Below are 144179 nucleotides of genomic sequence, written 5' to 3' on the forward strand. Positions count from 1 at the left end.
CCATCAGAGGCCTGAAGGCTGTACTGGGGGGCCTCTAGGGCATCCTAGAGGACACTAGGGGCCACTGCGAGGCTTTCGGGGGAAACTAGAGTGCACTGTGTGCTCCTGCTAGACACACACGGTCTCTAGGGTGGACTGGAGATTGATGGGAGGCATGTAGTGAGCACTGGAAGGCCTTTACGGCACCTTAGAGGACACTGGAGAGAGCCTCGCAAGGCCTCTAGCTGGCGTTAGAGCAACCTGCGGGGCCTTGGGAGGCCTCCAGGGTGCCCTAGAGAGCACTAGAGAGCCCTGCGAGGCCTCCAGAGGCAGTAGACTACAGCAAGGGGCCCTGGGAGGCCCCAGGGTGCAGTAGGAGGCTCCGAGGGCACTCAGGATGCAGTGGAGTGCACTGGCAGGCCTCCAGACCGCACTGGGAAACAGCAGCAGATGCTAGAGTGCACTGGGAGTGTTGGGAGGCCTGTAGGGGGCACTAGGGCACAGCACGGGGCACTGAAGGGGACTGTAGAGAGCACTGGAGAGTCCCCCAAGGCCTTCAGGGGGTGCTAGAGGACACTGCAAAGCCCTGCCAGTCTTCCAGAAGGTCCTAAGAGAGAGCTTGAGGGCACAGGAGCCCTCAAGGCTGCACGAGGTGGCCAAGAAAGCCAACGGCATTCTGGCTTGTATCAGGAATAATGTAACCAGCAGGACCAGAGAGGTGATCAGCCCCCTTTACACTGCTCTGGTGAGGCCGCACCTCGAGTACTGTGTTCAGTTTTGGGCCCCACACTGCAAGAAGGACATCAAGGCCCTGGAACATGTCCAGAGGAGGACTACAAAGCTGGTGAAGGATCTGGAACACAAGTCCTGTGAGGAGCAGCTGAGGGAACTGGGGTTGCTTAGTCTGCAGGAGGCTCAGGAGGGACAGTGTTGCTCTCTACAACCACCTGAAAGGAAGTTGTGGGGAGCTGGGGGTCGTCCTCTTCTCATAGGTAACTCGCGATAGGACTAGAGGGAATGGCCTCAAGTTGCACCAGGGGAGGTTTAGGTTGGAAAACCGAAGACATTTCATCTCGGAAGGAGTAGTTAGGCATTGGAACGGGTCGTCCAGGGAGGTGGTGGCGTCACTGTCCCTGGGGGTGTTTAAAGAAAGGTTGGACGTGGTGCTAAGGGACATGGTTTAGTGGGTGACAGTGGTGGTAGGGAGATGGTTGGACCAGATGATCTTGAAGGTCTTTTCCAACCTTAATGATTCTACGATTTGCTTTCTCTCCTTCCCTTCCCCCTCCCCCCCCCTTTAAATAGTCTTGCCATGCCTTCCCTAGGACACCAGTAACAACTTAATTTTGTACAGTTCCACTTCCTGTTCCTTTGTTTAGGTATTGGCTTCACTTCTTACAGAAAGCAATATTCAAAATATTTCAAAGAATAAAGAAAGGCTTGAGATTTTTGAATTCAAAGTAGAATTACTGTCTCATAACTCCTTTGTAGGACTCGGCAGGTAAAATTCTTCAACATGCCTCAGCTACTTATGGGCCATTCACAGAAGAAATTTAAACCATTTCCATGAACAGGCTTACAGCTTCTAAATAACATATGACATTTTAAATGAAATTTATGATTTTTTTAATGAAATGTTACCTAGTGCTGCATTACCTTAAGAGAAGTGTAACTCCCCCTTCAGTGATTTTGAACTCAATCCCAGTGCACATTAATTCAAAACTACATGGCAAGTCATAATTACATAACAGGATAATAAAAAAGACTAGCTTCACAAAAACAAACAAAAAAGATACTTAGATTTGCCTACATTCATAATTAGTAATTATAACTAATAATTACTATTTTGAAAAATCACAATTGCCAGAGTAGAATTCATTACAATGTAAAAACCTCATCTGGAGAGGTTTATTATCCACACTGTATCTTTGCTTTTAGCTCTCTGGAGAGGTAATTCATCACCACTCCTGCCAACTTCTGCTGGAGACCAGCATTTCCCATTATGAGAGCAGTCAGCTGAACGACATCTGTCCAGTCTAAGCGCTTGAGAATAGCCATTGCTTCATCATAGAGTTTCTGCTGCTCGGCAGGAGGCAATTCCAATAAAATCTGAGGGACTGGTCTAAACTGTCCATAAGACATCCAGGCACCAAACAATCCACCAAGTGCTCCTCCTACGAAAAAGAGAGAGATGTTACTCCCTAGCAAATAATGGTAAAACCTGAACTGCTATCCAGAGGCCTCATCAGGCATTCCCACCTGTATAAGAAATCAGTGCAGAGTTGTGTGGACAAGGCATGTTTACTTTCAACAAGGTTTACACATGATGTTCGCTCAAAGCACCAAGAAGGATTTTTACAGCTTTTTCCATCAACAACAATCACAGAGGAACTCCACACAATCAAAGCTAACAGTTTCAAGCTATAAATCAGAAACAAAACAGCATTCCTTAAGGCGCTGGTCTCCTCAGGATATGCTCTATTATTACCTAAATCCCTCCCCAAGGAAAACACAAGCACTAACAACCGCCTCATCAGTGGCCATTAACATATAATCTCTTACTATAGATTCCCAGAATGATCAAAGCTTTCTGCTTCTGCCAAGGCCCAAATTAACAGCTTCCCACTGCACCCACAAAGTCCACACCTCAGAAGGTAGCTAACAGAGATTAAGACCATCAACTTTGTGGGGTTATTCACACACATTCAACCTTTCACCTACCAAATCAACACCCCACCCCAGCTGACCAAGAAATGCTCTGGTAAGGAGCGTGGTTCCAGGTCATCAAGATGAACGATCCCACATGGCTGATGTGATTATGACCACTAACAACAAAATGTCGGTGTCACGGCCCTACACTGACATTCTGTTTCAAAGGGCTACCAAACTTACGGAACAATGCTTTTCAACAGCAACTCACACAATTTACAATGCTGCCCAGAGATTGCCATTTACTCCAATATCAATAAGCCCTGTGAATTTATGGAAGTGCTCACAAGAGCAAAGACTATTCAAGGGCCGAGGCACATGCGACTTCAGTGCCGAGGCACCTTTCAAACTCCCCAGCGCAGTGTAGTTCAACAGGTACAGAGGAGACAGTCCTTTACTATTACACTCTGGCCTTTCTGTAATTTTTAGAAAGAATCCCAGATGGGGGAAGAAAGTTCACCAAGAAACGGACAGCAGGTAGCTTTAAAATACAGAAATAAAACACTATTTTGCTGCTCTTCTTCACCCGCCATGACTGCTACCACTGTATCTCACGCTCCTGCCACTGCCTCACCCCCCCATTTCCACTCCCTCACTGCAGTGCCGGAGCAGAGCTCACAATAACAAGCTCAGAGCCTGTTAGCTTGCTCTAAGGTTTGTGCTACACTTCTGACACTGGTGCACCTCAGCATATGGGAACCAGCACTACCCATCTAAAGCAAACAACCTTCTAGTAGCTCGTTCAAAGGGCTTCAAAGGAGCCAATACTATCTAAACTTCTAATCTTTTTATGATTTTCTGTTCTCAGCAAATGAGTTTATATCAGCAAATTCTCTGTCACCCCAAAAAGGAAACACCTACACATGCCTTTTGATGCATACCTTCTTAAAAGCACCCTTCTGAACAGCTAAAATACTAAATGCCATCTTGAAACAGCTCGGTTGCATGAAATCCTGCCACTACACACCCCTTTACTTCAACTTGTAGCTGCTACATAAGACTTACTAGTTTCTTCACTCAGGGACTTAACCACACTTCTTACTCCTAAATCAAAACACACTTACCTACAGCGATACCAGGTGGGCCTCCCATCAAGCCCCCAAGAAACGCTGTTGCACCTGCCACCAGTGCTGCTTGAGTAGAGAATTTCACAGCAGCTTTCATTCCCTTCTTCTGAGAAACACGGCACAGCAGCTGCATCACATCATCAACCCTGATGGGCATCTTGGCTGGTTATGATCCTGAAAAAGATATTTAAGTTAAGTTTTGGTTGATGCAACTCTTGCTGCTTTGAATTACAGTTCTAGAGTCTATCAGAGTAATAAAAGAGAGGAACAGTCACTGGGAAAAAGAAGAAAAAAAATGTTTCTCTTTCCTTTCCACAAAAACAGATAGCTTATAGGTAGTGAAAATGCAGCTGAAACCACAGTACAGACCAGAGGATGAATCCAGAAGACTGAACAGGGAGGGGCAAGTAATACCAACGAAAGATTGAAGTTTCTATCTGATTCTACAGCGTATTATCTTAGTCTCAAGCAATTACCTTGTTTATACAGCCTTGCACATGGCTCCAGGAGAACAACCAAGCAGAGCCTCAAATATAACTGGTAGACTGTAATTTACAGATCTGCCAGGTATCTTCTCTTTGTCCTAATTCTTGCCATAAATTATTTGCTTGTTATTACTTCTCTCCATTTTCCTACATGTTGAAACACTTGCACGAAGATTTCAGTTGGCAGAAGATTGGGGTTGTCAAACCAAGGTCTGGCTACAGTGAGCAGGAATTGTAGAATCACTCAGGTTCAAAAAGACCCCTAAGACCATCCAGTCCAGCCTTTAACCTAGTACTGACAAGTCCGCCACTGAACCACGCTCCTAAGTTCCACATCTACATGCTTCTGGGAGACCTCCAGGGATGGTGACTCAACCACTGCCCCGGACAGGAAGAGCCATGGGGACGGAAAGAGGAGGCAGAAGAGAGAACTGGGACTGGGAATAGACGGGACACACCAAAAGCAAGGAATCAGAAATACAGGGATGTCAGTGTACGGGGGGGTGGGACTGCGACCAGACAAGCAAAACAACTCTATTTGTACGAGGAGGCAGAGGCGGGAAAGGAACAAGCATAGGAAAGATCAGAAAGGGCAGGTCAAGAGGAATGCTTCCTCAGAAAATTCCATCAGCAGAGCGTGAGCTGGCAACCCTACCAGGGCATTCTGTCTTCCCAGGTGGAAGTTACGTGGGCCACAGGAAACTCAGCAGGAGCCAGGAGATGCTGCGCAAAGCAGCAAACGCTGCAGGTAGCATGCTCGTGGCTGTTTATGAAGAAGGAGCTCCCAGTTTCAGCTGTGTTATGCTAAAGGAGCCACAAATAGAAACACTGCCTCCACTGGCTCTCTAGGAGTCGTGGAATCACAGCCCCGTTAAATGCAGTTAAAAATCTCCAGCCCAAGGTAGATGCCTGACCCAGAGAATGATCTCTCTGGAATCAGGCCTCTTCCACCTCATTCACTTGCTGGCACTACCCAAACCCTCTCATTGCTGAGACATCCCCCCACGTGTGGCTAACCATTAGTGCCACCAATGTCACCGGTGACAAAAATTCTTTTTGGAATTATCACACATTACATATTAAAGAACATACAGGGCACAGTGTTGCAGGTGTCAGCAAGTACAGTGAGCAAGGCAGGAGACTAGATGAAGAGATACTATAGCTTCTTTCCTTAAAAAAAAAAAAAACACACACCTGAATGCTCCCCTAAAAAAAAAAAAAAAAAAAAATCCTACCCCTTATTTTGCTACTACTGGTTGTGTGCTGTTAAGCCAGCCACTTAAACCACACTTTTTAGAAATAAGTTACTATTCTAACTTTTCCGGACACCCAACCTACAATCTAGAAAAGATTATCTGCAAAAATCCTGATCCCTCACAATAACAACCGAACTCAACCACAGCTCTGTTTACATACAGTGTTTGAGCACAACAAACACTGAAAAATAAATCTTTGGTTTTGAGTTTGATACAGCAAGAAGATACTTTCAACTTTACAAATATTTTAATACTAGGAGGACAGGGATACTAAAAATATCCTCATCTCATATTGCAAAAGTAAGCTCAATACCAGTGAAACACCGTGATTCAGAGCACTGGGATCAGAGAAAAACCCATGAAGTGAAGAAATGAAGAAACTCAAAACAGACAGCGGAGTCCAAGGAGCGTTCAGTAAATAACGCAAAAGGACTCGGCACTGAACAATACGAACAAGCTTGCTCGTTACACAAATACCTTTCCTTCTGCACAACACATCAGGAAAGGTCTTGCAGGAAGAAAGAAAGCACACGACATGATTAAAAATATAATCACATACACACTGAAGGCTCAGAGTTATTGTTGCACATATAACTTTGCCCCTATCTAATAGTCAAGCATTTGATTTTCCAGTCTCTAGAACGGATTTTACCACACACAGCATGTAATAGACTCACAGTTGGCTCAGGCTGAGGAGGTTTCTTGAACAGCTCTCCCCAGCGCAAGGTTTAAGTGAAGCACTATCACAGACAGTTTCGTATTAAAACGTAGCTATTGTGAAAGTGAAAGTTTTCTTTTGCACTAAAATGGCTGGCTCCAAATTATCCGAATAATAGTACCATTACATTTTTTGTAACACACCATTTCCTATTGATAGATTGTAAAGTGTGTAAAGAAAATGCATTCAGGAAAGAGACGGTAAGTTACTCAAGGTCACCCAGCAAACAAGCAGAAGAGCCAACACCTCTCTTCAAAGGCCCTGCAAAATGGGCCTTTCCACCAAGCCACACTACTTTCTCTGCAGACAGATGAAACAGTATCATTCTTGAAAGATCACCAGTGATATTAGATGAAACCACACCATTTTGAGAGGATCACAAAGGTACAGCTGTTGAAACGCAATGTCTTTACCAAATGTCAAAAGCTGCTGCGTAATCATCCAAAGAAACAAATGCCTTCATTTTTGCAGACTTCAGAATAATTTCATATATTTATGTCTTCGGCTCTTTTGGAATTCATAAATCATACTTAATGAGAAGTATTAGCATGGACTTACTGCAATTATGTGATGAATGTTTGATTTCTGGCTTACACCCTGAAAAATACATAGATTTCTGTGATCTCTAGAAAGGTAAAGATGAAACCTCATGTTTTAATTAGGGTCTAATAGCTTTAGTTCACTGCAATACAAAGCTTTTTTATTATTATTATTATTTTTTAAAGCTTTCTAACCCTGCTGAAAGTCTGCTGTTCAATTAGTCTTGAGTTATATATCAGCTGGTCAAGCAACATCAGCCTTTCTAAGAAGCTAGTGCTTTCTCCATAGGAGCATTTACTCCGGGGGAAAAATACGCATTCCTTTTACATTACCAGCAATCGTCGTCTAGTTGCGCTGTTGCTGCTGAACTGCTAGTGTAGACAGAGCTCAATAGGTCATACCAATATACCAATGCATCTGCACAGGATAAACCCTGTGAACCTGGCCATATTTCCCCTGTTATCACTGCTTAAGCTGCTGCAGTAACTGGGAAAAAAAAAAAAAAAGGAAGTGAATTTCCACATGAAATTGCATATTTTTTAACTGAAATTGGTATAAATGGTGTACGACTGGAAATAGGTGTGTGTGAAAACACCAAAACACCGGAACATCAGTTAAAAAAGAAGCCTATATTGATTAGAAGGGGTGCCCTTTCATCAAGTTGAAGGGTGTGCTGTTTCCATTGAGCCCAGAAGACCCCTCTCTGATAAGACCACAGCACAGACTTCTTGCTAACAGAAAACCCTGCACTCTGATATAAAGACGATGTCAAAGGTGGCAGCAAATCACACATGCCATTCCTTCTGTTAACCCAGCGGGCTAACAGGATAACAGAAAGACTAACAGTAAAACAATAGTAAAAGATTATAAAAGATATCTTAAGGGAGATAAAAGATTAGCCCAAAAAGTTAATTCATCATTGGCAATCAAGAAGAAGCTGGGAGATGAAGATTTGACTTGTCCTTCATGTTATACAGAAGCAATCCTGGTCAGACTATTTGAAAAGATACATCATGGGAGTATGACTGTATAAAATCAACTTGCTTAGTGACTTTGAATAATACAATCACCTTTCCCTTCCATGAGATCTATTACTTAGTTTTATAACAATAATTTTCTATAAGACAACCAAAAAGGAAAAAGGCATACTAACCATCATCGTCTAGTCACTGGGTTGCAATCATCAAATAGCTGTCATCTGAAAGAAATACGAACACATTGAGTCTTGGTAGCTTTTTACGCTATGTGTACTGAGCAGAATTTCACTTCCAAAGAAGAGCTATCCTAGCACACCCAAGCTCTCTGGACCATGAGCTTTCCTCTCTAAAAGTGAGATGAATGTTAACAGGAGGAGGTGATAGCACCAATTCCTACTCACCTGTGTTTTGGTGCACTGAAACACATATGACAGGAGCTATGAAGCGTGAGCTGTAAGAGGGGAATGCAGTTCTGCCAGGGTACAGTGGCATATAATCAAGTTATAGTGGACAGTATCACACACCACACAACTGGAAATATCTCAAACAATATTGCACAAAATGATCAAATAATAACAACACAATGCTGACGTAACTGTCACCTTGCACAGCTCTCCACCAGTAACTTGGCACTGTCATTGCCATCCCACCTAAAAGCAGGTCACTGGGGGGAGCTGAGTGACTGCCCAAGTCACCCAGAAAATTCTTGCTGCAGCCGATCAGTCAGCTTCCTTAAACAAACTGCCAGAAGTCGATCAGCAAAACTTGTCTCCAAAACAATCCTTTGTTCAAAGTGAGAAGGCACTTGCAGCACAGGCAGGGAGGGAAGAGAACCAGCCTGCACCTAGAGGAAACCCAGATACTATTTTTGTGCCTGGAAAGAAGGAAACCGTACAAAGACAGCTACACAGCACCCCCTCTTGTCAGCAGCTCATAAGTTGTATTTGAAAGATGAAGACTCAGGTTTGTGACTGCTCTTCACCAGCAAAGCCCTTTACAGCCACTGGTTTGCAGTCCTGGAAGAACAGGGAGATGACCTTCAAAAACTGCCAACATAATGCTGATTTGTGTTACCTTGCATGCTAGGCTAAGAGGTGAGAACTGATGTGACAAAGACAAACTCTCTGAGCCAGCAGACCCTTCTCTGTTGGCAAGGCATACACCCTGCAGAACACTATGGCAGGGGGTTGGAACTAGATGATCTTTAAGGTCCCTTCCAACCTGAGCCATTCTATATATGATATGATATGATGATAATTAGCCAATGCTGCAGCCAGCAGAGCATGCCACCATGGTGCACCACTCTAGCACCCTGTTCCCTGTCCTTAGCTGAAGGTGTGGTTCTAGTTCTCCTCTTGGAGAGGAGAGTCCCAGAGGGCTGAGCTTAGAAGTCTCAGATGCAGTTGGGAACAAGACCCTTCAGAAAGTCTGCACTCTGACAGCGACTAGCAAGGACAGAATTCTCACAGCCAAATGCTCCTTAAGCCTGGCAAGGACAAGGGTGCTCTTGGGCCTCACTTAACCTAACACAATGTTCAGCTTCTCTTCACCATTGGTACATGCAAACCTGGAATTTTGAGAGCATTGCTATGCAACAGCATTGTCCTGCCATCATGAACGGGCTTGGCAGTTGCTAAAGTTACTAACAGAACATTGGCCTGCAAAGCAAAAGCCAACTGAACTAAAATTTCAGCAGTGCATGTAGCATAGACCAATATTTGAATGATTTACCTACCTTTGACATGGAGGATATTTGTTTTTTTGTTAATTAGGTAATAGTAGGGTAATAAACAGGTTGCATTGTATGTACACTATTAACCAAATAATATCCAAATCAGTTCACAGTTAAATCTTTTTTTAACTTCCTTTTTAAGCAGTTCTCTGGTGTGAAAAGTTGATGCCTGTCATTCACCTTGCTCCTGTCATCATTGTTTATTAAACTTGTTGTCTGTTTGAACCAATTTTGATTTTAGCTATAAAAGAAGCATGAGTTTTGCTCTCTTGCTGCATGAACACAAATACTGTCAGTGACTTTTATGTAACTTTCTACAGGAACAAACCGAACAATTTTAACAAAGACACTGGAATCTTCAGTGAGCAATTGTAGAAGGCTCAAAGGGAAAATCACGCGCAAGCCTCTCAAAACAGAGGCATCATAGTGCTGTACCAGAAGCCTCTCCCAAAGCAGCGTTCAGTTGAGGGAGGCTCTTTGTGTCACACAGCTTTCTAATACTGCTGTTCCTGTTGGATGACTGACTTGGCAATGCAGCAGCACAGAAATTTCATAGGATTCTCAGAAACTGCCCAGTCTTTAGTATCTCTAAATTTTTTGTAACTTATTTGGATTTCATAGCAAATACTTGACTTGCAATGGAAATCTATGAAGCACTGACTTAACAAAAACATGAGCTGTGAAAACTAGGCTTACACAAAACAAAAGCTGTCAGGAATAGAGGCTGGTTAACCACAAACAGTATGAGACGTGGCTGGTAAACTTCACCAAGAAATGACTTAATGCTGCTTATAACCTAAGTCTTTCCGACTTGATGATAATAGCAGGTATCAAAATGACAGCTTTGAAGCCCAGAGGGGAGCAGGACCCACATGAACAGCAATTAAGCACGGACCAGCCAGCCATATGTGAGTAGTAAGCGCTGTTCCTAAGGCAGCAGGGCCCAGGCAGAGCCTGTGGCTTCACCTGGCTTGTCAACTCACCAGCGGTCATTCATTCTTTCCAAACTGGCTGGAGCTCAGCTCACAAAATCCACCTGTCCTTCAGTAATCATAAGGGCAGAACTGCCCTCCTCTTTCTGATTGCGCATTTTCTCATTGCAATGAAAAGTGACACACAGCTGCAGTAAATTTCAGGCAGTCATAGCTCACATGAGATAAATACCACTAAAAAAGAAAAAAAACTTAACCAGGGAACGCACTTGAATGCTAGTCATAGCTGGGCTGATATTTGTGATCTAATGCAAATTCATTGAAGCCAAGGATTTAACAGACTAATAGAAAAAATAAAATTATCCCCACTTTTTATAGAAAAAAATAGCTGCGTTATCCATAGAGGCAGCAGAGATAGGCTGAATTTAAGAATTAAGCTAATTGCCACTAGATGGCATATCTCAATGACTAATCTATGTTGGAATTCAGGATTACTTTTAAATAAAGCATATAAATAAAAATTCCCTCTCTTTGCTAACGTAACACTTGATAATTATGCTCGCTTTCCATTTTTAAATCAGATAGCTAAAAAAAGAACAGAGGAGAAAAATTACCTAAAAATACACCATCTGCCAGTGAAAAATCTAGCTTGATTCTGTCACATCTACAACCAACACAGGTTAATAACCAGCATCACAGATGGATTCGTTATATAAATATGTACATCTCCCCATAGTGACTCTCAGCTGCTTCCTGAAACTGCTGGCACTGCTTTACCTTGTTTCCTAGGTGATGTCTCTGTTCTACACTTAGCCTGGACATTATACAGCTGGAATGGATTTCAGAGGATGTCATCCCCTGCTTGTGGCTCTTTCCAATAATGACAAGGGATGCAGTGGTGGACAGCCACGTACGTACGGAAGAACAGTAACAGACTGATATTAACACATTCTCGCACAGGTCTTTTCCTCAGATGATCAAATTTGCTGAACAGTTCTTTTAACTTGCCCAAATACCCCAATAATGCTAAGATGCAAATACTGTGGTGACCTGGACACTATAGCCTGAGTCCGTAGTCAGAAAAATATGGAATAATTTGATCTTTCTGCAGCATTCAACAGCATGAACTGCCATAAATTGTTAAAATAAAAACATTGAATGTTGTGGGTTCCCATGCCCATTCTCCCACAGTAGCTACATATCAAGGTCTCCTTAACTACAGATGGTTATTTACTACTTCTTGTATGTCCAAATTCACTTGAGATGAACAGCTGAGCTGCATTCTTTTCTTCCTCTATTACCAGCAGTGAAAAGTATTTCAGACCAAACTGCAAATCTTGCTGCAAACCTATTCCTACCACTCTGAAAACAGGTAGCTGCCACCTTCCAAGGAGTTCCATGTACATTAAACCTATTAAATAGCGATACAGAGAACAAACAATTCAATCACTTCTTTTTGACTCTACTTCAAGTCACCTGAAAACCTGTGTAAGTTCAATTTATAATGGCTAAGAGCATGTTACTCTGTAGCACAGAGTATGAAGCTCCTCAAGAGCTCAGTGGCAGTAAGGTTTAACATAAGCTAGACTGGCCCCCAGCAAAATTCCGAACAACTTAGACTAGGTTCCTCTTCATATACTTCTAGCTCATAATCCCTATACACTACAGTGAAGGCTGAAAGTTTGTGATTAAAAACAGTTTAACATTTCTAAGTGTCTAATAAAAAGCATTTGAAAGAATACCCTAGGAAACAGAGTAACATTGGACAGGGCAGGACTGGTATTCACATAATGTAAGCTCCATTTCATGGCTATGACACTGGCATGAGCCATACAAATGAATTCTGTACCTGAATTCTGGGCCCCAGTTTATGAATACCTATATAAAATGAAAGTCACTATCCTGATGTCTGAAACCATTGTGAAATCTGCTGGTGATCTGTTTAAATAGTGGCTACTACTATAAATTCATTGAAACCAACGTCTTTTCTACGGTGTACTTCGTAGTTGGATGTCAAATTTTTTCATGTCTGTGTTCAAACTGCCAATTGCAAGAGGGCCAGGCTCTCTCTTTAATGTATCATTCAGTCATCTGCTGCCATTAGCAGGGTGTTATTTTAGAAAGAGTGAACTTAATTTGTGAAATAATCACAAAATTGCAAATAAAAGTATCTGCCTTCATAAAAATAGTATTTTATGGGTATACAGAGCATGTGAAGCCTTAAAAAGCAAACTGCAGTGTGTGTAATCTGTCAATTAAACTGAAAAAAAACCACTGATTTTAGGTTTGTATTATGAAACTACTACAAGGTAGGAAGTTCCCACTTACCATTTGCTTCTGTCTTTCACTTCACTGAAAAAGTGTTTTCAAATGATGAGAAGAAGAATCATTGCCCTGCGCTCCAGGCAGGGAAATAAACAGTATTTACTAATGACAACATATACCTGCAGAAGTAAATTAATCAGATGTATACAACAGCAACTTTTGAGTTAAAAGCTTCCCCACTGAAAATTCAACTTTGATAAACCTCAAAGAAACACACAGAGAAATCTTTGTTTTAGGGGAAAAACAAAACTATCAGAGCAGTTTCACTTGTTCCAATATTAAAAAAAAAAAAAGGTACATCTGCACATTTTTCTACTTACAAACTTGTTTCTCAAGCACCTTTAAACGAATGGTGAACTACTTGCTAAGGTATTAAGTGCCCAGTTCTTAGAGAGTTCATTTACTCTAAAGCAAAACATAGGCCATAATGATGATGCTTAGGAATATTTTAATGAAAACAGAGGACCAGATGTTCAGATTCAGGTGGGAAACCGATGCTAAAATGACAAGCTAATACTAGAGATAGTATAAAAATGGCAGATTTCCCCCCCTCCCCTTTTAATAGTCTTCTTGCCATACCTTCCCATTCTAGGACACCAGGAACAACTAATTATGTACAGTAGTTTCCTGTTGCTTTGTCTCTTTAGGTATTGGCTTCACTTCTTCCAGAAAGGAATACTCAAGAAAAAATATCTCAAAAAATAAAGGCTTGAAATTTTTGAATTCACAGTAGAAGTACTTTCTCATAACTCTCCTTTGTAGGACTCAAAAGATAAAATTATTCAGTGTTCCTTAGCTACTTTGGCACCTATGGGCCATTACAGAAGAAATGTAATCCTGTTTGTGGAAATGCTTTACATCTCCTGAATAAAATACAGTGACTTTTTTTTTTTTTAACCTAGTTTTACCTACATTACCATTTGAGAAGTGTAACTCCCCCTTCAGTGATTTTGAACTCAATTCCGGTGCACATTAATTCAAAATTACATGGCAAGTCATAATTACATAAACAGGATAATAAAAAAGACTAGTTTCACAAACAACAAACAACAAAAAAAAGATACTTAGATCTGCCTAACTTCATAACTAATAATTACTATTTTGAAAAGTCACAATTGCCAGAGTAGAATTCATTACAATGTAAAAACCTCATCTGGAGAGGTTTATTCTCCATACTGTATCTCTGCTCTTAGCTCTCTGGAGAGGTAATTCATCACCACTCCTGCCAACTTCTGCTGGAGACCAGCATTTCCCATTATGAGAGCAGTCAGCTGAACGACATCTGTCCAGTCTAAGCGCTTGAGAATAGCCATTGCTTCATCATAGAGTTTCTGCTGCTCGGCAGGAGGCAATTCCAATAAAATCTGAGGGACTGGCCTGAACTGTCCACTATTCATCCAGGCACCAAGCAATCCACCAAGTGCTCCTCCTAGAAAACAGAGAGAGATGTTACTCCCTAGCAAATAATGGTAAAACCTGAACTGCTATCCAGAGGCCTCATCAGGCATTCCCACCTGTATAAGAAATCAGTGCAGAGTTGTGTGGACAAGGCATGTTTACTTTCAACAAGGTTTACACATGATGTTCGCTCAAAGCACCAAGAAGGATTTTTACAGCTTTTTCCATCAACAACAATCACAGAGGAACTCCACACAATCAAAGCTAACAGTTTCAAGCTATAAATCAGAAACAAAACAGCATTCCTTAAGGCGCTGGTCTCCTCAGGATATGCTCTATTATTACCTAAATCCCTCCCCAAGGAAAACACAAGCACTAACAACCGCCTCATCAGTGGCCATTAACATATAATCTCTTACTATAGATTCCCAGAATGATCAAAGCTTTCTGCTTCTGCCAAGGCCCAAATTAACAGCTTCCCACTGCACCCACAAAGTCCACACCTCAGAAGGTAGCTAACAGAGATTAAGACCATCAACTTTGTGGGGTTATTCACACACATTCAACCTTTCACCTACCAAATCAACACCCCACCCCAGCTGACCAAGAAATGCTCTGGTAAGGAGCGTGGTTCCAGGTCATCAAGATGAACGATCCCACATGGCTGATGTGATTATGACCACTAACAACAAAATGTCGGTGTCACGACCCTACACTGACATTCTGTTTCAAAGGGCTACCAAACTTACGGAACAATGCTTTTCAACAGCAACTCACACAATTTACAATGCTGCCCAGAGATTGCCATTTACTCCAATATCAATAAGCCCTGTAAATTTATGGAAGTGCTCACAAGAGCAAAGACTATTCAAGGGCCGAGGCACATGCGACTTCAGTGCCGAGGCACCTTTCAAACTCCCCAGCGCAGTGTAGTTCAACAGGTACAGAGGAGACAGTCCTTTACTATTACACTCTGGCCTTTCTGTAATTTTTAGAAAGAATCCCAGATGGGGGAAGAAAGTTCACCAAGAAACGGACAGCAGGTAGCTTTAAAATACAGAAATAAAACACTATTTTGCTGCTCTTCTTCACCCACCATGACTGCTACCACTGTATCTCACGCTCCTGCCACTGCCTCACCCCCCCATTTCCACTCCCTCACTGCAGTGCCGGAGCAGAGCTCACAATAACAAGCTCAGAGCCTGTTAGCTTGCTCTAAGGTTTGTGCTACACTTCTGACACTGGTGCACCTCAGCATATGGGAACCAGCACTACCCATCTAAAGCAAACAACCTTCTAGTAGCTCGTTCAAAGGGCTTCAAAGGAGCCAATACTATCTAAACTTCTAATCTTTTTATGATTTTCTGTTCTCAGCAAATGAGTTTATATCAGCAAATTCTCTGTCACCCCAAAAAGGAAACACCTACACATGCCTTTTGATGCATACCTTCTTAAAAGCACCCTTCTGAACAGCTAAAATACTAAATGCCATCTTGAAACAGCTCGGTTGCATGAAATCCTGCCACTACACACCCCTTTACTTCAACTTGTAGCTGCTACATAAGACTTACTAGTTTCTTCACTCAGGGACTTAACCACACTTCTTACTCCTAAATCAAAACACACTTACCTACAGCGATACCAGGTGGGCCTCCCATCAAGCCCCCAAGAAACGCTGTTGCACCTGCCACCAGTGCTCCTCGACCAGAGTGTTTCACAGCAGCTTTCATTCCCTTCTCCTGGGAAACACGGCACAGCAGCTGCATCACATCATCAACCCTGATGGGCATCTTGGCTGGTTATGATCCTGAAAAAGATATTTAAGTTAAGTTTTGGTTGATGCAACTCTTGCTGCTTTGAATTACAGTTCTAGAGTCTATCAGAGTAATAAAAGAGAGGAACAGTCACTGGGAAAAAGAAGAAAAAAAATGTTTCTCTTTCCTTTCCACAAAAACAGATAGCTTATAGGTAGTGAAAATGCAGCTGAAACCACAGTACAGACCAGAGGATGAATCCAGAAGACTGAACAGGGAGGGGCAAGTAATACCAACGAAAGATTGAAGTTTCTATCTGATTCTACAGCGTATTATCTTAGTCTCAAGCAATTACCTTGTTTATACAGCCTTGCACATGGCTCCAGGAGAACAACCAAGCAGAGCCTCAAATATAACTGGTAGACTGTAATTTACAGATCTGCCAGGTATCTTCTCTTTGTCCTAATTCTTGCCATAAATTATTTGCTTGTTATTACTTCTCTCCATTTTCCTACATGTTGAAACACTTGCACGAAGATTTCAGTTGGCAGAAGATTGGGGTTGTCAAACCAAGGTCTGGCTACAGTGAGCAGGAATTGTAGAATCACTCAGGTTCAAAAAGACCCCTAAGACCATCCAGTCCAGCCTTTAACCTAGTACTGACAAGTCCGCCACTGAACCATGCTCCTAAGTTCCACATCTACATGCTTCTGGGAGACCTCCAGGGATGGTGACTCAACCACTGCCCCGGACAGGAAGAGCCATGGGGACGGAAAGAGGAGGCAGAAGAGAGAACTGGGACTGGGAATAAACGGGACACACCAAAAGCAAGGAATCAGAAATACAGGGATGTCAGTGTACGGGGGGGTGGGACTGCGACCAGACAAGCAAAACAACTCTATTTGTACGAGGAGGCAGAGGCGGGAAAGGAACAAGCATAGGAAAGATCAGAAAGGGCAGGTCAAGAGGAATGCTTCCTCAGAAAATTCCATCAGCAGAGCGTGAGCTGGCAACCCTACCAGGGCATTCTGTCTTCCCAGGTGGAAGTTACGTGGGCCACAGGAAACTCAGCAGGAGCCAGGAGATGCTGCGCAAAGCAGCAAACGCTGCAGGTAGCATGCTCGTGGCTGTTTATGAAGAAGGAGCTCCCAGTTTCAGCTGTGTTATGCTAAAGGAGCCACAAATAGAAACACTGCCTCCACTGGCTCTCTAGGAGTCGTGGAATCACAGCCCCGTTAAATGCAGTTAAAAATCTCCAGCCCAAGGTAGATGCCTGACCCAGAGAATGATCTCTCTGGAATCAGGCCTCTTCCACCTCATTCACTTGCTGGCACTACCCAAACCCTCTCATTGCTGAGACATCCCCCCACGTGTGGCTAACCATTAGTGCCACCAATGTCACCGGTGACAAAAATTCTTTTTGGAATTATCACACATTACATATTAAAGAACATACAGGGCACAGTGTTGCAGGTGTCAGCAAGTACAGTGAGCAAGGCAGGAGACTAGATGAAGAGATACTATAGCTTCTTTCCTTAAAAAAAAAAAAACACACACCTGAATGCTCCCCTAAAAAAAAAAAAAAAAAAATCCTACCCCTTATTTTGCTACTACTGGTTGTGTGCTGTTAAGCCAGCCACTTAAACCACACTTTTTAGAAATAAGTTACTATTCTAACTTTTCCGGACACCCAACCTACAATCTAGAAAAGATTATCTGCAAAAATCCTGATCCCTCACAATAACAACCGAACTCAACCACAGCTCTGTTTACATACAGTGTTTGAGCACAACAAACACTGAAAAATAAATCTTTGGTTTTGAGTTTGATACAGCAAGAAGATACTTTCAACTTTACAAATATTTTAATACTAGGAGGACAGGGATACTAAAAATATCCTCATCTCATATTGCAAAAGTAAGCTCAATACCAGTGAAACACCGTGATTCAGAGCACTGGGATCAGAGAAAAACCCATGAAGTGAAGAAATGAAGAAACTCAAAACAGACAGCGGAGTCCAAGGAGCGTTCAGTAAATAACGCAAAAGGACTCGGCACTGAACAATACGAACAAGCTTGCTCGTTACACAAATACCTTTCCTTCTGCACAACACATCAGGAAAGGTCTTGCAGGAAGAAAGAAAGCACACGACATGATTAAAAATATAATCACATACACACTGAAGGCTCAGAGTTATTGTTGCACATATAACTTTGCCCCTATCTAATAGTCAAGCATTTGATTTTCCAGTCTCTAGAACGGATTTTACCACACACAGCATGTAATAGACTCACAGTTGGCTCAGGCTGAGGAGGTTTCTTGAACAGCTCTCCCCAGCGCAAGGTTTAAGTGAAGCACTATCACAGACAGTTTCGTATTAAAACGTAGCTATTGTGAAAGTTTTCTTTTGCACTAAAATGGCTGGCTCCAAATTATCCGAATCTTTCTAGTACCCAAGCACTGCTGACAGTGAACAAAAACGTGCTCTTTGGGACAGGTAGCAAATATGCTCTACAGCTCCATAGACACACAGCAGGAAATTCTTCAAATAGTTGCATTCCTCTCACTACTTCCTTCATCTTCATGCCAGCCCAAATAAAATATCACAGTTCCTAATTTTACCACAGTAGCTTTTTTCTTTTTTTTTGGTCAGGCTTAGGACACAGCAGTGTATAAGAATAACAGTGCATGTTGGTTGGTAACAAAGTGACACACTCTGCTTCCATTGTGTCTCTCAATAAAATCCAAGCTCAAAGTAATAAACAAATGGCTGTTCTGTTCTTCCTGGAGCAGCAAGAAAACAAAAACAAAATATACAACTTGTAGAAAGCACACTAGTCTGGTAATGTTGAAAAACAAGAAGAAAAGTATTTCTTTTTAACACAGCAACAAGTAACCAGGTTTCCAGCCAGAATAACATTTACACCAGCACTCTGAACCTGTAACTGGTACAGAATCCAGTTCTTCCTCCCAACGAGAAGGAAACCGACTTGAGTGTGTCCTGCACCAGCTCAGCACAATCTCAGACTAAACCAATGGCCAGAGTGCTGAATTTGCTGCTTCTCTTTGGGCTAAATCCAGAGAACTTCTCATGCAAAGTTCTTCAGTACGAAGGCTTTGCAGCACTGACAGGACAGCACCACACAGATCTTGCTGAGGATCAAAGCTAACTACATGAGCCTAGTTTTCCTGACACCTAAAGCAAGCCGGGCTCCTGATGAGCTTTCAAAGCCAGGTTCAGCAACTACTTCAGATTTTCCCTCTCCCTTACGTTTTCTCTTACAGAAAGAGAATTTATTCTTCATCTGGAAATCTGCTTTGCAATTGGTTTCCCCTCAACTTTCCTAACACTTACTGCATGCTTTATGGCTAAGCCAGAGGATACACAGGTTGCTGTGAAGGGATAAAGGAAAGTATAACTATTTTGAGGTTTAAAGATTTGGTTGGCAGTCAAACGAAATGCTAGAGAATCTCTAACTACCTGGGTGGATAGACCTGCAACAGTTGTTAGCATCTACCAAAACCCACGGGTTCTCCATCTGAGAGGACTTAATGACACAGAACGCTTCAGGAAACTCAGAAAGTTTACCAGAAGTTGAAAACACTCTGTTCTGCCACAGAGATGTCTCAGCATATTCCTAAAAATGAACAATTCTGCATTTGAAAAATGGGATTGTTACCTCAGATAGTCAACCTCATGGGTATCAATAACCAACAAATAAACACTATCTACCCATCCTTTCTTTCCTGCATCAAGTCTGTTCTTTTTTTTTTTCCAGCCTAATTCAGCCTCTTGCTCACCTGCAAGCACCATAATGTGTCCCCCACACACCCCCACTCAAACTGGCTTCTTTTCCTAAACCAACCTAATTCTAATACACATGAAATAACGTTTTGTGAGCAAAGAAACCCAAAGGTGAAGCATCAGGTTCCTGTAGGATGTAGAAGCTGGCTAAATTATTAAGTATCTGTGAAGGGCTGGCCACAAGTTTCTTATCACTTAAAAAACGGTAGCCCTACCCAATTGTCTTTTTTAATCTATCAATTGAGCACAAACTTATTTCTTTTCCTAGCTAGGTTTTCCATTTCAGAGAACATATTCAGGAGTTACAGGTCACTTGCGTCAGCTAGCTGGCACTGAAGCCAGAAGGACCAGACTTCCAGTTAGGAAAGAAAAAAGGGCTGACGCTCGGAGAACAGCTGAATAGCAGAGCTGGTTCCCTGGTAGAGACACCTGGGGCGGCACGTTACAGCGGTACCTTCTGAATTTGGTCCAGCTTTAAGGATGCTTCCTCCGACTCACTACAAAAGCACAAACAAAATGAAATTAATCGGCACGCCCTTAGCGCATTAAGATTTACTGCAATCTTTCTGACTGCAGCAGGCTGAGCACAAAATACAAGCCGTCTGCAGCAACCACCGCCGCCACGCTTCGCGTTTCTTTTTGTTTCAGTTCTCCTACGACGCCGGTACCAGACGTTACGCCCAAAAGGGCGGTCAGAAGGCCACAGCCCGCGGCCCGGAGGTGACACGGCACCCAGGGGCCCGCCGCCGGCTCGGCCCCGGCCCCGCGCACCCCGGGCCTGCAGCCGCCGCCCGCCGCAGCGCCCATGCCCGCCGCCCCTCCATCTTGTTCCCACCTCCCCCGGCCTCCCCCGCAGGCTCGCTCCGCTGACTGAGGCCGGGAGGCCAACGAGCCCCCCCGTCCCTCCCCGGCCGCGGCTCCTCCCTCGGGCCCGCTCAGGCTCCCGGCCCCGGACCTCCTACCTCGGCCGGCGGCCCCGGGCCCGCAGGAGACGTCGCCGGGGGAGGAGCGCGGCCCCCGGCGGCGACCCCGGCTGAGGGGCGGGGGGCGGAGCGGAGCTGCCCGGGGTCCGGTCCCTCGTTCCCCGCCCTCTCCTCGGCGCCCCGCCGCAGTTCCCCGGAGCTCTGCGCGGCCCTGGCGACGCCCCAGCTTTCTTCAAGGGCGAACCCGGAGCTCCGGGGAGCGCCGAGCACCGGGCGCCGTTCCTCCGCACCCCCGGGGCCAGGCTCCTCTGCGGGCATCCCAGGGGCCGCCGCCGCCGAGCCCCAAGCCGGCCGTGCCGCCGGGTGTGCTGGTCTCCAGGAGCGTCCCCCAGCCCCATCCAAGCTATTTAGGAAAAGAGGAAGGAAGGGCCTGTCTACCACAGCACCATCAGGGCATCCGCGGTCCGAGAGTGTTTTTGTGTCCTGTTCATCTGGGTCAGTCATCAGCTCGGTAATGCGCGGTGTGCGAGGCTGGTGCAGCACCACATGCAATCAACGAGGAGCTGAGGCAGGGTTAAACAGCTGTGTCACATATGGGCTCTGGAAATACCACGCTGCTTCTGAACACCAGCACAATCCTAAAAAAGTTGATGCCTAACGTTAAGAAAGCTGTGGTTTTCCAAGAATGGATTATTGTGAGGCTTTTGTTTCCTTGTCAGCTAAGTCTTTATTATGATTTCATCTCTGATTTAAAGTCAGCCACCTCCCCTCAGTTCCTTGTTGAGAAGATGAAAAAGCAGGATGCGAAGAGGAAAGAACATAACTTGCAATTTTGGTCTCTTTCCTGTGGTTGCACTGGGGACTTTTTAACCTCCCCATGCTTTATATGATCACATAAAATAACTGTCTGTTTAACAACTCAAAATGTTACAGGTCTGCTGGTGCTCTTGATTTTTATGATTTGGATGTAAAAAGCAAATGTAATCCCTATAATGAACAAAGAACCAAAATGCCACGTACGTTTGCAGAAGTTCCCCCCGAATTCCAGCTGGAAGCAGCTTTCCTAGGAGCAAAATTAAGAACAATGAAGCCTGCTGACCACTGAAGGAGGGAATTTTTATCAGTCTATCCTGAACCGAATTATTAACTCAGAACTCAAACTAAGGATAAACACTAATAATTTATTAGGACTACATCAGCAGATATTATGCCATTTTTTTTCTATGCTAGAAGTTACTATAGTGAAAATGTGAGATAATTGTGCAAAATGCATCCTCTAAGTGGTACTGTAAATCACAGTACACTCTCCAATAAATTTTGACTCTGTTAAAATCAATGGGAGTTGGCCACTGTAATCAGTTGGATGCAGATTTCATTCTGCATGTAGTTACCAGCCAGTATCTGATGGTGTGCCTATTTTTTTGGTGAGCATTAACCTACACACATGAATCAGCACACCACACAGTCCACCAAGCGTTCTGTGAGTTTTTGCTAAGTAACCATGCAGAAAACTCCTGTTTTTAGTCTTACTGAAGCAGTAAGACGCGCAAGAGATTTTCTCCTGACCACGTTTACTGTCCAGCTGGCTCCATCTGGTGGCTATCCGACCCCCTAGCCACCTCAGGGGTTCGGGTCCACAGGTGCACTTTGGGAAACAGTGATCTTGAATGAAAAATGAGATAGCTCTGCTGGCTGTATTCTCTCTTACAGGATTGTGAATAACATGTATCTGTCACTGTAATTCCAGCATGTGTTTATGCCCGTTTCAACAGAATAAATAACTAGTACCTGAGATAAACATCCGTATGCTTTTTAAATTCTAGGAGTTGGTGGAGTAAGAGCAGTTCAAGGAGGTCCTGCTGCAGCTTGGATCCTGCCGAGGATCTCACTGTATTCTCCACAGTATGCTAGGCTCTTATAAGTAGTAGATGGCATTTCTATTCCTGTACTGGTTCTCTTTGTCTTTTATCAGCATCCACTCACTAATTACTTTCCTTTAGCAGGATGCTTTGTGCCTTTTTCTTCTTCAGGTTACCAGGAACTCTGTACTCCTAAAAAGAAACAGGAAAAAAAATCCCCTAATTCACAGCTTTTGACATACTCGGAGACAGGCCAAGGAGGGGCCAGGAATGATTTCAGCTGGAGACTGGCCGTTGCTACCAACAGACTGATTCATTCTGGCTTCCTGCCTGCTCTGTACAGGGTCTAGAGAAAATGTCCATCACGAGCAGGCTCAGTGCTGGAGGAATTGTCCTGAAATACCTGATACAATTATCTGAGATATCTATTACCTTCTCAGGAAACCATGGCAGATTTGTAAATTGAGGCACATAATCTTGTTGGGGGAAAAAAAATAGTTGAAGACACTGGTTCTCTAAATTTTCTTCTGTGCCAGAGATTCCCTGAGAAAATACAAGGGTTAGGCAACTGTGCGTGGCAGACTTGTAGTTTCATGTAGTTGCACTTTTTTATCCCATGCAGTCTCTAAATTTCTCACTATTACAGTGTCAGGAAAAAAACCTACAAAACTTGACGCGTGTGCAAGTAATATAGATCGACGTGCCTAAGTTTCTAAAGCACTTAAAAACATGCAGTGAGATTCCCCTTCTGTGCCAACACATTAACTTGTATACTGGTGAGGATGGCTTAATTCACAATGTTATTTCATCAAAGCATGTAAGAAAGAAGAAAAAGGAAGAAATGCTGTGCATTCCTTAGAATGTGCAATGGGAGGGGTCACAGAGAAGAAAGGGGACAGAAGACGTAACAAAGCAGGTTTCTGACCATATCCAAGCTTGGAAGGATAAGAGGTTTGTATCAGTTCCTCCCAGCTCAGCTCTGTCTAATGTCTGGGGTTCCACACAACCTGTATCTCTCCCTAGATAAATACAGAACCACCATATGCATGCTCTGAAGGGTCACAGGAACAAGAATCTGTTCTAAAGGAGTCTGCTACTTCTCTTCATATTATAATTTGAATCTTCCCTTCTTGAAAACAACACACTTAGAATTTTAACTTCTTCATATTACATTCTGGATTAGCGAGAAATTGTGAACTTCACAAAACGAGGCATAACCTATGCTGAAAGAGAAAATAAATAAATAAAAGCAATGCTACAGCACTTGAACAGAGCCAGGCTTTTCCTATAAGGGGAATTCTGCAGCTACAGAATGGCTGTTTAAAAGGAATCGTGCTTTCTCCAGAGCTCTGTGTAATGACAAAAGGAAAAAGAAATTCTAAAAGCAGTAACCTAACTCCAATTTTCACCTATTAGCACTCTTCATCTCAGTGCATGCAGGTGTAAATAATATAGTAAAAATGACAATTTCACCCAATTCACTACAAGAAGACACAATAGGAGGCTACAGAGATCCACTACAATCAAAGCATATGCTTGATGGCAAATCTTTTCCCCATTTCCTACGTTAGATATTCATCAGGGTCTGACTTCTAATTGAATGCAAATAAACGATATAACAGGTTTTTGCATATGAAGTGAAGTTATAGAACATCTGTCTCTTCACAGCCTTTCAATGTACCTTATGTGACATTAAGCAAAAAGGAGGTTTGCCTCATCAGCTTGTAGGAAACAGGGTGAATGTGAAGAACAGTGTGTCTGAACTAAATCATTCCGCTGCTGCTCTAAGAGGTGCTTCTTTGGTCTCTCTGCACACACTTGCAAGTGATGAAGTGACAAGTTGGGCATAATCAGTTTCAATGCCAAAACGATGGACTACCGGTGCAGAAGGTCACAAAACACAATTAATTACCTCCTATCATCTCATTCTTGAAGGATGATCCAAAAATATAGTCTAGTGGTTTGGAATAAAGCATACATCGCTAGCTAGTGCTATCCAAGCAAGCTGTTACAGATAATTAAAGTATGTTTCCTTAACTGCAAACAGTATACCTATCTTCTGCTCTTCTAGACTCACTATAATAATCATTTATGCTGTGGTTGTGTTTTTTTGTTTGTTTTTTCCTCCTCAGCAACCTAATTCAATAACTGCATTTACTGGCACAGAGTAGCCATTTTGTAATGTTTTCAGAAAAAGCTACAGTGAATCTGAATGTAAAAGTCAGTGTCCTGAAATAAGTTTCTATGTTCATATGTTATAGCATGTCTGAACACTGAAGTGCAAGAAAAATCCTGGTAAAAATGAGCTACACAAAATATCTGTGAGGCTTCCGGGGAGGAACTAAAGAAGAGAATCTCCTACCACCACTTCTCTCCACTTTTTTTTTTTTTTTAACAGAATGTACATATCTAAGGTTTCTCCAAACCTCTAACTAAAGGGCAAAAAAGGCAGACAAAGTTCAAAATCAGATCTAAAATGTGTACAGTAAATGCAGGTAAGAATAAAGCATTCTAGTACCAAGGATGGAAGGATGATATTTGAAGGAGTCTGGAATGACATCAGTGAGATTTCCATGCTTGATACTATTCAGTAGTTAAGAAATCCATGTTGTAACTCAGTGCTTGTAGAGCCTGAGAATAGTAAATGTTTGGCTACATAAAATTCTGGCCATAAATATACAGTACTTCGGGGACACAGAGAGTAAAATTTTAACTGATTATAAGTCCCATCAGAGTGAAGGGTCCATAGCTGACTTCACTTCCAAATTTATACCAACGTCGTGGGTGCTGAAAGAGAGCCTTTCATCTACATAGCCGTTCGACAAAGCTTCCTGTTCTTCTGGGAACACACAACAATTCTCTCAAGCCTTCCTGGGTATGAATTCTGACTATGTGACAGGCAAGAGGAGAGGGGCTCAAATTCACTGAGGGGGAAGAGAAGAGGCCAGCTGACACCAATTGCACTGCCTGATTTTGTTTTCTCACGTGACTTTTTGGAGGCAACATGATGGAAAGGTGAATTTGAATCCCTCTGTACGATGATGGACCAGACTCAAAGCTTCCAGAAGCCTTTTGAAATACTCAAACGTCTTAAAATGGAATTTTCTGACTTGGCACAGTTGAGCATGTTATGTTTTAATACTGTCTCTTCAGCTACCTCTCCTTTACTTGAAGTCACAAGGGTGTCACCATTTGGGATCACATAATGCCTCTGTGGCTACAAGATTGTCTAAAGAGCTATAGCTAAGCTAATTGAAAAGCAGAGCAGCGTTTATACTGTATTTATAGTTGTTCTAGGATGTGATCTAGACTTTGAAAACAAAAAGAACTGGAGTACACCCATTCTTTACAAACTATGAAGAAGCCCTTTGCTGGCTTTCGGCAGACCTCATTTTGGGAACCAGTCTTCAAAATCCCATAAATAGATGTCTCAGGAGTAAAATGATGTGCATTCAAGACCTTTAATGGACAAAAATTTATAAAGGGCTTGTGCCAAATTCCTTTACCTACAGCAGTGTGCATACGCACAACCCTGAGATGCAAGTGCCACTGGTGCAGAGGGCACTGACCATGCAGATGACTGAATGGTAGGAAGGGAAAGAACTGAGCAGCCCCTTCCTTTTCTGTGATAAGTTCCAGGGGATCTTTTATTCGGCCCTAAGCAGACAAGCATTAAGTTCTCAAGTCTATTGAAAAGACTCACAGCAGGATATGCCAGTCTCTATACCATGGAAGAATAAACGGCTAAGATTTTGCCACAATTAGAATAAACAACTATCCTTAATTTCTGTCAAACGGTAGATGTCTCCCTTTGCCAGTATTTGAAATGTGTGTAAAATGTTGTTAGGGTACACATCCACAGCTAGCATTACTCCTCTTTTTTTTTTTTTCAGCTTACGTTCCCATAATGCCTTGTAGAAAAAAAATCCATGGGGGACGAAAAGATAATGCTGAGTCCAAACCCTGAGAACAGAGCCCCATGAAAGCAACAAATTATAAACTCGACTGAAGAGATTTTCTTCAGAAAGATCACAGGTCTCATGCTTTAGTCATGGCCTGTTCCTTTGCCAGCAGGTTCAGAGAGTGATCTGTGAGAGCTAAGTGATTTCTTTCAAGTAAGCTGCTCACGATGACTACAGAAACCTCAAGGATTACAGTACACAAACAATGGGAGAAAAGCTGCTTCAAATAATACACCCAGACAATGGAGTTGCTGTTCTGGTAGCAATGCAAAATATGGACAGGGATTTAAATGAAACGGGTGATATCTGTATACTTTGGACGGCTCACGTGTGCCAAATTTGGCAGCATGAGTGTTCATATTGCTTGTTGCTCCACCCCTCAAACAATGAGGCTAAACCCCATATGTGCAGAAGTTGGTAGAGCACAAGCAGTTTTGCTAATCACACTGCATGCAAAAGCAAAAAGACAAAGGGAACTAGTAATGCTTAGACTAGCATGGGGGAAATAATTAAGCATGAATGAAATATTGTATGTGGATTTGAAATGAATGCAAGGCATTCTTGGAAACAATTGTGCTGTTTCAGTTGTGCTGCTTTCCCCCCTAAGTTTCACAAAGTAATTTGCATGTCATTTAAATAAATACCATAAATTATTGCAAACTTTTTGTTTTTATTTACATAAAACAAAACACTCATTTCCCTTATTGTTTGGATTACCTGACAAGAGTGAAATGCAGAGGTCTTTCAGAATAAACTTTCCCCCAAATACTACAGATTTTTCGTGCATGCCTTCCACAGGCAATCGGTGCTCTGTGCATCTAACAGCGGTACAGGAACAGATATTTCAGTTGAGCCAAGCTGCAGCTGCAAGCTGGTCAAGGCTACCGGGATGTGGTACGTTGCATTTGTCAGGGTTTCATGACCCCTTGTGAAAATCAGAACAGCCTCAGGGCTGCTCATTTGCTGGCATGCAATGCTCCCTGGCCAAACCTGCTGCTTTTCCTGAGACAGCTTAGCTGTTTGGAGCTTAGGCACACAGAGGTAACAATTCTACAGGTGTAGTGGACTGGGCACGAGCCTCCTAGAGTGCTTGGCAGCATCTGCAATGGATGCTCTCTAGCTTTCACACGTTGGGAGGTTACAGTACTGTTAACTCTTGTCTGATGAATTCTGCTTCCCTTTGAGAATTCATGAGGTTTAACTTCAACAACCATTAACTTAAAAACCTATACTCTTTTCTCTGATACTCTTACTGTTTTCACTGACATTCAGTGTTATCCATACATTATCAATTTGATTTCACCTCCGATAAATATTTGCTTTCCTTCTTGGCTATTTAAATAAACATCTTAGAGTCATTCTCAACCCTGCTTTCTCTTCTCATGCTATCAGAGGGTCAACAAGCTGCCAATTCAGAACCCTTAGCATTCTGTGCATTCAGTTAAGAAGAAATCAAATTAGTGAAATACAGATCCTAATCCAGGAGAAGCTGAGTGCAAGATCACCTTAAAAGTTGAGCAGGTGCACATTCCTCTGCAGGATTACATGGGGCCTGTTAGCCACTGAAAACTAAATAGAGGTACCATCATCTGAAAAAAACAAGTGACCTAACCTTCTGCAAAAGGAGCAACTGAATATCTAGCATAATTTGTAAAGTTCTGGTTATAAGATCCTAAAAGATCATTCAGACTTCTGACCTACAAAGACTGCCTGCAGGTTTCCTCCATGCTGTCTGTATTCACATCCCATTGCTCCTTCCATGCTCTCTCCAGTCTCAGAGAAACCCCCCAACAAGTGTTCTGTCTTCTCAGACAACTATCTGCTTTTCCCCGTGGTCTGCTGTAAAAATGCGTCCAACACTCCAGATTGAAATCCAGAGGAACTCATTATATAGATGTTTTTTCCACAGAAGAATATACCATAGTCTCAATTTCTCAGGCTACTTTTTGTTGATAAGCCAAGGAATTAAACCTCTTCTCATTTTGGATATGGAGGCATTTACTTCTGTGGACTTGGCTTAGTGGACTCCTAAGTGTTGTATCACCACAGAGCAAGTAAAATTGACTGGATCTAACTTCGTGATTTCCAGATATCACTAGGGTGTGCTGTAGATCATGAAATTTCAGTAAAGCACAGTTGTTTACAGGGAAAAATCTAGCTACTATACTAAATATTTTAAGTTAATTACAAACACAGAAACAACTCAACACTGACTCAAATTCCTTTTAAAAACAACATAGACACTCAAGAGAGGTAACAGACATTAACAATTTAAAACATTTTTGTTACACAAGCTTGGTAAGCACACTGCTGTACACAACAGACAACTAATGAGAGTTAGACAGATAATTAAAACACCTAAACCACACACAGGTAACTATGAACCAGGCATGCCATCCAGCGGGAAGTGAAAAAAAATGGGACTAGAACCAGTATACTTTTTTTTTTTTTTAAAGTAACAAGCAATAATGGTCTCTTTGAGGAAAACTTTATTTGATAAAGATTTATGAGTCTGTTTCAGTCACTGGAATTCAAGAGGGTAAAACCTGGGGCTGCAGACTCAAGGGCTGAATAGTAATTATTTAAACCAATTAATGCATATAAACAATAGCTCTGAAATTCCCAGCGAGGCCAACAGCCCAACTGAACCAAATCCATCACAGGGTCTGTGCCTGTCAGAGAGCAGCTCGGTACTGGGGTGCCCAGCACGGAGCAACAGCGACCGGGAAGGCAACCGCAAGTCCTTGAGAAAGGGAAGTACCAGCTCCCGGGTCCTGGCTTCCACCTGCCCTGGGCCCAGCAGGAGGTGGGCACCCATGCTACAACCTGCATGCAACTAGCTCAGCTCTCGGCAGGAGGCATCTCCCAGCTCTTGTACCTAACCTCCAACTTGGGAAAGAAGCAAATGTCCTGGCACGCCACCCCGCAGTGGCCGTCAACTTTCGGCACCGTCAACAGAGCGGTAGCGCAATGGGAACCCAGTGGAATAAGGATCCTGAGTCAGACAAGTTTTAAAGCACAGGCTTAACTTCAAGTATATTTACACCAACAACCACAAATACAAGTGCAAGCTTAAAAACACGCATCTACTTAAACACACACAAAAGCTCAAATAGCTTACTGTGCTGATGTCCCAACTATCAAGACACACCACTCGCTATGGCATACCGGGTAACGTGGACAGAAACACCAAGCGATGCTTCAGTAGGCTGCAGGAACTGGGTTTGGTAGTCTTGCACCATGAACCACGTATTCACAACAGCTATTTGTATTACTATTTGTAGCATCTAGGGAACCCCAATCAGGGCTCTATTGTGTTACAGACTATACAAGCACAGAAAAATAGGATGGCTCTTATAATGAGTACATCACAAGCCCCACTACCATAATTAACATTGATTAGCATCGATGCAAACAGCATGGGAAGACAAAGATTGAGCCAATCTGGGAGCTGAGGTACTCTCTCACCCTTTAAGGTGGCTCCTGTGGTTCCCAACCCCGTAACAGAGGGGCGGCTGTTTCCATCAGGGGAGGCTGCAGCCCCCAGTGCTCCCAGCTAGCAGCTCCCCTGACCGCATCCTTGGACACAGGATTCAAAGAGGCATCTTTGTCACTTACTAAGACAGTCTCTCCTATCACAAGCAAACAGATCACACAATCCTGTTGTTAAAATTATCAGGAACAACTATAAACTAGCTAAAAGTGTTTTTTCTTCCTACTCGGGGTATGCATCTTTCTGGAAATATGTTGCTCAGGTTAGCTGAAACAGCTGGGCTAGGCTGCATGCGTATTTATGCATACACCTAAACACTAAAGAGAACCTGTGATTTACCGTAACACATCAGTATTAGGCATGAAATGCAATGGCTAGAATTGGTCTAAAACAAGAATCAGGCAGACATTCAGAATATGTAAAACAGCCAAAGTCAACACACCACTACCGAATCTGCTCCTTAATGTTCGCATGGGGTATTTCCCCTGCTTCCCCACGCCACCACCTTCCTTCCCAGCATTTGTTACTCTTTCCAATACTGTTGTGAATCGATAAGATTTTGAAATGAATAGTGGAAAATCATAGGGTTGAATATTTTGATTATATTCATAAAATTACCCTCATTAACTAATTGATATTCAAGACTTGAAACTTTACTGTGAACCATCCTCTCCCCAGAATGTTTTGCATGTTTTTAATGCATAACCTAAAGAAATGCAGCCAACTTAAGTTTCGCTTTCACATCCAGTGCCACGGAAAATACATCCACAGAAGAATAGTTACACTAGAAGTTTTGTTCGGTTCTCTATGACTTAACTCATGTCACAACCTAACCTACAATCTTGTATATTCTTAGACTCAGTGCATGTCTCAAGACTTCTGTGTGCATTAAATTGAACGTCTATGTAAATATTTGCAGGAGTGCACTGTAACCACAATTTCAAATGCACTCAGGATATGTTTTATGTGCTCAGCTACAATTAGGTTCTGGTGTTTTGCTACCTTTGTTGTTCTGGTAAAGTGCCCTATTTTATTTATTTATTTAAATATACTTCCTACAATTTCACCCACAGGGAAATCAAAGATAATTCTAGTAAGCCTAAAATCAACTTGGATCTGCTAAAAAAAATCATCATTTCACTCTCAGGCTCCCACCAGCTGGGCTTGTCTGCTTTAGGTTTTACACCCCTGAGAGCTACAAGCATGACTGATAAAAATGAACAAGTTTACATGAGAATGATGAAAAGATCCATTTTTTAAATTTTTACTTTGCCAAAATACTGTCTGGGGTGCTTGTTACCAGAATACATTTGTTTGTGGCACTTTCTCACTTTTAATACCAAACTTATGTTATTTGCACATTTGGTGAGGTAATGTCCAAATACATACAATTCCCTATTTGTACTTCTTTCGGGTTTGCTCATTACATTCGTTAAACTATTTAATTCTCAAGGATTTACTGGAGACACAGTGAAGACCCCCTGAACACCAGTTAAGAACAAACTTGTAATGAGAATAAATTACACATACAGATCAATTACTACAAGTCCTGTAAAGAGTAAGACCTTATTACATAAACATCTGCTGCAGAATTAAATCTGATACGTTAATAAAAGCCCTCCCCACCCAAATCAAACAATGGAAGTATAACAGTTACCAGATCAGTTAAAAGAATAAACCTATTAAATAAATAAATTTGCTCTACACCAATTTATGTCACTGTGGTACTTAAGGCGAAACCTTTTAAAGGAATAGATTTACTGTGCATACAGATCTCCACTGGGTATGTGTAATTATGCAAAGGAAAGGCATTACTTTTAAAGTGGATGAATGGGTGATACTTTTTGATTTACTACTAGAAACAGAAAAATGGTAATGGCATGAAATAAGCATTTGCAAAACCATTTTGGCAGACAGAAAATGTTTGATTTACCTAGGGCATCCATCAGGTTCTATATTTTAGATCAAAGCAGATAAATGGGAAGGCAAATGGATATTTGAAAAAAAAAAAAAAAAAACTACTGCTTTTCTGTCAGCCCTGCAAGTAAGTTAAATGTTTGGAGGGGAGAAAAAGCCCAAGGCTCTTTGGAGGGAATTCATCACTGATCTAGCAAGTACAGCTTTCCGTACTCAGCTGGAAAGGTGAGAATTTCATGGGACCAGCTGTAACTTTCTCAGTTTTGGACCTGATTCTGCAAGATGATTTGAAGAAGGCTGGCAAAGGTCTACATTTCCACCTGACCCTGGAAATGGATAACAGGCACCCTGGGTCATATTTCCCTGTCTCTTTACTACCAGCTTGCTCACTCTCCCCCCCCTCTTCTGGCTTAAATTCACAAAAGTGAACAGAATACGTTCCAGCCTAGACAATCCCTTCCCCCCAAATCAAAAACCACCGCCTTCCGAGATCCTTTCAAAACTGTGCAGTAGCAAAGCACGTGGAAAACAGGATAAGACTTACTATACAGTTACCTCTCAAGTCAAGAGATGGAAGAACCAAAAATCAGCTTCTTCTAATGGCAGCATTCTTCCTAGAGGGTCCCAGTGAAAGGCATTATTTCCGTGTGCTCCATTATCCTGTTCTAAATTTCCTATCCTGAAATGTACCACCAGGAGCTGCGTAGTGTAGGCATGGTGTCCAACCCTTAAAGCATCGTCAGACCTGTGGTACATGTGTTGCACAGATGGTTTGAACATGCACAGTAAATCCAAAATATCCGGGACACATCCAATTTGTTGTGCTTGTGAAACTAAACAGTAGAGCACATGCACAGAAACCCTGACCACATCCCATTTACTGTGAGTGTGCACACCATGTGCAGTGCAGTGGGCATTTCCAATGTCAGATTTGTGATACATGTAGTGTAGAAGGAATCTGCTCCCATGACGAGGAAAATCTGGGATTACTAAACACCTGGAAATCTTGACTAACATACACAATCCTTGAATATAACCTCTTGACAAAATTTCTGGTGGGGGAAGGACACGTCTGGGGAAACTCAGCACAAGTTCCTCTACTTGCTCCATTGAGAAATAAAGTGGGGTATCACCTTTCTAGCTCTCTACACATTATTGTGAGCATGAGTGAGAAATCCATCAGCTACTTCTGCACCCATTTATTCCACAGAGGGGTTGCCTTCTTAAGAAGCCAAAGAGCAACCAAAACTCATGCCTTTCGCCCAGATATTAAAAAAAAGAAAAAAGCAGCAGAACTGCATAGCCATATAACAACAGAGGAGAGCTGGCTGCTCTTGAGGATACTGACTTCATATATTTATCATAACAAAATGAGCAGATAACTGCTTCTGCTGACTTACATAGCCTGTTTCTAACTCAGAAGCTTATCCTCGAAGACTGAAGCACTGCAACAGGTTGTCCAGAGAGGTGGTGGAGACTCCTTCCTTGCAGATATTCAAAACCTGTTGCGAGAAGATCCTGAGTACTCTGTTCAAGTTGACTCTGCTTTGAGCCAGGTTGGACTAAATGATGCTCCTTCCAACCTCAACTGTTCCATAATTCTGTGGTGAAGATCTTTCCCTTCAGTTGTGTGTTTTATTTTTTGTGTGTTTTTCTCTTTCACTTTTCAGAGGGTTCAAAGATGCTTTGTGGGTGGAATAGGCCAAATCCTCTGCAGTTACCAATAAAAAGTGACAAAAAAAAATGAAGCTTCACTAACAGAAGAACCAAGAAGGACAATGCTAGCATGCTGCTACATTCCAGTACCTGTGGCTGGTAAACAGCCCCTTTATATAAGGCTTTACATACACAGTCCCACATAACGAAATGAGAGCCAGCACACCTCGAGACCTGGCTCAGGCCTTTATGTCTGTGTGCTCTCTGATCTCATCTCTCCTCTCCCCAGAAAAATTCTGATTTATGCCTCTACAAACCAAACAACAACCCCGCTATAGACTTCCACATATACAAACTCTTAAAATCAAGACTCAAGACTAAGACCACCACATGCAGAATGCACGTGCACATGTAACACTTGACATACCTATGGAAGCTGAAGATTTGTGCACATCCAGGGATCTCTGAAAGTTATGCACCTTATCTGTAGGAAAAGTCATAGCAAGCTTCCGTGCAAGGGACAAAATAACTTAAAATATTGAGCAAGGAGTAAGGCCAGACTGTATTTCTCCTCCTGTAATAAATCAGCACTATATGTATAGATTAAATCCGGTCCCTTGATATGTCCAGTTACAGTGATAAAAACTTAGCGAGCAGGGCAAAAGTTATTGGGTAGAGATCGATATGCTTGCTTGTTGTCCTTGATTGGCAATAATGTGACATTTTCTCCTTGACTGTAAGAGGCGCTTTTGTGATTTGGGAGCATAAAGAAATTCTGTACTTGACAGATTTATATAGGAGGAATACGCTAATGTCCTTTGACCCACTTAAGAATAAATACGACCTACCAAATTGTCATTTTTATGGGTATTTACAACTGAGGCACTTTGTAAACCTAAGAACTAATATTTCCCAAAGGAAATCTGTGCTCTCGAATCTTGATAAATTATTGAAAAATACAAGCCACTACCAGCCCTACAAATTTTCTCTTCTATTTTTCCTATTTTTAGTTACATAGGAGTTGTCACGGCAGATTGGACCACTGATCTATTTCACCATGTATGTCGCTGCAGCCATGGCTAGTGCTTCAGAGGAATCCTCTGACCAAGACTGTATTAAAAAGAAAACAAAACAACCCTTATTTCCAGAAACTTGAAGGTTTTCAGCACTCAAGTGAAATATTAGTCAAGATTATTTAAGATCCCAAATTACTATTAGTAAAGTATTACAAACCAATTTTCACAGCCCAAATGCCACCAGCTGCACTTGCTCTCATTAATGTTTCAGTTGACAATTTTCACAGAAGAGCAAGATTGCATGGGGGCCTATTGCAGAGTAAAATAAGCCATCTCAATTCATCAAAACTCCAGTACTCACCACCTCACGGCTGTGGTGCGGGTGCTAACTCATTACTGACCAACTACAGACCTGTTCTTTTGTTTGGTTGGTTATTTTTTGTTTTACTTTTTAATTCTGCAGGCCAGGAGACCCAGAAAACCTCCCCTTGATTGCTGTATCTCACCTCCACTTCATCTCACCTGTCAAACAATAGCCACATAAGCTTCTTTCATCACCTTTCTGCTGACTGCCCAAAGGCTTTGAGAAAACATAAACTACCTACAGAGGAGAGAAGGAAACTAGTGAGATAGGGCCTTTGTGCCCTTTGGAATTTTTCTCTGGAAGATGCCAGAGCATTATTATACCTCTAAAGCTTGGTCTTGAGGAAACCGATGCTTTTGACAAGAAATTGATTATTAATATTGTCATTCATAACAGAACAGTTGAAAGCTATTCCCTTTTATCCTTATTCTCCAGCTGAAAGTTGAACAAAAATTCAACGCTATTCAGGACAGTATCTAAGACATGAGACCATCAGTATTTTTCCAGCAGAAGCTTATTGTTTCTCCTCTTGGTTATGTGCCTGTACAAAAGTACAGATCCTCTCATGTAAAGACATTCAACAGTTCAGATTTTGACTAAAGCATCATGACGTAGCACTCATCGCTACTTTTACTCCATTTCTAAGGGCAGCTGCTTTTCTATTTTTCTTTGCGCATCTGCGGACAACAGAATCTTTTCTCTATCACAAGAATGTCTTCATTAAGTCAGTTTCTGCCTTCAGCTTATTCTTAGTCTTCTGTATACTATAATCTATGTGTATGCACAAGAAAGGCTTGAGAAGCAAAATGAAAAAGCAGGAAGCTGGAATAAACAATGAGGCAGGAACTGCAGGAAACTTAACCATCTTTTCTTGCCCTTAACGTGCTGCCTTCCTTTTTGTACTTGTTTACTGTTGAATTTGGGATTCCTCCTACACTTGTATGAAACATGTTTTTAATCTCCTCTGTTTTGTGACCTCATTCTGATAGCAGTAAGACACGGCACAGCCAGTACGCTAGCTGCATCACAAAGTCAAACAATTCCAAGTCTAACTACCATCTTGAACACTTAATTTCATGTCCAATTTGGCAAATTTAGATATTTAAAGTTTCTTTTACACTGAACTTACACTTTTACACTTAATGCTGTTTGCAAAGCAATAAAAAGGTCCTAAATACCAGCAGGTTCATCAGCTCCTACCCCCTACATTAGATATTCCATCTTCCTTTGCAAAGGCAGCAGGACAAAAGAAGTTGCACATGCATTTTAATATTCAAAAGGGAAATCAAAGAGAGATGAATCAATGGAGAAGGATTCAAGAACTATGGCTAACAGGCAAAATATGAATTGCTTCTGCTTAACCTGGTACTAATTCTAACCTGTGCTTCTTTTAAAGAAAATGGTTGTGTACCCTCGTCACCTCTTTTTCTTGAAATTTTCATCTGTTCATCATTCTGCTGCTACCAGGAAAGATGTTTTTGAAAACAATTAAATGGCTACAACGGAATGAATTTAGTAACAGAGGAACACCGAGTAAATCAGCATTGCACTCAATCAAGCAGCATCTCTCTCCCATTCATTTCAGAGAGTGATGTCCACTGGAAAAAGAAGTCGTGAAACATAAGGCTTGCTGTCTGACACTCAATTTACTTTGTGAAACAGTGAAAACTTCACAGTGACAGGAAAGAAGGAAGTTAAAATGCAGAAAGTGAGTAGCAGTTTCAGCCCAAATCAGTGAAATCACTTTGTGACATCTTGAAAGAAACCCATCGGTTAATAAAATCAATAGATTTTTAATCAAGAAAATTAACCTCACACCTTTTCACACCCTGAAGTGTTTAACAAGCAACACTCCAGGCCCTCCCTACCTTTACTACTTCTGAAGCTTCAAACTATATATGGAAAGAAACAAAGTATGTTATGAATCGCAAACCTTTTGCCTCATATGAAGGACTTCCCTGTTTGTATTGCAGAAGTGTCTGTGTGTCCACCCCCCCCCCCGCCCCAAATTATCTATGCATTTTTAAATGGAGGTTAAAAAAAAAAAAAAAAAAGCATGGGGGGGGTAAAAAAAATGCATGTATTAGTTTCAGCATTTCACCAGAAATCTTTTAGCCTTACTTTCATTTTACCTGCTGCCTCCATTTTCTCTTTTCACTGCAGGTGTACAACAGTTCTCTGAACATGAACAAGTGTTCAAAGGATCACATAACAGTTGTCACTAGCAGTCAAACAATGGTTAAGAGTGGAAACAAACGGAGCGAAGTTCCATGATACCTCAACACTTTTTTTTTTTTTTTTTTTTTTTTAAAGAAGCCCCAGTACAAGCACTGGTTGTTATAAAAACAAGGAACTAATTGGGTAACTTTCCCTGACATCTCTATGGAGGAAACCCAGCTCAGTATTTCTCAGAAGGATTTTAAATTCTGACAGTATTTCTGCAGCAGGGACCATAAAATGGAGTGGGAAGGAGGTTCAATTCTACTATACACCATGGCATATTAGGCCACAAAAAGAATATCTCAGTCCAGTTCTTCACTCTTTCTGAACATTTTTATCATTTAGGCTTCACAGATTAGCATTGCAAATGCATAAGAAAACAAACAAAAGCAAAACAAACAAACAAAACCAAGAGAGGCAGTTCTGTTTCTAAACTCAACATCTAAGTACCAGTTCTTTGTCTTTACGACACATGCAATGCCAGCTCTGGGATGTCACGCTTATAACATCACACAAGCTAAAACCAATTCTCCCTGTCTCTAGTTTATAGAGCAGAAATTGCTTCAGCATAGTAAACAGTGCCTGGATGTTAGGGCAAAGGTGCTGAAAGTAAGTGAAGCTTTTGTAATGCAAACCTTCAGTGGCTTATTTTTGAGGACATATATACCATCTCTAAATATGCTCCTAAACCAAAGAGCCATGAATTCCAAGCCCAGATTTCACTACAGATATCATCCCTTATTGCCATAATTATCCTGGAAAACTTCAGCTTTCATTTAGCAAAACATGTCTCCCTAAGCACACATACCAGCAGAGATGATCTTGGAAACATATCCCAGGTGCAAACTCATGAAGTCTTAACTGAAGAGGCTGCAAACAACCTGAAACTACAGTCAAGAGGAATAAACATCCCCATTCACTTCTCTCAAGAGAATTGTGCACTGTAGCAATTTGTCATGGACTTCAAGATTTTGCTACAGCCAAAAATTTTAGTTTCCTTCCCCTTTCAGCTTGCAAGTCCTTTACATTCTTTGGTTTTCTGTCAGTGAGAATTTTGCTGGAATAGGTGCAGGAAACAAGAACTTAAAATTAAAAACAAGAACTCCAACTTGTAACCAGGGAGTCAAAAGAATTAGATGACATGCTAGTAACACAAAGAACAGCTCAGCAGCTAGACCAGCTGCCTAGACGACACAGGGAAGAAAAACTCTAGACATTATCTGTAAATCTTACAAGCCTAAGTATTTTCAGCACTGAAATAGGTTGGGTAAAAAAAACACAACATTTATCTTCTTAGGTCCATTAGTGACTAATAACACTAAAAAAAAGTAATGCTAGTTCATAAGTCAACAGTGAGAACCATGCATGAAGTTTGGGTGGGCACATAAGGGAACTGAGCTGTGGGTAACTGCTGTTACATTTTCACGATCTGTTCTTTCCTGCTCAGCGCATAATGGACACAAGTAAGTGTAGTAACTAGGCAAGAGCAAAATGTGCGAGAAAGAAGAAATCTAACAAGAAAGGGAGGCCACTATCTGACATTTTAAAAGGGCAAATCGAAAGCAATCAACACCCAACAAAATGTTCAATGTAGGATGAGGTGATAGCTTCGGATACACTTAGGATACTGTAATGAGGCTAACAAGTGCTGTGTGTTTTAATGTAAATTAACACAAGGTAATCTCTTCACATATTTAAGTGATGCACTTCAAATTAATTAATACATATTTAATAGAAGTCTTCTTGAACAGCTGTTATTTACTTCTGGAGTTACTACACATTAGCACTGCCTCCTTTGTTCTGCTCTAAAGTTATTCATGCTCCAAAGTACGTCAAGAACTTGGACTGTATAAAAATTGAACACTCTTCCCAAAAGAGACAGCCTTTCTGATAACTTAATATTTTTTACATTAAATATTCAAACACTTTCTGAACAAAAGGTCAAGTTCTATTTACAGCATCTGTGTGAAACAGGCAAGCAGATGCTTAATGCTGCTAGACAAATACTTTCAGCACAAAGAATGATAGAGAGCTGGTGATCAATCACATTTCCAGGCTTTAAAATCAGCTTTCCTTTGCTTCTGGTCCCTAAATTCTTCACTTACAGTTTATGTAATTCAATTACAGTTTATGTAATAATACAGGTCCAAATTACAGCCTGTTCTTTCTGTTAAGTGTTACACAGTGGTGTTAAATAAAATACTGACAGTGAAAGTGCTGTCTACAGTATTCATTGCATGTTTTGAGGTATTACACCAACTCATTAAGGTTTTGTCATACAAAGACTGTGTATGACATTACTTCAGTACTATAAGTAAGGTCTAAATGAAGTAGTTCTCACTTATCACTCCTTTTATTCAGCTGAAAGCCCCTCAGAGTCCCAGTCACTGCAGTTTTAGGATGTGAATGAGTAGAAGCCAAGTCAAGAAGCATTCTGGTAACACATTATATTTTCATAAAGAGATGAATGTGATTTTGGCAACTCATTCAGTTTCTTAAATATAATTATCATCACAGAATGATGCTTATTAGTATATTGGTTGTAGTTTTCAACTGACTACTTGACAGTGTTTGCTTATGGTATGAGAGCACTGGCAAATGTTCATTGCTTACACATCAGCCTTTCTAGCTTACAGGTTTAGTGAAAATGAAGTTGGTGGCAACTGTATTAGAAAATATTTGTCGGTACAACCATCACTAAGTCTTCTATGCAATGACGAAACCTGTGAAAGGCCTGACAACAGTCCTAAATACACAAAAGTGAAAAATGTGCCAATTTAAGCACACTGATATTACTAATATCTAAATCTTTTTTTTTTTTTCAAATGTGGCATTTTTCATAATATAGAGGCCATAAGATGGAACTGATTAGTTATGCTAAGAACTTATAAATTAAACCAGATCAATGGTTTACTTGATGAACACATCAAAATATACTAATGGTGAACGAGTGTGTAGGGGAAAAATATATTTATTTAAATAAATCCATGAATTCTGGATGTTGTTTGGGATGGAACCATTGTTTTTGATGGAAGTCCAAATACTCAGAACATTAAATCACATGTATAAACGTGGACTCAGAAAAAGTAGTGCTGCCCACAATAAAGAGACACCTGAAAGGATTTTTATGGATTGAAACTTTGTCAGCATACTTAGAAGGGAAAGGAATATAAGCAGAAGAATGCCAAGGTTGTTATAGGGTCTAAACAACCCCTTCTCTAGGAGGTCAACGCACTAAAGTTATATGTCTGCTTTTAATGGGAGTCATGTGGGAGACAGACTAGTCCAGAACAAAGGAACCTGAAGAGAAGACTTGATCTCATGCTGTGATGTTTTAGAACCACCATTCTGTTAATGAAGCTAAATTTCTTGAAAAAATCTCTTTTGTCTTTGGAAGGAGGATGTATCTTTTGTTCAGAGAAGCATGGGCACTCTGCCAGCTGACAGAAAAAATATGTTTGTATGCTCGCTTTGATATGTACAATATAACTTTCATTAGCATCAGCAGAAGCCTGATGCATACATGTCAAGAGAGATCCCAGAGGGTAAACTTAGCTCGCAGTCCCAAGGAATGAAAACATATGCCCACATTTTATACAGCCATGACACAACAAGTATTCATTGCTGTGTTTCTGTTCTGTTTTTTCTTTGTTTTGTATTCCTTAGAGCTAGAAGATCAAATTTAAGGGGTATCTTTAGCAATATAGATAGACCATCACATTTTTCCTCTACATTTTACAGAAAAAAAATGAAAATCCATGTTTACCTGTCAGTTTTGGTAGAAAGGATTCCATCACAACTATAACTTGTGTATTGGAAGGAACCTGGCAGTTTTAAACATCACTAATAATAGTCTGAAGAGGTACAAAGCTGTAGGAACTTGCTGGAAAATAACAATAAGCCTTTAATAAAGTTTCCAATTTTTGCAAAAACATTTTGACTAAATTCCAACTCTACTTAAAATGTAATTAAATATTTACATTTATTCTCTAATAAGTATTGTAAGTAAATCAATTTCCCAATTATCTTAAATTTTTGTATGGTATACAATTATTACATTTTTGTAATAAATGCGCAATTCTAATGAAAAAATAATGATCTTGAACTTTAATAGAGCCCTTCATTTGAAGAGATGAAAGTGCTGTACATTCATCCATTTATTATGCCTTACAACCCCCCTGTGATGTAGGTACTATTATCATCATTTTACAGATGGGGAAACTGAAATGCTAATTAACTTGTCCAATTTACAATACTGGTAGCTGTAAACTTAGTGTGTCCTATTGTACTCACATGCAAAGCAAAACTCAGCTCATCCTGCAATCAGTATTTACTACAATTTCTTAAACTCCGTAAGCACTTTGCATATAGGAGAGAATATATTACAAAAGCCTTTGGAGAGCTGGTTTTCTCTTGGCAATGGCTTTGAGTGCTACAGAATTCTGCTGCCTAGTAACAAACATCATAGCACCAGTTCATTGTAAAGTGTCACCACGTTCCCCAGTTAGTTATGGAGATGATGTGCGTTTTAATTTAAAGTTATTAGCCACTCAAGTGCACATTTGTGCTTTAATTCTGTGTGATATATCATACTGCACTTGTATACACACAAAAAGAATACTGTTTGACAAACTCATTCTCTCAGTTTACTTATGTGATCCATAAATTTCTTTACTCGGTCAGGATCAACACCGTTTGCCCAATAACCTTCTTTCTTGAAATACGAACCAATTATTAGAGCATTTGCATCCACGTAATTCTTGACATTCTCCATAGTCACTCCAGACCCAATCAGCACAGGAATCTTCACAGCATGTTGAACCTCTGAAGTAAAAAAAAATAAAAAAATAAAAAAAAATAGGGTTAAATCCTCTGACTCTGTCCCATCTTTAAAATTCTCTAAAGACTACACGCTCCAACTTACCTTTGTTTTTGAAAAACTGTGTATCAAGAAACTCATAAGCATAGTATTTCTTAGTTCTATAATAGAGTGATACAACTGATTTAGAGAAAACACCTTTAGCTCTCAACGACTATTAAGAAAATCTCACTTTCATTTAATTTTGCATTCTGTTATTGTATGAAACACTGCAGAATAATATTCCTGACTGCATATTAGAAGATGGTTTCAGTGCTACAAGAGAGATGAAAGTTGAGTCTTGGTACCCATAACTGTACCCCTTTTTTTTTCACGCTCAAGGAAAAAGATTCAAGCAAGATTAAGCGAAAATGATGGGCAGGGAGTGCACTGCATTTTACTATATTCCTTTATAAACTCATTTCTATTCCACGTCCCTGGTAAGAAGAGATGCTGGATTCAGGAGGCTTTTGCACAGCAAGACCTGACCCATCTACTTAATGTGACTGTTTACCATTGTGCTTAAGTGGCTCTGCTGTGGTTGGGGTACCACATGCAGAAAACAGCTATCATTTTCTACTGTGTTGCAATAGCACCTAGTATAGATTCCAAACAAACCAGCTCCATTGTCTTGAGAAAGGATTTACTGCTGCTGTAGTGACCATGGGGTTTACCATGTGCTATGGGGATTTTTAACTGCGTTTTCAATTTCCCTCACCTTAAATGAACTGAGTAACCACCTCTTCTCAATCTTTCTATGAAGTAATCAGTATATAGACACAAGAATAAGATTAAATTCTTGCTTCCATTTATTATATCAGCTCACACTCTTTTTTGCAAGTCTGGTGAGATCATTAAGGTGGCAGAACTATTCAGCAGAGCTATGCTCATTACAATTCTTCAGTCATCAGTTTAAATCACAATAATGGTAGTTGGACTGGTGTGTATTTCTGCCAGGTCTCTGCTGAATTTATGTTGACAACTAGCAGAAGATCTTCACCGAAGAAACAAAAAGGGCCTTACTCACAGGGAACTGAAAAAGAACACGCTCTCTGCTTCATGGCAAGTTTCAGGGACACAAAAATAGGAAAGCAAGCAGTGGTTATAGGCTGCATTGACAGCTCCAGCTAGTTTACTAAAACTCAAAAGACAGCACTGATAAAGACTTCTTCTCTTTCTATAAATATTAATGGAACAAAAAAGACAATTTTTCTGCATACAGTATGTGCTACTGTTTTGACCATGGAAAGGTCCTCCATGGACACAAAAGGTTATTAGGGTACTTTCTGTAGAACACAAGCCAGTACTGGCTTGGAAAACTAGAAAAGCCCTCGTTCTAGAGTTACTAAGCATCATTTTCATCCCTTCATTTTGAACTGACCATCCTAAGAGTCACTCTCAAGACTTCATCCCTTACGTAGAGGAATGTTGTGAAGCATTAGTTCTGACCTTTAAGAACATATAAATTGCTTTAATTGATGACAATATGCTGATGCAAGATGGTTAGAGCTTGAGAAAACTAGGAAAAACATATATGTAAGTAAACTGTGTTTTGAAGCAGACTTTTTTTTTTTTTTTAAATAAAATTTCAGCAGAAGCCTAAGTTATTAAAGATGCTTCAGGAAAGAATAATTGTGTATCACCTTGCTACTTCACCAAAGAAAAGGGATCAATTAAAATGCTCTTGAATTTCTTTTTAGGTCTCATGTCCTACCGTTTTTCCATCTAGGAACAATAACTGCTTCTTACAAAATTTTTAACATAAAAGAATAAAAACATTCCATACAATCCTTATTGAAAATTTCAAACAAAGCAGAATCATATATATGTGATTAAAACTATGGTTATTTCTTTGCATATTTTATATTCCTGTGGTTGTCCTGCTTACAGCAACAAAATAATTCATTTTTAGTTATTTATAACATTATTACTGAAATCCTGTTCTAGAAAAATTAGAATTTTATTTATATAGCACCTATGTACTCTTGGAAATCTTATTTGCTTTACATAGATACCAATGCATAATTAAGGTGCTACAACTGACCGCAGATTTGTGCAACTGTACTTTCCTACATTCCCAGAGGAACTGTGTTCCTAGTCAATATTGGTTTTTATACAGATGCATAAGGCACATTAGCAGGTAGTTGTTTTGTAATTATTTCACATCGGCAGGAAAAATGAAGAGCCAAATAATTAAACAGAGCATGATCACACAGGTGTATGACAATAGGTTAGTCCTACTAGGCAAAGACTGAAACAGCAAAACCTGAGACTGCTGTGAAACTATTAAAAAAACACAAAGCTTCCCTAAATCGCAAGGTATCCAACTCCTGCTGTGATCCATGTGTGACACGTGCAGTCCACATGCATCTGCTGTGCTGGAGATTTATTCAGACTGTCAATGTGAAGAACAGCAATGGAAGTGCCCAGTCTATAATGAGACTGGGTTATCTAATTAAGTATGCTACAAATACTACTTTTAAGTCAAGCACATCAAGGCCTATAGTTGATGAGTAGAGGATGATTTGTCTACTGGCTGCATTAATACAAATTCTAACTTGCAAAAGAAAATAAAGCAACAGTGGTGAGATGCTTCCACATGGTGACATTCAGTCACTGTCAAGATGTCTCTAAGCACAGAACCTTGTTTATAGTCTTTTTCAGCTTTCTTCTTCTGATTATATTTTTTGACGAAAAGAGAAAAGGAGACAATTTTGTGATGTTAAAGTAACAAGATCCTAAACTTTACAGAACTTGCATGTTTCTCTATTTCAATGAACTGTAACTAGAGGGCACTGTGCTCTTTCTTCTGACAGTACGTCTGCAGACATGTCTTTAATAAAATCAAATGAAATAGTGTTTGGTTGCAAAGCACAATGAAAGCATTTGAACTATGGTATGTACAAGTTACATGAAATAAAGGCCAAATGCTCCTAGCTTGAAAACAATGGCAAAGAGCAGCGTAAAAATAAGCACCACTGTGCCAATAACTTGCTCGACTACTCTTCTTTAACAGTTTTTTCATATGCAGTAATCACTGTACCATACACAATGCTATGTTTATGGTAATATTCCACTGTAACCCATTTTAGCCTTTTAATTCAAAGGACTTTTTTCTCTGTCATTAAATCTAGGGCTTATAGAAAAGTACAGATCAGAGACTTGCATCTCCCATTTATTTATAGGAGGGTACTGCAAAGGCAGCAGCCTCTTATTTTGACCTAAACAGACCATCAAAAGGTAGGAGGGTGAATCAGTCTTGACGCCCCTTCTATGAACACTAAAGCATGAGGTGACAGCCAGAGCCAGCTGTTGGATTTTGTGATGTGCCCAGTTTTCCACCAGTCGCTCAGCTTAGGCCATTTAGTTTGTTCATACAGATAACTAAGCAGTCCTTACGCACAGGCTTTGGTCACTTAAAATACAGGCTGGATTTGAACCAGGTTCTTCAGCATTTATCCCAAAGAGAAAACCTGATAGATTCACATCCTCTAACCAAAGAGCACTTTACCACATAAACTGGAACAGACTTATATAACCTCTTAAATGAAAATGCTTTAAGAATTAAATTATAATTCAAAATGCTCAGCTATAATTCCTGCTCCTTAACAGCCTGGAGTTGGCATTATGATTTTCAGACCCCTTGCTCCCTTGGCTATTGGTTCCTGGTAGGCTCAGGGAGCCCCGCTCGCTGCCAGCACAAAGCCTGCCCAGGGCTGCGAGGAGAAATGCTGCAGGTTCCTTCAGGAAGGCAGCGACACCAACTACAAACAAAACCCTGCTGAACACACTTCTGTCTTGACAGGGAAACACTCACTTCCCACACCCCATCACAGATCAGTCAATTCAACACACAGACACAAAGGCAAAAACACTTCCATATTACTACACAACAAAGCTGAAAAAAAGACATGACAAAACCTCATCTGTCTCTTGGTTCTTCTTTCAAGAGATGCTTTGCAGTGTGATGAAAGATGCCCAATTGTATCACCACAGTACAGCACTTTCAGTGCTGCGTAAATTCGTCAAATGCAAAAATTTCACTCATATCAACAACCAACTTTGTATACTGTACATCTGATTCCTTTTAAGAATCTACTGACATAAATATGCCTAATTTGTCATTTCCTTACACCCTGAAGTACTGATTTCTAAGCTCTTCTCAACTGTTTTAAGCCACCGTACTTTTCATGAGATGCAGAAAATCAATGGAGTTTGCATGTGCATGTTGGAAAACAGAATTTAAACTAGGATTTGCCCTAAGACTCATCAATTTTTCTTTTTTTTTCCTTAATTTAACCTGCACTAAGAGAGAGGGGGATATATGGGGATATGAATTGCAGAAAATGGAGCTCTAGATTAAGGAAATTTTGCAGTCTCTAAAATATGTCCCTAGCTTTCAGGGTGATCTGTGCCCACGTATCATTTCTAGTTTACTGTACTGAGCAACAAACTAATTTAAGAGCTCAGTATTCACTCCAAGCAATCATTTTCTTTCTAACATTGGTGACTGAAGTGGAGTCATTTATCATCTGTTCTTTGGCAAAAACATTTTGTTTTGTTTTAACATATGTGAAATTGAAAAAACATTTTGACAAGTTCAACATTCATTTTAAATGCTGATAAAGATGTACAATATGGGCAAAGCCCTGAAATCACTAAAATATTTCACTTTATTCCAGAAGATGTTGGGACCTAGGTCTCTATGCCAAAAAGAGCATGTTATTCACCTCCTCCTTTTGTATGATAACAAAGATGGAATAATGACTGAATGGTCTAGATCAGAACACGCTTAAAAAAGCAGAGAACATACCAGTATCTTCCTTCATTCAAAAACATTATTTTTGCCAAAAGGTACTGTTATTTGACCAAACATGCAGTAATTATTTCTGAATATTGGTCCTTATAGGTATCACTGCAACTTGAAACAGAAATTGTACAAGGGCAGATGCAGATGTCTAATAGTCCTTGTGATTTGTCTATACAAGAAGAATATTTGCTTTGGATACATTTCAGTTAGCATGCTTTAAAAATTCCACGTTAGTCAAATGAATATACTTTAATGCACATTAACAGGGCTCCCAACTTAGAGTTCACCCTGATTGACTAAATTGAGTGTAACTGACTCTGCACTCCAACTTCAAAACAACCTAGGTTACATCATGTTCATCAAAGTAAAACCTAAAAACAACACTTTCTATTTTATGTAGACAGACCCCCAAATTCAAGCCATGAAACTGAACTAAAATTAAGTGATGGAAATTAGAATTTTCATTCAGGTATGGAAGCAATCAAGTTTCATGAAGAAAGCCCAAACTTACGCCAAGAAGAAACACATTAACATAAAGGACAGGACTTATAGGCCAAACAACTTTCCCTTAATAAAAAGTCCAGACCATTAAAAAAAATATATTTTGATGACACATCTTTCTATTTTCCAACAGACCTGCATTTTTTTCTGAAAACCTCCTAAGCAGTGTTTTCCCTGGTATTACTGTTTGGAATTGTGCCATATCAAAACAACCCTTTTCTTGCAGGACTTTATTTTAGATTGTGAAATATTTAAATCTTTCCACTGAAGAGTTAAACATTTTTATTTAGTTATTTTTTTAATAAGGCTATGAAGTAACTTTTCATTATACTAATCATGGTTTTTTTTGTTTTTTTTTTAAGGGGGGGTTAATTTTTACAACTTAAGTTTTACATACTTTTTTTAAAAAAAATAAGTAAGCCTCAGCATCGTTCAGTATTATAAAAGCTTGAAATAATTTTTATTTTTGTCCTGTCAAATGGTTGTTTAGAAACATACCACAGACAATCCAAATAGAACCTCAATCATATCAGCTTTGCTGTACCATATCAAAGTCTGCAGTGAAAATTTATTTTCTTCCTTTTTTTTTTTCTCCTTCTTACTTAAAGAACAGCAGACATATAGATTTCTTTCTACATTAACCCAGAAGCTGATTCACTGCCTGTTGTCCGACCTTCGTGTGACAGCTCTCACCTTTCAGTTCCTCAGGATCTGCGGGCAGCCCAGTAGCCTTGCCAGTCAATACAAGCCCGTCAGCCAGGAAGAGCTCGGCAGCCTCCGCGGTCTCAGCCACACCAACATCTGCCGTCAGAGCATGAGAACTGTAAACAGCAGGAACGTACCCTGTGGTTACTTTCGGCACACACATTTGTTATCCATCTTGTTCAATGTTTAGACTGCATTTCTTCATCTTCCCCACTGTCAGAACAATCAAACTCAGGCTTTTTGAAAGAGAGGGTAAGCGGCCTATTTTAAAACGGAAAGTAAAATTGCTATACAAACGAGAGGAAGAAGACCCAACCTCCTCCATCACAGCACCATAACTGATCGCTCTATTGCTCTGGGTCCTCTGTCTCTAAAGAGCGATTGTCAAGTGTGAACTACCAAGTGTCAACTGAGGCAGATGCTTGCATGTCAAGCACCTGTATCCCAGAAACGTTGAGCACAAGAAGCTCTGACTTCAGGTGGGAGTTGTGGATGTTCAGTCATTCATAAATCAGATTCTGTTACTTAGAACTGCAATAACACCCTCCACTTCATCTCATGAAGTCCAACTAACAGAAAGTATAGTTATTACCTATAATATAATCACAGGAATCATCTTACATAGCAATTACAAGCATCAATTACCTGCAGACTAGCTTTTCAACAGCAGGCTTTGATACATGGGTGATGCACTTTGAAACCTATAGCAATAGCAGTTTTTAATTTAAACGGACCTGAACCTTGAAAGAATTCCAGTCTTTGCTGGTTCAACACCTGACTTTACATCCTAATTAACTGGAAGTATAGAAACAATAATGGCTATGGCCAATCCTTTGCACCAATGAGGGGCAGAATCAACCTCTTCCCTGGATTAGCCTGGATGCACAACAGACATGGGGGGCCCAGTTTTGTTCCGTATTAGTGGTAGGACATGCTTACTCTGCAGTGCTTTCTACTAGTGGTGATGGGTGCAAGAGAAAGTATACTAAATCCCTTTCTGTAGCTGGAGAAAGGTGGGCCTAAATCTCTAATACATATAATAAGGTAGTAATAATAGGGCTCTCAGCATCTCCTTCTCAACTTCGGAATCCCCCTGAAAAAAAAAAACAACTCTTTTCCTCTCTTAAAAACACAAGTCATCTCACCGAACTATAATCCAAATATTAACCTATCAATTGATAAGACAAAGGAAGAGAATCACATGATACATTCATCAATTTTTATAAGTCTAAAAAAAAGTCTTTCTAATGTATATCTTTATATATATGAAGAAATCATTAAAAAGAAACAACACCAAAAGGACCATAAAAGCTTAATTTGACCATAAGGCGTTGTTTTCTTTTCTATTTTGAAATTTATTAAAAAAAAACAAAAAACCCACAAACAGGTATTTAGAATCTTCCAAACATGGTTATTTTCATGATTACCCATGTACTACACACAAACACTTTAATTAGGTTATTTAGCATGTATAATACATAACATTTGAGCAGTTCTTCTGGAAAAAAAGTGACATATGAATAGCTAAAAGTACTGTGCGACAGTTACGATAAAATATCAACAGAAAAACTGGGTTCATCTGTCATAAATTCTTTCTGTTTGATAATCACAGAACATAATCCGTACATAGACGGCACTGACTTTAAGTAGAAGAAACCAGTATTATTGGCAGCAAGGAGAAAAAAAGAGAATAGCTTTCTAAAACGATGGAATATTATGATCTGGATCCTTTGTATGTGGAAACTGCTTGCATAACTAAAAATAACCTTGGATGCTTAACCTCCTGAAACATAATTTCTTTAAACATAATAGGCATATAAGGATATAAAATCTCACCTGATGCCAGATGCAAGACATTTACAGTCTGCATTTATAAATCCTGAAGGTTAAGCTGAAAACTTCACAGATGCAGCAACCTGCAGCTTACAGGTGCAAATTTATTTTTGAACATATCCCCTAATAGTGCTGCAAGACCTTGCTTGAACAATAATCATCATTATCATTAACTTTGTTGATGTTAAATAGACATAAAATAATCAGAAAAAAATGAGAAAAACATAAGAACATTATTACATTAATACTTACATAAATAGTGCTTATATTTACCTGTGCTTCTTTTTAATATCAGCAAAAATCTGAATATTCTCTGCTCCAACTTGTTTTCTGTATCGTAGCAGGTTACCTGCACAGGCATTTATGATCCCTTCATCAGCAACATGAGAAAACACAAACCCTTCAGCTCGGATAAAATCAAGATCTGGAAAAAAAAAAAAAAAAAAAAGGAAAGAAAAAAAAAAGCATTGTCTTAGCCAGAACCAAAGACTGAAAAACAAAACTAAAAGCAAAGTCCACCCTACGACCCTGCTCTTATCTGGTCTCGACACAAGGTATTCCGTGTGCTCTAAGACTAATCACCCTTGCTTTCCCACATATTTAAGTCTTTGTACCCACGGCACAGAATCAGGAACTGCACACCCTGCCCTGCCGCTCTGCCATGATGTGCCAGCGGGCAAGAGCCAACGAAGGAGTGGGTAGGCCAACGCATAGCTCCTTTGTCCTAATGATGTGGCTTCCCTCCAAAAAAGGGCACTAACTTGGGTTTCACCTTTTTCCAGATACTCTATGATTGTATTACTTCTTTCCCAACATCTATTCCTCTGTTAAACATGCCTGAAATTAGCCAACAGGTCAAAAAGCGACAAGGGCATGGACAAAGAGAGAACAGCACAGGTCTTCTTTTCTTCAGGAACTTTAGCAAGAAAACACAGCCTGCAACACTTTACACACATTATTTGACTCTTCATCTGAATGTAACTTGTTTTCTACGCAGCGCAACGTCAAGAAATTACTTCTAGAGCTAGGCCAAAGGTACAGAAAGATAAGGTTTCTACTCCACTCCAAATTTACTACAAGTATCAACTCTACCTTACCTCAGTACCCAGTGTTCCCCATATTCATTCTTTCTTTGAATTAGGAATGTTTTGTGGGATGGGTACTTAAGAGGAAGACTAAGAATAGAAACAACTTCCACAGACCATTCATTTCCTCCCAGGTTCCCCCTACACAGCCTTTGAATATCTTTATGTTTAAATATTGATGCCTTAGGCCATGGCGTAACAAACCCACCACGATTAAGCACAAGATGACAGAATTCTGACTCCTTTATTGTGGTCCTCTCTTCTCTCCAATCTTTTGTAGCCTTGAAGCTTATTTCACCTGTCCTTTAAGATGCGTAAAAGCTCAGCACTCATCTTGTGCAGCTTTTGCTGTTCTTCCAGTTTGCTCCAGAGCTCTCTTCCAGGCCTTTCTGAAGTTCTGCTGCTCCTCCAGCTTTGAGTCAGCTGCACATTTAATTAGAGCTGACATACCAAGGAAACAAACGCATGTGAAAGCAGCCATAAGGGATGCAACCCCACCTACCTGAGAACTGCTCAGGCAACAGAGGCCTCATCCTAACACCTTTCAAATATAAACAGAAAGGATCTTTAAAATATATTTACCAAATGACAAGGTGCCTGCTTATTTTAAAAGCTAAATTTCAGTTTCATTCCAAAAGCCCTGAAGTTGCAGAAACAGAAGCTTATGCCTGATAGAGGAGAGCCTCTATTGCTTAGCAACACAGACTCTAGCTAACAAGAAACATCACAGATGGTGCCAAATCAAATATGAGCTGTCCTATGCCTTGAAATTAGCAGGTGAAAAGCATGGAGTATTCTCAGGATCCAAAGATACGAATATGTCACAAGTATAATTAAAGGTGCTAGTAGGAAAGAAACAGTGCAAATAGCTAGACTGAGATTTCTGCATCTAGGAACAAAACTCACATATTTTCATGTAAATCATCCAGATTTACAGTATAATTCAGAGTTAAATAAGTAAAAATAATTATCCTCTACTCACAAGACTATCAATCAGACTAAAAATATGATAAATTTTCACAGCAATCATAACGGATACGTCAGGATGAGGGATATTCATTTACTGAAGCTCACTGCTTACATGTTTATTGATGTTGGTTTGTGGTCCTTTAACTTAGGAATTTGAGACTTTCTGCTAAATGTTGTCCTTAGTTTAACAGAGCTGTATACTCTCTTTGGGTTTTGGGGAGCTATGAAGATACAAATTTTAACTAGTTGTAATAGGCAAAGGCACCAAATCGTTACTCTTCTGTTTTTATGAAACCATAACTGGACTCCGCTTACAAATTCATTTTTATGCTCATAAAATTGTGAGAACAGTACTATTTCTTATTTTCACATTTCCCAAGTTGAAAAGTAATAGCTGTTTAATAGTTAATAGGTAGTCCCTTTTCTGACTTACATGGGAACAAAAAAATCTTGTAATCTCACTGGAAAACAAGAACAGGAAGTTTCTAAGAAAACCTAGCAAACAGAGCTTCAAGACTGTTAAGAACGTGCAATCAGGTAACCATCTGGAGCAGGGCCTGTTTAAGAATATAGATCTTGTATCTTTTTCAAAAGCTAGCGTTACTACACTTTAATCCTACTTAAACAGCTCTGCCTAAGCAGCGGTGAAAGTTTATCAATAATACAGGAAAGCTTTATTTTTTATTTTCTTCCTGTGATAACTAATGAATAAAAGGAAAAAGAAAATGACAGACAAATATTTCCTTTGCTGGGTCAGAAAGTATTGCAACGCTAAGTTGACTGAGGAAATAGTACTTTTACATTATCCATCTTAAAATGATGCAAATGTGCATTTTAATACCACAGAACAGTGAATTGGATACAATCGTTAAGAAGCCCTTTCTCAGATATGTTTTTATTCCCTGAATTATGAAGTCAAAAGAAGCTGGAAGCCAGGATTTACTGCTTTCACAGAATAGGATCTGGCATTTGCAAGGCTGCAGCTCCAGGTTGCTGCTGAAATTTGAACTTTACACAAATTTAAGATGATTCAGGTGAATTTACAGGTAGAATCTTGGCTTACATGCACAGCAAATTCTGAATCCCAGCTCTTCTTGATGCCTTAATTCAAAAAGAAGATGAAAAAATAATTTTTGTTCTGAAAATAAAAACTCAGAGGAGTATCAACCTCGCTTGCTATTGATGCTAGAGCCATACAGTTTTTGTGCTATGGAAAACCATTTCTACTCGGGACATCATCTTGCAGCAGCTTCTTGCAGACTCTGCAAGAATTCTAAGCCTGGAAGAAGCAGCTTCTCCAGCAGTGCTTGCAGCAGCATCTCATCTCTGTCAGAGTCGCAGCACTTGCTGCCTTGCTCCACAGCATCTGCAGATGCTTCCAAACATGCACCCACATCCGCAAGTATTAGCATGGTGTCAGTTAAAATATAACAATAATAAATCAGCAAACATTTTCATATACAGTTTAACCTAATTCTATCCCACCTTAAACAGTATCATTGAATGTAGCAAGCAGAGAATTCCTGTGGAGTATCTCTCTGCTGGTGGGTGGCTGTGGGAGAGGAACAGTCTCAGACAGGAAAGCTGTATTTATAAAAGACCTGGAGATATCTAGGTACCTAGGATGTCTTCTGATATGAAGCCTCACTTAATCAGCTACCAACTGTGCTGTTATCATTACTGAAGACTAATTAAGAAACTGTGACCGCATGGGATTTCTAAAACGTGGTCCTTAAAGAAAAAAGGGCATTTTCAGAGTCTGCTGGAGATGGTAGAAGATAAACTGAGTCATAATTCATGACGACTAACACAAGCTCACCCAGGTATAGGCAAGCTGCACTCTACAGTAGACCCTGCTGTCCTTGCTCCCAGGCAAAGAGATTGAAGCTCTGGCAGACCACAAGAACGCAACTTGCCTCTGGCCCACATGCTCAGGTTTTTCTCAGGTGCCTAGAATATGCAAACTGTTTCCCTGCATCACTGTTGAGATACAGATATGGGGATGGTTTTATGTCTCAAAGATCAGCAGATGTCTAGGACAATATGCCACAAAGCAATGATTTCTTGAAAACCTTTTCACCATTAAGTCTGTCTCCATTAGATTAATGATTGGCCAGTTCTTTCTTTCAATCAGTGCCACATGTTACCACGGAGAACACCCAGAATGTTCAAAAGGATAAAGAGACTGTCATCATCATATACCCCCTGTATTGCAAGGGCTCTACATCCCCTCTGCAAAGACATACACTGATAGATCAGAGCCAAGCACAATATCTCATTAATGCAAGGAAAAAGGCAGAGAACAGCTGAGGGATTTTGGGTGATTCCTTTACACGCAACAGTCCTCTCTAAGATGACTATTGCTTCACAGTTAACAAACTTCCAGTAAAAGAAAAGCCATGTAATTTCGAAGTAGGTTAATAACAAATAGCACGACTACATGAAATTTAGTAGACAGACCAAGCACAAACGGTGGTTAACTTCAGGAAACAAGGTATGCAAATAAATAAATAAGGAAAACCTAACGTGATGCCCAAATCTGACCCAGATTTAGTGAACATTCCTGAGCACTGAAAAATAATAAACAGTAACATTTGCTGTTTATTTGCAATAAACAGTAACATAAGTCATGGAGAATTTTTGTATCCTCTACAAATGCATGGAGGACCTGCTTAGATATATCATTCTGTTTCAGCCTTAAGCAGATGTAGCTAATTAAATCAGGGACTATAAACAGGAGATTATACACCTCTAAAAATCACATGGTACACCTGTTAATAACGAACCAATTGAAAAGTATCCCTAGCAAACAATTTCTGCCATGCTTCTCCACAAAGAACAGTTTAGCTCCATGAAACAGGAAAGAAAGAAGATAATACAGTGTTTGGAAGATGTCATTAAAAACACCTTTTAAGAAGGTGTGTTTTCCTAAGAATATATATTTGAGATTGAGATGGCTTCCAATCAAAAATATAAAACTGTACTATTCCTTTATTATCTCAATGTTTTGTGGTCTACAATTACTTAGGTGTATTATTGTATTTTAAATTAAAAAGCCTACATCAGAAGGGTATAACATTGAGCAGCAGAGGACTTCACTATCTAAGTATGATGTGACTGCCACACTATCTGTGTATATAATTATACTAATTTTTAACATACTAACATTATCATATCAGCCCTTAGAAACAAGGATAAATCACGCAACATTCAAAGTCTTGAAAGCAAAAGTGAAAGCAGAAGATCCCTACACGTGCTCTGTCACGGTGAGCAGGCCCACGGCCTGTGGCAGTGGATGGAGGCAGAGCTGGGCACCAGGCCCGTGCCAGGAGGCGGCCGCGGCCTGCCAGACGCCAGCCCGAGCCTCTGTGAGGCGCGCATTTGGCATCGAGGCAAAAGTTTGCTGAGCCTTCCAGGGCAGGGAGGAGGTTGGCTGCAACTGTTTGGGCTCACTAGATGTTTTTTGGTAACCTGAAGAACTGCTTGTGTTGAAAGTTATTTCTGTCAGAAGAGGGCAGACAAAGTTGTTCCCTTTTTCTGCAAGGCCCCTTGCTACTTCCCTGCCACTGCCCCATATCTGTGCTAAAGCTCCCAGCACAAACATGGTTTTGGTGTTTTCTTTCCTTAAGGTGCCTAATTTCACAAACATTTCCTAAAGAACTAAAACAAATTAAAAAAAAAACAACAACACCTCAGCCTTCTCAGATTCTTCACCCCATGAATTTATTATTGGATAAATCTGAAAACAACAGTAACCCATCAATATGCTGTCCTGTCTGTTTTACTGCCTAATGATGAGAATACCTGTGGAATTTGTTTACAGCAGGGCTTTCTGGATTTGTTTCCATTCTTTATTTCACTCAGAAAGAAAGGATGTTCAAAAACATTATTAATATTTGAATCGAACAACTTAGGAGTTTTTGACAACTTATGATTAATTCAGGTAGTTTCCAAATTGCCCTCCTTAAGAGAACTGCAGTATTACAAAGTAAAAATTAAGGAAGCTAGGGAAAAATGAACAAAGGTTAAAATACACACACACACATATATATAAAACTTTTTATTCACCAGCTGTCTATAAGCTTATTGTATAGTTGGACTGCTTTGGGACAGAGGTCCTGGCTCATTTCCTGTGCTAGGTTAACATTTGGACTTAATCTTAAAGGTCTTCTCCGACCTAAATGATTCTATGCTAGGAAAATGCAATGATTTAATCTGTTACTATTCGGCTATCTACAATATACTTATCGGCATAACCACATGTTGTAGATGAGTTCCTTCCAGTCACACCATAAACTTGCTGACTTTTTCCCCCCCCTTTACAAAATAAAATTACCTATGCCTAAAAACCACTAAACCACTTATGGTTTCCCTGTGCAGCTCTTCAGAAGTTATTTCTACCAGAGACAGGAGTATCTACAAGGAAAATGAAATGACTGCATAGTAGCAGGAGATGCTACATATGCTTTTTGGGTATAACACCTTCAGTAAGCACTTTGTAGTGAAAGCATGTTGGACTTGCTTTATTAGTAGCCACCTTTAATGACTATTAAAGTTGTATTGATATTAAAGTCACTACTATGAGATTTGCTATCTACAAAATAAGTCATTTTACTATGGCTTTGTCTGAAGTGATTTTCTTTCTTTTTGCTTTCCTGTTCAGTGAGCTTGAGAATCATTTTTAGAGAAGTGCAATGAAATGCATTAAACACAGAACACAGGCCTTTCTTAGCTGCTGTTCTCCAGTTACAGAGCAAATAGTGCAGAACAGTAGTAGAGCTGAGCAAAACCCAAGCCCTTCAGGAATTCTCTCCCTCATTAGTAATTGCTGAGAAGTAAGAGAAACACATTGTTCCCACACTACATCCCCTATACAGTGATCAATTTTGCTCATAAAAGGAAGCATAACCCACTAGCGGTCTATTACTTTTGAAAATAAGGTGCATAAATACTTTTGAAAATGCTGATGCATCTCAAGTATCCTACATGCATACAATCCCCCAAAATTAAAACTGGATTCTGTTAGCTTTTTTAGTTTAGCTTTTCACATAGGTTCCACCACAGAAATAAAACCCGTGTTTTGTCAGTTTGTCAAGGAGTTACATACCTTATAAGTGTCAACTTCTGATTCTAAAGCACTCAAACCAAATCTGTGTTCCAAACACAGACTAACAAATTCCCCCAAGAAAAAGGGATTCAAGATTTTTAGAACATATTCAACATAATTAAAACTGCCACTGCAGATGTTACTCCATATTATTTTAACCGAAGTATGGGTTTCAATTAGTATGAGCATCTTTTAGTTTTACGTTTTTACAAAACTCTGCCTGTTTATAAAATTTGTACAATTTACAAAATGTGCAACCTTACTATAATTACATATGCAATTTGGGTAAACATAGGCATCAACCCTCAATTTATGAAGTATTTAGGAAGTACAAGCTTTCCATATTAAACCAGTCTCCATCTTTGAATCAGGGAACATTCTATATGAAAACCTAAAATTGCTTCAGTAAGGAGTAGAAAAGAAAGGTCAGCAAGTCAAGGATTCTTGTAATAAGGATAGATTAATTTATATTTAATTTCCCTGAATGTGATTTAATTTTAAGTAGTTTGGGTACCTGTACACTCAATTTTTTGTTTTTATACAAAAAGCTTCATTCATGAACAAAGGCAGTGAAAATTTAGTTTTAATAGATAACTGTAGTAGCAACAACATATAATTAAATGCTGAAACAGGATGCTTAACCACAGTGGGTTAAATTAATCTTCAAATATAATTTAACTGAAGCAAATAGAGTTACACCAAAGGTGGCTTTTAGACATCAGTAGGTTTAAACTAATCATTACATTTAGACAGGTTTCACCCAGAAAGCAGCACCAGTGGCCTTGGGATTTTTAAGCTGCCTCCTACTGAAGCACTGTGCGAGTATCATCTATTATAATCAAGCAGGCATCTTTCTCAAAATCTAATTTCTGCTTTTTCAGGGTACAGTGAGCTTTTCACGTCTCATTTTTCATGGTATCTATGTTAGTACAATGCACAATTTGCAGAGAGTAAATGCCATAGCAAACAACAGTAATAACATGTGAGTCATTTCTATTACCTGCAGCGAGAGCAACTGCTATTGCCTGTTGATTCGCAGCGCTCAGGACCTGGACGCCCAGCGCGAGGTGCGGGCAGGCTCGCCTCACAGCGGCACTGATGGCCGTCATCGCTGCCGTCACTTCAGGCCCAGGACACACCGTGTAAGGACGATCGTGCATGTTTTCTACTATCAAGCCATCCTGTGGAGATCGTAATAAGGAAATCTGATTAAGCTGAAAGAGGAATTTAAGAAACATGGCTAGTTTAGTATTATGCTAAGTTTTGTATTAAAAGACAAGTTTAAAGGTTTTCCTTCAAAGGGTGGATTATCTTCAGTAAATTATGTTGATGCATATAACCACTTGTAAAAGTGCTTTCATCAACAGCATGGTATTTGCAAAGAAATCAGGAAGAGAAATAAATGTGATTTTAATTATACATTCATCAATTAGTCTTCCTTTGATCCATCCTAGAACGTGAACTATAGACAAATGAGTTAAATCTTATACCTCATTAAAAGTAGTGTAGAGAAACTTCAATTATCCAAATGGAATATAGGATATTGAGTATGTTTAGATAACGGAGGATTTAGAGATAATCAAGGCAATTTTCAATTCAATTAATGTCAGAAAATGTGTTATTTTAGAAAAATAAAGGTTTTTGTTTTTTTGACTATTAAATGCCTATTTCCAGTGTGCCTAATACCATAATATTAACTATTGATATTTCTCCCATTCCAGATTCAGGCTTACTTGAAGGAAGATATCGCTATTTATTATCTACGGTACCTCTCACTCCGTATGAACATACATTTAGCAAACAATGGAGTGACAATAAAATACTCTGCTGATATAATTTATGCAATTTATTGAAAATCTTTATACATCATATAGTACCTTGTACATTTTCAATCATACGGTATATAACAGAACATTTTCAACAACTGGAAATCATGTAATTTTGTCAAGGACTAATAACAACAGTAAAAGTATAGCCTTGAAACATATTTCAAGCCTGATGTTTTGCATTTGCAGTGAGAATTTTAAATGAAGCCAGAAATTTCTCACCTGTTTCAATCTAAAAATACAAAAAGTTTATAAGACAAATTAATTGTACATATAGAAAACAAATTCTATTCTCTCTGGAGTTTTACCACACGTCACAATCCTTAAAATGGAGGCTCTGCACTTCAACGAAATTCTGACTGAGACAGAATAGAAAGAAGAACATTTTAAAATAATTAAAAAAAGACAACCAGAGAGGAAATAAAGAAAGTCACATAATAATAACAGAGAATCAGGAAGAAGGAAAAAAAAAAAAGGTTTCCTTTAAAAAAAAATCACGTATGTAACGCTTCTTCAGTCTTTGTTGTAGTGTAGAAGCCCTTTTGGCAGTAAAAGATAAGACGGTATATAGTATATACATCGACTTTCAGTTAGAAAACCTGTAGCATTTTCAGGAAAAAACAAAACAAAACAACAACAAACAACTTTTAGTTGGTTTCTCTGGAATGAGGTCAGCACTCTTACACAAAATTGAAGTGACCAAGTTGTCTTCTCATACCTCAGTCCCAGCTACTGAATCCTTTTTAATGAACTAACAGAAAGAGAACCCTCTTAGCCTTTTTCCCTCTTTATACATAAATTATACAAGGTCATGAGAGAGGTTAACAGTTTATGAGAGAAAGTGAAGTCGGTCAGTAGTGATACATGGCAGAAGGATTAATGTAGGACTTCAATAATTAACAAAACAAAATAAACCCAAAGAATACAGCGAACCCTCAAAACATGGTAATTCTTTGAGGCCACACAACCTGGAAGATGAGATCCTTGGCTCAAGGAGGCTTAACTTGGCAGACTTCACCAGAACCTAGAAACTCCAAGCTGATCAAAGGCAAGGAGCTAGGATCTACAAACTAAAAGCTTTGGGCAGTCAAGAACCAACCTCAGTATGAAAAAAAAGGCCTAGGAAATGAGCTTCAGACGCTCAGCTAGGAACTGAAAAGGCAGAACAGACTAGCAGAACTCCACAGCAGCATCACAGTGAAACTGAGCTTTCCATGAATTGTTTCTATTTTAACAACTCAGGATTTGAATAAAGCAAACTACTCCATTAGATATATTAATAAATTTATTTTAAAAGTAATTAGGAACTCTAGCCATAATACTGCGCATAAAACAAGTATCTGATCGAATACTAGTTCAGAATGCAGGCAGACGGGAGGATTTCAGCATTTTTCTTTTCTACCTTATACTTAGTATATTCACTTTTTAACAGTTCTCTCTTCCCATAGCCTCAAGGTCCATAGCTACTGTGAATATTTTTGGTATTATTTTAATAATGCATTATTCTTTTGGTGCCATCCAATAGGCTGTGTTCTTTTGCATGTCATGTTTTGTTTAATTTAAAAAAAGAACAACATATGTTCTGCAATACAGAGAGCAAAACCACAGATGCATTAACGCAAAGCTTTCTTCCATATTTTTATATAAAAATATAACAGCACAGATTTCTGTGTTTACTGAATTTATACATATATAAAACAGACTTCAGTACTATCAGACAGCTAATTAAAATGGTGGAAAGAAAACAGTTATGCTGGATTAAAGTTCTAGGAATTTAAGCTTATGGTGTAGAAGTCTATCAGAACAGATACTGCATTGCACACTCCAAAGCAGATTTCCCTTGAATAGTATGAGATAAGACTCTAGCAAAAACCTTTTCGGCTTCTTTTCCATTCAATATTAGAAAAATTTGAGTACTGCTTATATGTAAAGTAGTCTTATTCTCAGCAATTCTCAAACACTAGAGAAGTCACTCAAAGTAAGAAGGAAATAGAGTGGTACATATACAGAAAGTGCCTCTTGTGTCAGTTTGCTACTGGAAAACAGGTCAGTTAAATACCTCTTTGACTATATAGGAAAACAATTTCCTTAGCTTTACTCTATTTATAGAAGTGACCTCTTAAAACACTTGTTGTGCACACATATGCAACCTCAGAAAAACCTCAAAAAATAGCCACAACACTATAAATCGTAATAGGTATAACAACCATACAAGCTTTATTTCACCCCCTCTGTAATGTAAGTTTTAGTTATAGTAACTTTAACCTCAATGTTTTCCTTACAGAAAAACTTTACCTACAAACATTTATGTGTTATCAAAACCTTTGCAAGCTGAAAACAACTGTTCCTTCCTACTGAAGAGAGGCTTGTTGTGTGACACCCATTGTTAAATAGACTCAGGTGTGCACTGAAGCAATTACAGCTTCTCCCACCACCACAGTCACTTGCCTCTAGACAAAGGAAATCAGACAGCCTTGTAAAGCATTTATTTGCTGTACCTAGAAAATTTCTTTAAAAAACTCTACCTCCAGAACAAGAGATTGCTACCTTAACTCAGGTAAGTAGGGACCTTATGTTTTCCTGTATATATTGTAGGAGATAGCAGTGGGGAGACTTCCCTATTTTATTCTACTGTAATAGAGCTATGATTTAAAATGTTAATCTCTATAATCCCAATTTTAGCTATCTATATGTTTCTATAGCAGAAATGATAACTTACTCTGTCTCAACTGTTACTGAATTCTAAATAATTTTGACTGTTATTGTAGCTATAAGGATAGTAGGCTTAGAACTTCTCGCTTTTGAGAACCTTAATGCAGAGCAGGTACTGGCAACCACCCTTCCAGGTACAGAAACAAGAGAAGGATTGGGAGGATCAGAATTGTAATAAACACATCTCCAGGAACAATCTAGGTAAAAGAAGCAAACCTAAAATGTTGCTTATTAAGAAGCACTATAATAATACTTGCAAGTCAATGCAGCAATATATTTATTTCTTTAAGAAATACCCGTATTTACGTATCTTATCTTCAATGTCACCTACTCACATAGTTACAGCTAGGTAATACCAACTAGTAAGGTGTGTTTCATCAGTGAAACTAGAATGAACTTGTGCTCTGTTATAAAGCAAGCTTCACTCAGGCTGAATTGAATGAATAAAAGTTAACTTCATTATATTTTGCAAGTGTTTTTTGCTTTAACAAAAGCAGATAAGAATCTGAGAGGTCACAACATCTCATAGCTTGTTTCTTATAAAATCTTGTCTAAGGAATTCCATTGTTCAGCAACACAAGTACAAAGCATATACATTTTGAGCACAGATGGCTTCCTAACTGAGCACTCACTTGTTTTCATTACTGTGCTCTAATATCACAAATCTTTCATATTTACTATGTTCAGTTGCTAATACGCCAGACAAGTCACCTTTTTCTGAACAAACTAGGAGTTACTTCCAAGTGTAATAGATAGTGAGTGAGCGAGTCCACACAGCATATTTTTGAATGTTAATCCCAGTTCAAGCAACTTGAGACAACATACAAACACTTAGTGGCAGCAATATGGTTACAAATCTTCTAAAGGCTACCATAGGCAAGCAGTTGGAAATAACAGTAAAAACATCCATGGATAAAATCCTTTAAAGTTCTAGTTCTTTTTCTGCAAAAAAATGGACAGTTTAACAGTTCAATCTGAGTACTGGGGAGGGTAGAAACCAAATAATTCCATTACAGAATCAGGAGAGCTAACTTGGAAGAGTGGGATCTGTGCAAAAGCCATGAAGCTCTTTAGTATCTATCATGAAAGTGTACATTTCTCTTAGAGTACTGGGGAAAAACTAGGCAAAGGCATTGCAGTAAGCGTTAGGCAACCATAGTGATATTTATGGAAGCTCTCCTGATTATCTCCAACCTCTGTGGCATTAATAAAGGATTTGCTTGTCATATTGCCATAACACTATTATGTACAGACCTTTAGAATAAAGATTGGTTTGGCCTGTATACTAATGTTGTTACGACTTCTACAGGAAATGCAGTTATGCCTTGAATTTGTTCAAATATGTAGAGAATGATTGCATTCACCTCATCTGTCTACCTGAAAGGTAGGTTTTAAAAATATATCTGAGTTGAGTGCAGTCAACTGTGGTGAAAGTAACTGCTTCTATACTCTCTGTCACCTTTAGATATACTTAGTTTTCTCTCTGTTGCTACGGTTTTAATATATAGTTAGTGTATACATAAGGGAAAACAGTAAACAAGTACTGGAATCTGGGGCAATGGCTTTTGGGTTGCAGATCACTTATGTAACCACTTCCTCTAACACAGGAAAACAGACTAGTACTTTCTATTCTTCTGATGTAGATCAAATCACATTATACCTAGTGTTGATGCAGCAAAAGCAAAGACAAGACAGAATGTCACAGTACAGAACACAGAGCAATTGCACACTTGTTCTTTCTTCAGGTATAAAAAGGAAGAAAACTGACTTGTTCTGTACCACTTGCAGTTAGAGATTATTCTAACCGGTAGTGCACTGAAGCTGATCTACATAAACTTCATTCTTCTATGCTGTTGTTTATCCTTCCAACAATTCCATTGTCAGTACTCTTTCCTAATGTAGCCTTACAAGTGCTCTGTCCATAACCTACTTCATGTGACTTGTCTTGCATTTTGACCTTGGTATTCCATAATTTAGACTAAACTCCTAGATTTAATTTTGCTCTGTCTGTAAGGTATTGTAACTTATGCTGTTAAAAAGAATAACCCAGTTTAAAGTTGTGCAGAAAACAGCAGCTCAGTTGTGACTACTTGTTCATTTAAGCCATTTTCAAACCCCAGACATCAGGTCACCACCTTAGCACACCAAAAATGTAAATAATACAGTAGGCAGGTCAAATAAAAATCACATCAAAATGTGCAGACAAGGGGCAATGAAATGTTTAAAACATCCAACATTTCAAAAGGACATACACCCTGTTAAATTCTGCTGACCTAACACAGATGACAACAGCACTCTAGGTCCAATGGCAGTTCTGCAATAGTACCTGCCTCTTCCTCTGGTCAAGAGTGGCCTTTTGGGCCTTCTCTTCTAGATGTGCAAAGCAGGCACGCTTGCTCCCGGGGGGCTAGGATGGAAGGATTAAATCAGGCAAAAAGGGGTCTAAGATGATATTTTGGTCCCTGAATAAACTATACTACTGTAGTACAAACGCTAATTGTGGGGGAACCCTGCTGCCTATAAGTGAGATATTCAGTACCTACGACTGTGCATGTGCCATTCCTTCATGACTTCATGAAACCAGAGTATGCTGTACAGAGCTAAATAAAGTGGCTTGTCAAACTGGATGATGAAGCACCCTACATTCAGATACCTAGAAACGCAGCAACAGTTCATGTTGCAGTCAACTTTCTGTGTGTCTTTCTTTTAATTGACTTAATTCTTAGAAATTGACAGTAATCCTATCTAAGCAACTTAAATTGTAAAGTTTGAATCCAAGGTTTTTCGATTCTGGGTGCATGTGATGCATAGTTTAGGCTTTGAAACCTAGAAGGCCTATGCATTATGTTGAAATACAAAATGTATGTTTAAATGTCTTTCTGGACTCTGTGGCTTAAGACGTATTTAATGAATTCTACGTCACTTGGACTCAATTTAAAGTATTCGCTATGCAGAAGCAACTTTGTGTAAATACTGCCATAAGAGGAAGAAAACCAAAACTTACAACTCCAGCATCCTTGTAAATTTCTGCTTCTTGACAAGCTTGATCAATGATTTGTGTCAATGGAAGAGAACTTCTTGGTGTCCCTGCAAGAACAACATTGTTTACCCCAGTGCAAGTGCAAACTGATACCGCAGACAGTAACAATTTTCTGGTAAAACATCTATAGGGACTGGCATGCTGAAATAGGGAGAAGTGTCAGACTTGGCTGCTGTATCTCTTTGTGATGTGCCTTAATGGCATCTCTTTCCTTAGCTGAACTTGACAGATCTGCTGTAACTGTTTAGTTCCTAAAACTAATTTGCAAACTTGAAAAGCATCTGTATAATATCTTATTGTACCATGTCTGTTTCTAGCTTGTTAATCCTGTACTTACTACAGCTTATCTCGTGTTAGTGATGCTCCATCCAATGCTATGGCAAGACCTGACCTCTAGGTCAGCAGAATACCTATGTTAATCACCAATTAATATTAAATCAGTTGAAGTAATCTTACATTCTGGTCTGCAAGGTGGATGTTATCTGATCTGCAGCATAAGAACTTCACAACAGAAATGAGCATGCATGGATTTCCTCGGGATTCCGAGCTAATTTTAAGGGAAATTCATTGAAGTCTTTTCTGATGCTCAGTTCCTACAACCAGGCGCTGAGGTGAGGGCTGTGACGAGCTCGGTGGCAGCACCGTTGGATGGTCACACCTCGCGGCGAGCTGGCCACAAAGCCTGCAGGCCGGGGAAAGCCGAGCAGGGCAGCGCCTGGCAGCGGCCTGTCAGGAGGCCGGCCGGCTGCTGCGGGCTGCCCCGAGCTGCTGAGGGGCGGCCGAGGAAGGAGGGCGGGCTGCGGCCAGTCCGGCGCTCCCTCAGCTTCCCGGAGCTGCACGGAGCTCCACCCCCATCCAGCCCGTCCCGAGCCTCGTTTGCCATATTCTCTCACCGTTCCCCTTCACGAGCTCGCCACCGCACTACCCACCGGCTCCTTCAATCCCCGACCCGCGGGGAGAGGAGATGGGCGCCCGCCGGGCCGGGCCCCGCCGCTTACCTGGCAGCGCTCCCACATGCACTACGCCGAGCACCGCCGCCTTCAGGCGCCCGAAGAGCCGCGACCGCCCCATGCCCGGCGGGGAGGGGACGGAGGGAGAGGCGGGGCGGGCAGGGCATGGCGGCGGCCCGGCCCCCTCTGACCTCCCGCTGAGGACACGCCGGGGCGGGCGGGGAGACCCGGGGAGCCCCGTCCCGTCCCGTCCCGTCCCGTCCCTCCGGGGCGGGGGTTCCCCCGCGGCCGCTGCGCTCCGGCCCGCCCCGCAGTCCCGTCCCGCCCCGCCGGCCCGGCCCCGCAGCCCGCACCCCCGGGACCCGGCGGCGGTGGCGGAGCGGCGCCCCCCGCAGACCCCGCCCCGGCCGGGCGCCGTCCCCCGGTGTCTGGGCGCGGGGCCACGTGTGCGGGCGGGCGGGGAGGCGGCCCCGCAGCCGCGCGTTTAAATGTCCCGCTCGGCGCCGGCCGCGCTGTGCGCAGGGACGGGAGCGGCCGCGCTGTGAGGCAGGAGGCGCCCAGCGGAGCCCGCCCGCGCCGCGCTCCCGCCCTGCCCCAGCGCCCCGCCGCGGGGCGGGCGCCGCCGAGCTCCCGGGCGGCCGCCGCGGGTGAGTGAGTGAGGGACGGAGGCAGGGAAGGAGCAGCCGGGGGCGCCCCGCCGCCCCCCCGGGGTGCCCGGTCGCAGCCTCCCGCCCCGCCGCCGGGCCTTTGCGCGGCCCTTTGTGGGGGCTGGGGCCCGGCTGGCGGAGGCCTGCGCGGCGGCTCCCTGCCGGCCCCTGCCCTCGTGGCCCCTGCCCTCACGGCTCCCTCCCGTCCCCTCGCAGGGCCGCTGCTCGCCTCGCCTCGGCCCGGCCCGGCCCGACCCAGGCAAGGCACCATGCGGCGGGAGAGGTGAGTCCGCCCGGCCCGCGCGGGGCTGGGGCTGCCTAGGCCGAAGTCTCCATTAGGCGAACCTGGGAGGAGGCTCCCCGCGGCCGGGCTTCTTCTACTTCTTGTTTCTTGGCAGCGACTTCGCGGAGGAGAAGGCCCCCGCCAAGGGGGAAGGGGGTGCCGAGGGTGCCATGCGAGCCCGCAAGAGGAAAGCTGATGTGGCCACGGTGAGTGCAGGCCGGGGCAGGAAGCATGGCTTGCCTTGGCCCTCGCAGGCCAGCTCCTGCCCCGCTGCGTGCCCTGGTCTGTGGGCTCCTGCGTCCTTTTGTTGGGTGGCTGGCGACCATGTGGTGGTCGGGGTGCTTGAGGGGTGGTCTGTCACAGGGCTGTGGTCCCAAAGGATCTGGGTGTGTGTTGCAGCGGTAAATGGTGGTTTGTCCCATGGTTTCTGCTCCTAATGCTGTATATTTCTTTTTTGTAGTTCTTACAGGATCCTGATGAAGAAATTGCCCAGATGGAAATAAATAGAAAAAAGCAATATGAAAACCAGGTAACTGATTTGGCCTTAGGTCATGCTCCTGCATTCTCACTTAACTCTAGTGTTATTTTGCAGTACATTAATACTGTGAACACAATGCCACAGATATGCAACTACCATGTGCTGTATTGCAGTGGCCAAGAGGGCTACCAACCCTGGCTGATGAAGAACACAAAACACTTCAGTTCATGCAGCTTTGGAGTCTGCAAGAGACAAGACCTGTATTGGCCTAAACCCATACGTTAACACTCCCAGCTGTCCTGGGAGTGCACCTTACAAAAGCCTTCATATGCATTTAGTTCCACATGATGGGACTCCACATTGACTTATTTAGAGACCTGCAGGTATATGGTGCTTTTCTTATGTACCGTATCTTGCAGGCCGAAGCATGAGGCATTTTAGCACACAAACTGAGTCATGTTTCAGACTGATCTTTTTGCAACTGTGTCTATGCTTACAAATCACCTGGGATAGAGGAAAGATCACTTGTTCCTTTCACAGTCAGCTCTGTTCCCATTGGCAAGTGTCTTTATCAGGCTGACAGAGTACTAAAAGTTCATGATTAGAACCTTGACGCTTATGCTATCAGATGCTACTGTGGTGGTGAAGTAGGCTTAATTTTTCTGTGGATAACTTTTAGAAAGTCACTTAAGCTGTGGCTAAAGGACTTAAATCAGGCCACTCAGCGGAGGTTAGTAGTGACCAGGGCCAGTCTTCCCAAATAGGACACAGAATGTTCTGAGTTACCAAGTCAAAATGGACTCCACTAGCATCCTCTAACTCCCTTAAGTGCCCTTTTTATATTCTTCAAATCTGACATGCTCTGGATATTGGTATTTATATTGGATGCTATGTTGGTATACGGTGTTGAAAGCATGATGCGCTCGTATATTGAGATGCCTGCTCTAAATAAAAGAGCAAGATTAGCCTACTTTCTGAAGTAGTTTTATTCCATTTTTTTTCTTCCTGTGTATACACACACATGCTTGCTCACTCTGTCGCTGGGACTTCAGCCAGTTAATGCACATGCAGAGTGATACTTAAGCTGTAAAAGTCATGATCAGGGAGTACAGACCATACTCATTTGGTACGCAAGGCTATGCATAATGTGGCACATCTAACCAGAAGTGGCAGCTGGAAGTTCTAAGACTAAAGTGCTACCATAACAGATGGGCATCATTGTTTGGAATGGCCTCTGCTTGTTGCAACTGTGTATACTAGTTATCAGTCAACATATTAAGCAGGGCTCAAATGGTGAGCATTTAATGAGGGGATCTCTCCTTCCCTTCTGTCTTTCTTTTGTGCAGTATATTAAACTAATTTCTCACTTCTGACAAGGAAGAGCTGTCTGTCCTTCACCAAAGTTCTTTACCAAAAGATTCATTCTGTTTGGGCTGAGCAAAGGCTTCTCATATGTGTTTATTGCGTAATAATAAGGTACTGTTTAAAAAAAAAAAAAAAAAAAAAAAAAAAAACCCTTATTGTGGACCCAATCCAGGAAAATGGTGGAAAGAAACTTGAAATATATTTTGCATATATCGATCTTCAACTTTTAAAGTAGATAGAGATTTCCAATTTTGTGGGGGTTTTTTGCTTTGTTTTTGCGTGCTGCTATTAAATGTTATTTTCAGGAATAACTGGTATATTAGAATGTAGGTAATTTAAGTAATTGATGTCCAAAATATTTATTTAGGAATTTCTCAAGTTATGCATAGGATACTGGTGGGAATTTGGCTCTTTGGTCCTGTAAAACAGATAAAAATGGATACCTGTGTATCAGGCCCTACATAGAGGAGGTTTTTTGTTGTGACAAAGTAGCCAGATTGTTACAGATCTGTTTGAAAAAGCTAACATTTGGCTGCACAGCAGCAGCTCTTCAGTCTATGGTGGGACACAAGCTATTCTCTGATACAAATTGCCATGGGCCACTAATGAGAATATGTTTATGGTTCCAGCAGCAGTATAGCAGGCTTGTATGATAGCCAGTGAGGTAGTTATTCTGTTGAGGCACAACAATTCTAAAATGCAAGTAGCTATAAATCCACTGCAGCATGTACCACATGACTTCTACATTAAATAAATTGTTTACTGACACTAGGTTATACATAAGGCAAAATATCATAGTCACATTCCACTTGACGGCATCTTCATAGTCAATTCATTAGTTTGCTTCTGTTGAACATAAGGCCTGAGTTCTTAATTAGGATGCCGTTACCCTTTATGTGATGAAAGGGTGGCTATATCATCAGGTTTGTGACAGCAGAATATTGCATAAATTCTGTGTTTGATTTCAGAGAAGTGGCACTGCTGTAATTCTACTAGCAATTCTCATATTAATTCTGGCTGCTTTCTGTGGACACATGCACTTCCAAGGCTCTGTGTAAAACAAAATTCATCTAACTAGATTAGAGTAATCCATGCAATTATGATTCAAAGAACATGGTCTCCCCAATCTAGAGTGGAGAATGGAAACTAGAAGTGGTAAGAAGTCTTGAGATGGAACTAGCTAATGCTTTGAGTTAGGAGACAGAGCAAACTTTCCAGAAATAGTTTTGATCAGTTTCTCACTAGATATTTTTCCAGCATCCAGTCTTACTGTTGTCAGAATGTTCTATCTAACTTATTTGAAAAATATCTCTTTAAAAGATTCTATGAAGGGGGGGGGGGGGGGGGGGGGGGAGGGAAACACAAATCTTTGAACAAGCATGTTAGCAATGTTAACCATATCCAAACTGAGAGCTTGACTTTGGCCTAATGTAGGACAGGGTGATATTCAGACCATTTTGAAAATTAAAAGTACCAGAATCTCCTATGCTATTCAAAAAGAATGGGAACAATCTAATTATGTGAGTTATTCTTTTCTCTCCTCTTTTTTTGATACTTCTGGAATCCCTTTCTAATGGCAAAGAAAAGCCCTATGCTTCAACCTCTAATGCTTCCTGTGAATGAAAAATGGCTCGAATTATAGCTCTTACTATTTCTGATGGGCAAAGTAAGGCTGCAGTCTAGTAGTTGATATTGATGTCTGTTAAGATGCTATTTTTTGGGGTGAGACCAACAGACCTTTCCCACTCCTATGCAATCTAGTATCTTTGTTTTCCCTTCTCAAAACATCTAAGAGGCTCTTGAACCCTGATTTGTTTCCTTATAGAAGATTGTGAGTAGTGAAATCTCTCTTAAATCAATTGCCATTGTTGTTTCCTTGTAGTATGTGTGATATCTACTTTGATAAAGAACTCTGTGGAGCAAAACCCATTTATTTTAGATATTACTGGCGTAGTAGGTACTTTTAAATATTATAATTTATGGCTTTTCTGTTGGTTTGCTGATTAACTGATAAGACAGTGCTTCTCCAAAAGCTGTTGGCAGCTGGGCTTGTCATGCAGCTGGGAGGACAAAGTGTGTCTAAAGTCTAGCTGTGAGGGAGGGCAAAAATTAACTTAAAAGCAATGCTAATGTGACACTTATTCAAATTTCAGTTCATAAGAAATCTTACATTTTATGATAAAGATTCTATTCTGTCTTTTTCCTTTCTATGCCGCCTAAATTGAATTACGGAATTGGGTGAGTATGTAGCTATGGGCTACATACTATTGGGTAGTATGTAGCTATGCTATGTCTGAATGGAGAAATCCAAGAGATTAAACTACCTATCTATCTCACGGTATAAATCAGTCATAACTATGAGTGAACTGTGGCTTTCGTTTCTGAAGTCAGTGGTTTCTGTTTCTGAAGCTGGTGCTAGGAGGTAGCCATTTTGTTGGAAAGTGATGTCACTTGTAGCAAGGACAGGGTAAAAATGAGGTGTGGAAGCTTCTTTGAGAGGGGCAAAATTTCAGGTAGAGCGTTTTACTTGCTGACATCTTAAAGATTCTGTTTTTTTTTTTTAATTTTTTTTGGAGTATATTAGGAATATTGTTAAGAATTTCTGTCCTTTTATTGCTGCAGAATAGATCACTGCAGCAAGATGGCTGACTTTTACACTTAAAGAGAAATGCTGAGTTTTGACTTGCTTATGCATGGTGGCATGGGGCTGGCTTTGTAGTCTACAGTGAAATAAAAGAAATAATATTTTTCTGGGGAAATGTGAAAAGTGTATACCCATGGCTTCTTTAACAAAGTTAGCCAGGAGGAAAGTAACTCAATGTACATTCTGGTCCAAATCAGAGAAAAAGGCTATGATAGGTTCTGATGTCTGATGTTTGCAGGCCTTGGCAAAATTCTCTATGTGAAATGGTTGAATTGATGCTTTAGTGGCAGTTGCTTAACAACTGAAGTGTTTTATTTTTTAACAACATAACACTAGACAAAGAACAAGTAAAAGGAAAGTTCTATAAACTTACTGTTTTGCTGTGTTCATTGTCAAGGATGTTTCACAGGGAACCAAGAACTCCAGGCATTCTGCCTACGTATTGCTTACCAGAAGTTCTGACCTTGTATTTGTATAATTACAATCAGAAATTAGATTTTCAAGTTGCATCTGCTTATTCTTTACCTGAAGGCAAAATGTGACATGACAATACAAGACACTGTCTTAAATATCCTTCCACAGTATAGTTATGGTCCTTCAAAAGCAAAACAATATAAATGTTCTTCAGATTTAGTTGCAAACTTTGCTGTGAAAATGAGCAACACCTTTCTGCTCCACTAGAGTCCTGTGTCCAGTTCTGGGCTCCCTGTTACAAGGGAGACTCATAACCAGATGAGTACTGGTGAGAGTCCAGTGAAGGCTCCCTAAGATGATTAAGGGACTGGAACATCTCTCCTAAAGGCTGAGAGAGATGGGACCCTTCTGCCTGGAGAACAGAAGGCTCAGGGAGGATTTTGTCAATGTATATAAATACCTAAGGGAACATACAATAAGATGTCTCTGGGCACCACTGAAAAGAGCCCGTCTCCAAGACGAGAGGCAATGGGCACAAAATAAAATGCAGGAGGTTCTGTCTGAACTTCAGGAAATTCTTTTCTACTGTGTAGGTGACCAGAGCACTAGAACAGGTTGCACAGAGAGACTGTGGAGTCTTTCTCCTTGGAGATATTCAAAAGGTGTCTGAATGTGTTCCTGAGCAACCTGCTGTAGATAGCTCTGCTTCAGTAGGAGCACTGGGCAAGATGACTTCCAAAATTCCCTTTCAGCCTCTGTGATTCTGTGCAGTTTAAAGAATTAATCACGGTTTCTGTCATAGTTTCTTTCCAACGTCTATCATCTATTTGTAGCTAAAATTATTATTTTAAAGTCATAGTGTAAAATCTTTTCTCTCATTTAATAGCCGTCCTGGAATAACATTAACAAAGATCCCCATATGCTGATTCCTACTCCAGATAAAGATGATGATCCAGTTGGTGTTGATTACTCTCACTTTATACATCTAAATGTTGTTCCAACTAGAGCTTCACCATTACCAGTTCTGGGGTAAGTCTGCTGTTTTGCTACTGCTTGTCTGTCTTCTTTTGCCTTATGACTTGAGACTAAACATATTCCTCTGTCTTAGCTGGGCCAACAGAGATGACGTATGGAAAAACATGATAAACAAAGAGGATACATATGTGAGGGATAAACTTTATATGCAAAGGCACCCTCTCCTGCAACCTAAAATGCGAACAATTCTTCTAGACTGGCTAATGGAGGTGAGTTTTTCTGTGCTTGTGAGTATTTCAAATGTGCTTTTGCTGAAGTATGCTGTAACTGCCATGACTACTGTTCATGATCTTTGGATAATCCATTATCACTAGACACTTGTTGTCATCTTAAGTTCATCAATGAATGGCACCAAATTACAAAACATATTTATGTATACACACAGTGAATTGAGTTGATGGTGCATGAACTGACAATGTGTTCTGATACTCATTTAGATTAACAGTGTATAATAATCAACTAGTCCCTAATGCTCTGCAATGTAAGCTTTTTAAGTTCATGCTGCAGAGAAAACCTGCACAGATGATTATGCAAGTTACTGTAAGAAGGAAGGGGTGTTGCATTAGAGACCAGATGCATCTCAATCTCACAACATAGAATCATAGAGTGGTTTGGCTTGGAAGGGACTGTACAAACCATCTAGTTCCAACCTCCCTTCCATGGGTAGGGACACCTTCCACTAGACCAGGTTGCCCAAAGCCCCATCCTGTCTGGCCTTGAACTTTTTCCAGGGATGGGTCAACAACTGTTCTGGGCAACCTGTTCCAGTGCCTCACCACCCTCTGAGTAAAGAATTTCTTCCCTATATCTAATCTCAAATCTACCCTCTTTTAGCTTAAGGACGTTACCCCTTGTCCTCCCATGAGTGCATTACCCCTGCACTCCCTGATAAATAATCCCTCTCCAGCATTCTTGTAGGCCTCCTTTAGGTAGGCTGCTCTAAGTTCTCTGGGGAGCCTTTATCTGTTACTGGCTTGTAGAATGTACTGCAACCCCACTGTCTGTATGGGAGTGGGTTTTTTTGCTGCTTGAATGACTTGCTGACATAGTCTCTATTCTTCATTCTAAAGCAGTTGTGAGAATTTTCTCTTTTAAGGTGTTGGAGTGATGCATGTTAGTGAATATGAGGAACTGCAGTTCTGACATTATTAGAACACATGCGTTTCTTAAAAGGGCTTTCACTCTAATCTGTGTTTTTTTGAGGAGTTACTGTAGTGGCAGTTGTCTTGTGAGTCAAAGGAAATTGCTTAGCTTCTCCTCTTAGTTAACTTGTTAGTTCTCAGTATCAGTGAAGCAGAAACCTAATATGAATTTTATGTGTAGGTCTTGGATTTCTTTAATGCATCTGTAGCATCTGCTTTTGACTCTCTAACACTGTTTTTGACCTTTTTAACCTCTGATATCTCTCTAGGTTTGTGAAGTCTACAAGCTTCATAGAGAAACTTTTTATTTAGCACAAGATTTCTTTGATCGGTTTATGGCAACGCAACAGAATGTTGTAAAAACACTATTACAGCTTATTGGGATCTCTTCTTTATTCATAGCAGCAAAGCTTGAGGTAAGTATCTCCAGCTTTTACCTTAAAAAAAAAAAAAAAAAAAAAGTAAATGGATAGACAGCAGACTTATTACACACTAGATGCATTTTGGCAAGCTCTATGGAGCTTGATGCTATGATTTGAGTGGGAGACAAAAAAAAATATTTTCAAAATTCCTTCTAAATTTTAGAAGTGGTTAAAGTTAAGACTAGCTAACATCGCATTATCTATCTTTAATCCTAAAAGAATAGTTTCTTCAGTGTTAGGATAAATCTGATGTTTTTAATTGTTGTTGCTAAATGATTTTTTGGCTGGCTGCTCTGTACAGAGACCACTTGTTGCAATTCTACTGTCAGTGGAGTATCTACCAGATAATATAGTCGAAGTTATTCCTTGTTTACTGGAACAAATTGAACAACTAAAATAATAAGTTCTCCCTCTGTCTTTTAAGAGGCATATTAATATTCAGTCTATTCTTAAGCACAAAGTATTTTGCTTCTAAACCATTAGACTTCATTAGTGAACTCTGCTCAACAAGTGTAAGGTTCACCTTAAACAGTTAGGCCAAGCTGTCTCCTCGGGTTGAAAAGCAGCTCAGTTCTAATGGTAGGATTTGAGGAGTTGTGTGATCTGTTCCAATCCATGCAGTATCTTTTGAAGCTAACCTTGGACCAGCAATATATCTCAGCTTCTGTGTTAGCAGTAACCTTAATGTGGAAAATCTAATAAGGGTAGTGGTTGCATTGATACAGCTACTGCCTTTAACTGTCCACTGGAACTTCTATTGGTAATTGGTATTGGTCTGCAACTTGCAAGACCTGAGGTCATTAGTCTAACAGTTTTTATAAGGTTGTACACCCTGGTAGGTATACAAGTGTCTATGACCATTAGAGCTACACAACACAAAGGATAAAAGAGTGTATTTAAAAATAATAAATCTCGATGTCAATTATGTGTGCTACCACCTCAGTGATGCTATAGTCAAACAATGAGTGCTGTACTGATCCATCAGAAGTGAAAGATGAAGACTAGGGGCAGAAAGGTTAAAAAATAAGTCTATGTATATTAAAGGCAAAGGAGAACAATGAGTTAGGATGGGGAGGTTGGTTCTTTTTTTTCCCCATCTGTCTTGAAATGCTGAAGTGGCAGTGGGTTGTTCTGCTTTTTAACCCATGGGACTAGTTACAAACTATTCCTCATATTGAATGCTTGATCTCCTATCTCTCAGGAAATTTATCCACCAAAGTTGCACCAGTTTGCCTATGTTACAGATGGAGCTTGTACAGAAGATGAAATCCTCAGTATGGAATTGATCATTATGAAGGTAATATTTCGAAGTGGAATTAGTTCTGCTTTAGGTTTTTAAAAAGGCATAGCATAATCAACTAAAAGCAGAGAGCCTCAGTTAATCCTAAGTGCTGGTAAGAGATTCAATTTCTAATTCAAAAATAGTGTCTTCTAGGTAACAAGTGTTTTAAAGTATCCACCAATATATGAATATCTAACAGAAGTAATTGTTCATCAACCCTGTCAATAGGAGGATGTATGGGAGAGGGTTAGATGGGCATGTTCCAAAGATGCCTTGACCAGCTGGAATCACAGCTTTCTATGTAGAGTAAATAAAGTTGCATGGTCTAAGTTATGAGTTCTTTACTAATACTGAAGTCTTGTGTATGTCTACTGTTTCAGGCTCTTAATTGGAACTTAAATCCACTGACAGTTGTATCATGGCTAAACATTTACATGCAAGTTGCGTATTTAAATGAGCTTTATGAGGTATTGTTGCGACAATATCCACAACAAATATTTGTACAAATAGCAGAGGTAAGGCTGATTTCATCCTTCAAATGCTTTTTCATCTGAAAAAAGTTGTTTTGCAATAGACTTATTAAACATCTGTCATCTTGTAGCTCTTGGATCTCTGTGTGCTGGATATTGGCTGCTTGGAATATACATATGGTGTACTTGCAGCTTCTGCTTTGTACCACTTCTCTTCATCTGAGTTGATGCAGAAAGTTTCAGGTATGTAATGCTGGCATTTACAGACAGTCTAATTTATTTTCAAATACAAGCCTTAATTCAGGCAGATAAGCATGTGTCTTGTCTTCCAGGTTATGAATGGTGTGAGATAGAGGAATGCGTAAAGTGGATGGTTCCATTTGCTATGGCTATACGGGAAGTAGGAAGCTCCAAACTCAAACACTTTAGAGGTATAGCTCCTGAAGACTTGCACAATATACAGACGCACATAAACAGCTTGGATTTGCTGGTACGTATGTGCACAATGAAGACAGAAACTGTCTTAAAATCTCCTAAATCTTGTTTCGTCTTTGGTTAGAACATACAGTAAGTTCAAGTGAAGCATTATCAGATTGAGACTGTGTGTGTGTGCAGATGGTAAAAGACATAAGGTGGTACTCTGGCTGCAAAATTACAGGTGAAGAGACCTGACTTGTAGTGTTTAGTACAAAAAGGTGATCATGATTTCAGCCTCATCTCAAAGGACAAATAATTACCCTAGAAATGGGAAGCATATTTCTGCCCATTGGGGTACTTCAAATATTGTGCATTAGATCTTTCTCTAAAGGAGAAACGGGAAATAAAACCTTATCTGATGAAAAAAGGAAAATAAAGACTGATCATTTGAGACTGATCTTGTGGGGCTGCTATGTGACGGTGGTTGAGAAGAAGTTGAGCAATAGTGGTTCTTAATTTGAGAAACTTGCAAAGGATCAAAAATCGTGTCCAACAATCGTGCCTTTTAATCTACCTAATCTAAACAATCAGGCTTTTTTTCATATTTAGGTTATTTAATTGTAGTAGAAGTTAAACCTCTCACTGTTCAGTGGCTTCTAAATTTAGCTGTCTTGAAAATACAAATACTATAATGCTGACCATCAGATTCCAAAAGTTAATATTAATCTCTTGGGGCTCATTCACTGGCTATTGTGTATTGCATGTTTTTATCAGTTACTAGTATATATGCATTTCCAGATTGCTAATATATGAAGTTATAAACACCGAATTACATTAATCTGTTGCATTGATATAGCAAAGTAAAGATTTTTTTTCTCCCTTTTTCTGTGCTTTCAGGACAAAGCTCAAGCAAAACAAGCCATATTGGCTGAGCAAAATAGGACTTCACCTTTCCCCACTGGGGTCCTTACACCACCACAAAGTAGTAAGAAACAGTCTGCCGGACTGAAGCAGATGTGACTATACAAACTGTTGACAGACAATTTTGCTGAAGTGCCTGTTCTGCTGGTTCTAACTTCTGCTCCATTATGGAAAGGCTGCCAGTGAAGTTCATAAGCTTTTATGGAATTTGAAAAGGAAACCTTGCCTTTTTCATGACAGAAGATTTTTTTCTATTTGAAATATTTTTATTGAACGTTAAAATATTTTAAAGAAATGGATCAAGTACACCAGCCACTTAAAAGAACACCGAAGAGTGCTCCAAATGCTGCTATGGAGGGTGATGCTTGATGTGACCAACTATTCAGAAAAAGGGCTTGAAATTTAGATAAGGTACTGTGTCTGTGCCTGTTTGTCCTTTGGATAATTGGCAGTTATACTGTTCCCTATTGACACATGGGCAAAATGTACTGTGGAAGACTACATTTCAAAGCCTTTTTTTCCAATGGTTGGCTTACAACCTGATGCCTTTTTAAAAACTCTTTATTGTAAATGCTGCTATGTCTCTGTGTATCCATTTTTAATAAAAATGCTGTCTAAGACAGCTGGTTTTATGTATATTCCTATTTTTCTTTTAATTATGGTCAGCTAAGGTTTTTCAGACTGTGACCACTAGTAGCGTGAGAGTTCGGTGCAAAGAATATAGTAACTATCACTTTATTTATTTACCACTACTGGCCTACCAATGAAAGCATCATTTTTGGATACTAAAGATAAAATTTTCATGTTGGGCTAGTTAGATTTTCCTTATTCAGTTGCAAATGACTAGAGGGGATAATAAGTATGACAAGTATATGGGGAATCCTTCCCCAACACATGCTGATGACAAATGTGTTGGGAACTTCTTGAATCAGTGTGTCTGGATTGTTGTACTTAATAGCAAGAAGTGATCAGTAGGAAAGAAGCTTATGTTTAAAGAAAACAATTACTTAAACTTTGGGATTTCAGCATATTCTTTGACAATTAGTCACTTGTGCAAATTTCAATTCTGAATGGTGTGTGCCTTTTAATCTACAGTTTCATAGGAAGTGTTGTCCTTAATCTTTGTAACATCTGAGAATTCATAGTAAGACCATTTCTGGAAAGTCATGTTTCTGAAGAAAAGGGAAATAGATGTAAAAATGGTTGCTTGTTTTTCTTATGATGTTGAACAGTCCTTCAAAGCAAACAACACTGAAAACATCTGTGAGACTACTAGAGTTCACCATGTCCTGTAGATTGTGTAGATGCTAGAACATTTGTATTTCTGGAAGCTCCTACTCTGCTGATGGTTAACTTTTCTAAATGCTAGTTTCCACCGAGGCTGCTTTAAGTTATTCTCCCTTTCCCTTCTACCTGACCCAGTATTCTGATAAATGTTAAAGCTCTGATGTAATAAAAATGCCTACTGTAACTAATGGTAAGTGAGTTATTTGGTGCTGCTGTTTTGTTTTTCCTTGCAACGAATGGTTATAAGTCTATGTGATCAAGTGTAAATGTTAGCTCAACAAGTTTGCCGGTTCAGAGGAGTTTTCATTTTTCAGAGTACTACATGTCCTAGACAAAGGAGTTTTATATTTGCCCACTATCAAAAGCGTTTCTAACAGTGGAGGAAGTGTCAGGACACATTTTGGTACTTGTCCTTACATTTAGAATTCAAAATCCTGGGGGAGAGGCAGGGAGGACCTCTTCCTGGGACTTCAGTACTAGTTCTTCTGTTACTTCTGTGCTTAGTTGAAGGTCCATGCTTTTTTTTTTTTTTAATAAAGTCATTTTTAAACTGACTCCTTATAAATGAGAATTACACTTTATTACTTTTAACTTCAATAAAATAACTGTAATAGTGTCACAGTTATGAACGCTAACTTTTAGTTTAAGCTAAAATAGAACTTTCTAGTCAATATCTATTCCTTGTTCTTTGGGCTGTGTTGGAAAACTATTTGCTAAACATATTTAAAATTCTTCACGTAACTGGCCTCTTTCTAAATCATTTCTCCAATTTAGATGTTAATCCTGCTAATGTGATAACTTCTTTCCACTCTCCTCAAAGGTCAACTTGCTTTATTTCTGTGAAAGTGGTCTGTTCAGTCTGTGGAGATCTTGGCTTGGAGCTTTCCAGGTCTGAATGCAGCTGCACACCAGAGATTCTATACCCTCCAAGAGGGCTAACCTACTGTATTATTTATTTTCTTGTCCCTTTCTCACACAGCCACAAACAAAATATTCTTAAAACATTGCTCTATGTGTAGATACTTATGTCTCTGTGCTTTCTAGGGTAGCTTTAAAGAAATTATGCACTAGTTGCTATAGAGTAAAAACCACTTTGGGGAAGAACGGTGGATTTTTTTTAAGGGCAATTCTTTAAAGGAAAATATTTATTGAAGGAAAATAATTGTCCCTATAAAAATAAAATAAAAACAGGAAGTTTTATCCCTATTTCTTTGCCTGAGAATCCTATTCTCATAGATTATCTCAAGTCATGAATCAGCCTGGAGATGGATTTTTGTTGGGTGGGCAGAAGCAAGTAGGCAGCTCTGCCTGAAGAGACAGGAGAAAAAGGGTTAGTGTGTTTTACAAGTGGGCTGAAGTTCGTGCAGCAGATGAGCTGACATGAAATAAGATGCTTCTGCAAGCTGCTTTGAACCTGAACATTACCTGAAAATTACCTGAAAGATGGGGGGAGGGATCCAGGGGAAGAAGACCCCCAGAGTAACACATGATGCTGCTTACTGAAGACAGTACGTGCTCCTGGCACAGGAGCCTGGGGCTTGCAGGCTCTTGGGAATGGCAGGAAAACAATTCAGCTGTGCATTACTGTGCATTCTCTGGCTTGAAACTGTCTCCATTTAATAGCTATAGACTGGTGTAAAGCATGCTGGAAAAGAAATTGAATTCTGTGCTAACCCAGGTGGCATATGATTATCTTCCTCCTGCAAGGTTTGTCATAACTATGTATCAAAACCTCACCTTGGTCTGAAAGCTGGGGACATCGGAGGAACTTTGAGAGAAAAGAAAGTGCTAATTCTCTCTTACTGCTACTGTAAAATTGCCCTTGAAAGTTAGTGGTAGCTGTGATTGTATTGAAGGAAACGGCCCCAAATTATTGAGTGGAGGCTGTAATTGTGAGCTGGTCTTGGGAAACAGGAGCAATGGTGAATGGAAAGGATGAAAATGCATAGGTAGTACTATGGTTTTGTTAGATGCTAAGTTGCAGAGAATGCTGCAATTATCTAATGGTAGTTCATAGAAATATCTCTCCTGCATGGTTTGTCTCCTACAGAACAGTAGGATCATCTGCCCAAGGCTGTCAGTTTCTAGGTCTCAGGTCAGCATCTCCTCTTGGTTCTCAGCTTGGGAATTGCCCAAGACCACATGAGGCTCTCCTCCAGACTTCCGTGGGAATTGCACCCAGGGAGGGTACTGCAAGATGAGGTAAACGTGCACTGGTAAACTGTCAGGGGAGCAATATGCAGTGTGGCGGGAGGGATGGGCAGTGCACTGGCTGTTATGGGATGGACCCACTTTACCTTGCTTGATGGTATAAATCCTCTCCTATTTCTGGGAAAGCGCTTCCTCAGGGCATTTAACAGCATGCATGTAAAGTATCACATTACTCATCCATTCCCCTTCCAAACCTTCCTTCCCCACAACCCTGTCACCTCCAATAAATAAATAAATAAATAAATGGGAGGGAGATAAGTGGTGATACCAGCAGGGTATACTGTGAAATAACACAGGTTGACTCAGATTTTGTCTAGCCTTGAATTTGCTGGGAATTAAGCACATCTCCTCCTTGCTATCAAGGTTGGGGTCAGCTTGATCTGAGCTGCTGCAGCCTCGATGGAGAGCTCTCCTGCTGGGCCTGGGCCCTGGCACCAAGTGCCACGATCACCACGTGTGGATCTGTTGCATGATGCTGGGTCAGGAAGCAGCCCTGCTTGCTTGCTGCAGCACTGCCTCTGCCCTCTCCCCTGCACTGCCTGTGCCAGCCTGCAGACCTGCAAAGGGTGGCTTACACAAAGCCAAGGTGGAGTAACAGACTTTTATCTGTAAGATGTCAGGAAGTAAAGGGTATATACCCTTTAATAATCGGGGTGAAGACTTTAATGTACATTTCTTGCCATTGTAGCATTTCTTGAAAGTCTGTGAAACTTCTGTGCTTCGAAGTTGATGACTCCACAAAACAGCCATTTGGTTTGGGTTTTTGAACAGTAAATATTTTGGAGATTTGGCTTTCAGCCATCCTACCTGCAAATGGTTCAAATTAGGTCTTATTGTTAAAGTATAAAATCTGCATCTCAAGTTTTGAATTGTCTTTTACTGACACAACTTATATTTAATAAAACATTTAACTAAGACTGCAGAATATTTCAATACTGTGTAATCTGTCTTCTTTCAGTCTCTTGAAATAATCAGTCCAAGCCAAGCACAAAAGAATAAGTTTGTATGTGAAGCTTTTTATTTCTGTTCATGGTGAGTTTGAGATTGGAAGAAGAAAAAGTGTTGTTTGTACACTGAATAAAACCAGGGTTTTCAAGTCTGCAGGCTGGTACATTTGAGGGCACATTAGATTAAATGGCTATGAAGGAAGAATGGAAAAACTTTCTGATCCCAGAGTGCTTTGGTTCTAAAACTGCTGGCGATTCAGAGAAGCAGACTGACTGTGTATGTATTTGGAAACTATTTTTGTTTAACCGAGCTATGTTCTTGTGTAACAAGTATAGTGAGAAGGCAAATGTATTTTATGAAGTACTGATTTTTTTGAAGTTTCAACAGGGCTGCAATAACATTCCAGGATGAAATTCAATGGTTTACTATTAAACTGACTAACCAAAACAAACTTTCCTCCCCTTAGTCTTTAAAGCTCACTGCCCTGTGCTGTAGCACCAGTGGTTTGGAAATGGTCGTTGGCACTTGGTTGCAAGGCCTGGGTGGATGCGGCTGCAGCACTCCAAGCACCCAGCCAGGGTGCAGAGTCCCTGCATGCTCTAGCAGCACAGCAGATGCACAAGCTGACAGGCCATCAGACTTCAGCCAGCCTGCTCAAAGGAAAAAATAAAAATAAAAAAAAAGAAGGGTTTGTTTCTGTTTGGTTTGAGATACGTGATTGCCTGGGATACAAGCAACAGCGATGCACAGAGCATACCCCGATATTCCTTTGTCCAGCAGATGTGCGACACGTAGACCTGTGCTTCCTCTTCCCAGACTTTTCAGTTCTTAAGTATCTGCTTGTTTGAACTGAAGAGACTGCTGTCTAAATGTGAGGAGCGCAAAAATCCTCTGCCCTTAGGCCTGAGACAAAGGGCTTACTGCTACTGACTGGTGCATGTACTTGGATGCAGGCACCAGCTTCTGCTATGGGGTAAAGAACTGCCTGCAATCACCCAACAAGACTGTCTCTTCTGTTGAGTGAGGAAATATTTACTTTATCAGCATGTATTCCTGTGATGTACTGCAAGTCTTAAATGTTACGCTTCTGTCTTGGGCTTTGCTACAGAAACAAGGGTTTAGTTTCTTAGCTTTTTATGAACCTGGGAAAGAGGAGGAGCTAGTGGATTTATGGACAGTGTTCATAACTGTGGTGGGGAAATGGTGCTCTAAATCTAAATGCATTTAATGCCTTGCAATATTTCAGTTGGTCTTCACTTTGTTTAAAAAAAAAAAAAAAAACAGTATTCAGCTACTTATATTAATGGACTAGAGCTATAAAAGCAAAATCAAATGATGAAGTGTTTTTGTTTACTAACTGTATATAATAAAATTCCTTGAAACTGAAATGATTTTTGTTTTAATCATGAACTAAACAGTTTTCCTGACAGAGGCAAGCAACAAGCCTGGATGTTTCCTGGAAAATCCTGCAGCTGAAGGACACAGCACGGCCATGATTTTCCCAGTACTGAAAGCTCAGCTTGGTGAGTTGTATTTTCCTGTATTGGAGGCAGATTCTTTTATTTTCAGTAATGTCAGGGGAACTCTAAACAAAAATTTCTAAAGTAACTTGTGCACAGATGTGGGCTTTCAGAAAAGGAATGGCCACGCACATTGATGATGTAGGGATGAGAAATCAATTAAGGCTGGGAGGCTGGAACTGCCGCTGCCACACCAGCCAGTGGCACAGGTCACTGCGCTCTACTCCAGGAGTCGCTTTAGTTTTAAACCTGGGTGGAAGAGACCTCAGGTAGGACTGAAAATGAATGGCTTGTCTGGAAATTAGGCACTTGTTGCAGTGGAAGTAGAGATGTAATAAAGCTTTGTAGGAAAGTTTTTTCCTTTTTTTTTTTTTTTTTTCCACAGGGGAAAACAAAAAGCAGCAACAGCGGTTTGCCAGGTTATCGTGTTCAGACTCCAGTAACATGAACTCACCTATTGCGTGCCCTGCGTGTAGCTAGAATAAATGGCATGAACATTTTTGGATTGAATCCCAGAGTAACAACATCAGAGAGAAAAGTGTAATACAGTGCTTTATTTGATAATTCCATGCAAGGTTTTTTGCCTTTATTGAAGGCAGTACTCTACCAAGAAGCCAGCCTGTGCAGCTCAGGGCCTCAGCCCCAGTTTTCTGTATGCTTAAGGATTATTGACCATGACAAGAATTCACAGATAACCATTTTAATTCACCCCAACATTCATCTTCCAAGTACCTGCCAGCTCTCCGTGTAATATCTGGACCATGCAGCTTGCAGTGAGATTTGGTTGTTACACTTTAAGCTTGTTACATTTTAAGGTCTGCCTGAGAATAAATAAGTTGTTCTCTCATCTCAGCCAGATCTGCAAAATGTTGGTTTCTGATGTTTGTGAAGCTGGAGGTGTCCCCTCTTAGACGTGCCAGGATGAGGATGTTATTTTAGCACAGTGGAAGTCAAGTGAAAACCTCCCTAAGCCTTGATTTGGGCAGTCTGGTTGTCAGCCACAGGCTAGCACGATCAAAGAAAAATATTTCAATTTTGGCCAAAATCTTGCAGAATGAAGAATGCACCGAAGAAAAGTTAGTTTATCCTCTGTAGTTTTATTAGTATTCTGGGCTTCAGTCTGGAGATTAATAATGGCCACAGACAGTGCCTCTTCATATTAAAGTGTCTTCACATGAGCAGTATGGGTGAGTGTGGAAGGACTGCGAGGCACAAGCAGGCTGTCTTGGCTCACCCTCACTGATAATGAGTCAACACTTTATATTAAAGGAGAGACAGTTGGTAACAGTCATTAACGTAACAAAGTGCCCCATAGATCACTCCATATTCATCTGAGTTTTTTAAGCAACTGTGTTCCCCTGAGAAGTGGCAGCAGAACAATTTGTTAAATATTTTGCTGCCTGGGCCACCTACTTTGCATGGAGTGAGAGAAGCACCTAGGTGTTCGCAGGCTCTTGCTGGATGGTTCCCCCTGAAGTCTTCTGGTAGAAGATGGCATTTGCTTGCTGTGAGAATGTGCTAATTTTTATGTTTAATTTTTAGCCTGTTTTCCTATCAAAACTAGGCTCATGGGGGTTTTCGTTTTCTTCCTCTCTGTCTGTTGGCTTTCTCCACTGGAAAAATGAGATCTGGGAAAGAGAAAGTCTCAAAGGCTTGGCCACCCTGCTCAGAGCTTGGCCAGAGCCCTGGGTGAGCAACAGCAGGGTTTGGTGCTGGGAGGGCAGAGGTAGGAAGCAGGGGGAAGACAAGGATGAGGAGTGATGGGTGTGGGGGCAATCGGGGGTGCTGCACTGGCAGCTGTGACCTAATTCTGGTATCCAAAGGGGCTGGAATGAGGTTCCTGAAGGGGGATGGGCAGAGGCTGAGAGCCCCTCCAAGGAGGGATGGAGCACTATGCAGGAGCACAGCTCTGTTGGTCCTGCTGTCATAGGCCGATTTGCTTGACTTCTGCACATACCTTTGTGCTAGGATGATGCAAGAAATGTCTCGGTTGAACCTAAAAAGAAGCCTTAGTGTGTTTGTCCAGAACAACCTGTCTTTGTCATTTCTGCTGCATGCTGCACATGCTCTTGAGTTGTGCTCAGCCTGCAGATTTCTTCTGTGGTTTCCACAGGCTGCTTGAGGGCTGGAGACTGGTGGCACCAGGGCTGTGCTTGTAGCTGCAGCTAGTTTGGATCCTTCTGCTGCAGAGGGGGCTGTGCTGCCCACCGGCTTACCCATGCAGAGACTGTTTCATGGGTAGATGCAATGGCAGGGTTCAGCTCCAGAGAAGGTAAATCATGGGAAATTTGGGATGTATTGCTGTCTGGCAGCTGCAGGTGGCACCAGGAAATCAGTGGAGATACCAGAGCAACCCTGGTGGAGGGTAATTCTGAGTTGCATCAATTCACCCTCTATAATTGCTCATCTGATTTAGCAAAGTGCTTAAAGATATCCATGCCTTCACCATGAAGGCAGTGCAGGGACAATGGACGCTTTGGGTTTGGGATGGCTGTGTCCTTCCTGGCACCTGCTGCTCATGAGTATTAGAGAGATTCCTGACTTCTCCTTAGCTGTCAGCACCAAGTAGGACTGGATGGACATCTTTCATCTGCATCTCTGCCCACCACAGCTGGAGGAGCTGCTGGGCATCCCTGTGTCTGTGGCACAGGGACGAGGCAAGGGATGCCTGAATCCATCCCTTTGTGAAGGGCTGCGCTGGGGGTCGCAGGCTTCTTGAGAGACTCAGAAAGTAGGCTGGGAGCTGTGCACATGAGACCTGGCTTGGAAATAACAGCCCCAGCTCAGTGGCACCACACTCATTGACTTAATTGGGACGGTGAAGATACATGCGAGATGGCTGGGCTTCTCACGACCCCTTCTCACCGAGCTGTGGCCAGGGCCAGCGCAGGGAGATGGCGGCAAGGACAGGGAGCCAGCAAAATCATTAACATCAATTAAGTACTGAATGTGCAGATTACTGACAGGTTGTTGTTACAGCACTAAAGGAAATATAATTAATAAAACTCACACACCCACACCACAAGCCAGCCCTTTGTGTTCCCGTTGCTTTCCTACCGACTGCCACGTCTATCTCGTTTCACAGCCCTGCCTTCTTTTCAGCAGCCTCGGACAACATTAACATTTGAATTAACATAAAATCACTTTCTGAAATCTGTTAACATTTATAATGTTGCTGTACTTTGCCTGATCATTGCATTTTTTCTATCAGTTTGAGCTTGGTGAGCATTTTTTTTTTCAGATGATACCAAACATAGACCTATTATGCTGCAAAAATTGCGTATTTGTCTAATGATTTCCCATTGGTATCTTTGTTGCTATGAACCAAAGCATTAAATAGAAGCTAGTGCGTTAACGCTGTGTTGTTCTACATAATAAATTTGAATATCCCCAGATGAATATTTTTAACAGGGATTTTCTGAATAAAATGCATACATGCCAGGGTATTAGCAATTACTTAAAATCATTTTTTGACATTTAATGTTGACATCTAAAATATTTCCTTTAATTTTTGGTTGCCTCTACAAACAGAAACGATGGCATTTGTCCTAGGAAAGGCTGGGTGGACAAATAACATTTTTACTCATAATGAAATGAAAGGCAATAAAGAAAATGTGCTAAATGTCAACAGTAAAGCATATCTTCTGTATTTGTATTATGAGGAGAATATACCCCAAAATTCCACACACACAGAAAAAACCTTTAAGTGACTTAATATGTTTGAATATTAATGGTTTGAATTTTAATCCATTGCGATGGTTCCATTTTTTTGAAAATTGGCTATTTGAAGACATTATTACCTCAATAAATTCTCTGTGGTCACTGTGGTAGCCACAGTATGAAAAATAATAATCATAAATCTGAATTTACAAAATATCTCCAAAATTGCACACACTTGCTTAGAGAAACAAAAGATGAAGTATATATTATCCAACTCAATGTATTTTTGTCCTTGCAGGAGCCGTTTGTATAAAAGCACAGCAGATGGGGACTGCTGGAGGACACGAGGGTCTGGCAGGGCCTGCAGGAGAACCACAGGCCTCGCTTGTGTCCTAGAACCGTGACACCTGGGGGGTTGTGTGGTAATAACTGCGACTTCAAGCTCCAACCCTGACTCTATCCCTTCCTGTGATGTATAGGCCTCATCATCGTTTTCAGCTCGCCCACCTCTTTTCACCAGACGAGCAGTGAGGAAGCTGCCCTGCACAGCCGGGTGCTTCCCCTCAGCCCCACAGTGTGTGGCGGGGCAGCCTCCCCTCACAAACCCTACTGGGGGCAGGCACCTTGGTATGTCCCCCAGATCCCTGTGTGGGCACCTGGGGAAACTGCTTCTGGCTGGTTTGGTTTTTTTCTCTGTCTTGTCACTCAGCTAATGGCATTCAACAAGAGTAGGCCTTGGTGAGGAAAACTGGGTAAGGCCAATAAAATACAGGCCCATGTAAATCCAGGAGAAGTCTTGCCATTATTCTCTTTGCTTTCATTTGAACTGTTGTGACCAGAGTAACTTGTGCTTGCTGTCTTAGACAAATGTTGTATCCATCCATATGTTGGAGCAGGGCAAGGAAAGAAACTACTTCATAAGCCCACAGGAGTGGGGACATCCACAAAGTCACCACAGGTGTATGGCCTGCAGCCCGTGCAGCGCAGCCCTGCTTCCCTGAGGCGAGGTCTCCAGACACAGGCACAGAGCCTGAGCACAGGGTACCCTCACCCAGCATCGCACTGGCCTCGCCTCGAGGCTTAGGAACAGAGCAGGCGGCCTGACTTCACTGCAAAACCCTTAAAAAGCACAGCACCCTGACTGTGAGTTACAGCCTTCCCTTTCATATCTGCAGCTGAGTTTGACATGTGTAGCTGCAGCTGGCCCTACCTCTACAGTTTTATTTGATAAATCTGATTGATGAGGTTCTTTTTTTTAATTCCTCTCAATCTCTTTAAATTAAAAAAGAGAGAGAGAGAAGTTGAAAAGAGCTGTAATTGCAAGAGAACGCTATAGAAACCTACAGCCAGCAGGCATGCTTCAAAGGGAGCAGGGACAGCCTGGACCCTTTACTTGCTGGCTAGTGAGGGCTTCAAATGCTCCTACATGATGACTGTGTTTTATTTTTGATCCATACCAAAAGAGCTTAATTGGAAGGTACTTTTTTTTTTTTTTTTTTTTTTTTTTTTTAATCTATGTGTCCTTTTCAATCCTGTGAGCGTGGCTGTTGTCAGAACAGACGCCAGAGGATTCCGCGTAATAGTGCAGGAGTCCCTTCTGAGCACAGGAAGGCACGAGGGCTCGGACAAAGGGAGGAAGGCTTCTGGGCAGTGGACATGGGGTATGTGAGGTACAGGGATTATGGTGCCTGTGGTCCTGCAGCCCCTTGACTCATGGTGGGCTGGCTGCTGGTCCACACTGCTGCTCTCCTAGCAGAGAAGCTGGGGTTTGGGTTTGGCATCAAGAAAAAGTTTCCTCATCAAACAGCAAGAGATCTGTTTGGTGCATTTGAACCCCGAATAGCTGTACAGCTGGCATGTGTGACATGAGCAGCCAGGCGTCCGTCTGTCCTCCATGTCCTTGTGCATACACTCTATGCCCTGACCAATGGCAGCACCAGGCAGACACGTCTCTCCACGGTGTCTCCATCTGAGTGACTTCTCCCTGATGCTGGTGCATGGGGAGCTGCCCTTGTGCCCTCTTGTCACTGCCGGACTGCAGCTGTCCCCATCCTGTCTTCCTTGCGAGGTCTGGGCACGGAGCTGCTCCTTCTTCCCCCTTCCCTGTGGCCTGCCTGGCATGTTCCCCAGCACAGCTGGGGAATTAAGCAACTAATTTTCATTAGTGTCAATGCGCCTTGCACATAACTCTAAACTACCAATTAAAGTTATCGATTCAGATCAGTAAAGGTACTAAATTCCAGTTGGAACTGAAAAAGCAGGTACTAACCTTACGGAGACAATCTGTTTAATGCAGCAGTGCATTAAAGCAACTGATTTATCATCTCTGTCTCTTTACAAACACTAATCCTCAGGATGTAGGTCTTGACCAGCTCCTGTGCCTTTTGAGTCTTTCATTTCATCTGGGACAGATGTGAGCTGTGAATCCCAGACTATTGCCCAAGAACAGCCAGCCTGTCAGATTTTTTTTTTAATTAATTTTATTATTACTTGACCGATTAATTCCACAGGATGATTTTTGCATAAAGGCAATTTTGTGTTTATCAGTTTGGGATTTATTTATGTTATGACCCTGCAAACATATATGGTACCAAAGGCCTGACATTTTTCACTGACTTCTGTGACTCCTTCCAGAAGTGGGTCCTCAGACCACTCATGTCTGCACAAGGCATTATCAGTCCTGTATCCACACTGTGGAGAAGGTCTTTAGCATTTTTCTGTTTTCATTTCATTGACTGAAAGTCTTATCAAAACTGGTCACTGCCAGAAGTCATTGATATTTAGGATAATTTGTCTCAGAACATACAAAAAAGGCTTTGTACTTTCTTGCTAGGCCTGAGTTGGTTCTAAGAGGCGTGGATGTCTGAGCTCCTGTGCATCAGGAGTGACCTCTGTCTGCTCAATGCATAGCAGTAGTTTAAAAAGCTAATAGTATGTTTGAACTAAGAGCGAGAGAGAATGTGAAATAATATTATAATTGTGCATAACAGAAATTTCTATAATTAAAAATGGAATTCTCTGGCATTGGAGCAGAAATAGCAATTTTCTACTCAGTGAAGCTCCAAATTATTTTAGAGGGAATTAGATGTATACTCCTGGACTATGATCATTCTGAAAGATTTTTTGATGCTAAACTGTATCTGAATATTGTAGAGAGCAAGCTGTGCTGTCCTCTCACCTGCTGACAGCTTGGAGGCTGAAACATCACAGACAATAGTGCTGTAGTTTTTGTATTTGTTACACAGTTGTGGTCTCTCCTCATGTGATTGCAATGTGGGAAATAACTTTCTATAACCACCCTGTGCACATTTTTCTGTGTTTCAGCCAAGATGGACATTGGCTTTATATGCAATTGCGTCCTGAGACATGACTTCCTTGGTGTTAGCAGCTGAAAGGCGGTGTGGTGCTCCTGTTGCAGGACAGACAGCTCTAAACACCAGCCACCTGTGCGTTCCCCATGTGAAACACCACTATGCCCAGGAGCTGTGTGGTCTGGGGATCCCCGCATGTGCCATCCCACTGTCCTCCAGCACAGTGGCAAAAGCGGACTACCCCTCCCCGCCCAATTAAAAAAAAAAAAAAAAAGTCTTGTTCTATGATCAACCATTTCAGCATAACCCTCAAAACGTTTCTGGCTTCCCCAAACCTGATCTTCCACATGCCAGAAAGCTGCCTAGATGGGCTGTGGAGATAATGACAAAGAAATATTTTGGATATGCATGTGCACCAGAGCTGGCACAAGGTTGCCCTCTAGTTTCATCTCCAGTGCTGTTCATTCCAGGCTGTAGCCACCCAGTTGTGCTTTTTCTTGTGGTCCTCTGGTGCGTCCTCCAGTCTGGGAGCCTTGTGTGGTTTTACATTACCTATCAGCCCTGAGGTTAAGCTACGTTAGATGCATTTTACTGAAAGTGGAAAAAAATCAAGTGAGCACTTACATGGGAAAATTTCCTTGCGGTGTGGCATTGCCCAGTGCTGTCAATATGGGGCTGCTGGTGTGGCTCCCCCTGCTTTTGGGCACAGCCTCATGTCCTCTGGGGAGGTGGCAGAGGGACCTGGCTCCTCCAGTTGAGATTGGCATAAATTGATATAAATCATCAGGAAGCAGTGGGTGTCTGCCTCCATTAGCTCCGATATAAATATTGCTGCTCTGCCCTCGCTATAGACAGTGAGCGTTTCTCTGCTCAGCAGCCCAGTGCCCATGCTGACAGGCTGCCTCAGCAGCGAGGCTGCCTGCCCTGGCCTTTGGTCCTCATGCTATGGAGAAGAGGGCTGAGTTTGTGCTTAATGTGCTAAGCGGGCACCCAGGGGATGCTCGGCAATTCCCACTGCTGCCACAAACTTCCAGCGTGACCTCGGATAAATAATTGAATCGCTCTTTCTGCAGCAGTTCCCCTTTTGGGGAGAGAGGTGGGAGGAGTAACAATAGCCTCCTCCATCTCATCTTAGGAATGTGTTTTTTTTAAAAGCGTGGCACCAGATGCGTTCTATTCAAAGAGCTGCCTTTTCAAAACAGGTCTGTTTTCACTTGGCACTTGGTCTGCATTAGAGAGGTTTGTGACCACAGGCGGCTCCGGAGGCAGAGACCTTCCACCTTTGGTCAAAGCCTTGTGAAGAGGTAAGGGGGATGTTTCTGGAAATTTTCATATCTGGAAATCCAGTCCAAAGGTGGGAAGGTAGCTGTGTGGGGAGACAGCTGGGGAAATGGTTTGTGGCTGTGGTCCTTCCCTCAGTATATCCATGCCTGAGCAGGACTTGTGTCTGTGCTGGGGCATGAGGGCTTCACTATGACCCTGCCTATAGCAAAGCTCGTTGCTGCAGGAGCCCATCAGCACTCCGGTGCCTGCGCTGCTCCCTGGCTGGGTGCACCCTGCTTTTCCCAAGGAATTTCTCCAGTTGTCCCCTGACGTCTGTGTTAGAGAGACAGCCAAATACCACCCTACCTAGCAGCACGGGGAGGTCAGCCGAGGGAACATATTTTACTTGCAGAGCTGACATAATTGTTTAAAGCAAACAGACAGTTCAATGTTTTCGCTAACTTACAAAATCTGGCACCTCAGGAGAACGTGTGTGGACTCAGCAAGGCCATTTTCACAGGCAAAGCATTGTCATTAATCTGTGTGTTTGGCATTGCTGGTGGAGAGTGTCCTCTTTGCTTTGAATGAGATGTGTTCACGGACTGGAAGTTGCACAGCCCCACAAAGACACTGGTGGTGTTTCTGTGGGGTTGTGCAGTTTTACGTGGTGGGATCTGGCTGCACCAGCACAAAGGTCACTACTGCTGCTGGATTGTCTGGCAAGGGGCAGCTGTAGCAAGGCCAGTGCCACCATATCACATGCCTGACTGGGGAAAAATGTGGTCTAAATGAGGCGACAAGTGAATGATGTGGTCAGAATTAAAAGAATGAATATCATCTCTCTGTAATGAGCTCTGCTTAATGTGTAAGAAGCCCACACATGCTTTATCTGTATTCTGGCCAGCTAGGAGCCTTATGCAGACTTCGTACAACCATTTGTCACAGCTGATTTGGGCACGGCATATAGTTGAGATGTAAGATGTGTGACTCAACCTCTTTTTTTCCTTCATGTATTTTCTGTTTTGCCTGAAGTGGGTTCTTGGAGCGCTCACTGCCAGGGCACAACTGGCGGAAGTAGGGTGTAAGGACTGCTGCTCTTCATTTTGGGCACTAGGGCTGGATGAAGGGGGAAAAGTATGAGCAGCTGAGTGGTGCAGGCTGTGTGTCGAAGTCACTGCTCTGTGACGCACCCGATTACACGTGTGGTTGCTGTCCTGTCTGTGCAGATCTGATAAGGAGTGAGCATTGCTGTATCATTGACAGGTTTCTGGAAAACAGTTGGCCAAACAGTTGGAATCTGAAGGTTTTGAGGTGATACTTTTGAAGATGTCACCTTGAAGTGCTTGAAGATCTGGTTTATGTGGTCAACTTGCATGCCCATCTGCTGTCGTGTATCTCATGCAGATTTGTTTTACTACTCCAGCTCTTCTCTCCCTTTCAACACTTCTATATGTGCTTCTCACTGTCTTTGTATTGCGTGCTTTATATACCTTTCTGCTGTGATATGTATTAACTAGTCAGGCTCCCAAGGGTCTCAGAAGGTGACTCTACAAGATTCCAGTAATAATTGTGTATGAAATGTGCTCTGCAGTGTTTGTGCATTGTGGAAGGCTGGCATAACCTGATAGCTGGAGCAGAGCCTATGGACAGTGATGACTGAGCTTGCTCTGAGCTGTGCCTCGGGCTCTCACGGTAACTCTAGGTGAGTCACCAGCACTTTTTCCAGCTCACTGTGCCCAAAATCAGGTGAGCATGGCTCACCAGGGCACATCAGTGGTGTTGAGTGGCTTCCTGAGCCAACACCAGTGAGGCACCACAGGGTTCAGCGCAGTGCAACCAGTGATCACTTACCTTGTCACCCCATCACAGATGGCTTGAGTGGAAGGGGGCCTTTCCAGACATTTTTAGCAATGCATGTAACAAAATGGCAGCTCCCTCCGGCATGCAACGGGGTTCTCAAGGTATTGTCCACCAGCTTCTGATTGAATTTTGGATGACCATAGTCCATGCAAAAAAAATGCAGCATGTGCCAGTCAAGAAGTACAGAGCACACAGTAAGTACAGTTCAAAAGCTGCATTAGCCTTATCTATTAGTAATGATCAATTAGCATGAAGGTCAGTGGTCAGCTTGGAAATGAGTCAGATGAGAAGGGCAGAAGGAGGATTTGAATGGGAAGCAAACTCTTGATTCATACTCCGCGTTTAAAGTTGTAACTTTGTAACAGTGGGGGCGGAGGGTAGCGTTAAGTACTCCCGCTGTCACACTGACTCAACCAGCATGTAAATCACAGTGGAGAGCGCGGTGGCTTCTTCCTGGTGCTGAAGCATCGCATTGTACTACAGAAGGGATTTCAAGTTGCAAAGTGCCCTCCTTGCCCTCCACCCACCTTGAAGCCCCTGGCCAGCTCAACCCTCCAGCACTGCACAGCGCCACAGTGCTGGTGTCTGCTCTCAGCATCACCAAAAATGTAAAATTCTGGTCCCTGGTTTCCACCAGAATGGGTGGGATCAGTGGTGAAAGGAAGGTGCAGGGCAGAGCTGAGGAGGAGGGGAAGTCTCTGGGGTCTCCTGAGTATCGCTATTCAGCACATTGTTAATGTTTTGGGGGGAAGAAGAAAAGAAGAGTTGTAACCAATTAATTAATTTGCAAATTTTGCACAGATGATCCAAGTGTGCCACATTAAACAGTAATTGGCCCTCCCAGTGTGTGTGTGCACTCTGAGATAAATAAAAAGGTATTAAAAGACATTACAGAGAGTTGCCTGTGCACACCCAGGGTAGCGTAGGCCTCTTAATGTATGTGCCTGAGCCTGGTTTCTGGTGCAAGCTGTTACAGTTCGGGCAGAAATGACAGGGCAAATGTTTGTGTTTGTGCTAGTAAGGCATTGTGGTACGCTGCCTTTCTGCCTAACTGTGGTCTTTAGCCTGTCAGCTATTTGAAGCAAGCGTGCTCAAAATGATTCTGTCTTCACCCGAGCCTCCTCGGTTCATCATAGCCTCCTCCCTTTCCCTGATGAGCGGTGGGAATGTGTCGGATTGTCCCTGAGCAGCCCCGAGCTCCCTCCCCTCTGTTCTCAAGGCTGGATACACGGAAAGCTTCTACTGAGTTTGTGCCGTGCAGGAGCTGGCCTGGAGTCAGCAGTGGCCGAGCTGCTGGTGCTTGGCCTCTCTGAAGGTGGGCGCAGGCACTCCTAGGCCTATGCAAGGCCCCGGCCTGCTCTCCAGATTCAAATACCAGAAGGTGTGGCTTCCATGTCTGGCTAATACCAATGTAATAGGGATAAAAACACAGCCCTTTCCCTCTAGTTCACTTCTCAGCCCACCCTTCTTTCTGTGTCTGTCTGTCCAAGAGGCCTGTGTCCTCCTGCTGCCTCTGCATTCTGGGGATGGCCGAGGGGTCATGGGATGTGCCCTGCTTCCTCTGGGCCATTTTGGAGTCCTTGTTCACCCGGAGGAGAGAACTGAAGAGGCTGTGAACAGGACCAGCTTTGCAGCGTAGGATCCCTGAAGTGCTTCAGCCGCCGCCATGCTGTGCCTTGCCCCTCGTTGCAGCACAACCCAGTTAGAGCTGCGACCACTGGCTGACACAAGTACGGGTTACCAAGCGAGGCACGAGTAACGAGCAATCAATCACCAGCAGCAAGCGGCTGTACAGCACAGAAGAGAGAGGCTGTAGCTCGGACTGTTCCTCAGGACCACCCCATCCTTCTGCTGCCCATGGCCAAGGCCATGCTACGAGGATGTGGCCACTGCCTGGGGGATCTTGCGGCACCTGCGGGAGCCTCCTCCTTGGGCCAGGCAAATGGGAGCTTCCCTGGCATAAATGCTTCAGCAGTGCCCAGCCACATCAAAGCTGATCCTGCTCCTAAGTATGGGTGCCTCTGGGGCAGCCTCTCCAGATTAAAGTGGGCTGGTGTGCTGTGGCACTTGTCATGGATTTCAGGCAGCGTGATGAAATATTGTTTTCTCCAGTTCACATATCCCAGGATTTCCCTGCTGCCGTGGGGCAGGTTGGTGGATGGGTGAAAATAACTCTATCACTTTTCTGTGTGTGAAGTTTATTTCTGCATATTTCTCTCATGTGTACATCCATATGCATGCATACAGACACACTTAACAAAATACTTAACCTCCTTCAGTGCTGGGTGTGCGAAGGAATATATGGGTACTACACTTCCAGCTTCTGTTCCTGAAATACCATATGTTCTGGCCGGTGAGCTTAAAATATCCCGATGAAGTGATGTTTTAAAGCGTGAGAGAGCTACATGCAATGTTTCTCCTCTGCTCTCTGGAGGCTAATTAATCCCTTTAAAATATAGAGATAGTAGTGAATAAGTGCCCGTGGTACCAAGCAACTGAACTGCCTGTTGAAGATGATGAAATGTAAGTACAAAGGAGAATAGGTAAGGGTAAACTTAAAACTGTGTTCCTGCCTCTGACAGTTTACTTTGATGAATGCACTCATTCACTCATATTCACCATTTGGATCCTGCATAATCAGAGATAACAGGCGGATGGTTTGCATGAATAACTAAGTTTGTCATGTTTAATTTTCTTTAAAAAAGAAACAGCAGTTGCTTTACCCTCATCCTTCAGGCCCAATACATATTTATAAATTGTCAGGAAATGAAAAGCCTTTTAACAGCATGCAACAAGCATACAAAAGCACCAAGAGACATAACTGGGTGAGCAGCAGGCGAGGGGAGCAGAGCAGCCTGCCTGCACCCGCGCTCACCTGGCTTTGGCTGGAAGCTGGTGTGGGCAGAGGGTGCTGAGCAAGCTGTCTGAATTACTCCCAAGTGTGGCACTGAGGTTTGTTTTGTGTTCCACAGAAGGTGTCTTCTGACAACTTGACATCACGCAACAGGAAGCATCAAAACTGAGAAATAAATCTGCATTTGGCACTTAGCTAGTAATGCAGCAAGTGGCTGTGCTGCTTAATATTTGATAGGTCGCTGGCTTTATAGTGCCTATCCCATTTCTGACAGTTTCTTAAAACACACGAAGAGCGCAGCCAGGGTTTGCAAGGAACAGAGTGGTGGCGGATGGCTGCCAGTGGCAGCTGCGCGGTGTGGACATCTGGGTGCAAGGACTGACTCGCTCCTGAGGGGGTTTTGACCCAGGATCGGCCCCTCCCAGTCCCTGCCAGGCAGAGGCACGGGGCACTGCGGCTGCTGCTGAGTGCTGCTAATGGTAAAATTAAAAAAAATCTGATCTCTTTATTGAGCAAGTGATTTCTGCAGAGAATAGTGTGATATATTAAAATGTCTGTGTAGAGAGGTCCCAAGGGAGAAATTCAGAAGAAGAAAGATTGGATCACTAAAAGAGAGAGAGAAACCAGGAGTCACTAATGTGAGGCTGAAGGGAGAAGACCAAATCTAGTTAGAGAGTCTTCTAACCAGAGCGGCTTTTCCGTAATCATCCTATCAAGAGGATCTTTGCAATAGGAGACCTCTGACTTCTATACCAATATATATGTCACCAGACACAAATCCCTCAAGAGCTAACTCAATGATACTTCAAGTAAAAACCGCCGGGCAGAAGCGCAATTTGATTACCAGCGTGTTGGCAGCCTGGGAGCTGGGGCCGACGTGGGATGGCTCAGGAGGAGTCTGGGCAGGAGGTGGGGCAGGCATGCTCTGCCCACACTGAGCCTCCGCTGAGCCTCCACTGAGCCTCAGAGCACGTGTGGCAAGTGGCACCAAATCCACAAGGAAAAGGGACCTCGAGCTGATCAGGGATGCCCTTGCCAGGTTTTGGTTTGGCATCAGCATCACTTAAAACAATCTCAGAGTTGCTTTAACTTACAGCAGTGTACAATTCTGAGAAGTCCTGGGCTGCTGGGGGTGCTGGTTACCCGCCTTCCCCCGCCTTGACCCACCAGGACCCACCAAGCCCTTGGGCACTGCCTGTGTGGGCTGAGAAACCACTGCTGAGCAGAGCGGTGTTGAAAGAAGCTCAGAGCACGTCCTGGAGTACGGCATTCGGGCGTCGTGGCAAAAATGATAAATCTTACCAAAAATATCGCTGAGATGAAAAGTATGAAGTGTTTGCCACTAGCAGTTGTCTAGGGAATAGAGAATAATGAAATAGCAAATTTGAAACCACAAGGGCCTGTAAAACATTGTTTCCCTGCTAAAAATATCTTACAGGAAAATCTTTAAAGCATCATCTCCCCCTTTTTTTATAGACCTTGTTTCATCCAAGCTCTTACTCACGTGCTTCATTTTAAGCGTGTAAGTCGTTCTCCCGATGTCTATGGGAAGAACGTGTGTTGAAAGTGCTGGCATGTGTTAGCATTTGGCTGGATCCGACCGTGGCAAATGGTTGTGAGAATCTGGCAGAGGGAGGATGTGCAGAGCCTGATTCTCATTTACGCCGAGGCTCTACATGGATCCCTGGGCAGCAGGGCTCTTGCAGAGAGTGCAAGTGTGTGCAAATGCTAAACCATGTAATTAATTTAAAATTCCCTGAAGTTAACCTAAAATAGTCCCATACGGACATACTGGGCCTGGTAGACCACAGGCATCTGAGCTCTGAGCCTTTGTTCTTCTCTGGGAAGGTCTGGGCGGGCGCTCCCGCTCCGGCCAGCTGCCCATAAATCAGCCAGCGAGCCCAGTGCCTCGCCTGCTTTCTGGGCTGGAGAGCGTGGTCTCAAACAGAGACATTAACATTTTCGTTAATAGGGATATCTGTGTTGCTACATAGTCTGAATTGGCCTCTATTACTTATTAATGAAGATTCGAAAGTGCATGTACTTAAGACCTTGCTTAGCTAAGGGGAGTCTTCTAGGGCCAATTTGAGTCCTATTTAATGACTAATGGCTATTGAGACATAATGTCCACTAAGCAGATATCACATCCTATTTAGTATTTAATGTTTAAATATTTAATTAATTAAACACTGCCAAATATTTAATTAAACGCCATCAGAGCCATCCTGACACTTCCACTATGCATAATGCAAAGGAAATCAGGCTTTCCCTATCAGCCCCACAAGTAATGCAAATTCAGTCTCACACACAGAAATAGCTGGGGTCTGTGTAGCCAAAATACCTGAAATCATACACAACAGAGCGGGCTGCTTTTTAAAAATCTCCTTTTTTTTTTTTTTTCAAAATGAGCTGAGCTAAACGTTTTATTAGTAAATCAAGCTCAGAAGTGACACATAGGCAGAGCAGCGGTACTGTACTCTGCACAGAAACAAGAATGCTATGCTTGTATATTGACTTTTAATTATTTAAAAGTAAATGACTGCTACTTAGCATGGCATACCTGCCAGCAGTTTACTCTAGTTTTGCTTAAATATTTACTCTGCTATTCAATAAAAAATGAGTCTACTGAAGCAAAAATGAGAACCTACCATATCACATGGTCCCTCTCCTACCTGTGGCATGCCAAAGATTTATTCACAAAGAGATGCTAGATTTTGCTGGTTTTCCTGGGCTAAGCCAACATATGGGTAAAAATGATCCAGTTACATTTCCAGCTAAAAATCAGTTCCTAATTATCAGTTTGTTACATTTCGTTTCAAATTTACTTATGGAAACTTGGCACATAGAAATATAAAGATCTTTAAATCCCAGTTTTAAAATCTGGACACCCAGCAGGTACAGAAACATTTAGGGCTGAATTGCTTATTTGAATATTTTATTACCAAGCTCCATCCTCTGATGTGTGCTGAAGCCGCTAGGTCGCGTTTCATCACTTCCAGCCTATGTGGGGATGTCTTATTTTAACTTTCCCACATGGGATCTCTCGCTAACAAGGAATGTGGCTACCAGTTGGATAAACCATTATAGTCACATCATTTTTATGCTTGGATTCAAGCCATTTATTAATGAAACGAGGATACACATTGGGGCTTTCTTTAGAGGATCTTACATGTTCTTATTGGCTGCTCCAGCCAAATTACCTTTCACTGCAAAGAGCTGATGCTCTGGTTGCTCAAATTGCATTTTACTTATATAAACAGGGAAAAAAGAGAAAAAAGGACTCCCACTCTGAGAAGCCTCTATTGTTAGGACCTTTATCTTTCAAGTTCAGTGATGCTTTGCTTTGTCCATTTGCATTTATTGAACAATCAGTTCCTTGAACAGCCAGGAGTTTGCCTACATCTATAGGCTGCTGGGATGTTTTAAATTTTCATGGTCTCCTGCCCACCCAAGCAATAACCTCAAATTGTATTCACTCATTTCACATCTCTGCTCTTTATAGTCTTTTAAACAAAGGTATATTGCTGCACAAGGTGGGAGCAAAATGCCATTGTGCGTACACTTTTCCCCAAAATAAATGCACAAACAGAGTGGAATGGAAGACTTATTTTCCTCATTTCTTGTAACAAACACTTGATGGTCTTGCTTGACTTTTACTTTATTCTCATATGCATACACACAGGCGCTGTAACTCCTTTAAAGCAAGCAGTGGTCTATATACAAGAGATGGAAATGTAGTGGGGGCCTGGCAGCCTTGAGCAGGGAGATGAAGGGACAGGGTTGTGGGATGCTTGGGTCTAAGCTCTCCCTGCTGCCCTTGGGCTCGATCCTCTCTCCACCAGCGCCTGTGGGCTCACAGTCCTGGGTGGGACGGGCACAGAAAAGGTACCCGTGATGCCCTCGTTCATCAGAGAGATGCTTCCCCAGCAAAGCGGCACTTGGAGCCACCCAGGGACTGGGGCCTGGCTGCAGCTGAGGCCTTTCCGTGCTCATTCATTATTCAGCACATCTTGGCCGCTTACTTGAGGCAATGTGGAGCAGTCTCCATTCGCGCATGAGATCTTTGAGGAGAAAAATCAGTGTGGACAGGGCTCAGTGTCTGCATTTCCAGCTTAGGAAGAAAAACTTCAGCCCCATAGGTGCCCATGTGGGGCAACCACCGCTGAACCGTGGCGGTGCCCCTTTGGGCGTGTGCTGCCGGCTGTGCATGGTGGCTGTGAACAACCCGTGCCCTGTGGTGCTGCTCGGCCCCTCAGCTCTGGGGCCACGGAGCTGCGAGGGCCCTGCACACCCACGACTGCGGGGCCTGAGGCCGCGGCTCCCCGGGGCTCACGGGGCACGCCTGGGCCTTCAGCCCGCGGGGAAAGGGCCGCTTCTGCCCTCGGGACAGCGACCGCCTGTGCCGCTGCTCCCGCCTCAGGCGTGCCTCGTCGCCCGAGTGATTTTGGCTGTGGGACGGGAGCCGGCCCCGCGGCGGCTTGGCCCCGCTCCAGCGCCAGTGGGGGCCCTTCGCTCCGAAGGCTCGGCCCCGGCTCGGCGCCCCGGGCCGGCCGCGGAGCCCGGCCGCCGCTCGGCCGCATTGCCGGGGGTCTGCTGCCACCTGGCGGCTCCGCGGGGCCGCCCCGCGCCTCCCCGGGCGCCCGCCGGGCGGGGAGCGCCGGCTTCGTGGCTCTGGGGGCTGCCGGAGGGCCCGCACCCGCGGGGGGAACCCCGGGGCGGCCGGGCTGCGGGCCGCCAGGGCCGCGCTGGGTCTCCCTGCGGCAAAACAGGGGCGCAGAATAATGGCCGAGGTTGGACGGGACCTCTGGAGATCATCCAGTCCAACCCCCTGCCGAGCTGGGTCACCTAGAGCGCATTGCACAGAATGGGTTTTGAATATCTCCAGAGAAGGAGATTCCACAGCCTCCCTGGGCAAGCTGTGCCAGTGCTCTGTCACCCTCACAGTAAAGAAGTGCCCCCTCATAATCAGCCAGAACCTCCCGTGCTGCAGTTTGTGCCTGTTGCCTCTTGACCTGTCGCTGGGCACAACTGAAAAGAGACCTGCTCCATCCTCTCAACACCCTCCCCTCGGATAGTTAAAGACATTAATGAGGTCTCCCATCAGTCTTCTTTTTTCCAGGCTAAACAGGCCCAGTTCTCTCAGCCTGTCCTCATACGCAGAGCTTAAAAAAACTTGTTGTGGCTCTGAGCGTTGCCCTTGGTTGTCCCCAGCTACGAGAAAGCCCACAGGGAAATGCCAGGCTTTCAGCCACGTGGGTTTGTGGGCAGCGAGTTGGTGCTTATGTAAGGATCATACATGTGGGTGGGAAATGCCATTTTTCGATCCACAGTTTCAAAATTTATACATTTCATTGCCTCAAACAGAATTTTATCAGGTGTGTTGTTTTCACTGCACATCCTGACTGAATGCAGTGTGGCCTATAAAAATTAGTCATAACAACGTACCTCAGCCAGGATGAGACAAACATTTCCATACACTGCATGCTTCATGGTGCAACCTATGGGTAGATGGTTTTGTCCAAATTCAGCCGAATCACATGTTTTCCAGATGGCTCCATGTTCACAAATAATGTATTCCTGGACAACTCTGACCTAGACACGGGTCAGACTCCGTCTCAAAATGATGGTATATTGGTAACAAATGTGCCGCTCGCTCTCCCTGCCCTGGTTCTGCGTGAGCGTACAACGATGCGCTGGTGAGAAACATCCTTAGTTCTAAAAATAGGAGCTGGAATTACTGAAGATTTACCAGCTATTGCTTTGATTTATTGCTGACTGGCTGCTGGAGGTGAGCAGAGCCCTGGTGGCGCTGGGCGGGCAGCGAGGACCCTGCATGAGCCCTGGGCCAGCGCTTGGCACACCTCGTGCTTCACAGCTTTCCTCTCCTGGCAGGCATCTGCTGGCACTCGAGAGCTGCACCCAACCACCCTGCAGCTCCTGTCCCCCTCTTTCATGGAGGCAAAACTCAGCCAGTGAGCCACCCAGTCATTGCTCAGCACTGTGTGCCCCGCTCCCCAGGGATGCTCCGCTGGTGCCCCAGCAGGGCCAGGGCCACTGGGGCCAGTGGCCGTGGCAGCCCAGCCTGCAGCCCCCAACACTGCGTCCTGCGGGTCAGCTCCGCTCATCGCTGTGGAACCGATTGTCAGTTGATCCTTCGCTACTTCAGCAATGATGATCAGCTTTTGAACTGCTGTAAATGAGGCCAATCAGCATTACTTTCGATTCATTACTTCAAGAGCTTCCTCATAAATTTCCTCTTATCCTGCTTCCCCTTTGGTCTGGAATTAGCCACAGCACTTGCTAGGAACTGCTGTACCCAGTTCTCCTCGACTGGAGACGTTTGATCTTCCCTAGGTTTAGTAATCAACTGGCAAACAAACTTTATCTTCTTTGACCTAAAGAAATACACCTTCTCACCCATTTTTCTCGGCATTGCACGTGCTGTGCCGCTGGTGAAGTATGGAGCAAGCCACAGCACTTAACTGACCTCAATATAACACGGGAGAGAATGAATTGGCAACGAGTCTGTAAAATAATTAACAACATCTTCCATTTAGCTGTGTGAATTTTATTACTTGGATGTTAAAAACAAGGAGGATGGATTTCATTGCAGACTAAGGGGTATTTTCCCCCAGTATTACCAAGCAGCCCATGACTCGTTGTGTGGCAGGGATGGGACAGTTTGACAGCTACACTCTTCTGGGGAAAGAAAACACAGCATATTCCTCAAAAGATACAATGGGAATGTAAATTATTTGCATGGGCATCGGGGTAAGTTCAGAGTTGAGGACGCACCTGGAGCCGGCTCTGTGCCTGGGTAGGAGCGTGCCCAGGATCAGAGGGCAGCTGATGAGACTTGGGTGCATGCCCCAGCCCAGGGTCGGCTCCAAACCTGCCTCCCAAATGCCCCAAAGTATCCCTGAGTCAGCCAGCTGGTCAGAAGAGCTGTGGCAGCTCTTCCACCCAACAGCAGTTCATTTAAAGCAGTGTGGGTGCAAAACAGTTGTAACAGATGCAAAGCCATTCACACATGTGGTCCTTTTCCCTGTTGGGGACAGCAGGGCAGCTGGCACAGGTGTTTTGCCTTGATGTTCTGGATACCTAAAGTAACCTACCCTGCTTTCAGCAAGAAGTGGGTAACAATTGTCTCTTTCTTTTCAATGATGAATTTTTCATAAAAATAAAAAAAAAGTTTTCTTTCTTGATGATAGAGTCCCTTTTAACAGACTGATGAATAAAATGAATATTGAAATTGCCAAGATGTGTAAAAGGCTTCAGCACACATTATTTGTGTAAACACCCTTATAGCTAGTGCTGAGCTGGATCCTCCTCCAGCTGCTGTCAGAAAGGTGTCTGAGAGCTATTTGGAAGCATTCTCTTCCAGGCTCCATCCACCCTCACTTTTAGGGACAGATCATTTCCTAACTAAACAGAAATGGCTCCACCTGTGATAAATTACATTATTATTATTTTTTTTTTTCTGGGGATGCTTAAATTCATGTCACCTGGAAGAGACCAAATTTGCCCCTAAAAGAGTCCTGTGCTCTTGTGAGTGCTTTTGGGACTTGGGTTCTTGTCCTGCACTTCATTGTTTTGAGATCCCTGCCTTGGAGCAGACCTAAGGCAAACAGTTATTGCTTCTGCTGCAGTGGCTTTCTCCTGAAGGCCAGAGAGATAAGGCAATGCATAATCTCTTGTGTGGATCCATAAGCCTGTGGGGAGTCCTCTGGAGCAGGAAAGCAGCAAGTGGGAGCATGGTGCTTGCTGCATGTGAGGGCTCACTCTGTCAGTCAGGGCCAGGAAGCTTTCCACTGTTATGGTGCTGCAGTGAGATGCTCTTTCCAAAAAAAAGAAAAAAAATCACTGCCTTTTTTCAAATTGTTGTTATATGCACGCAAAGCGAGGGCTGGTGCTGGCACACAGGGTGAGGGGTCTGTGCAGCCAAGGTTTGCTTTGGTTATGCTGATAACCATGCACTTAAGGGAACCAGCGTCGTGGTGACTCCAGTTTATCATGTGCAAAGTGAGGATAATAACCTACGTCACAGGGGTGTTGCGAGACTTAATTAATTAGTATTTGCAAAGAGCTTTCAGATAATTAGATTAGAGGTGCTATATTAACACAAACTGTTATTGTTATTATTTATTTATTATGCACTTGTAAAGTTCATCTGTGCAGGATATTTTTGCTGAGTCTAGCTTGCAGATGTAAGCAGAGGTGATTGTGTTGAGTTAAAAGGAGCGAAGGATGTAAGCTTCAATTCCAGCTCTCACTATTAACTTCCCTAAGGTAATGCACGTCCACAGGCTGTAACAGTTGCATAAACATTTTGAGCAGTACCTCTTGCTGAAACTGGGAGGGTCCCTACACTTCTGGAAAGCACCCAGCTAACAAATGGGAAAAGATCCCACAGACTGGGAGGCTGTTGGACTACATGACCTGGTTTTAGCTTTCTTTCCCAGTGCCTTTCAGCTCCTCCCATCAGGTGTGGGGTGGGATGGAGGAAGACCAATGTGTGGTCCCAAAACCTGAATGCCCATCCATTTGCAGGGTACTCACCACCACCACCAGGTATGGGAAGGGTGGTGCTGTCACACGTGTGGCTTGTTGAGGCTGGATACCTCCTGGGCTTGATTTTTAAGCTGGAATATATATTTTAGACCTTGCCTGAAATGGAAAGATGCAAGAGTAACAGAACTGGCCAGGTGGACCACTACTGTGGGGATCTGGTGCTATGGAAGTTGCTACTGCCATGTTGCATCGTGGTGTGATGCACACAGAATCTGCTCTTTTTCCAAGAAATGAAGTTATTGGTGAATATGCAAAATATGCTTCCTAAAGTGGTGAATGTTTTTCCGTCTGACTCCAGCTTCTCTAGGTAATTCACCCCTGAGGTGAATGCTTGGGTCAGAGTTAAATACAGCTGCTTTGGGATTTTGTGGGTATGAAAACAGACTAATTTGGTGCATAAGTCATTTTTAGTGCACTAATTTCCTGTTTTACATGCAGAAATGGTCCATAAATGACACGAAAGTCTAAAGCAAACTGAGCCTAAAGCATCCTGTTCAGATATACTGAATGCTGGAGTCTTCCTTAAGAGCATATTATATGAAAACTCTTGGTGTTCTGCTTTCTGCTAGAGACCAGCAAATCTTTATCAGTTTATAGCTCTGTATAGGTTATTAGTTGTCTCAGGCTTGCATAGCTCTGTTTTTCTTCATTAATATTAGGCTTTTATCCTTTCAATTTTCTGAAGAGCTTAAAGTCTACAGCTGAAGATGTGAAGTCTTTCTTCATTAAAAGGAACAACAACAAATACAGTGTGCAAATTAGATATTTAGGGAAACAGAGTGGAAGCTGCTGCCTGGAGCTGGTGGCTCTTTTGCAGTGTCCCTGGCTGTTGCTGCATCTCCCCCTCAGCCCAAGCCTGGGTGCATCTGAAGGCCCCACAAGAAGGCAGAGTGCTGCCCCACCGTGTACCCCTGCCCAGCCACCCTCCTCTGCTGCCAAAATGGTAATGTGGATCCACAGCAAAGGTTTTCCACCTGAACTACACTGTTGGATTTGCATTAGTAGTTGGTAACGTTGTTCCCTGTGTATTTTGTCTTGTACATTGCAGAGACCAGAACTTGGGTTGGTGATATGACTAAAGCTTGCATGGTGCCTTTTGCCTGGGCAGAAATGAACGTGCCAGGCTTTAAACTCCCATCTCTCGACCCTTTCAGGTGCTGGATGGAGATGTACCAGTCTAGATTAAAACCTACTGAATCACCTTAAACTTGAGGGCTCAATCAACTTCCATAGCTACCCCTAGTGGGGGCAGCAGGACCATCAGCAGCAGGACCTTGTCTTCAGCCAAGACAAAGCAGGGATGGGCTGTCTTGGAGGGGAGCGTACTAAAGTCTGAAAAGCTTGTGAAGATTCTTAAAAGCAGCCAAATCTGTAAGAAAAAACTTTAGGATGAAGTTCCCTTCCTGTTGCTGGTCAGTTATCAGCAGAGGTGAGCCCGTCATGAAGGATTTCAAGTGGTGAGAGAACTGCATCAAGAGAGGGGAGTCACTGTCTTGTCATTTGGGTTGCAACCCCAACCTTCCCCCTCCTGTGTTCTTCATCATGCATCACTCATGCTCTTTTCTGGTCCCAGTGCTTAATCTTTCAGACATGCTTTATGATAGCGTCCAATATTGCTCATGAAATTAAGGAGTTGCTGTGTAGACGGGGTCCTGAGCGCAGCACCAGCTCATGCAGGTATAGAGAGCTACGGGGCTGAAGTGTGTGCCATGTGGACAGAGTGGCAGCGAGCCCACAACATGCTTGGCACGCCCAATTTATGGCCATTTACATGTGAAATTGCTCTGATCTAATTTGCATATGCAGACATGGTAATCGTGGGCCAATTAAACTTGTAGTTCACAAAATCTGGGCCTGAAACCTTTACAACTCTTACTAACATACTAATCTGAGCGTATATGTCACTTCATCAATTTCATGAAACCATAAATTTTTCCTGTCTGGCATCACCAGCTGCATGTGTGAGTCACAGTGCCTGCATTGTCACTGGAGTTCGTCTGAAGGAGCCATAGGCCCCATGCAGAGACTGTGGAAGATATTTTTAATGAGCTCTTCCCTATTCAGGGATTGAATCGGAGCCGTTATGATGTCAGTGTAAGATTCATTGCAATATCTATGGGAGATTTATCTTTACTCTTCCATTTTTTTTAAAATGCTGTTGTCCTGGAGGAGTTGTTACAATGTCAATAAATGTGTTGTCTGCATTTGTTAGTGCAAACGCAGTTATAAGATGTCAAAGAGATTTGTCTTAAGCCTTTTGCTTCTACTTTACGGTTGAGGAACAGAAGTGGCCCCAAACCAGGCAGCGTGACAGGAACCAGCCTCTGCCTGGCCTCAGCCCCGCGGCCTCCACCGCAGGCTGCGCCCTGGGGTGTCCTGGGCCTCCAGGCCTGGATGGGGTCTGTGTGGGGAGCACAGGGGCAACTTTTGCAGGTGTGTGGAGCTGGCTGTCACCCGGCATCCTCCCACAAGCTGCTCCTGGGCAGCGTTTGCCCCTGATGGAGCCGGCCTTACAGATTTTGTGTCTACCCAGCTCTATTTGGCCTCTTCCTGGTTCAGCAAGACACATGCTTGGCACCGTGTCCAGCCTTCTCAAAGGACACCTACTGCATCTCCAGCTACCCCTTTATGTAGTCCAGCTTCTCAGGCGCGTCCTGCTAATTTAATACTGTATTGCTGAATACTTCATGTTGGAGAAAGGCTTTATCATAGCCAGATGCTGTTGATGACTTGAGGTTTGGCTTTTGTTCAGTTAGAAGAGCTCTAGCTATTGAAGCGCTGAGTCTGGGGCTGGCTATCTCGGAGCCAGATGGTTTCGTTCCAAATGTTTAAAATCTATAAATCTTTAATCTATAAATTCTGTTGTCACTATGAAAATAATAGGTTAAATTTTGCAATCCTCACAGATAGTTACCCTCTGAGTAGATATCATCAAAGATTAAAAAGTCATTATTTCTTGGCTTTTTATATATTTTTCCTGCTTTGTCATTTTTGTGTAAGTTCCTACAGGGGAAAAAATTATTCTAAGCTCTGAGTTGAAGAACATCAGAAATCAGCTTCTCTGAACTTGATTTGAAAGAATGTTTTCCAATGTATTGCTCCTCTTTGGTCTAGCTGCAGTTTTTTATGACTTGGTGTATTTGTGAGATTTTTGTTATTTATATTCTCGCTAACTGCAGATTTTGCTCTCTCAATGATATTTGCTTTATATGTTTTGCAGAAGAGTGCTTATTTACTTCGCTTTTACTCTTGTATTTCTGCTTTTGGGCCTGTAAGCAGCAACATTTTCCTTTTTAAATCTTAGTTGAGGTTCTCGTGTGGCCACTCACTGTCTGTGGCTAAATGCTGAGGGCACCGTGCTATGACTGTCACCTACAGCACTTCTGCGGAATGACCTGGCTCAAAACCCACTTGGAAAAGTCCTGTTCAGACTATGCTGAGAAGCAAGAGGAAGGGCTGAGCACAGGGGACAGTGCAATGGCCCTCCTGCCCCAACAAAGGGCTGGCCTACAGAGGTGGATGTTGCCTCACACCAGCAGTGTGCTCCCATCCGTGGGGCAAGGGGATGGTCCCCCATGGGACAATGTTGTACTGCAAGGCTGAGGGAAGGTATCTAGAGTTTTTGAATCCAACTGAGGCGTTTTAAGTAATCTCAATGTCTGGCAGCAAACTTTATACTTTATCAGTTATGAATCTGGGAAACAAGATGTATGTTGTTCTGAAAAGATAAATCCTTGCTTGGAGATGGTTGGGGGAGTCTGGGATAGGTGGACGTGCGGTTCTAAACTGGAGGTTTAGACAAGGGAAGAGAGGGTTTGTTAGCCTGCCCAAATCTGAGTCTTCTGACTTCAAACAGCCCTCACTGGTGTCCTTGAGCTATCCACTGCATAGTGACTGCTGCAGCACTGCTGCTCATAGCCTCAGGGACCTCACACCAGATCCATAATGATCCCAGAGTGAAACAAGAATATGGCCAAGGTGGGCACGCTGCTGAGTCTTGGGTGGCCTGGCAAAGCCTGCCCTGAAGCTACTTGCTTGCTCTAGCTGGGGACGTGCCTGTCCCTCTGAAGAGCAATGCTGGGGCAGGTTCTGCAGCTGAGCCTGGGCTGGCTGCCTGCATTGTGCCTTGCATGGATGGAGAGTGATGCCAGCCCCCTCGACCAGTCCTGCAACACAGCTGCTGCTTGTGGGCTCTGCGCTGGGGTTGTGCTCAGGCATAACTTTAGGATTGTTAGGGACAAAGCTTTTGATACATTTGCCTGCATTTATGCAAATGTATTAAAATTAATGCAAATTGCAATCTATTGATTTTTGATTTTTTTTTTAATAATATTGGCAGGCATGAGTAAGGCAGAAAGGCACTGGACTGTTTTTTCACTATCCTGCATCTTTTCAAGCACTTTTCTCTTGTGCACACTGAACAGAAGTGTCTAAAACTGCATTTTATGCTTACTTCACATAGACTAGAAAGCTTAAACACAAAGTGAGGATAAAGTGAGCACAAAGCCACTAAATCCCCAAATCCACTGGCAGTAACCAGGCAGACACATGGGGCAGCTTCAGCAGAGGTGCAGGCACTGGGGACAGAGGTGGGAGACCTGTGCTGGCAGCACCACCAGCCGCTGCGAGCGATGAGGGGAGAAGAGGCGATGAGCAACCGGAGCCTGCGAATATCCTGGCCACGCGGTGACCCTACAGCAGTGCCCAAACTGGGTGTGGGCACTTGCACAGGGCTGCAGGCGGTTGCACGCTGCTCCTTGTGCAGCATGAGGAGATGCAGGCCTGGCCCCAGCTGCAGTCTGTACCGAGTGACTCAGTAGTTTATTTTTGAATTCCTTTCTAGTTTATAATAACTGGGTTGAACCTTGGATTCTGTGTCTCCTCTCCATGTTGTTTTTTGAAGTCTTTGTTACAGAGTAATAGTGTCTATCAATCCCACATGGCTTTTATTTACATGAATTTGTTAAAGGATACACAAGAAAGGTGACTCTTGATATTGTATACAGCATTGCTAGGTTGGGATGGGGCTGCTGGGGGAGTGATTGCTGCCATCACTTAGCTGCATACTGAAGGACAGAGAAAGGGGCCAAACTTTGAAGATGTGAGCCCTGTGCTTTGGTGGGTCAATACACAGGGAGGTGCTTAAGGCTTTTTATAATTTAACTGCACTTTCTTTCTGTTTGTTTGAAAAAAAAATCTTGTATTTTCTTTATAAGAAGGAAGAAGTTACATTTACAATTAGCTTGGGTCTGATGTCTCTGGGAGAGAAATGCAGCCTTTGTGGGGTCCAGATATCCCTCCTGAAAGCTGCAGCGAGAGGCCAGGCAAGCTTGCTGGATGGTCTCTGCTGGTGACCTCCCAAAAGGCAGCTGGAGCAGCCTCAGGGCCAAGAGTGTGCCCAATTAGCATGGAGCCAGTGCTCTCAGGGCATCGTCTCTCCTGTACCCAGTATGTGACGCCTCGTACCTGGATGTGGCTGGATCCACCTGGCACGGCTGGGAGCTGGTGCCAAGTGCTAAATGCCTAGTGGCCTGTGCAAGTGTTGCAATTTTAATGCATTCCTCAATGGATTAATATCCACGTTACAACTTGAATTTTTCTTTTTGGAAGTCCTAATAGCAAGGCTTCAGGGGAAACTGGCATGCAAATCAAACTTCTTTCGGCTGGGTAATTACCTTGTAACATTGGGGGTGCAATGGGAAGGGGAGGCTCACCCTCCTTCTAGGCATGCTGTACAGGCTTCTGTTCAGGAGCTTTCATCATCATTAAACTTCTGTGGCAAGTTAAACTCAAACATTGGAGGGGAAAATGCGTGGAAGGCATGTTTGGTGTCCTTGATATTAGAGATAACTGCTGGACATGGTGAAAATACCATGATGAAGAATTGATGACCTCTATCAGAAATGTTAATGGAACATTTCTGTTAGAAGGGAATTACATGTTCATGTTTGTATGGCTTTTCATAGGAAAATATTTCATATTAATTGGCTACAGTACAAATCTTAGGCTAGAAAATGCTTCCTCATATCTAATTCTATATAGAAACCAACGAGGTAGAGCAAATTTGTTGCTAACCTGCAGCTTATATAGTATTTCATTTATTGGAGAGCCTAGCTAAATCCTAAACCTGCTGTTATACATCCATTTAGGGAGCAAACACTCAATGCCCTTCTACTGGTTTAATATACTATTTGCTTAATGGGCCATTGACATAATCATTTGATATAGATCCCAGTCATACCACGTTACCACGCCATGATATATTAATATAGGCACATATTAATGGTGGAGGGCAAGCATGCTATATTATTATCCATGACCAATTAGTTGCTATCTTAGGGATACAGCTATCTAGGTGTTGGTCTTTACAGGCCTGATTATTTTTTTTTTAAAGTCTGAGTTATCCCTAGCTCCAACTGAAGTGAATTGTGTCTCCTGATGGATCCATTATTCAGGGTTACTTATAGTCCTCTAATATAATCTTTGAGCATGTAACTATAATTGTACACTTCCACTTGCAGTTGGAGATTTGTTAATTACTGTTAACAGTTTTCTTCGTTTTTATCAATGGGTTACCAAATAATACTTTTTGTTCCCTTTTTAGCTTTCTTGCTTGATCAATCAGAAGTTGGCTCGTAAAGTCAAAACAGACAGCTAAAGTCAAGAAAGCACGACACTTTTTAATAGAAATGCATTTAGTTGCTCATAAACAGTATTTTTGTGCTACAGTTAGTACAGTGTAGAACTCTGTATGGCAGCAAATATGATCTTCTTTCTTTCACCCCTCCCTCATGCTCAGATTATTAATAACAATATGAAAATATGAGGGATCAGCATGCAGGTTCTGCTCTTTGTGGGATGCCTGCAGAACTAAGTGATCATTATAAATAGGAGGCGAAACTGGCATTTATCTGTCTCATACACTGTAATTAAGTAGCTGATTCCTTCTTGATGTGGCAGCAGTAGTGGCCGTAGACAGAAGAAGACGGTAATAATGTTCTTGATCAGTTCTGGGAGGTTGCCTTATGCACAAAAAATAGTTATAGTGAAAGCATGGAAACTATGGGTGACAAAGGGAACAGAAGGGTCAATTCTAACCTCTAAAATAAGAGGTTTGTTTGTAGGGATTGAGAAGGATGGGACAGTTTGGGTACTCAGACCATTTGAGAAGCCAAATACATTTTTTTTCACAGTGCATCTAAGTGCCAGAGAGGACAGCATCAGAGGTGACCAAGACTGGGGGCAAAGAGTAAGGCTTGGATGTATGCGGAGTTCAGCTGGTTGTTTTGGAGTAGGTATTTTTAATAATATGGACTGTTTTAACATTGCAATTAACATGCAAAGTTAAAAGAAGACACGTAAATCAAAAGCAGGACATTTTTCTTGATAGCTGCTGAACAGTTATCAAAGGAAATGTCATCCTGCTTGTCTTGCCCACTCTGGGATGGTGGTGAGTGTGTAACCTGCTCTGCATCACGGTCCCACACTTAGCTGAGTGATGGGTGGCACCTTGCGTGGCTGTCTTCTGCAGCATGAAGCTATGGATCTTGCTCAAGTTCTGGTTGTTTCCCTAGAGCATAATGGGGAGTAGTAAGAGCATCTTTAAAAGTTGCTCTGCAAAATGTCTTAAATTGTGTGCTTGGATAATGCCATGTGTAGATGTATGTTTCACACTTGCTAATCCTGAAAGTGCTATTCATGCTGAGCCCTGGATAATGTAAAATCCTGTAGAAAGTGTACTATGGGAGAATATAATTAAAACTGTATGATGTGGCTGCTCTGAGTAACTGAACTGAGATTTCAAAGGCAACCTCAACTTTGCCACTTTGACTCCATGCTTGATTTTAGTAGTGCAATCATTTATTTCATGTTGGTGTTTGTAAATAACTTTCTAAGCTGTTAGATGGAGGAAATCCCCCTCCTTCCCAAGCTGTTCTGCAAGGAAAACGTACCAAGCAGGATCTTAGAGCCTAAGAGAGGCGAGGCTGCCACAGCTCCCTGTCTCCAGGTCCAACCAGCAGCAGGCTGAAGATGTACTCCCAGCAGGCACATGCACGCAGAGCACACACACCACATAAGCACATACATACTTATACACAGCTGGCCACACAAATCAGACATGCACAGAGTGCTTGCACAAATGCAGGGACCACCAACAGGCTCATCCTGCTCTCCTTTAGCTGAGCAAGATGGGCAGCCACTAGTGAATATACAAAATGTGTATGTGTACGAGGTTCATCCCTACAACAGCCAGGCTCAGACACCCAGCAGCTGCCCCTGGATCCCAGTGTCCCCAGCTGCTGGCCCAGGAACGTGTCAGGCCCTGATACTAGCACAAATGGTCCCATGTGCAACTGTCTGGGACTCCCCTGGCCCTGCAGCTGAACCCCTGTGCTCTCATACTTAGACACAGGCGCTCGCAACAGGGTAGGACCGTGGCACCTGCTCACCCACTAGTCCAGCTCCATTTTTGCTGGTGACCACATCCTCCCTTGCCTCATGCGTACACCATGGATGCTGGGGCTCTCCAGCCTCTGCTCTGAATGCAGAGTCAGGAGTTTAATAGGACAGGACAAGCTGTGCTGCTTGGAGGCAGGGCGCAGCCAGACAAGTCCCCACCAGCCAGCTGTCACCAGTGGCTGACCACTTTTATCCCCTTACCCCTCTACTTCCTGCACTTGTTCTCCCCAGGTCATCTAAATCCTTCCCTCTTCCTGTGTTTGGTTCTGCCTGTAGACACCCCCAGCAAGCCCTGTGCACCCCCGATGCTCATCCCCTGCCTCCCACAGCACCCCAAGCCCTGACCCCCAATCTGCAGGGAGCTCTGGTGTGTGATCCTGTGGGTCCCTCCCGACAGGTCCCATGCCTGGGTGGTGCTGAGGCTCTGCCAGGAGGCCAGCTGGGGCAGGGTGTCCTGTGGGAGCCCTTCATTTGGGTTCCCACCTGGGCTCATGATGGGCTGATGGCCTGTGACGTGACTGGGAGCAGCCCTGAGGGCATTATTTGGGCCACTGCCTCCCGTGTTGCTGTGTGGGCGTGCGGAGGAGCTTTATCACATAAGCTATGGGCAGCAGCCTCTCCCATCACTCTTTACAAGCAAGTTATTTCCAACAGGGAGGCTCAGCACCCTTGCTAACTTGCAGAGGGGATGCTGAGGACTGTCAGCTCAGCAGGCTGGCCAGGGCTGCAGGTAGCTCCCATCCTGTGAGGCTTGTATCTTTCCCCATGGAGAAGAGGATGCCTCTGTTTTCCCCAGACCCTCCGATGTTCCTAACCCAACTGCTTTACCCGTGGCGTCTGCCCGGACTGGCCATGGGAGGGAGCAAACATGGGCTGAGGCCTACTCCATGAAGTCCATGCAGAGGCTGGGGGAGGAAGGAGGATGTGCACATATTATCCTGCTTGAACTGAGACAACTGGCAGCCATATGTGTAGGCAAACAAAGTTTTACTACTTCTCTCTAAAAGAGATCATTTTAAAAGCTTTATTTTCTTGCCAGTTGGCTAAGAAGCGAAAGAGGAACAATAGATTCAAGCTGAAATGATTTGCATTTATGATGAAGACAAGGAATATCTACCTTGCATTTTCCTAAAAAAGAAAAATTAAACCCCATTTTTAATTAACTGATAAACTATTAATCAAATTTTTGCAATGTTAGGTGACACATTATTCATTTAGATAGAATGACTGTGAACTTAAACTAATCAAATCTGATTTGCCCACATATGCTTGATTGAAATACATTTTAACTAGCATATACAAAGAGAAAATCTTGGATTTCTTACCTAATCTTCAGAGTATACTGCTGAGTTAATAAGGGCAGTTTTTTTTTTTTTTTTTTAAATGAGACCACCATTTCTTAATCTGCATATCAAAATCAAGAGCAACTTAATTGCAAAACACATATTCCTGAAATCTAATCATTATACTGCTTTAGGGTATTTTATTGAAGCATGTTAAATTATGGACAGAATATTAATGATGAAGCTAATCAAACCCAATTAGTCACTTCTAACAATAGTCACATAAATATACAAGTCAGGTACTAAAGTACTGTAGGTATGGTTTTAAGTTTTTTAATATAAAATTTATGTTGTATATATGAATTATACTTGTTATTTTTAATCTAAAAATCTGGGACAAGTCATTTCAAAGAAAATGAGATGCTAGAAGACAATGGAACTTGTCCCTTAGTATTAGAATTGACACTCCTGATTTTTGAATATATAAGCACCGCTCAGCTGTGATGTTGATGGGCACATGATTAATGGGCCAGAAGGGTGGGTCTGCCCCAGCTCCCAGTGCGGGAATACAGCCATGCGCGCAGTTTTGTCTCCCGGTTGTGTTGTGATTGCCATGACTGCACAAACTAGTCGTCTGCGTGAGCCGTCTAGTCTCACACTGCAGCGTGTAGGATTTGCATATGCTGCTATAATAATTGTAGTACATAATAATTACAGATGTATTATGTCTGCATTAAAAATTAGAGTCTTCCCTTCAGCTCAGATACAGCATCTTGTAAGGATTTAAGGGAAATACTTATCTTTAAGCTGACTCCATTTGAGTGCACTTTGATAGTGATATTTTGGGTGGCTTTCAGTTAATTTCAGCTTCCTAGTTGATAATTATGGGAGGGCAGCTGTCATCTTTAGGTCTATCTACTCCATCAGGAAAAAAAGCACACAATGCAGGGGTCACAGATGACCTTCTACTGATGTCTTTTGAAAGATGTGTTTTGAAAATCCTTTTAAATTGCAACTCTTAGTTTCCATAATTATTCAGGTCACATAAAAGAATGACTTAGCATATTTATAACCCCTTTTTTGCCCTTACAGATTTAAGGGCATGTATTTTCTAATTTGTAATCATCTAATTTTAAAAAGGGGTATCCATAAATAATAGGTATGATTTTAGTGCCAAACAGGGAAGCCTTGACAGGATTTGTGATGCCATCAATGCCAGGAGTTGTGTCGTGTGTCAAAGAACCTAATAGTATTTTACCCACGCAAGCCGTGATTATCAGCGGCTCAGGCACATCCCTTTGGCACAGACCCACTGGGGCTGTCACAGGGCATGTATTGTGGTTAGGGTGTTAGGTGCAAGAGCTGGGAAGCTTCCCCTCCTCTGGATTTTGGGGGAGATGGGAGCAGCCCTTGCTGACGGCCCAGCTTGCCATGTTTGCGTGATGGGACTGCTGCCTTCAAGCATGGTGCAGGGCTGGCCTCTTGCTGTGCTCCTCCAAGGGGAGAGGCTGTGGCTGCCCCAGCTGAGCCACCCTCTCCCCAGGGGGACCAGGGAGGGACAGGGGGTGGCCTCGGGTAACTTTGTCGCACCCATCCTGGCAGTGACTGGCTCCCAAGAGGGGAGGACGAAGTGCCCTGTCCATGCTGGGATGCTGCACCCCCCGCCACTGAGGCTGTGAAGGCATTTGCCTTCAATAGCAAGATCATACACAGGTGTTGTGCTAGCCACTGGCCAAACCACAATGGCTCTCATATTCACAAAACTGCGCCATGTTAGAGACCCTGACAGGCAAGAAGAACTCTTGCAATTAACAAATTAAACATTTATTTCTTCTCCTTCCCAAATAATATCTGGTTTCCCCTATTATTGCTATGTTGAGTTAATTTTCTCAAAAGTCTGAGTTTGTGTGATATTGCAAATACTCTGCAGCTGTGTGTGCCCAGTGGTGGCTGCATTCGGCCTTGCATTTGCAAAAGGGATAGTAACTGCCTGTGCAGTCCCTTGGACAAGAGCATGTTTGTCTTGCACAGACAGCTGGGTGTCTGTTGCTACTGAAGGATCTCCCTTGGTGGGAGTGAGCAAAAAGGATCATTATAGGGTAATCTGGGGGAAGATGCATTTCAACCATAGCTTCCTATACTGTTTTATAAGAATAAAATGGGACACTGCTAACTAGTTAAGCTTATTAGCTGGGTAGTATTACATCAAGCCTAAACTGAGGTCTTGTGCTACAGCTAAACTTCTTCAGCATGGCTCAAGTACTGCTCTGCTCCTGTTGTGTGACTCTTTCAATGTGGCACGCTGCATATAGTGGTATTTGAATTCAGCAGTGTTTCAAAAGAACATTAAAATTTATCAAGTACATTTAACTTAAAAAAAATCTATATCTAAATAGCATGGAGGTAGTGATAAAAGTAAGGTAATTCAGGTTAAGACGTTACATTAACTTCCCTGTGAATGGACCTTTCAGACTGTGTGGAGCCAGGTTGAAGTCACTGAACTAAACCAGATCTTAGCTCGGAGCCCAATGCAGTCTGTGCCTCAGCTCAGATGGGCTTCATGACTTTAACATGATTTTTTATTTTTGACATATTTTTTTAAAAACAAAACACCTCTACTTTTTTAGAGGACTGAATTCTTCAGTAGTTCTACAAAGGTATTTTGCTAGTAGTCTTTCGGGAAAGCTTTTTTCATTCCCCAACCAGTCCCATGAACCTGGGCCAAAAGTATGACCAGCCCAAGTATTACTCCAACTTTACCAATGTCTTTATTAAGGCTAGTTTCTGTTTCTCTACAGTGAGTGAATTTTCTGTGTTTTATGTGGAGCACAAATTCCAAAATATTAGATAAATATTAACTTCGTGTAACTTTGCATGATTCTGTAAGTGTCTGCTTCAATAAGCGGTGAAGTCTGTCCATTGCTACCTATTTCTTACACTATGCTGAAACACCTCCGAAGTGCTAAAGGAACAATGTCTCTTTGAATTTTGCTTGAATTCTTCTAATCAAGGATGAACTTAAAGTGCTTACACAATATCATAGAGTACTCAGCAACTACTGAGTCACGATTGTGAATTGTCAGTTATCCTATAAAAGTTACTGAAAATCATTTGTGGGATTTATCTCCCCGGCAGTTTATCTAAAAATAAAAATTGGCCCCAGACTTCCTCAAAGCCTCCACTTCTCTCAGCTGTTTGAAAATGGAAAGCTAACAGTGAGAGCTGCTGCCTGACAGTTTTAAATCACTTTCCTTGTGGCAGGAAGGGGGGTGAGAGCCCTTGGCACTGGTGCCGACACCCATTCCTGTGGGAGGCTTGTGATGAGCCCCGGCCTCTCCTTGGTACCGAGGGAGGAGGCTGTCAGCTCTGCGGTGCTGGTCCTACCCAGCCATCATGCAGCCGTGCTTCCATGCGCCGTGCCCTCCAAAAAAGCACTGCAGGGGAGGTGTACCAGAGGAAATTCTTGTTCTGTCAGTTCCTCCTTTGCTTCTGGATGATGGTGAGGTTAATTAGGGGGCTTAGCTAGGAAGGCAGCATGGCCTGCTGCTGCTTACAGCTGTGCTATAGATGATAAATCCTGAGAGCTGGGAGCGAGTGGTTGTTGACACTCAAGTTTCAAAGCTATACAGGTCAGGGCAGGCCTGTCCAGGTGTGAAGACTTCCATGTACTCTCTTTTGGGGACACATGGGTTAACGCAGAGGCTCGGTATAAAAGCCTAATGCTATTGAAATGAGTGGCAAAACTCCCATTTACTCTGGATTGTCAAAATGATCTGTAGAGCCCTCTAAGATTTGAGTTCTGTTAATAATTATTACTTCTACATAAAAGTAAACTTCTATATTTATAACTTATAACTTGGCAACCATAAAATGCACATGTCTATAATGAATAACCGTGTGAGCTTATTACTCCAGCTCTCCTCCATTCTCATCCCTCCTCAACCTCATGTTTTACCTGCTATTTGCCTACAACTAGACTGAAAGATCTTTTGGGCAGAGACCATTTTTTTTCTGCTTGCATAGCAAAGCATGTCCGTGGCTCTATGTTAAATAATAATGGAAGCATTTTAAATCTGGGAAAACAAATGTTCATGCTTTTGACAATTTCAGAACATGAATGCAAGTGATCAGGCATGCGTGTCTAGAGATGTGCTTTCTACATACACATATTGTTTCCTTTTAAAGACATCTGGATCTTCTGAATTCAGTCCAGAATTTGGCCTAGAAGTTTACCATTATTATGCCTCAATCCAGCAAAGCATGACTGTAGGGAGACATAAAATTAAGTATACATATATGTGCTTTGTTGGAGGCCTGTAAGATTTTGTGTATTTGTGTTCTTGTAATTTTAAAATGAAACATATTGAAAGTATTCATTTCCTTATTCTGTTGCTTTCTCACTTATTTTGATTTATTATATATAAATACACATCTAAATTCTAGATGCTTTTCGAAAAAAATCAAAATACACTGAAATCAAATGTAAAAATAGTATCTACTCTTCACTGAACTAAATAATATCCCATCTGCTTATCAGCATCACTTTTGTATGTAAACAGCAGCTCCCCTATCATGGCCATCTCATGTCAAAACCTCTTGTTTTTAGAGGAGAGCCAGGCTATTTTTAGTTGAGAGCAAATATACCTGCTCCAAGTTGAGGGATCTTTACGTGGAATCAGCCCTGTCAATTTTGCTTCCCAAGGATGGTAAATGTTGCTGTATCTCCCCTTCATTTACTTAATGCCACCGACCAAAAGTCTTGCTGAGCGGGTGTTCAGAGGTGCTGTCCTTCTAGTTCTGCTACCACAAGTAATGATGTTCTTGCTGTTGGCTGGGCTCTCCTTTGGGCTAGCTACTAATTTTCTAAGCAAATTTTAAGCCATGAAGATGCCAGCCCAAGGATGCCTGGTAGCTGTTGCTGTAGCAGCGTGGACTGGGTTTGTGTAGTACTTTGAAACAGAAATGAGTTAACAAGATGGTCAGGCAGTAACTTTCTTGCAGTGTAAAGTAGTAAATGAATGTAAACAGATTAAGGCTCATCTTATAAAACTGAGATAGTGCCCAGTTCAGGTTGATTAAAATGGTTAGAATATTTCAAACTATTAGTCATCTAGATCAACTATATTTGGTACGTCAAAAGATGTGGAAATATCTGCTTACATCTTTTGCATAGGAGTCTAATCAATCCTAATTTGCTGTATTATATAAAATAGGTTCTATCTGTGCATGTGACCTGAAAAAATAGATGTCATCTTTGGAACCATTCTCCTCTTTTGGGCCCAAGGACTGCTAGACTAAATGACTGGGATCACCTCACTGAGATTTCTCACATATTTGTAGTTTACATCATTCCAAACAACGTAAGCACTTGTAATTTTTTTTCCTAAATAATAACGCTAAGCTTCTAGTAGAAACCTTCAGAAGATGGAAAATGCAAAGCTAACTGACTGTTACATTTTCTTAAAGATATTGTGTGAATTCAACAGTGGTAAAAAGTGCTGGATTTACATCACTGAGCCTCGAGACCTCCATTTTAAGTGCCACCTGCAGTGGTGGTTTATGAGCGATGAGGCTCGCTCTCCTAGAAGTTATGAGACCACCCAGCCCTGATTACATATGCCATGGATTAGAATTCAGATGGTAATGATTTCTCACTATTACCAAGACCAGATTTGATCTGGTGACATAAAAAGAGTTCAAATTGTATTACGAGCCTACTTAGCCTAGGTCCTCCACAGAAACTCGTCTTTTTTAGACAAGTCAACTGAATTTTACTCCCTCGAGGAGAGTCCTTAATCATCTAAGTACTTCTACTGAAACCATGGGGACTGTTTCAGTAAATGGGATTACAGGTTTAAGAAAGGGCATCCAGGAGTGAATCATAATGCTTTTTGGTTTTGTAGCAGCAGTTCCTTCAGTTTGTCTTAGTCCTTCTTACTCCAGTGGCATTTTTTAAGTAAAGCTTAATGTAATGCTTAGTACTATTTGAAATTTTACTGGGGAAGAATTAAACAACTGGTAGGATATCGGGAAACCAAAGATATCTGTAGCAACAAAATAGAGTACTTCAGAGTGGGATAAATAACAAGAAACTAAAGGTGAAATAAAAGCAACGTTGGATGATAGGGAAACAGGTTTAAGCTTGTCAGGGAAATGCCCTGTTTTCACATGAGTACATTTGTTAAAGCATATAAATAAATATATGTAAATATATGTAAATAGTTCTCTGAAGTGAATAAGAAATTGCAATTAAAAGGATAGACAAAGTTATTAACAGAAAGTAGTGATAAACCCAACCTTTGTAGTTAGAAGATTTACTTCACCTTCAGAAACCCAGGTAAAAAGTTTGGGAAGCATTTTAAGTCTGTGACACTGGTTTGCTGTAGCACAGAGAAAAGACTCTGCTTGTTCAGGACAACCATTGCTTCTGTGGCTTTGAAAGAACCCTGTGTGAAACACGCAGCTAGCAGGCACACCTTCTGGGCCTTGGAACTGGGAAACAAAGAACAGCTTCCTGAGAGTTTAACGGTGTCAAACTGGCTATCTCTGTCACATCAAAAAGCTGCTCTTGATTGACAATCGGCAGAAAAATATATCAAGTAAGAGAGTATTTAACAGTGCCGCTTTTGGTGCAGAACTCTTCGTGGGCCTGGTCCAGGTGGCTCCTGCCTGGATGTGATGTGTTACATGGCCTAAGCACGCTGCCATGGGTCAAAGTTTGAAAGCTTTATTTTGGCTTGCAAAAGGGAAATGCAAACCTTCATACAAATTTTATGTGGTATCTGCTTTGTGCATGCAGCCCGTATGCACATTTGCCAGCTTCTACATTGAAAACAGTTTGTGTACCCGAATACTAGAAAAGAACCAGTGCACTTGCAGTGTTGGAGATGCCTAAATCTGTTCACCGAGCTCGTGTAAATACAACTCTAGCACTGCCACCCTCATAACCACCTTTGCAAATGAATACAAAAGTAAATAGTTTGGGTGGAAGCCATCCTTAATGTCACAATCTTCTCTTTAATGGAAACATGAACTTGGTGCTGTCTGTTTAACAAGCTAAAAGAACAAATTTCATAGTATACCTCATAAAAATCTCAGAACTTGATTCTGCTTTCACTTATGCAGGTATAAATCACCATTGAACTCAACAGAGTTATACCAGCTTTAATTCTCGTACATATGAGAGGAGATTGAGGCCCTTAAGGTATTCAGCTATCTAGGCTATCTTTACTAATATACTGACATGATCAGAAAGCTCTCCTCCTTTAACAGAGAAAAGATGAGGGGAAAAAAGCAAAGTGACACTAATCTTTTCTGAGTCAGGCTTTCCTCTTGGGTGTGACTACATGCAGAAAAGCTAGGATTTCTAGGTGATACTAATCCAAGATGGCAGGAGCAACTACAAAGCATACAAATAAAGCATCCAAGTTTCATGTATTAAACCAGCCAGGACAGCACTCATGGTATAAGAGCTAGGATACAGTCAGCTGTGCTGCTGCAAGGTGCCTGGAGCTTTATTGCATGCTAGTATCATAAAAATAAATTATGTTAATTTCTTTATTATTATTAGCAAACATAAAAGTAAAACAGAGCACACTAACAGTTGACTATCTTGCCTTCCAAAGATACCACATATTTTACGTAGATGTGTTTTGGATCAGGAAACAAGATTTCTACAGATGCTTCCGCCAGGAAAGCTTGCAGCCTGTCCCAGCTCTTCTTAAATAGCTGCTCAAAGATGTGTGTGGATACATGTATGCATATGTATGGGTAATTTCTGGTTATTTTCTATATGTTGATTGTCTAACCCAAATTCAGGCTCCTCTACATCACCACCAATGCACTGGCAGACTTTAAGGTCCTTTTATGTTGCGATAGCTTAAATCTTCATGTAACAGAAAATCAGGCCCCTTGGAAAGAAATGAGCATCAACCTACTTAACACACAATCCTGCCAAAGAGCTGAACCTGAGGGTGCAGTGTTTTGATTGTTCTCACATATTAGTGTTAAACATGGGATAGGTGGGTGGATGGATGGCAAAGGAGAGGGTAAGTTGGTTGTGTTGAACAAATACTTAACTGTTACCTAGTGCCCCCAAAACTACATTTTAAGCAGGAGTTAAGCTGTTTAAGCATGTAACTGAAAAATCAGTAGTGTGTTGGTGTCATCTCTGAAGCCTCTTATCTTTAATGAGAAAAGGCAGTGTAGAGAAAACAAGCTTCAAAGGGCACCACTGAACATGCTAATGTCACTATCACATGCTGATGTTTCAGACCAACAGCCATTTAAAACCCTTATTCATTCTACTTCTGGGCAATGAAAGGTGTCTAGCGGTTTGACTTCATTGTCATCAACTAAACACAAAAAATACTGACAGTTTCAGACTGATTAGACTGAAGGAGATGCAGCCTTTGACCACGGCTCTGCAAGCACTGAATATCTTCACTTGGCTAAGCAGTTCCACTGAGCCCAGAGGGACTGGGTCTCCTTCCAGATTTATTGATGGAGGGAGGCTCGTGGCCATAAATTTTTGCAAGAGGAAGCTCAAAAAAGAGACGAAAGGGTATAACTGCAATCTTAGGAAGAATGTTCATTAGAAGTGTTGATAGTGGTATGGTTTGGAAAAAAACTTTTGGATTGGCAGAGCTGAGACAGTTCTAAAATTCTTGCTGGTGCACATCTGTCAAGTCTCAGCAACAACAACAAAAAAGACTTAACATTTAAAAGAAACTTAAGAGTCTCTTTAGGAGTTCAAAATGAGCATGTACTGAGAGTTTTACAGTCAGAATAATATTCATTATATGATTATAATATTAATCTTATGACATTTTGATTTTGAATAAGCTTTAACATGAGGATACTGTATTTTTTATTCCAACTACTGCATTCTTTTTCATGAACTGTCCATTAGAATTAGTGCTCTGCAAGATTCAAGATTCAAGACTTGTAGTCACCCATGTAGAAGGCAGGTTGTCTGCAACCATAGTAACGCACTATACAGTAATGTTTGTGGTTTAAAAATGAAAAGAAAAGAAAAACCTAAAACATGCACTTTGGAGATGGATCCAAGAAAAAAAACACAACAGTGATGTTGTGTATATCCTATGCCAGGAGGATGAGTTTGAATTTTTCCTAAAACAGATCAGGAAGCCTGTTGTTGGTCTGGGGAGTTCATTCATGATTCATGTTATCAGACTGTCCACACATACTGACAACAGAGGTGGTCTTCGTAGGCTGCGTCTTGATTTCAGAGGATGTGTTCTTCTCACAGGAGAAGATATTCAGGATAACATACTCTCCAACGTGGTAACTATGAGCTCCATTTCATCATTTTTCCCCAGTTCACTTTTGTTTCTCTCAGCAGATAGGCTGGCCAGACCATTTCCCCTCTCTGTCTTCTTTCTGTTCTCCCTTTTTCCTCCTTCTGTTGTGCTATCCCTCTTTGTGGAGTAGTGATGAATGACATTTCAGGAGTTATGGGGTAAGGTGCAGCCTTCATCACCAAATGTCTTTTGCTTCAGAGCCCTGGTGTGCAGTTCTCCGCTGCCAACTTAACTTGGCCTTTCCAAAACTTGGCTTCTAATCCTTTGCTCTCACAGGTAGAGCTGCCCTGTTAATACCAGAACCAAAAATATGGCACCAATTTATCATTTGCAAAAGGTCATCTAATCTAGCCGGCTTGGGTGCTCATAAGAGCACTGCTAGCAGCCACAGCTACAGTACAGATGTATTTGCTGACTGCTAAGTCATCCACTTGGAAGAGAGCACGTAAGCTTCACTTACAATGGTTTTGTACAGGTTATAAGTGCAAAAGAATGCGACCCAGAGACATGCTTCGTGTTCCTTTTTGGCGAATGCCGTATCCCATCTGTTTGTCACTATTACAACATTTTTTCTTTGGCAGATGAAAAACAAAATGTACAAAAGGATGCAGTAAACTATTCCATACTCTAGTCAGTGCAACCAAGCCCATACAGTCATTATGCTGATAATGATGTAGCCTCTTATGTAGGCCAACTGTCAGAAGTGTTCAATGCAATACATTCTAGGGACTGAATGATGTACTTGTGGCACATGAAATAGTGAAGTCTTTGAAACACGATGCAAGAGAAGGGGTTGCATGTCTTTTTTACTTTACTTAGAAAATAAAAAAATATTTTGTCATATAAAATTCTTACTTTGTGGCTCCCCTTGTTAGCTAAGTGTTTTTTTGTTATCTCTGGCAACAAGTTAAAATCTTAAAATACGTATCCTCGTGTTGTGCATCTGTTTTGTTGTCCAATCAAACTGTGAGGTGACACAGGATCAAACTAAAGCATTTATAAATTACCTGTATTTGTACTATCTCCTCTGTGAACACTGTTAATTGGAAAAAGGTTTAGAAGAGGTTCTAAACAGACTGAAAGGGAGATATTTGCTAGGAGTTTGCTAGTGAGCTGTTTTCTGAAGATAATGTATAGAAGTATCCTGTCTGTTCAAAGGATCCAGAATCCCCCCGTGACAAATACGTGCCAGAGATTTCAGCTAACTTTCAATTATTCTTGAAGATTATGGATGTAGTTATTTCATAAACCAAACTACCCAGCTGCAGTTGCAAATTTTTATTTGCAATATTGGAAGCTGTATTAAAGTCTGGCTAAAAGCTAACTTCCAGCTTGAGTAACCATGCTTTGAAAATTGTTTCTAAATTCCTCATCTGTGGAGCTTTTACAAGCTCTTAAAGGGGGATGGGAACCTGGGTTTAGAAAAGTGCACAGCACATAGTTATGTCTTGTATATAACATAAATAGTTGTTTTGTGGTGTATACAAGGTTAGTTCTGCTCACGGAAAGGAAGTCTTGCTTCTTTTGCAGGAGAGAGAAACCCCTGATGTACATGTAGGGCAGATGCGTCTTTCTACCACCATGCTATGACAAACCTGCCAGCATCTGGTGGGGAGAGGGGACAACTGAAGCACCCCTACTCTACTGATGAACTTGTACACTGGGCGTTTACAAACCCCTATTCACTCAAGGGAAAGGTGCAGCAGTAAATTAAAGGTCTATGTGTAACTGAACCCACTTACATGGTGTTCAGAGTGTAGAAGTTAAAACATGACTGCTAGTTTTTTTTGTGGCAGTCAGTCAAGTTCCCCCCAAAATTACTCAGCTCTTTAGCTGCACTGTGATCTGGCATGCTGGCTGTTGTAGTGTGCAGCTTTAAGGTATGGCTGCATTCCACTGCCACCATGTTACTTTGGACGTGCCTAATACCGTTCATGAAATTAGCTAATGAATTTACTGCATATAAGTTATCGCGTGGCACTCTGAGTGGCCATCCACCACTAGCTCGCCATGCGTAACTGTTCAGCGTTGGCAAGCCTGAGTGCTGCACTGATTTTAGTGAATCTTTAAAAGTATTTTGCCATCCTGCAGGTCATAGAAATCCTCACGTTGTGAATTTGTGAGAATGGACACTGTGAGATTAGTTGCTGTGGTATAACCTTCATGCTACAGAAGATACACAGTTATGTGTTTATGCATGCCTAGGTGTGTATAATATTGTTGTAGATCGACCAAAACGCTTCACAGATGGAAAATGCCTCACAGATGGGCTTCGATTTTCTGAACCCGAGGCCTACGAGCTCTGGGCCTGCGCTGCGACCGGGGGCACCTGCCCCTCGGCGCCCCGCGGTGGCGGAGCCCCGGGGGCGTAGAGGCGGTCTCCCGGCCTCTCTCGGCCGCCCGGCGCTGACACAGGCGGCGGCGAGGCGCGGTGTGTGGCCGGGCCGGGCCGAGCCGGGCCGGGCCGGGCCGGGCGTGGGTGTGGAGCGCCCGCCTCTCGCGGCTCGCAGCCGGGTGCCTCCCGCGGGCGCTGGGAGGCTGGCTGGCTACCCAGAGTGCAGCAGGCAGGCAGGCGGCAGGCGGCGGCCAGCACCGAGCTGCTGGCGCTCTCCCGGCCCGCCGGCGCAGCGGGAGCCGGGCCCAGGCGGCAGCGGCGGCGGCGCGGCCCAGAATGCGAGTGTGAGATGCTTTCCCCGACAGCGGCGCCCCGGGCCCAGGCGGCGGCGGCCCCCGCGTGGATGAGGCTCTGGAGCCGGCGCTTCGCCCTGCACAAACATTTCTATAGGACTCATTCGCCCTGCTGAGGAGATCGGATCGGCCCCGCACGGCGCGGCGCGGCCCGGCCGCCTCAACCTCCCCCGCCCCCGTTCCTCCGTCCCCCGCGGCGCCCTCACGGGCTGCCGGCCCGAGGGCCATGGAGGGCCCCGGCGGCGCCTCGCCGCTCAGTCCCGCGCTGGTGGGCCGCCTCCGCCAGGAGCAGCAGAAGGTAACGGCCGGGCCGGGCCAGGCAGGGCCGGGCGGGGGGACCTGGGGCGGTAGGACCGGGCCCCGGGAGGGGGCGGGGGGCGGGGGGGGGGAAGAGGGGGGCGGGGGACACCGGGACGGCAGAGCCGGGCCTGCCTGCGGCGGCTGGGCACGTGATGGCGGTGACGTCACGGGCGGGGGGGGCGGCCCAGTCCCCAAACATGGAGCCCCTCTGACAGGGGCTGGGGGAGCCGCGGGGGGCCGGGTGCCGCGGCGCGGAGCGTGGGGTGCTGCTCCCTCGCGAGTGGGCCGTGCTCACCCAGCCGGTGTGGTGTGGGGCTGGGGGGCCTCAGCCCTGCAGCACAGGTGGCACCCGGGGCCGTATTCAGTGTGTTAGAGCCACAAATACATGTTTGCCCACGGTCCCCATGCTTCTTATTTTTTCTATACATTAAAAAATGTTTAAAGGTGTTTCTGTGGTATGCAGTAGAGCTCCTCAGTTCAGGACTTCTGTCTTCAGTGTGCATTGCTTTGTCACCTGTTGTAGTTAAGAAAACCGAATAACTCATGCATGGTGTACATCGTGTGTCTCGCCTGGCATATTGTCCACAAAACAGTGTCCGCTTTTGAGTAGCACACCAGGTAATTACCAGAAGATCTGCGTAATCGACTGACCGTTAATGTGGATGGACAGTGAGACGATCTGCTGGAACGCACTGCGTAGCCCAGTCTGCATGGATAGTAACCTGTTAGACTGGTAATCAGTGATAGTAACCTGCCTGTTCATTTTCAGGGTGGCAGAACTTGGTGAAAAATAATTTAGCTGGTACATTGTTGTCAGTCAGGCCTAATGTGTAAGTGGATGCCTGTCATAACCACATGGAATTATTCCCAGTTCGTGGTAAGACCCCTCTGTGAGCAAGTTTAAGATCTTAAACTGATCTGCTCCAGTGCAAAAGAGGCCCAGGAGACCATTAATTAAGCCTCTGTTAGGCTGATGTACCAAAATTATATTTTATCATAAGGAAACTTTACATAATTTCTGCAAATTGCCAAAAAAAAATTGATCACTTCAGCTTCAATATGAAATTATACTAAAGAACTACATATCTTGGTTACAATGGAGTGTCATGATGAAGATATAGTAGACTTTCCCTCTATGCAATGAATATATATAATTGGATTACAACAGTATTTTCAGTTATGAAAATATTGTATTTTAAGATGGAGGAGGTCGTTTCGTTTCAGCTGCTTCTTTGCAGATATTCATATTTTTCTCACAAAATTACTGAATTTGAAGACTCATGTTTTGGACTTACCACAAAGAGAGATAGGGAGATGTAGTTATTTAGTACTGTGGTAAGCTAGTAATCATAGTACCAGCATCATAACGAATAGTACAATTACTTAGAACTATTATCTGTATGTGTTGGCATTTAAGCGGGCACATATATTTCTTTTAATCAGAGTGATATTGTGCTATCCTAGTGACACTTGATTAAGTATAAAGAAACCCATTTATTCCCATTAGTCTGAAGGCAACCTTTAGTATGGTAGTGAAACACAGCATTGTCTGTCTGCAGAATTAAAGATAATATTTGAATCACTGTTGATTATTTTACCATCCGGGCATAACCCTGGTTTAGCTACGAGTTTTGAGATTTTAAGTGCTAAAGGGCTGCTGTGGAGAACACCCGAACTGAGGCCTCCTTCCTGTTTAAAAATATTAAAAGAACAGGATGTTCGTGACTTTCTATCTTTAATCTGATTGAGGCTGCAACTTCCAGGTTTATGACCTCTGGTGAAAAGTAATTTTAATTCTTGTTTAGGACTGCTTGCCTGTTGGACAGATTTCATCTTGTTAATTTGTAGTGATAGTAAGACCAAACTGTTAAAAGCAATTTTCAGTGCTCCCACTAAAGGCACTTTGTATAAAAACATGACTTAGAATGTGCATCTTGGGGATAAATTACAGAAGAATATCTAGTAATTTTCATGATAAAGACCATCATTGGAAACACAGTGCCTGCGTATAGTTTTGAATATTTCTGGAAGAATATAATATATGTATCATGGATTACTTGCAAAAGCAATATATGTTAGCTGAAAATACTGTGTTAAATCTATTGCAAGTTAGTACACGAATTATAAAGTTAATATTTAAATAGGTGGATTCTCATTCTATAGAGACTGCACTTAAACATAATATTTGATATATATTTATTCCTGTGATCAAATGGGTTGGGATTACTATCTGATAGGAAGTTGACAAGTCGGATTGGTGTGATTTGGTAACACTTCTAAAGACAGTGGATTTACAGTGGGCTCATGCGTTCTATAGCTTCCGAGCAATGCAATGAAGATATGCGTAATGGGAGGCATTACAGAACCAATTAGACCCAGGAGACATTTGTAGAGTGCAAACACAGTCATGGAGAGTCTGATGGATTCCAGTGTTATCTGGCAATAGGATTTTTTTTTTTTCACTTGCACTGACAAACACACTTTTTTATTTTTCTTTTAGGAGAATTAGGATAAGGAAGTGGCTCTCCTGTCACTCATCATGACAACGAAGCACAATTAGATTTAGTATAGCTATTACCATAACTAACTGTAACTTGATAGCCACTGTGCATTATGACTTTCTTAATTTTTATGAATTTGGTTGGTGGAGACTGTATGGTCTTCAATTTCTAAATTGTGCTCAAGATGCTGGGTACTTGCAGTTTATTAACAGTTAAACAACTTGTAGGCGGTTACGTGGTAACAAATCGCAGAATCCTAAACTTAATGCTGTTTTATTTTGTTTTTCCTTCTTATATGATTTACTTATGTGGCTAGTTGCTTCTGTTTTCAAGTCTTTTTCAAGTAATATCTATGCCATGAAATCAACAACATGGCAGTGTTAAGGCTGTTCGTGCAGCCTGAAAGGGAGCGGTGAAATTGAGCACACTCTTGTACACTTCCCACTGCTGCAGGAGTCACGGGAAACCTGAAGCTGTTTGCCTGCGGGCTCAGAAGATGAGTCAGTCAGTGTGCCTTCCAGTGTAGCGTCTCCCAGGGTATCGCACTTTTTCAAGCCTGCATTCAAGTTAGCAGAATTTAGAGAAGGCCTGGATACAAGACACCAGGGTGGCAGGTCTTCATTTTGCACACTAACTGTTTGAGAAAAACTGACATAATGTCTCAAGCTTTGTTCAACATACTGCTTAAAAGGTCCCATCTGAAGCTTCATTTGCCATATTCTATTTAAAATAAACCTGGACAATTGCTTCCTCCGAAACTGATCATCCCTTTTACTTTCTTAGTCAATGTTGTGGTATCTTCCAGAGTAGCAATATTTGTCTTTGCTGTTGTTAATATGAATTAAGTACCCAGTAGTTTACATAGTGACAAGAATTGTGAAATGAGTTAGCCCAAAGGCTTCTGTTTCACTATCAGTGTAAACAGACTGAAGAACTGGCTGCCATAAAAAGGTGAATCCCTCCACCACCTTTGTATCGGCACTTGTGGTCAGGTTGCTGTGGGGTAAGTGGAATCCAGTAACACGTGCCAGGACGGCAGTGCCAAATGCCAGCACGAATGTGGCTGGGGAAGTGTTGCGCTAGCAATGGGTGAAACTGGGCTGCCCCTTGGAGCCACAGCCGTGCTTGTACCAAGTCAAAGCAGTTCCGAGCAACAGTCTCAGATGCCTGATTGAAAATTTTATTTATGATCATGTGAGTTATCCAAGAAGCAGACGACTCTAACCTGGTGAAAGATTTTTAATCTTAGTTTTTGTTGTGGTTGCTTGTTTATGCCTTTGAGCACTTCTGGAGTGGCACATTTGTGACACTGCTTAGTGACCTGGGTTGGTCCAGCTTAAAAACAAAACAAGCTTTGTTGTTGTTTTTTTTTTTTTTTTTTTTTTTTTCCCTGGATTATTTTTCAGCCAGAGTGGTTCCCTAATCTGGTTGAAAGTGCAACATCACAAATGTGTGCCAGCAGATTGTGCCGGGGTTGGAAGGATGAGGCAATGGAGCTGAGTAGCTGGAGACAGGGAGGGACTGATGGCTGGTTTGCTCAGGTCTGGGGCTGAGCGTTGAACCACAGCCTGAAGGTATGTCTGTGAGGCAGTTTAAGCTAGTTAATTTGGGCATTGCTAGCAGCATAGTTGTTGCACCATAGGCTACATCAAAGCTTGCCAAACCTGCCTGAGACGTTTGGTAGGTTAGATCGTGGGAGTTTCATGCTTGTGTCTACTGCTGTATTGGTATGTGAGCTAGCATGGATATGGTATAGCCACGTGATTATGTTCACCCAAAGGAAGCTAAAATATTAAGTTATGCGTTCCTTAGGTTTGTCTCAAGATGAAGTTACATGACACAGCTACTGCCTTGCTGCCAGGGAAAGACAAGACCTTGCTCCGCTTTGTTCATTGCTTGCACCAGTTCTGTTGGCTCAGAGCTGATTTGACTCACTCATCTAGCAGAAGAGTTCCATTTGCTGTGTTTGAGAGTTGAAATGACTGACAAAGGGATCTGAAACAGCAAAACGGGCGCTGGGAGCTTGTAGTTGGACCTGGGGAAGAAGGGTGCCACCTCATGTAACACAGCACTGCCTGCTTGGCTGGCTCACCGGAGCGGGCAGCCACGCTTCGGTACGCGCATGTAGAGTTACTGCAAAGTAACTGCAAGTCGTTTGTCTACGTGACCTACAGCCAGAGCAGGGATTGCAACATAAAATAGTCTTGAGAGGACAGAATTTCACAGCTGGCAAAGGAGAGATGAGGCATTTTTCTGCCTGCTTTATAATTCCTAGATGGTTCAGGTACAATTCTTAAGTTCACAACAGTCGTTTTAGTCCTAAGTTAGTTTCGGTGTATTGATAAATCGTAGTTACATACTAATCTCTCTGTAAAAATGTGAGAGCCAATTGTGTGCACAATTAATACAAAAACACTAGATCTCCACTTGCTTTCTTGTAGAGATAAGTAAAATCTGAGATAATATTTTTAAACAGGAAGATTTTTTCCTTTAGAAAGAAATGTTTGCCATGATTCAAATTCCTTTCTCCCTTCCTTCAGTATTTCTCTCAAATACATTTCTTGAAAAGGCATAAATTTCCACCTGAAGGGGAACGTATGTTAATAATTTGTTGAAATGTAGTGTTTTTCAGTAATATGATTTAATAAATGAATATGAAAGCTTAGAAATGCCTTCTTCCTTTCCTTTTAGATCATACACTGTGGCAACAGACTGAAGAACTTTTAATAGTTTTATTTCATTTTTTGATTGAAAATGGGACTCTAGGAAAAACAATTGTGCAAAAGTTAATTCTGTCTTTCTCCATCAGTGACTGCTGTGTTTTAGGCAACTACTGTGTGGTTTCCTAGAGGAAAAAATGAAAATTCATTTTAAATGTTTATTTTGCGTGTGGCTTGTTACATCCTTGTTACCAAGACGTGATTAAATGTTTGACCACCCATTAGTGTTCTTCTGTAATGTAAAGTCATGTTGTGAACTGGTTATGTTATTTCGTCAGTAAGTTTAATTTTATTTTATGGTTTTGGGGTGTGACAGAAATCTTACGCATACGAGTAGTATGGCAGAGTGGGTCTTGATACTGCAAACGTTTATAGATGGAGGTGGCTCATGTGTATATATCAACTGAAGTAAATACTTGCGTGTACAAGGTTAAGCAGTTAAACTCAGGAGAGTCATCTGAATTAGGTCAGTAGAGGAAATTACCTTGGATTTATCATGAGCCTTGTAAACATGGATCTGCATTGCAGAAGACCAGCATATGCTTTCGCTGTAGTTTGCAGAAGGTTCTGAGCATGAGAACCAAGGTCGACGCTGCGATCTTTACACAGTCCCAAATGGCAGGGACATTCTCCTGAAGGCAAATCGTTGGTTTTAGACTTTATTAGACCCTTACTTTAATTACTGTCTCATTACTTGCTCTGCTTCCACAAAAAGTATTCCATACTGCCATTTTCCCTAAGTAACTGGAAATGTGATTGAAAGGGATGTTTAAAGTGAGACTAATTCAAGATTAAATAGTCACAAATTATATTATTGCTACATGTAAACAAATTACTTGCATATCTGATTTTATTCAGATTACTTTTCAAGTGGTAAATAATGCTTTATCACTTATATAGTGCTCTTACATCTTTAGAGTGCTTTTCTCACATTAATTAATCATCATTAAACACTCTGAGGTGGGTAGGTTAATACTATTATCCCCATTTTGCAGATGAAGAAATGTAGACTGAGAGGTTGTGATTTGCTTCAGGCCATATAGAAGAAATCAGAGCTGGGATTAGATCTATTTCCCTAGCTTCTAATTTCCGAAGACCAACCAGATTGAGAACCACAGCTTTGAAGTAAAACATGCAAGTATGCATATGGAAACAGCACATGTTTGGCCTTTTAGGCCAAACTCCCTGTTAAAGTGGAAACTTTGTGCTGTGTGTATTTCGAGATTCATGCCCGAAGTGTGGAGGTAACCTCTTGTTTGTTTCAGAATTATTCTTAACCTGATGGGGAATTTTTGTTTTAATCTTCCATTGAAATTAGCTTTCATCCTGGAAATAACAGTCTCTAGTTCTTGGGACTTGGATGTAAGTGTGAGTTGGGTACAGCACTTTCCACAAGCCGAGACATAAATGAAATAAAACCATGGCAGCTTGCCTTAATGCTGTTCACAATATAAGAGAGAAAGGTAAGAATTGCCCTCAATGTGTTAAACCCACCACCTTTGTAGGCAGTGCCTTGCGGCTTAGTTCAGAGAGGCATTCGGGTTCCTGCACTCCACCTTAGGGAACGAGCTAAATAAAATAAAATAGTCTTGGACTGGAGAGCAGAGCAGAACTATCTGTGCACCGCCTGGGTAAGCAGAAGCACCACAGAGAACTGTGTTCAGCTGTAAGTTACGGGAGCACATGAAGAAGCAACAGGTAAGAAAAAATGAGGTATAAAGAAGGTACCCTTTTACATGAGGGTGCGGACCTGCTGAGGAGAAGCAGCAAATACGCATACAGTAATGGGGAACAGAGCAGAGACCTGTGGGCACATACAGGTGAGAATCAGCTTCATGCTACAGCATCCATCCCATGCATCTTCCTTCCCAGCGTGGCAGTGCCAGCGGCTACAGTGCCTGGCTGCTGAGTCAGGGGCTCTGGCACCTGGTTCTAGCTCTGCTTCTGGGCAGCCTTCCTGGTGAAGTCACTCAGCCCATAATGTCAGTGCAGCACTTTCCCAAGGTGCTGTACACCTTAATTCATGGAAAAGGTTTTGAGCTCTTCATATAGAAGATCCTGGAGAAAGTGGAATATAAATAGACCAAAAAGAAAGTGCACTGGAGAAAAGGGATTTTCTTCCCTCAGACAGCTTGACAGTGTCTGTGGCTGTATGGTGTGCGTTGTTTGGGGTGATTTTGACTCATTAGCCGACCAGCTGCCCAGTGTTAAGGTGGGGACAGTGGGAATGGGGCTTCCTGGGAGCTGATGTGCAGCTCTAAAGCTGCTTCTCCCGCACTGCTCTGACAGCACTTGTTAGACCCAGACTCAAGCTTCCCTAAAAGCAGTAATGTACGCCTCCCTCTCAGTAGCTCCGTGTGTAGCAGCAAGGAGAGCAGAGCCAACACGTCATGCACTTTACCGTCGGATTTGCACCCAAAGGCGTTATGCCATGGGCACCGGGCATGCAGAGCTGCCCTTGCAGCTGTGGTGCTCTCAGGGCAGGGGCTTGGGAAGTGCTGGATTGTAACAAACTGCTGGTGGGGGAAAGGAAGGAAACCAGATACCTACTTATTTGTTTTCTTGTGAGGTTGTGGAATGTGTTTGCCAACAGTGGGCCGTGTTTTAATAACCAGACTTGCGATTACCTAATGTTAGATTTGCTGCAAGAGTAGTTCAATAAATATTATAGCATGCAGATAAGCCACCGATAACACTGTGCGTTCACAAATTCATATATTGCTATGCCTAAAAGGTAAGAATTCAGATTTTATTGATACCACTTCCACTCTAGTGTCTTAGAAGCAGTGCAGAGTTGGTGGCACTGGTGCCTAGACAAATTGAACTTAAATGAACAAACAAACAGGTGATTTATTTTATTTACCCTGGGAGAAGTTTTCATTCTTTAATTGTAATTCCAAATATAAATTATGTGGGGAAGATAGACTAATGATTTTCATGTGTTTGATTAAAGGCAAAGAATCAAAGATTTGTGTATACATTTATCAATTTGTTTCTTTGCTATGATAAAACCAGTTGTTATCCAAACAGTGCGACTGACCTAATAAGGAACACATGCATAATTGATCTCCTTCTGTTTTTCAATATGTATATATATTTTTTAAATAGAGTTCAGTACCAGAAGTTAAGTCTAAAACATTTTCAAGGTGGTATATTTTAGCGCTTCTATAAAAGGTCTCATTTTATTCTGGCCACTGAAATGAAAAGGTTTGTTGTTGGTTCCACCCTTTAGTATCCCTTCAAGAGAGATTATATCAAAGAAGAAGAATTAAATTAAAATTGATTGGTGTTATTGATTTCCTTTTTTCTTTCTTTTTTTTTTTTTTTAAGGGGATAAAGGGCGATGGAAACAGCCTATGCCCCTATGCTGTTTGAAGATGGACTGTTTTTTTAAAACATAAAAGCATATGTGCCCAATTTACATGTTTACCAATTAAAAAAGCTTCCAGGAAACATTAAGTAGACTATCTTCTGTAACCTTTAACATTGTAGCTAATGGATATAGCCTGGAAATTTTCATAGAAGGTCCTCTAAATAATGTAAATGATTATGAATATGTAACTAGTTAATATGCAGCTACGAAAGGATTATCATGTAGAGGTTAATGAACATGCTGCTCTTACGGTTTGCAGGGCTTTTCTTTTTGTGCTTTTAGCTTGCTTCATGCATGGGAAGTCATGTATTGGGAATGGGAAGCTTCCTGTCTTTTCCATCTTCATCTTTAATGGGGCAATTAAACTGGAACTTTCTTAAAGGATTTCATAAACATTTTTGTATGCTTAATTATGTTGTGTAGTTTACAATCAGTGCCAAATCTGAAAGAGTGTAATGTCCTGATGGGATATTCTCTGGCTTGGTAGTGTTGCTCTCCATTGTGTGCTCACATTGTTAGGAAATGTAGTTGCGCTCGTATGATTTACACCTTGTGGGAAACTTTGCTCTTGAAATGGGTTTAACGTTGATAGCGTGAATTAGATTTCTGTGTTTATATCTTGCAGAAGTCTGTATATTTATTCTTAACATTAAAAATATTTAGCTTGCACATTAAGGAAAATACTTGGTAGGAATTTGATTTATAAGAGTTTAAAGCAGATGATAAATTTAAACTTGGCATAAGCAGGGCAAGCTACCTGGCTGAATTTCCTGATGGATTATGAAACAGCCTAACCACAAATGTACAGCTGATCCTTTTCATTTAAGTACTTTACTCTGTTTAAAGAATTACTAGCTCACAAAGCAGCCCCATTTTTTTGTTTTTGTTTTACTCCTATATAAGTACAGAGTGCAGGGTCTGAGATCTGTTCTGCAATAGTTGCACATATGCTAACTAAAAAAAAAATTCTTTCATTCTGTTGTTTGGGGAAAAAAAAAAGAATTATCTGCTCCAGTGATTTCAGTGGTACTTGAATGTATGTTATTGTTTTTCTCATTAATTGCTTTCAAATGTTAGCATTATTTTGGCTACAGGAAAAACAAAATTTGTAAAAATAAAAAAAAATTGTGAAGATGTCTAGACATATTTAATTGCCTCATGGCTTCATTACATTTCATATAATTGAATGAAATTGTTTGTGTTATATTTTTGGTAATCATTATTCAGAGATCAGAATATGTTTTGAAAGGCAAAATTTCCACATAATTATGGAAGAGAAGGGCACAGGTTTCAGCATCTTGGTTGTTTGCTGTGTCAAAAAAATATGGTTAAGAAAGAAAAAAAGTATTTCATTTTAAAAATATACTTTATTTTGTAAATTATTTTTGACCTCTTGGGAAGGTCTACAGTATAAAGAAATAAGTGAAATATTCAGATTAAAACTACTTTTTTTGATCTGGACAGAAAAGAATGGAAGTCAACAGCTTATAATGGTCAAATATCCTTTTATTTAAACACTTACAAAATTAATTTGTGCATTTTCAGATTAAAATTACTAGTGGAAACATTTGTTGATGTACTGATAAAGGAAAAATGTTTTTGGTGCTGTGGAGTTCATTTGTTTTGTTTTTTTTTAGTGAATAAGTATGGAAGTTATATTGATGTCATGTTATAACTTATATTTATGTTTTCTTATTCTGCAAGCATGTAACACTGAAAATAGATCTGCAGATCGCACAAAATACTGCTTACTTTATATCATATGTCACTTAATAGTTATGGAGCAGGTATTGTACCAAAATATGAATTGAAAACTGTAATTTTTTCTGTGGTTATCAGTGTGCATTAGTGTGTGATAAAGTGTGCAGCTTAGTAACTACCATTCACAAGCCTTTGCACTGACAAATAAAAATGTATATAGAGACACCACCAAATCTGTAAAACAACTGTTCTAGTTTCTGATACATTGACATTGCAGCTCTGTGCTTAGCCTTGTTTTTTCATGAACAGTTATCTGTTTTAATGACAGGTGGTCACTAGCTGCCAAGAAAAAATCCAGCACTGGTAAGTGAAAAATGTTTGATTACATGCCTAAAATACTGATCAGTAACCTAGTTGTATTCTAGTAAACTTACTGTACTACTGTCCGTTCTAACGACAGCCAGATTGGACAGGTATGTTTTGGGGACTGGAGGTAGCTCAGAATTATTGCAGTATGCTCTCTCTGAGATGTTTGTATTTGCCACTGATGCCATTGCTTTAAGTCACAAATAGACTGAACCTTAGCGTATGGTAAATACCCATCTCATTCACCATATTTCCCCAAGTAACCTTGTGGGATGAATGCTGAATTGGCCTGATAGGTGGACACGTATTCACAGAGTATAATCAATTATTCTTGTTTTTCTCTTTAACTATGAGCAAGTAGGGAAATTGTTGTAGCACATTTTTGGGGAAAAAAACACCAAACAAACAATGTGAAAGTAATGTTTCTCTGTTTACCCCCCAATAAACCATCTTATAAAGCATAGTTTGTTATGCTTAGAGAGAAATGATTTGTTATGTAAAAAAAAAAAAAATCTCTGGGCACTTTTTTCTCTGTTGGCAATCTATGGTTAATAGAAAACATGCTTAGTAAATAATGGTTTTCTGTGGCATCTGAGGAAAATGTACATTTAATGGTGAATGAAATCTTATATTATGAGTTACTGTGAGATATAACAGTTGATCTTACAGATATCAAATTACAATATATCCATGCTGTGTTTACCATGATTTTACTGAGAGAACAACAGGAGCTGTCTTGATTATTGTCTGCAGGGTTATTGCAGAATCACAGCAACTGCCCCTTTAGTGGTGAGATTAAACCTTTGGTTATACACCATCAAGCATATAATATTTTAAATTTATTTTAAGAGGCTTTTTCTTCATGCCCGAAAGATCTCCAAGCAAATAATTTATATTTAGTGTATATCAAATGTTTTTAGTTTAAATGCACATGGGCTGCAAGCACTGGATAAGAGGAAAAAAATCAAGGCAATCTATACACATCGTCATATTAAATTCTGACTATCGGCTTGCAAAAATAATCTAAAACTAATATGTTTCATTTATGTTTAAAATTCAGAGACTGCATTAATTTTCAATAAGGGAAATATTATTGAAGTGCCTACTGGTGCTGCTGTAGTTAAGTCGGTCAGAATTTCCATAATGCACGTACTTTTGGGGGAGTTTCTGCAGTGTCCATGCCAATTTGGTACAGTGTGAAGTTCTGCATGTACATTCTTTCACAAAGAGACATAATTTTTTTTTTCAGAAATAAACTAATTGACAGCCTTAAAATTGGAACATTTTTTTAGAAGTTTGGGAAATTGGCTGGGGTTTGTAGAATGGGGTAGGAGGGTAGACATTGGGAAGAGGGGTTGCTTGTGTATTGGGTTTTGAGCAAACTCTGGCCATGGTCCTATGAATTTGGGGGATTTTGTCACAGAATGTCATAAGGAAAACCTAACTTACTGATGTTTTTTTATGTAGAAAAGCAGTTTATAGAGCATCCATACAGTTTTTACTCTAAGAAAACGTATTCAAAATTTACTACTCTTATTTAGATCCTGATTGTGCAAGAGCTGAGTGCTCTTGCTCTCTTGAATAATTTGTTCATATAAGACCTTTTAAGTAGTCAGTGACACAGAAGAATGTTAAATAGAATTGGGTGAATAACAATAGGGTTTTAAAATGCCCAACTTCAATATATTTCCATTAAATTATTTTCTTTTTCACTTTTTAGTGCACACCTTGAAGTATATTTTGAAAGCCATGAATCTGATAATAGGTCTGGGATTAGACATGGTATTTTCCTTTCTGGATACATGATCATAGCTGGAGCCTAGTACCCATTCTCCACGTTCCCTCTCCCTCACTGCACGTGGTGACCAAGCACACCACCGGCACACGTGCTCTAGATGAAGAGGAAGGTCTGCTTCCTTCCTTGAGTAACATTCTTCCACGTCAGCTCATGAAATGGATAGATTTTCATTTTCTTTATCTTGGTGGTCCAATGCTTAGAGATTCCTGTGGTGGAGGTCTGACCAGCCAGAGGTGGTTGTTCCACTGAGTGCAGAAACACGTTCTGCTCTTTCTAAATGTTCTTTCCCTCACCTTGCCCCATGGATCACCACACTGGGGAGTCTGCTTCCAGCTATCATTGGTGTAGAAGATGTGGTAAATCAGGGCAATAAAACCCAGCTGTATCTGAAGCAAGTTATTTCTGCTGTACCTGGATCAGATTATTCGGTAACGGGCAGCAGTCAGACCTTAAAGGCAGAATCTTTCCGATTAATGAAGAAATGTCAGGTGACTTTGAGCAATGAACCAATGGGTGTGCTTAATCCTGCTATCAGTGGGATCTTTTTTTTTTTTTTTTTTTTCCCCATACCATTCTTTTCCTGTGGAGGCCTTTTTCACTGAAGTGAGGTCAAGGCCTTCAGTTTGGGGGTCACTTGGTTTTCAGTGAGTAGTCTGCATCATTGTCCTCTTCTCTGAAAACACAGATCTCTGCAAGTCAAAGGCTGCATTTTGTAAATGTCCTTAAGTAATTGTTACTGATACCAAGTTGTCATTATATTGCTTCCCCCCAAAACATGTTGTGAGCTTTGTTGAGATTCATGAGTTTGGCCTTCCTCTTTAAAGGAAGTGAATTACGTCGTCACTGAAATGAGGGCAGTGGACAAAGAAACTTGCTGGGTGCATTGGAAAAATCTGCCATCAAACCAAAGAAGTAGCAAGCATCTTTTGTAAATTAGGTGTATGGAATACAGTTTTAATGTCCAAGTGGTCTAAATTCTTTGTTCGTGACCAGTTCAGCAACTTAAAATATGAAGTACTCCAGGTATGAAGTAGTGTGATTACAGCAAAGTTCAGCTGTGGAAGAAAATGAGACAAAACAGAGGAGTAGCAGATAATTTTTCATAATGAATACTGAGGGAGATTTTACTCTGCTTCTGAATCTAAGAAAATCAATGATAATATTTTGAGAATTGTGTTATCAACTATGACATTCATTTTTCAGCACATTTATAGATTGCTTTCCTGAATCATCCTCAGAAAACCTGTAATTTGCATCCTGGGTCAGCGTTGTTAAGTGTGCTGCTCCGTGCTTTCAGTTGCCTTCTATTGCAAAATTTACTACCATACATAGGTTGTTTACTATTTTGAAGTACAAGTAAACGATATCATCAAACCTGACATTTATATGCTAGATACTTCATGTAGGAGCTGATTTCTCATGATCTTCAGAATGGCAGTTGTCCATTAAAAAGACTTTCCAGCAGAATTTAAGTGTTTAAGATTTTTTTAAGAAAAAAAGACTTTTTAGAGGGAGTACACTTGCTTGTTTTGCACACAAAGGAAAATCCCCATAGCAATTAAAATGCTGTATCCTGCAAAGTCAGGTATCTGTCATGGGAATAATTGATCCAAGTTTATTAAGCCATTTCTGTCTTGTAAAGCAGTCTTGTGGCTTATGAGAAACAATAGAAGGAATGCTCCACACCTGTGTTGTTTGTCAGGTTTGGAAGACAGGACAGAATCAGAGTGGTCAAATGATCTTTCAGGACTGTTGACTCTTAGTAGGCCCAGAAAGTAGATGTGAAAATCAGAAACAGTTAAAATTTTGTCCATTTATGTCAGCCCAAACCAAGGTCATGAATCCTTTATTACAAGTAACACTTTGAAGAATTTGCCTCTTCTGAAGATAAACTGGATTTTCAGTTCTTTTTCTAAATCTTGATGGTGGTATAATTGTTGAACTTGAACATGAAGTGAGATATGCTAAAGCCTAGTGAAAGAACTGATTCTTAGCACCATAAAAAAACAAATTCAGAGACATTCACCAGCTAAAATAATCATTTATATTTTAATACACATTATTCTAAAATAGTCTAGCTATTATATGTAATTCCAAGTCTTTTCTATAAATAACTTATTAATTTATCAAACAATGTGTTTAAGAGTAAAATAGTTTGGTTTTCTTTATTTTTTGAGTTGTTGAGTTAGTAGATGAAAAATCTTAACTCTTCACTTTAGATATGAATTTGAATCAACTTAAATTTATCAACAGGAAGAAGGTGGAGAGTGATTATGAGGCTCTTCAGGAACGACTCCGTACATTGCCTGATAAACTGTCCTATGATATCATGGTATGTACACTGTATCGTTCACATAAGATAATGGACTAAAACTTTCAGAAACTCAGGTATCTGCATCTGCAGGGAGGTGTTACTCAGGTTGCCATATAATACTCAATAATGGTACATTTATGATGATAATAGTTAAACCTTTGCTTTTGTTTCTCTCTCTTTTCTTTGAAATCTATTATAAATTACAGTGTTACTGACAACTGAGAACAGATGACATAAATGCTAACACAAAACCTGACACATTTGATATGTAAATCTATTGTATAGAAAACTATAATTATGAGTGAATTATGGTACTTAGTCACTTCCTTTGAAGCAAGTGGCCATAGTATTTTCTGATTCATGGGAATAAGCCCCAGAACATTGATTTTTACATAAAAAGGTGCTGCTAATTTTTGTTTCACTGATCTTCACATTGACATAGCTATCTTTTCTTGTGCTTCGAATGTTCCGTAACAACTGTACAGCTCCCTGTTTAAACTTTACCATGTTGACTTGCACTCACCAGAATTTTGATCAGTTTGGCTTTTCTTTTTTTTTTTCTTCCTCCTTTTCTCCTTTTCCCAGGTCTGTTTCTAGATAGATCTTTGTAGCTGGGGGAGCTGTACTGTAAATAACTGAATAGCTAATTTCAGTGCAATGAACCTAACTGCTTTCTTACCTGGCAGCCTGGCTCGATGTGCAGTTGAGCTGTTAGTAAGACAGCAGTGGAGCACAATTCCCAGGTAGTAAAGGAGAAAGTTTCTGTCTTCAGTGCTGAGGATTCAGTTCTACATGTTATGTGTATAGTCCTGTGACCATGTGTATATGCATGGCCACATGATGTAAAACAAAAAGATTGTGTTGTTTTGAAGCACAGAAAAAATAGTGTCTAAAAAAAATAGATATGGCTTATTCTTAGTTAAAGCAGCCATGTCAACTCACATCTGTTATTTTAAATGTATATAAATAGTTCCTATCCTGTTCGCCAAATATTTTCATGTTTTCAGTTTTGCTTTCATCATTTTGGGGAAAGAATGAACAGGCAAATGGTGCATCCTGCTTCTTGAAAACCAAGTCAGGAAGGGTATATCTGTAGGAAAAGCCCATTCTGCTTAGTCATGGCATCGATCCTGCCTGCTGCAGAGCTGCATCAAGCACTGACAGGCACCTCCTGGATGCTGACGCTGGAGAAAACCGCTTTCCAAGGAACCGGGTCTGCCAGGCCAAATGCTCTGCTTCAGCAAAACTGCGGTGGGAAAGCAAGTGGTTAGCCCGAGGAAATGAGGGGGGCAGCAGAGGAATAAAGTAGCAAGAACTGGTACAAACTGACTGAGATGGACCTTTTTATCTTAAGAAAGAAAGCTTGAGCTGGCTGAGGTTCTTAGCTTTTCGCCCCCTCCATTTTAATTCTGGTCTCCTGACTTTGAGATTGATGCCCAAAGGCAGCCAGGTAGATGACTGCTGCTCTGAGTTGGGGTGCAAGTGCAGGGGCTGGTGCAGGAGCAGTGCATGAGGGCTGAAAGTGATAGGACTTCCCTTGGACGGCATGTCAAATGTGGCCTGCAGAAGGTGTCTTAAGTCATAAAAAGCAGTGTCCCGTATGCTGTGATCTGTGTTAAGTATTGCTTCCTGTGCCTGGAGTCATGGGAGGATGGATGTTGGTTGGTGGGACATTGCCTGAGGTCTGCGTACTGGTGAAGGACAAAACAGAGCGAGGTTCAGCACTGTGGTCCTGCTGGTAGTCCCCCGAACTTACACTGAGGTTTCTAAGCACTTACTCTTAACAAGGCATATACTGAAAAAAGCAATTCATATTTGAGTTGTCCATTTAAGAATACCTTGTCAAGAATTTCGAAGTTAGGGAACCTATTTAAGAATGTTAAATATGTCAGCAAAGCTAAACTTGCTTTTACTGGGAAATGAATGTAGTCTGTGAATAACAAAAACTTAACTCACCTGAACAGCTTACATGTTAGGATAAAGTTAATTTGCTTTCCATATTATTATTATTCAGTTGTACTGTAGTTTCATGTCACAACACAAGTTTTCTTCTTATATTCTACTTTTCTGGTTTTGTAATTAAAATATTAAATTCAAGCGGACTTGGTCATTTGAATATGTTCGAAGGGTTTAACATTAAATAACTGGTGTAGAATTTTATTTAACTCTGTATTTTACTTTTTTTTTTGAACTAGGAGATGAATGACTAGGTTTATTTTCATTAGCAATTTTCAACACTGTTTTCTGTGCCTTTGACAGGTACCTTTTGGTCCTCTTGCCTTCATGCCAGGAAAACTTGTCCATACCAATGAGGTTACTGTTCTGCTTGGGGACAACTGGTTTTCAAAATGCTCAGCGAAGCAGGCTGTTGAGCTAGTTGAGCACAGAAAAAAACGTATGTATGCTTCTGAACATAATTTATTAGTCAATATTATGTATCTTTTTATTAATATATAAAATCAGTAGCATTTACACCGTTCACTTTTTTGTGTGTGCTAGCTAACAGAAATATCATTAGATTGTAATATCAATTTAGCACCTGATTTTCCATCTTTACTTGTTATTTTATCAAATGTATGATTTTTTAAACATCTAGCCAGAGCTTTATTCCTGTTTTTTCTCTCTCTTTTTTTTTTAACATGCTACAATTGCTTGAGTTACCAAAATGCAGGTTTTGATGTTAGATTAGATTACAAGGTCAGCCAAGATTTGTTTATTATAAGCAAAACAAAACAGCAAAACAGGCAAAAAACCTGTCACTTGTTTAATTTGAGAAATACTGTATTTTGTTCCACAAAGAGGACACTACAACGTATTTTTGCTCTTAGTTACCTTATTCCCCACGTTCTCTTCCCTTGTCTCTT

The 144179-nt window shown here is 41.7% G+C and overlaps 5 protein-coding genes across 18 annotated transcripts in view; 2 read left to right on the forward strand and 3 right to left on the reverse strand.

Annotated features, from left to right (window-relative positions):
* Positions 1-1571: 1571 nt before the first annotated feature.
* LOC118246306 (protein C19orf12 homolog) lies at positions 1572-21121 on the reverse strand. 7 transcript variants are annotated; one of them, XM_050713172.1, is made up of 5 exons: positions 12724-12999; positions 10447-10629; positions 7908-7952; positions 3753-3929; positions 1572-2153 (listed from the first exon to the last, which is right to left on the reverse strand). In XM_050713172.1, exons 4-5 carry the CDS (start codon positions 3910-3912, stop codon positions 1891-1893), a joined length of 423 nt encoding a protein of 140 aa, XP_050569129.1. In that variant the 5' UTR covers positions 3913-3929; positions 7908-7952; positions 10447-10629; positions 12724-12999; the 3' UTR covers positions 1572-1890. The 7 variants fall into 7 exon arrangements, with proteins under 7 accessions (XP_050569129.1, XP_050569130.1, XP_050569126.1 ...); XM_050713173.1 differs by lacking the exons at positions 7908-7952; positions 10447-10629; positions 12724-12999 and adding exons at positions 20132-20174; positions 21047-21121; XM_050713169.1 differs by lacking the exons at positions 7908-7952; positions 10447-10629; positions 12724-12999 and adding exons at positions 20132-20174; positions 20640-20724.
* Positions 13149-20760, reverse strand: LOC118246305 (protein C19orf12 homolog). Of its 6 annotated transcripts, none has more exons than XM_035543285.2 (4): positions 20640-20737; positions 20132-20174; positions 15749-15925; positions 13149-14149 (listed from the first exon to the last, which is right to left on the reverse strand). In XM_035543285.2, exons 3-4 carry the CDS (start codon positions 15906-15908, stop codon positions 13884-13886), a joined length of 426 nt encoding a protein of 141 aa, XP_035399178.1. In that variant the 5' UTR covers positions 15909-15925; positions 20132-20174; positions 20640-20737; the 3' UTR covers positions 13149-13883. The 6 variants fall into 6 exon arrangements, with proteins under 6 accessions (XP_035399178.1, XP_050569124.1, XP_035399182.1 ...); XM_050713167.1 differs by lacking the exon at positions 20640-20737 and adding an exon at positions 20513-20576; XM_035543289.2 differs by lacking the exon at positions 20132-20174 and having other exon boundaries at positions 20640-20760.
* Positions 21122-41642: 20521 nt separating the features above from the next.
* On the reverse strand, positions 41643-65637 carry LOC118246304 (uncharacterized protein F13E9.13, mitochondrial-like). Of its 2 annotated transcripts, none has more exons than XM_035543284.2 (6): positions 65532-65637; positions 64498-64580; positions 57956-58136; positions 50068-50218; positions 47950-48077; positions 41643-41911 (listed from the first exon to the last, which is right to left on the reverse strand). In XM_035543284.2, the coding sequence occupies exons 1-6, from the start codon at positions 65602-65604 to the stop codon at positions 41721-41723; spliced, it is 807 nt and encodes a 268-aa protein (XP_035399177.1). In that variant the 5' UTR covers positions 65605-65637; the 3' UTR covers positions 41643-41720. The 2 variants fall into 2 exon arrangements, with proteins under 2 accessions (XP_035399177.1, XP_050569123.1); XM_050713166.1 differs by lacking the exon at positions 65532-65637 and adding an exon at positions 64990-65008.
* Positions 65638-66097: 460 nt separating this feature from the next.
* CCNE1 (cyclin E1) lies at positions 66098-78478 on the forward strand. Its single transcript, XM_035543283.2, has 12 exons — positions 66098-66130; positions 66347-66413; positions 66529-66619; positions 66874-66942; positions 72201-72343; positions 72423-72558; positions 73761-73907; positions 75115-75210; positions 75576-75710; positions 75797-75908; positions 75998-76155; positions 76980-78478. Exons 2-12 carry the CDS (start codon positions 66400-66402, stop codon positions 77100-77102), a joined length of 1224 nt encoding a protein of 407 aa, XP_035399176.1. The 5' UTR covers positions 66098-66130; positions 66347-66399; the 3' UTR covers positions 77103-78478.
* Positions 78479-126062: 47584 nt separating this feature from the next.
* URI1 (URI1 prefoldin like chaperone) overlaps positions 126063-144179 on the forward strand; it is a 41155-nt gene continuing 23038 nt past the window's right edge. Inside the window, exons 1-4 of one of the 2 annotated variants that reach the window (XM_035543461.2) lie at positions 126063-126540; positions 137166-137200; positions 141255-141333; positions 143575-143710. In XM_035543461.2, coding sequence (XP_035399354.1) covers positions 126469-126540; positions 137166-137200; positions 141255-141333; positions 143575-143710 — 322 coding nt within the window. In that variant the 5' untranslated portion in view covers positions 126063-126468. The remainder of the gene's footprint in view (positions 126541-137165; positions 137201-141254; positions 141334-143574; positions 143711-144179) is intronic. The other variant, XM_050713198.1, reaches the window with a different exon arrangement.

Source organism: Cygnus atratus, chromosome 12, assembly GCF_013377495.2.
Source record: "Cygnus atratus isolate AKBS03 ecotype Queensland, Australia chromosome 12, CAtr_DNAZoo_HiC_assembly, whole genome shotgun sequence".
NCBI classification, from domain to species: domain Eukaryota; kingdom Metazoa; phylum Chordata; class Aves; order Anseriformes; family Anatidae; genus Cygnus; species Cygnus atratus.

What these genes read in the sequence shown, in the direction of transcription:
- LOC118246304 (XM_035543284.2), bottom strand. Translation starts at nt 65,604, where the DNA reads ATGGGGCGGTCGCGGCTCTTCGGGCGCCTGAAGGCGGCGGTGCTCGGC. An exon ending in TTTACAAGGATGCTGGAGTT is followed by an intron (nt 58,137 to 64,497) that starts GTAAGTTTTGGT and finishes CGATCTCCACAG; the next exon opens with GATGGCTTGATAGTAGAAAA. An exon ending in AGATCCTGAGGAACTGAAAG is followed by an intron (nt 41,912 to 47,949) that starts GTGAGAGCTGTC and finishes TTTTTACTTCAG; the next exon opens with AGGTTCAACATGCTGTGAAG.
- CCNE1 (XM_035543283.2), top strand. An exon ending in TGGAATTGATCATTATGAAG is followed by an intron (nt 75,211 to 75,575) that starts GTAATATTTCGA and finishes CTACTGTTTCAG; the next exon opens with GCTCTTAATTGGAACTTAAA. An exon ending in TAAACAGCTTGGATTTGCTG is followed by an intron (nt 76,156 to 76,979) that starts GTACGTATGTGC and finishes CTGTGCTTTCAG; the next exon opens with GACAAAGCTCAAGCAAAACA.
- LOC118246306 (XM_050713173.1), bottom strand. Translation starts at nt 3,912, where the DNA reads ATGCCCATCAGGGTTGATGATGTGATGCAGCTGCTGTGCCGTGTTTCT. An exon ending in CCCACCTGGTATCGCTGTAG is followed by an intron (nt 2,154 to 3,752) that starts GTAAGTGTGTTT and finishes TCTTTTTCGTAG; the next exon opens with GAGGAGCACTTGGTGGATTG.
- LOC118246305 (XM_035543289.2), bottom strand. Translation starts at nt 15,908, where the DNA reads ATGCCCATCAGGGTTGATGATGTGATGCAGCTGCTGTGCCGTGTTTCC. An exon ending in CCCACCTGGTATCGCTGTAG is followed by an intron (nt 14,150 to 15,748) that starts GTAAGTGTGTTT and finishes TCTGTTTTCTAG; the next exon opens with GAGGAGCACTTGGTGGATTG.